The 131,162-nt window shown below is 50.1% G+C and overlaps 1 protein-coding gene across 2 annotated transcripts; it reads right to left on the bottom strand.

Annotated features, from left to right (window-relative positions):
- Positions 1–10,722: 10,722 nt before the first annotated feature.
- Unc5b (unc-5 netrin receptor B) lies at positions 10,723–88,846 on the bottom strand. Of its 2 annotated transcripts, XM_020162163.2 has the most exons (17): positions 88,451–88,846; positions 31,183–31,407; positions 26,919–27,062; positions 26,406–26,509; positions 25,197–25,377; positions 24,338–24,505; positions 23,507–23,671; positions 23,254–23,286; positions 21,255–21,449; positions 20,638–21,027; positions 20,130–20,217; positions 19,252–19,420; positions 18,923–19,156; positions 16,995–17,144; positions 16,459–16,623; positions 15,621–15,802; positions 10,723–14,222 (listed from the first exon to the last, which is right to left on the bottom strand). In XM_020162163.2, exons 1-17 carry the CDS (start codon positions 88,527–88,529, stop codon positions 14,057–14,059), a joined length of 2,838 nt encoding a protein of 945 aa, XP_020017752.2. In that variant the 5' UTR covers positions 88,530–88,846; the 3' UTR covers positions 10,723–14,056. The 2 variants fall into 2 exon arrangements, with proteins under 2 accessions (XP_020017752.2, XP_020017767.2); XM_020162178.2 differs by lacking the exon at positions 23,254–23,286.
- Positions 88,847–131,162: the final 42,316 nt, after the last annotated feature.

Genomic DNA, 131,162 nt, shown 5'->3' with positions numbered 1-131,162 from the left:
CCTGCACGCCCTGACCCCAGCCCACTTCGAGTAACCAAGCAGGAGCCTGTGGAGCTCATTCCAGACTCTGAACCTGCAGAAGGAAAAAGGACTTAGGGGGTCTTAGGAATTGCAACTCGGGAGACCCCGATACAGATACCTCCAGTAGTGTTCTGAGAAGGCAGGAAAGGTGGGAGCGTCTGTGAGCAAATCGTTTTATTGCAAAGCAGTGGGGATTCTTTTCTGGGAAAACTACTATTAAGAGTCCAGAGCAGGGGCTGTGTGACAGAGAGAAGACAAAAGAACAGAGAGACTCAGGGAAAATGTCCACCAAACAAGAGTTGGCTAACTTCTTGGTGTACACCTTACACTTCTGGGCACAGTGCATTTGTCACCTAATCCTGCAGTCAAAGGGGGAGGTGACCAAAGTTCACATTCAGGCAAGAGCTTCTGGTGGCCGTGTCTAACTTGGGGACAAGGTTAGTCCAGTAGCATTGGGGACTCTCAGCTGCCCAGGGAATGTTTGGGGTTATGAGAACCAGAGAAGATGCGTGGGAGTGGGAGTCAGAAGCCTGGGACCTTGTTCTACCCTTGATCAGCTGGGTGACTTTGAGCAACTCTCTTCTCCATTGGGCACTTTCAGTGACCAAGCATTTACAAACACCTCCCTGACAGATTAACAGAAGAGGGAGGCAGGGTCAGGAAGCAGGAGCAGGGAGAAGACAGAGCACCATGTTTTACAAGGTAGCTATGGAATCCAGGCCACACCATAGGCTGGTGTGGGGGAGGCTGGTGTGGGCAGGCCCCAGTGATAGCCTGGGGTCCTATGATCCCTGAACTTGTCCCAGGCCAGCCACACAGGCCTCTTTTGATAAGGGGAGAAAAATATTTTTCTCTGTACTCTTCATAGTTGTTAAGGACCCCTAGAACAAAAAACAGATTAACAAGAGAAAAACAGGAGTTGAGCAACATGTATACCTGGTACATATATGGGAGATACTCAGAAAAAGGAGTAAATCTCAAAAATGTGCTTTGAGTTCAGGCCGAAATATCATCTTCAAATGAACCCAAGAAAGAAGAGGACTGAGGTCTGGCTCAGGGGCAGAGCACTTGCTAGCATGCTCCAAGCCCTGGGTTCCATCCCCAACACTGCAACACAGAGCATGAAAACAAGAGAGAATGAGAGAGAGAGAGAGAGAGAGAGAGAGAGAGAGAGAGAGAGAGAGTGAGTGGAGAAGGTACATTATGGGACCAGAAAAAGCCCAAAGCCCAGAAAAAAAGGAGCAGGTTGCTGGGCTAGATCTGAGCTCTAGAAGCAGACAGCCCTGGGCCTAGGTGCTGTTTGTATTTCCCTAGAACGTGGTGTCTCAGTTTCCTCCTCTGTAATGGGTGTGATAATGTAGCAGGCCACTTAGAAACTGGTTTTGTTGAATAGCACCGACTCCTCACTTGGGCCCACAAGGTAAAAGGCTTAAAAACCCTGGCCTCTCTATCTCCATTTTCTATCCGTCCCCTTTGCTCTGAGCCATTCTCTCCTGAGGTCACCTTGCATTCAGTAAAGACAGGACTGATGGATAAACATCTGTGACAAGTGCTGAATCTACCCCCCAGGCAGCCATGACTTTCTTGTGGTGACAAAGTCCCTCTTGACCAGAGCCCTGAGACAATGATCAAGCAGGCCATGTTTGACCAAGATGGATTAATTTTACATGCTTCTCACCCTCTCCCATGTGTTCTGGAAGCTCATATCAGTACCTAAGGATGGACTTGACGTGTCACTGGACCCCTTTATCTGCACTTCACAACATGGCATGTTGATTCATTTTCTTTTTTCTGACCTTCACCACTACTCATCAGCTGGCAGTACAGGATGGGTGGCAGAGCCTCCTCTGTTGGGACTTTCAGATCAGGGCTTTTGCCCTGACCTCTGGTAACAAGGCCAACCTGCTGGTCATGGTGGCCTATACCTTAATTCCAGCACTCAAGCAGGAAGATCATGAGTTCGAGGACAGCTTGGGCCACAAAGGGTGAGTTCTAGGCCAGCCTGGGCTATTAAACCCTGTCTCAAAATAAATAGAATAAAGGTAAAATAATGACTGCCTGACAGCCTTCTCTGAGGCACAAGGCAGGTGTCCATTAACTAGTGCTGGCTGCTGTTAAGGAAGGTGAGACTGAGGACATTTGTAGGGGACAGGTGTGATCCTTTCCTGCCCATCATAAGGGTCACATTGACACCCCTGTAACAAAAGACAGGTTAACAACAAGAAAGTATAAGGAATTTGTTTAATCAAAGTTTGACAGGTCACAGGAGCCTTCAGAAAGGAAGACCCAGGGTAAGCCACACGTTTTCTGAAGTTCAATGAAGTCTAGACAACGCGTAGAAACAATTGGCTGGAAAGGGTGTGAGCTATGCTAACAGGCAAGGCCTGTCTGTTCGGATGTTTCTTGGCCTCTCTGAGCAGCATTCCTTCCTCCTGAGGGTAGGGCAGGACCCTCTTCATTGTGGCTTTAGGGGGAGAGGTTCTCTTTCCTATGACCTAGGAGAGACAGGAGGACAGAAAGGCCAGGGAGATTTTGCTTCTGAGCTCTTCCGTTCTTCGGTTTGAAGTGCTCATCATGCCACAGTTCAGTACTTAGGGTAGCACTTTCTGAACCCCAAAACCAAGCCTGCTCTGGCTCGGCCCCATGGGAAGGGCACAACCTCATGAGGAAGGTGCTGGTACCAGCCCATTTTGCTCATATGGAAACAGAGGTCAAGTCTCTTGCTCAGAGTCACACAGTTGGTAAGTAGCAGGACCAAGATTTAAACTGGACCCACTCAGGGGCTCCAATGAAAGTGTTTGGGGCCTCATCTTCCAAGACTGGAACCCTGAAAACTCTCCTTCTTCCCTTTCCTGGAGTCTGCTGACCTGCAGGTGATTAACCAATCAGGAAGAGCCTGATTTCGCACCAGCTGCATGAATGCAAAGTATTTATTTATTTATTTATTTATTTATTTATTGAGACAGGTCTTGCTTATGTAGCCCAGGCTGACCTTCAGATCTTCCTGCCTCACCTTCCAAGTGCTGGGATTACAGGTGTGGCTCACCACACCCAGCTCAGACGGTTTTAATCACTCAATGCCTCCAGGCTGCCCCTCCCCTCCACACACCCTATCCTGGGAAGGAGTCAGCCTGGGGGTGTGGTGAGGCCTCTATGTACCCGGATTTGGACTGATGCTGCCATCTTGTGGCCCTTCTCAGTCATTGCATAAACTCACCGGCTGGTTTTTCCAGGGTTTTTGGGTTCTGTGAGATATGTATGTATCACCCATAATGCAGACTTGTAATTCCTCTGCCCCCATCACTAATTCTAATACAAGTGCCATACTCTGATTCCAGTCATCTCTCCTTGCTGGTTCAATGTCTTCCTCAGAAAGTTCTGGACCTTCTAAGGACACAGCCTTTGAACTTTCTGTCTTCCTTCCCTCCACCAGGCAGCTCTTTCCTTCTATCCCCAGCCGGCTTAGGGTCCAAAGTCCATCATGTTAGTGAAGTCTTAGCAGCATCCTCAACTCCCTCTCCCTTATCTCCTGGTGGTGATATGAACCAATCCTGGGCGGGCTCACTCACATCTGGAGAAGGCCCTTGCTGGAGAGTCCCCAACAGGCCAGTGTTTCTCTTGAATTCATGGACCCCAACCTGAGATGGGCCTCCAGGATTTACCAGAAGGTCCCACGCAGCTTGACTCGTGAGCATCACCCTCCTCTACCTGTCCTAACCCTTGGGCACACACCGCTCTGAGATTATCTGGCCTCTTGCGTCCCACTACAGAGAAGACAGAGCCACCAGTTAGGGGTGTTTGCACTTCTCAGCACCAACTCCGCCTTCATCCACTCCTGTTTGCCTTTCTCCCCAGTTACAGCAGGGAAATTGCCCCTGGTCCCGATTTCTAAGGCTGGTCCCCTCTTGGCTCACTCTTTCTCCCACCTGCTCAGGGTCCTTCCGGGATCCTTTGGTTCTCCCCACAACCTTTTCTGTGGTACTGGGGTTTGAACTCAGGGCCTACACCTTGAGCCACTCCACCACTCCTTTTATGTGATGGGTTTTTCTGAGATAGGGTCTCAGGAACCATTTGCCTGGTCTGGCTTCAAACTTCGATCCTCCTCATCTCTGCCTCCTGAGTAGCTAGGATTATAGGAGTGAGCCAGGGGTGCCCAGCTGGTTCTTCCCTTTCTTATGCTTTTCTGTTTTCAACCTCACGTTCTGCTGCATTCTTTCCACCTTCTTTGGTTGTTGTCTCACGTCATGTCTTTTTTGTGGAAGTAACTAATATAGACCAATGGGCAAATTCTTTAAGTGTAGTTCATGAATGATCTCAAAATGGACACATCTGGAGTGAGCTTTCTCTCACTCCTCCTTCTACTGAACCTAACTGGGCTTACTGGGGTTGACAGGAGATGCAGAAAGGACAAAAGACAGAAGACAAAACATGAACAAAGCTGGGGCCGGGTAGGCTGGGTGCTCGGATGGAGACACACAACAGTCTCGTTGCTTCTTTTACTTCTCTTCTTTTTACTCTGCTTCTTTTCTCTATCTTTATTCTTTAAGGCCTGGATCCTAAAGTCTTTCTTCTTTTCTATTCTTTAAAGTCTCTTTCCTTAGACTTGCTCTGTCCCATGTTTTCTTTAATCTCTCTTAAATTCTTTGCCCTCGAACTCTCACTGTCCCATGTTCCCTTTTAAAGTTTCAGTGCTCAGACTTGCAGACAAAAAACATCAGCTGCATCTAAAAACTGCATTACCATAACTCTTCAAGTCTCGGTGCTCAGACTTGCACTGTCCCATATTTCCTCTAATCTCTAGCATAACTCAGCAGCCCACCAGCAGTGTCATTCTCACAAGCAGCCCACCAATCAATACATCCCCGTCAAAAAACCTCCCATCCAAAAAACCTTGCATCCTCCTTCGTTAGTCTTTTATATCCAGTGGTAAACAAGGAGGTGAAGCAACAGTTCTCAGGGAGCGGAAGAGAAACCTCTTTCCTGCGTCTCTGAATGTAAACAACTTAAGAAAAGCAGCTGTGCTGCATTTTGCACTTCGGCTCTCTTCTGTGGCTGGGGGCCATGCCAAACTCAGCCTGCTGATTATTGAGCACAACTGTGCTTATGTCAAGTTCTTATAGGCTTCTCATAATCCACTCCCCACATACAACCATGACTCTAGCACCCAGGTCAAGAAATTAACCATGCCAGGCACCAGTGACTCACGCCTGTTATCCTAGCTACTCGGAGGCAGAGATCAGGAAGATTCTTGTTCAAAGTCAGCCTGGGCAAATAGGTCATGAGACCCTATCTCAAACCCATCACAAAAAATGGCTGGTGGAGTGGCTTAAGCAGTAAGAGCACCTGCCTAGCAAGTGCAAGGCCCTGAGTTCAAACCCTAGTGCTGCAAAAAAAAAAAAAAAAAGAAAGAAAGAAAGAAATTGACCATGACCAGTGCTCTGGAAGGTCCTCTGTTATGTTCACTATGACTCAAAACAAAAGGCCCCCTAAATGTAGTGGCAAAAAACATTTGTTATGCATAGATTCTGGGTGTCCAGAGTGGACAGGGTGCAGTGGGTTGCTGTCTCTGCTCGGGATGTCTGCAGCCCATCCAGGAACACTGGAAGGATGGAACTATAGTCACCTGAGCCTCCTCATTTCATGTGTCTGGTGGTGACACTGGCTGTGGCTGGGACCCCAGCTGGGATTTATCAACTATGTGAGTGGCTTCTTTTTGCGACTGCCTGGGCTTCCTCACATTATGGGGATGACTTCTGAATGTGACGATCACAAGAGAGTAACACATGGCGCTTTTGTGACCTAATCTTAGGAGTCTCCCAAGGCCACTTCTGCTGTACCCTGTGGGTAGAGTCACAAAGGTCCCTGGTCTCAGGGAGAGAGGCATACACTTTATGTCATGTTGGAGAGCAGGTCAGATGGGAGACACTGTCACAACCATATTTGGAAAGTATAACCTGCCATGATGTCATATAATCTTCCTTCTTCACTCTGAAAATGTGACAAATTTACATGTTTTTGTCTTTGTTTTTCTAATTTTAGATTAGTTATACTAGCCTTTCTTTGGTTTTTTGGCGAATACCTTTTTATGTCCTTTTAATTTAATTTGACCATGAGTACTATCCTTATGGGTGAGGTATATTTATTATAGGTGGTGTAGACATGCTTCTTTTAAAAAAAAAACAAAAAACTTTCTGACTACTCTTGCCTTTTACTTGGAGTTTTTGTTCACTTGAATTTAATGCAGTTACTGGCATATGGAGATGTCTGATACCATTTTTTTCCCTATTAGCACAGTGGACTACTTGTTTTTTTTTTCCTCCTTTCTTGTCTTTTTGTTGTTGATCAGTTTTAAAAATTATTAGTTTCTCACTTTTTTTTTTTTGTGGTACTGGGAGTTGAACTCAGGGCCTTTACCCCAAGCCACTCCACCAACCCTAGTTTTGTGAAGGATTTTCCGAGATAGGGTCTCGAGAACTATTTGTCCAGTCTGGCTTTGAACCACGATCCTCCTGATCTCTGCCTCCTGAGTAGCTAGGATTACAGGCATGAGTCACTAGCACCTGGCTCTGAACATACTTTAATTCCACTTGAACCCTGCCCCAAGTTGTGTGTTACTGTTGTCATGTAATTTAATTCTACACAATTTTAAAACTCACAAGATGTCACCCTTTCTTTTTTCACAGTCAACATTAATTTCTGCTCACTCCCACACTCTACCTGTCCCTTGCTCTTCACCCTGACCCCCCACATTTGCCTCTGTCTAGAACCATGTCTGTCCCATTGCTATTTTTTTCAAGGCCAGTCTGTTAGCAATGAACTCTCCATTTGTTGGCCTGGACATGCCTTTCGAAGGGTCTTTTCACCGGTCTTGAATTCTACGTTGGTGGCTGTGTTATTGGTATTCCTATGTCAGGCCAGAGGTCAGTGCCTGGTGCTAACCTCCCCCACATTGGACCAGGACAGAGGTCAGTATCCAAGACTGGATCCAGAGCCTACCTGGTTCTAGTAGTGTGGACTTCAGGTGCCACCTGGTGGCTGCCTTCATACTGTCCCAGTGGCGCTGGCTCGGGTGTTTGTACATGTGCACTCTATTGTCGTCTTCTTACTCGGTTCCATCTGTTGGCATGTCCTGTAATTTTCCAGTGGGTGCCAGACATTATAAATGAAAACTTAGGGGTGCCAAACTCCGCACAGGAGAATTAACTGTAGCTTCTGGCTGAGGTCTGTGGTTGGAGTAGGGTTCTGTGTGTTGGGCTGATGCATTTCCTGTTTGCTTTCTTCCTGGGCTACAGTTTTCAGGGGCCCCAGGTTGTTTATTAGCTCCTCCAGGCTGGGCTCTTACCTTCATCTTAGTTTCTCTGTGGTGGTCAGTCAGTCAGTCAGTCAAGATCTCTGCTCACCTCTCAGCCTCTCACTACTGCTTCAGTTTGGTGCTCATGCATTAGAAACCCCCAGGTTTTGGCACGGGGGCGAAGTGTGGAGAAGGAAACTTCTCTGCACTCCCTTCTCTCTGAGCCAGTCCTCATCTCTTACCCTGTTACCTACCGTACACCTCTGCTGTGCTAAAAGCGTAATGCGTATTTTCACAGATTATGTTTGTCTTCCTAGGTTAACGGAAGCAGGGTGTGGTGACATGAAACTGAACCACCTGTGTCCACACTGCTTCATGGGCTCTGGGTCTTGGGCACAGTGCTAATTGTCTGTTTTACATCTGAAAGGCCAGGTTTCCTCCTGTCCTTCCTCTCTCCAGCAGTGGTGGTAGTGGGGTTGATTCTGGAAATTAAGTTGGGAATCGGTTTGAGGGTCTTTGGTGAAGGTCGGAGGGTCTGCCGATCTTAGGGACAATGCAGGCTGGGCGGAGGCTGCAGCTGGGCAATGCTCCCACTATGTGCAGCACTGGGCTGGCAGTAAGGAGTGGACTGGCTTCTAGCTCTGTGCCTCATTGGCTTCTGGCTACATGAGAAGAAAAAAATGTGAGCCCCACTGATATGATATATGCGAAAGTGCTTTGTGATTTCAGGTGTCTGCAAATGCAAATGGCAACTTCTTGTCTTCATTTTATGGGGTAAATTTAGGTCATATAAATAGAAGTACAGAGCTCTGAACAAGGGAGGTGAGGGTGACAGTCCAGTGACAGGCTTACAACTGCTACTGATGCTGATAACAACGCAATGGAAAAGGACCAACACTTATTACCATCCTAACATTCACATGTAACTCCTTATTTAATTCTTATAGCAAGTCTGTGAGGAAGGCCTTGCCATCTCTTGCTCATGGAGAGCAGAGGATGGGGGATGGGGTTAAGCCCGGGTCAGTCAGACCTCACTCCCTTCTGTAGACCTGCAGCTGACCTGGGTTACGGGTGATGTTAGCTTCTGTTCCTGAGTCTTCTCAGTGGCAGCCAAGAAGTCTGTGAAATGCATCCCGGGGGCCCATGCCCAGGGCATGGTGTGAGAGGCTGGAGCAAATTCATCGTCTTTACAAACTTACTGTGCAAGTGCGTGTGTGTGCAGACTCTCCTAAGGCCATGTGGGAAGTAGAACTACTGCTCCGTGGCGAGGGGGGCTGAGAGGGAGGGGACAGGGAAGGAGCAGCATTTACTCTCTACCTGCTCCTTGCCACTTTCTCAATTTTTTCTTTTTTTTTTTTTTTGTGATACTGGGGCTTGAACTCAGGGCCTACTCCTTAAGCCACTCCACCAGTCCTTTTTTGTGATGGTTTTTTTCCAGATAGAGTCTCAGTGAACTATTTGCCCAGGCTGGCTTTGAACCTGGATCCTCCTGATCTATGCCTGATCTATACCAGAGTAGCTGGTGTGAACCACCAGCGCCTGGCTCTCAATTTTTTAAACTATAGGCATGTGTTGTATTTGCAATCAAAATGGGTAGAAATTTTGGGGACTGGGGATGTAGCTCAGTGATAAAGAGCTTGGCTAGCATGGATGAGGTCCTGGGTTCTATTCTCAGCACTGCAAAAACAAAACAAAACAAAACAATGCAGAACAGGATGAGGGCTTCCCCCATCTGAACTGGAGCCACCAATGGAATTGGGGGTACATCTGCTCTTCTTAGGGTCCCTAGTGGAGGAGGGGAGATCCAGCTGTCCTTTAGGGGCAAAGGTGGCTGCTCGTTTGCTAGCCGTGCGACTGGCCAATTGGGCGGGCACACAGGCCAGACTGTCCCCTCACTGACTGCCTCAGATACCTCACTGTGTGGCCACCCTGTCCCAGGTTGGAAGCAGCCCCTTCGACGCCTTCTTTTGGTTTCCCTTCACCTGGACCTGCCTGGTGCTAGGATTCCCTAATTACCAAACTACACCAGCCCACGAGTGTCAGTTCCACATTTCACAGATGGGGAAACTGAGGCTCAGGGAGGGGCAAGGACTCTCATAGCATCAGGACTAGAACCCAGGTCCTCTACTTCCACATCAGAATTCTTTGCATCCCACCTGCTTCCCATTGTTTCCAGGTGAGTTTCCAAGGAAGTCAAGGGGAAAAGGAAGGGCAGCTTGCCTCGGTGGCAGGTAGAGTGCAAGGGTGTTTGAATGGGTGGTCCTCAGGGACCCCAGACAATGTGCCTGCTGAGGGGCCATCTGTTTGAAATGACTGTCCCATACGTGATGGTCCATCCTCCCCCAGGCCACTGCACTCACCCACCCCACCCCCCTCCTTCTCCCCCATGAACCCTCACCCCATCCTCCTCTTGCTAGAAGGCCTCCTGAATGCCACAGCTCCAGGTCTGCTGGTCTCCAGGTGGCAGAGCAGTGTGCTATGTGTCTATGTGCTGGGTGCCCTGCCTGCCTCCCTACCAGATGCTCTGAGAGCACAGGGACTTTCCCTTGTCTCACACCAAGCCCACAGGTGCTCCCCAGGCCCAGAGAGATGGCTGGGTGACAGCTGGCACCAGCCCCAGAGCCACAGGTCCCAGGATGTAAGAGCTGGCAGGGCCACCAGAACCACAGGTTAAATGAGCTCTACACCCTGGGTTAATGAGACCGGCTTCCCAGAACCTGTAACACGCTGGTGGATATGGGGACCTGAGGTCCATAGAGCGGGGGATGAGATTAAATGGGCCACTGCAAGCCACTCAGCACTTTTCACTCCCAGCTACTTCCGTCTGTGGGAAAGTCAATACCAATATTGATCGGAACAATACCCTTCACCGCCACCTGCAGGACACATCTCAAAGCGAATAAGCAAGTCTACCATTTGTGTGGGAGTGGGACCACCTTCCCCCCTAGGTGGGGTTTCATTGTCCAGTGTGTAACCTGCCCAACCATGCATCGCCACCCTGGCTCAAAGTCACCTGATCCTAAGGTGCTTATCATCCTCCTTTGCCTGACAACATTGTCCTGTCCCAGGTGAGTGTTCTGAACCGACCTCCCAGCCTCAGCCCCAGTGGGACACCCCCATCTGCACTGGGGGGCAGGCAGGGATGCTGGGGCCTTCCTGTCACCCTCCCACCTGTGACAGACCTCAGTAACTGACTTCTGAGCAGATTCTATGCATGCTCCTGCACTGAGAGTCCCAGCTGGTGAGCAGGGACTTGCTGCGTGACTACAGGGAAGTGCATTCTCTCTGGGCTGGTTTCCCCTTCTGTGAAATGAGGCTGTTGTGCTCAGAGAGTTGACAGTGACACCTGGTCCCAGGGAGTTTTGGGAAGGGTGGGACAGTTATTGCCAATTACCAAGAAGACAGCAGGCTACAACCTGGATTTTTTTTATTAGACTAGGAAATATAATTTATTTCATAAAAATTAATCTTGTTACAATAGGAATGCTAAATGTTATTTACAGGTTGTAGTTTACAGAATGAACAGAGGTGGGGTTCGGGGCCATCCCTGGAGTTCTGCACCCCCTGGATGCAAAACCATGTGCGTGGCCTGGGCAGGGGTCCAGCCCTTCGCCCCCAGGAGAGCTGCCCCTCCGAGATCCTGGGCACCTGCCCCCACAGGGCCTGTGGAGGGGCCTGGCTCAGCTGCCTGGGAGCTGGGGGAAGGGAACCAGAGGGCCCTGGATGGTGTAGGGATGAAGAGGTTCCCCACACCCTTGGGAGGCCCCTGGCCTGAAACCAGAGCTCTGAAGCCTGGGCACCAAGAGAAGGCAGGAGAGGCACATAGGAGATACACTGACTGACCCTGTAGACTCAGAGAGGGCAGAGAACAGGTGTGCCTCCTCCAGATGCACAAACCTGGGTGCAGACAAGGCTACACCCCCACACGCAAGTGGGGACAGGTACGCATGATCCTTGAGGGGCACCCTGATGTGCCCGTGGAAAAAAGCACAGATGCACACACGCTCGCATGCACGCATACTCCGTGAAGAGAGACAAAACACCATGTGTGGCCCTGCAAGGCTTGACAGCACCTACACTGTTGCTGGTCAGGAATGGCTTCTCTGATCTGCTTCCTAGGAGGGAGGGAGGGAAAATCTCCCCCACACCCCAGCAGTGAGGGGGAGACTCTCCGCCATACCCCAGCAGGCAGCATGGCCCCTGCTGCCTCAGTGAGTGATGGAGTTGGCAAATGCTCTTCTTATTCAAGCTGGGTGCTCTTGAACCCTCCAATCAGTTGGATCTGTACTACAGGCCCTGGGACACAATTTCTGGAAGCCATATTGGAAATGGCTGGCTGGGCCTCACCCACCAAGAGCGCCTGCCCTGGGGATCGCAAGAACGCTTCTGAGGGTAGGCAGGGGAAGACAGTATAACAGACCACAGTCAGCTTCTCCCACCACAGCTCCTTTGCTAAGCCCCAAAAGGGCATCAGAACCCAGAAGGCCTCTGACCTGAAGCTCTCCAGGCATAAAAAAAAGGCCTAGAAGGCAGTGATATGCCTGAGGTCATAGAGCAGTGTCACAGTGGAACTGAAACTCAGTTCCTGTTCTCTGGATCTCAGGCTGCAGGAGTGCATTTTAGAACCTGTGATGGAGAGGCACCAGCAAATCCTGCCACAGCACAGGTCTGCTCCAACCTGGCAAGGCTGTCCCAAAGCCACTGGCAGAGGCCCTCTCCTGTGCTTGTGCTGACAGTGCCCAGAGGGGCCAAGCCCACAGGGCACAGGAGGCTTTGGTGGGGAAGGTTCAGTGCCTGTGAGAGGCAGCGTCCACACAGACACCCAGGGCAAGGGCCTGGGTCTTGCTTCATCTACCTCTGGCCAACTCCACCCCAGGGAATTGCTGGCTGGTGAGAAGCCCTTTGAATCACCGATGCTACAGCAGGGAATGGTGGCTGGGTCTACAGCTCTGAAAATTTCTCCCCACTCAGGAAACCAGATTTTCAAAGACCAGTACATGCCCAGGCTGGTCCCAGGGGCAGCTCAGGAGCCTGTTGAGGCAAATGGTGGTGTCAGTGCCCAAAGCATGGGGGGCAGCTGGCACTTGCCTTGCCTTGGGTGCTAAGGAGTGGCCTTTGAAGAGGCCTCTGTCGGCAGTGAGAACCTGGTCCCAGCCATCACCATCCCTCCCACTTAGGCCTTGGTGGAACGTTCTCTAACAGGCTGGGGTGGTGGTGGGTGCAGCCCCTCCACACTGGCAACCTGCCCACTAAGAAAGGAGAGTCCAGGACTGGTGGAATGTCTCAAGTGGTAGAGTGCCTGCCTAGCAAGCATTAGGCCCGGAATTCAAAAGTAAAAAGGTGGGAACACAGCCCCCACCTCCAGCTCCACTTTTCAGTGCTCACACCCCAGGGGGTGACTGCTGATGTGTTCTGCAGCTGTCCCCAAGGTGGGAAGCTTGTGCTCCTGCAGCCACACATGTCCTTGGATCATTCCTTCTGCTGCACAGGAGAAATGGAGGTGCGGAAGATCAGACTCTGGACTCCTGGGTGTCAGGGGTCTCACCTGGTCTCAAGGCTGCTGGGTTAGGGTGGGGATAGGCGGTGCCTAGCTGGGCCCAGCATGGAGATAAAGCTATTTAGTTTCCAGAGATCCTCTAGGATCTCTCCATGAGCCCACTCCTGGGCCCCAGCCCCTATCTAAAAGCCACCAGATTGAGAGCAGACCAGAACATTCTACCCGGCTCACAGTTGCCCTGCCTCCTCCTTCCCATCCCCAACTCAGGACCTTTTAATACGGACTCCAAGAAGCCAGAGGAGCCTGAGGGCATCTGCCTGGGGCTGTGGGAGGGGAGGGAGTCCTGTAAGGCTCCAGTCCTCCATTCCTTTGCTTTATGGATTCAGACTCTGCTTAAGATTTGAGAAGGAAACTTGGGTACTGGGTTTAAAACCCTTTCTGACATGCTCCCTGCACAGCCAGGAAACTGGGGCCCTGATAGAATTTAGTCCAAGATTCATTAGCAGCAAAGAATTCCCTGTTCAGTCTCTCTCCCCCAACACACGGGCATACACACACACTTGCACACACATGTACACACACACACCCCTGCCAGAAGCATTATATCATGTCCACTCTCACAAGAAAAAAGTGTTCTATTTTTTTGTTTGTTTTTTGTTTTGTTTTCTTTTTTTTTTTCTTAAAAAGGACTCATCCAAATATCTGGATAATAAATCGTTTGCGTTTCCTAAGAAACTGGGTTTTTCTTTTCCCTTGTGGTTTTGGTGTCTTCTCTGAGCCTCACTAGTGTTGGAGGCTCTTTCTTTCCTTCCTGATTCTTTTTGCTTGTGGATGGGAGAAAGCAGTTTGAATTGTTCATGACTCTTCAAAGAGGGAAGGGATGTAAAAGCTGAGGGGGTGAGGGGCGGGGAGTCACAGCTGAGGAAGAAGTCAGCACAAAACTGAAACCCACGGGAGAGGGTGGTGTGGAGAGAGGCCACCTCTTGGTTCCAGTCTGGCCAGAGGCCCCAGCCTCTCCTCGACTGAGAGCTAGGAGACAGCAAGGGGTGGAGGGACACCTGGCCTCTCAGCACAGAGCGTGTGGGTTTTCTAAGGCTGGTTGTGGTCTGAGGGTTGGGCAGGGAAGAGGAGGAGGAGAGAGGCAACTGTAAGCTAGGGGGCAGCAGAGGCCACATAGCTCCCATGGGAGGCTGCCTGGGCCTCCCTGCACTGCCTCCCGCCTGTCCCTGCCCCTGCCAGACCCAGGTTCAGCAGTCTCCGTCAGTGGCCATGGCTACCAGCATCTCACTTTTGCCCATCTCCTCCAAGGCACAGGCCAGGCTGTTGAGGTCCCCGTCATCCTGCTGCAGAGCTTCCCAGAGGTCCAGGATCACACCTGTAGGGCTTGCTTTGGTGGCAAAGTAATTCAGGTACCTGGGGGAGGGAAGAAGGGGGCATTGGCACTCTTGCTAGTGCACTCAGTACCTCCCAGGAGTATCTCCCAGAGAGCAGTGGGAAGTGGGAAGGCTGGACTCCAGCATTCTGCAGTCCTAGGTCTGAATCCCAGCTCCTCTTCTTGCAGGCTGTGTGGCCCCAGGCAAGCAGGCACACCTCTCTGAGCCTCAGTCCTTTCCCCAAAATGGGAATGATGTCAATTACTTCCTGTATGGTTTGGATATGAAGTCTCCCCCCAAAAGCCTCACGTATTGAAGCCGTGTTCAGGGGTGGAGTACTGGGGAAGTGATTGGGTTATGAGGACTCCTGCCTTTATCAATGAATTCAAACACTGATGTATTCAAAGTCTGAATAGACCATCTGGAGGTGGTGGAACTGTGGAAGGTGAGGTCTGGTTGGAGGAAGTGGATCACTAGGGAGGCTGCCTTGCCCTGGTCCCTTCCTGTCTGCATCTCTCAGCTTCCTGTCTACCACAGGTGAGCTGCTTATTCTACCTCATGTTCTCTGCTATGACATTCAGCCTCACCTCAGGCCCACAGCAGTGGAACCAGCCGACCACAGACAGAAGCCTCTGAAACTGTGAGCCAAAATAAATCCTCCCTTAAGCTGTTTGTCACAGCAATGAAGAGCCTGATTAACACACCGTCCTACACTGTAGACAACACACAAGGTCATGTCAAGCCAGGCTTTAGAACCGTCCCTCATCTTCATCATCATCATCATTGAAAGACCTTGGCACCAGGAGGGGCTGTCTGAGCCCAGCATGCCACACTTGCCCTGTTATCTTTCTTCCCTGCCTGATCTTGCCTCCTGAGCTCAGGGCAGTTCTTCGTAAGAGCCTTAGCCATTTTTGTCAGTCTCATGCATCTCTAGTAAGATGTCTTATTCATAGCATCTGCTCAAGGCAGGTGGATTAAACATACTTTCAATTACGTACACTACTTCTTGTCACTGATGGATATAGTGTATGTTTTCCAAGAATTTCGATGCTCTGTACACTCTGTCATTCAGCAGGCATTTCAGGATCCCTTGCTCCACCTGGGCACTGGGGGTCGATTGTGACCACACTTGGTTGGTGTCAGGGCCCCGTCTGATTGTTGGGCCTTCCCATGACGTGGCAGGCAAGCCGTTTTCCCACACACGGGAGCAGAGCCAGGCTTGGAGGGTGTGCAGGTCTCTTACAGGTCAGTGATCTGAGCACATTGCTCCGCAAAGGAGGAGGGTTCTCAGACTTAGCACATCCAAACCCAGCTCCTGATCTGCTGGGAATAATGGCCCATGGGCAGCCAAGCTGGAAGCTGGCCTGGACTGTCAGGATACCTGCCTGACAGTCCTTGAGGAACAAGGGGCCTGGGTGGTGGTGGTTGGAACACTTACCGGTCCATGGACAGCTTCTGTGCCAATAGCCGCCAGTCATTGCCTCGTGAGTTGGGGGCATCGAGGCTGTTGCAGATCTTCTGGCGAATGGAGAGTGGTATCTTGAAGGCATAGGGTCCCAGCTGGGTGGTGACAGCACTGCCAGGGGCAGAGCAGAGGGCGTCCAGGGAGCCAGCAGGTGTCTGGAAGGGCAGGGGAATAGTGAGAGGCGCATGTGTCCCTGCAGCCTCCCCATCTTGGGTTCACAAGCTCAAGGAAGCTTGAGCCCTCCACCTCTTCTGGGTAGTCTCCAGCAGTTCAGGTCCCAAGGGCAAAGGCTCCAGGGGCATGTCTCTCCCCTCTCTTCTCCCTCTCCCCCAGCAATACTGACACAGAGGAAGTGACTTAACCAGGGTCACATGCTATGTGGGTGGCAGAGCTGGCTCCGGATCTATATTCAGTGATTTTCATCCTGTACTGGAAGGAGGACCTAGCATCATCACCCTGGGTGGCCTGGGGTTCTACACCTCAGTCTGGATTTATAGCTCAGTCCTGCCATTGACCTTGGTTCGAATCCAGTTTTGCCTGATACTTGACCTCCCTAAAGCTTCTTTTTCATCCGCCAGCTAGGAACAATCACAACCGTTTCCCTGGTGGATGTGATGACTTGTGAGGACATGCTACACACATGAACAGTGCTCAGTAAATGACAGTTGTTAGTCAAAAATGACCAAAGTCATGCTGGGACTCAGAAGGCGAAGGGCGGAAGCCTTTATGGGAGATGGCATTTCCACCCAGATGAGCAGGGAACATGGGGTCTATGTGTTGCAACACCACAGGGGTGTCACCTGGCCCTCACCTCAGCGAGAGTGGTGTGCAGCTGGAATATTTGGCCTTCCCCTTCCACCTGTCGCACGCAGATCTTGCAGGAGAACTCTGTGGAAGCCAGGCTGTGCCTCTCCAGGGTGAAAGTGCAGTGCAGGGCCTTCTGGCTGCCACTCCAAATGTGATAGAATGGGATCTCCTACGGGAGGCAGTGGTCAGTGCTGCAGGCGAGGCCAGTTGCCTGCCCTTCTGGAGAATGGTGCAATGGGTGGAGGGCTAGCCTCAGGGAGGGTTGGGGCCTTTGGAAGCAGTTCAGGGGTCTCTCCCCAGATGGGCAGAGGGAGAAGAGCTGGCCGAGGGCCCTTAAGCTGGCCAGTTGGGTCTCATCAGGCCCTTGGTTCTAGCAGGGAGTTTAGAAAAGAGGTGTGGGGGGAAGGCACTGAAGGTATGTGTGTGGATGGTGTGTCACACACTGTCTGGGAGCATGGAGCTTGGTCAGGGCCTGGTGGGGGGGGCCAGTCCTCCCTGGGCTGCACCCTAAAATGTACCTTTCCCCAGGCCCAGCCTCACCTGGTACTTGGCCAGCAACTTGCTTCTCCAGTGGGCATGGGGGATGTCATGAAGGGAGAGTCGCAGGTTGTGATAACTGTCCTTGAACAGCAGGGGCTTGGGCTCCTCCACCAGATAGCCACCCAGAGTCCGCTCCAGCTCCAGCACCTCCTGTGGGTGGAGTAGTGGGGAGGGGGAGCCCGTCACACCTGGCTCATCTTAGCAGAGTATGGAACCCATCTGACTCATTTAGAAGATGCTTTAGATGAATGGATGGACAAAAAAGGATGAATGAATACATAGTAGATGAGTGCGTAAATATATTTATAGATGAACTAATGGATGGATGGATGAATGGGTAATTGGATGGATGGACAGAAAGAGATTTATAGATGGATATGTAAATGGAGGGGTGTGTGAGTAGAAGGATATCTGGAAGGAAAGATAACTGGATTGGATGGGTGGTGAATAGAAAGACATGTGGCTGTTGACTGAATGAGAATATGGACAGAAGAACAGAAAGAGAGATGGATGGATAAATAGATGGGGGATGGATAAAACAAAGAATGCCATGAGGCTAGAATGTGGCCATTTCCGCTTGATCTCCTCACCACTCTCTGGGCAAGGTGGACATTCCCCATTGCCTCATACCAGAGCCACATGCAAGAGCATTTCCTACTGCTTCACACCCTCTCGGGCCTCCTGGAATTCCAGGCTAGCTCAATCCCTGCAGGAGACACTCACTCTCCCACGGGGCCTTTTCACCTGTGTTGCATCAGGCTGCAGCATGGAGTCTGAGACTAGCCACAAGAGACCGGGAGACAACAGAGCTGGGAGGTACAGCCCAGGGCTGGGAGAAGGCACAGGGGTGGGAGGTGGAGGGATTAACTGTTTGTTCTCTTCCAGTGCTATGTTAGGATGGGACTGAGGTCCTGGGACCAGGGTGAAGCTAAGAAAAGGGAGGGACAGAGGCTTTGAGGCTGGTGTGGAACGGGTGTGCTTACACAGGGCTCTGCATCTGCCATTGCCAGGCTGGAGCACTAGATCCAGGTTCATCCCCTCCCTCACTCTGCACTAAGAGTTCCTCACCTGGTATGGCCCCTTGTTCACTTAGGGCACCACTGCCCATTCTTTTGCATCCACTAGGAACCTGGCTCTCAGCCCCCACTCCTCTCCTTCCCAGTCCATCTTATCATCCCCTGTTCATTCTGACTAAACAGAGTCCAGGCCCCCTCTCCTGGTCACTGCCACTGCCTAGAGCCCAGGGCAGGCCCCAGCTTCCTAACTAGCATCTCTGATTCTCCTCTGTCCACCCCTGCAGTGTAGCCAGAGGGCATCCTAAAGAGCACCTTCCGTGCTGGGTGTGGTGGTGCATACCTGAGACAGGAGGGTTGCAAGTTCTAGGTCCTTTAGTTCTAGACCCTGTCTCAAAAAACCCACAGAAATAAGATAAAAAATAATTACAGCATGTTCTAGGTCTAGCCCTCTTGTCACCGGACAGCTTCCAATCCCTTGGTATGGCCCCTGAGGCTACTGAAAGGTGAGCCCTCCCAACCTCACAAATCCCCTATACAGGTCATTCACACTGACCACACACCTGCCTTGACAGAAGCTGCTCTGCCTGGCTGAAAGCCCTTCCCCCTCTGTGCAGAGTGCCAGCTTGCTATCTGAGGCTTAGGTCTAAGGTCTGCCTTCTCAGATTCCATCAGTGTACTCAAGAAATTTCCCTGTCTGTCTGCCACCTCTACCCCAGAGCCTGGTGAGACAGGATGTGGCTTTCATCCCTGTCCTGAGGGTCCAGAGCCATTTGGATGTTTGAAGAATGCTTGAGTGATGAAAGCAGGTGGAGGGGAGCCTGGAAGAGACCTTGCTGGAGAACCACGCAGCTGACCAGCTGCAGTGATGCACCTGCAGCGCCCCAGGGTTGTGTGCCCCCTGGTTGGCTCTACCTTTAGCGCTATAGGCGTGTCTTCCAGGCAGTAGACCCTGAGGCTGTACTCCAGGGAGGTGCAGAGGGCTGGGGCAAAGATGGCCAGCTGGAGGCGCTTGATTGCTGAGCGGGAGTAGGACTCGCCCGTGAACACATAGGTGCCCAGCTGGTCCAGTAGGATGTGGCAGGCCCTGGCCTCTAGCTGGCAGTAGCAGGGGGTATTGAGTGTCTCCTCATCCAGGGTCACTACCTCCTGCAGGGAGAGATCAGGGGTGGAATGAATGGACATTGTCATCTGGGTTGGGGCAGGTTTGAAGAGCTGGCTGGTCCCAAGCCTGGGCTCCTCACCTCCCAGTGGCCCTGATGGGCCTGGGTCTTGAGTTGGAAGATCCAGTCACCAGCACGGACTTCAGCACAGTGGGGCACAGTGAGGATGACAGGGCGGCACAGCAGGAGGCCTGTGGGTCCGCAGGTTACCGAGGGGCTCAATACTGTCTGGGTCCCTTCCGAAAGTGGACTGGGGGCAGGACAGAGAGAGACAGTTAGGGAGCCCCCAAATCCAAAAACTGACTGGTGACGAGGGTTGGTATCTACCACTCAGGGTGCCAGGCTCACAGGCAACACAGGGGTGGAGGGAACGGAGAAAATGACATAAACCTTGAAGTTGGCTCCAGATCTTTGCTTTTACACTGTGACTTTCTCACAAGCCAAATCTTTGTGCATACTTTCAAAGGTTCTGTGCTTTTAAACATTCTTAATAAATGTTGTGAAATCACCCTCCAGAGGGCTGGCACCAATCTACATTCCTGCCAGTGTGCCACAGAGGGCCATGTGCCTGTATTTGAACACATGAAGGTATTACCATGTGAAGAAAAAAAAAATCCTTGTAAATTCCTTTAGCACAAAAAACCCTTCCCAATCTCACAGTTTTCTTTAACCATTTTCTCATAAACTTTGTTCTGTTTTCATATTAGTTATAAAATCTTTTTACATAGTAAGGATTCAACTCTTAGTCCTACTGTAGCCAGTGTGTCAGCTGCTGTTTGATTTTATGACTCAGGGTTTTGGTTTTGCACATTTTAAGTGTGGCCACAGTAAGAGTAATGCTGTCTTTGGAGGGCAATGGGATTAGAAGAGGAGATGGTGACCTTTTTTGCCTGGTGTGGGCAAGTAGCAGGGAGAGGATGAGGGGGACAGCTTAGGAGAGGACTGAGGTCTCTACTCACAGGGTGTTTTCTGCCTTGTTGATAAGCAGGTACATCTCGTAGAACTTGCCCTGGGGGATGGCTCCATTGGGTACCAGCAGGCTGACCCCTGAAGAGAGAAAGGGGGTGGCAGAGAGGGTCTGGGGACTGATTGCAAACAGAGCCCAGGCTACTGACCACAGCTGGCCTGTCACAGGAACACAGGGCCCCTGACATTGCTAGGGGGTCAGAGGTCCCAGTGTCAGCAACATGCCTGGCTCAGGACAAGATTCTGGGGAGTTGCCAACCGCTGTTAATTTTGCAGCCTGATATGGGCATTCCTGCCCTCCCTGTCACTAGAAATGGGATTGTTCTGCACGATTGTTGGATGATGTAGAGCTATTCTCCACCACTTAGCAGACAGCAAAACAGATGCTTCCTGAGTGGCCGGCCCAGGGTTCCCTGCCCTAAGGAGGCACCTACAGGTCTGACCCCAGTCTTGGTCAGACTTCTGAGGACAGGTGGATGGGCACAAAGACCAGGGTCCTACCTGTGCCAGGGATACTCAGTCTCCCGCCTAGGCAGCCAAAGGTGCCACTGATGCTGCTGCCTGGGTCTCGTGGCAGGCCCATGAGCTGCTGGGAGCCAAGGCTGGCACTGCGCAGATGCAAGAAGTGGGCATCCCGAGGGAAATCGGTAGGGTATGTGCCAGGTGGCAGGACCCCCAGCAGATCAGCCCCATCTGGCAGACTAGGCACAGAGCTGGTGGTGCCGGAGCTGTAGACCTTGATCTTTAGGCTGGGCAGGGGGTCCAGCAGGGGTGAGGTGGTCATGGGGATCTTGTCCGTTGAGTCCTGCAGGGCATACACGGGCCCGCGGTAGATGCCAGCACTGGCTGTCAGATCAGGAGGCACTGATGGGTGCAGGAGCTGTGGGTTATCTGCGGAGGTGGGGGTGATGGTCAAAACCCCTGGCGCACTAGCCCAGCCCCACTCTGCTGGTGTGGCTCCTCCTGTTCTACCCCAATGGCCAGCTGCAAAAGGCTCAACTGCAGCTTCGGGAAAACTGCAAAAAACTCAGGAGGGAGTCAGGAGCTCCGGTTTTGGCTGCTGTGCCCTTCCAGGGACCCCAACCATTCCCGCATCCCAGGTATCCTTGTGTTCTTACTGGGCCTTGTGGTCTTGAAGTTGACAGGGTGGAAGCCGCCAGTGAGGGCCGCAGAGGAGTCAGTGATGTCAGTGTCAAAGTCACGGCAGTTTCGGCGGTATACTACCACTCCCACTGCCATGAGGACTGCCACAACCACGAAGATAGCCACTACGAGGCCTGCATACAGTGCCACATCTCCTGAGGACTCCAGGACTGCAGGAACAGGAGGGCTATGTGTTGGGCAGGGCAGACACCCAGGCCCCAGGATCCCTGGGGAGGGGTAAGGCCTGGGGCAGACGGGTACTGTGCTGAGTTCTAGTCTAAGCTCTGCCATGACAGGTTGGTGGCCTCAGGCAAACCCTGGACCTTTCTAAGTCAGTCTCTTCATTAGTAAAATGATGTCAAGACCCCTGCCCTCCTCTGTTCTGTGAGCTAATTCAACATTTACTGCTGAGACATGGCATCACATGATGCATCCTATTGGAGCTGAGATTTCAACTAGAGAAAGCCTGCAGCAATTTCCATAGGACCAAAGGTCCTGGCTCCTGAAAATCCTTATAAGTAGCCATTCTGAGCTCTTTCCCATTCCGTGCTGAGGGTGCTAAGGGTCGGATGGAGGTAGAGGAGGCAGGGAGAAGTGGGGTGAGAAGCAAAGCAATGGGTGAAAAGGCAGTGAGCAGGTGGGCAGAAGGATGGAGCTGGAGGGCAGCCACCCATGATTATCTCTCCCTCCCCCAGCAGGAGGCTACAGTTGGGAATAATTTCCTATGGCCAGGCAGGAAGATGTCAAGGACAACAGAACTTCCTCTGATGACGAGAATATCTTGTCTGCTGTCCCTGTATGCAGCCTGCAGCCACTAGCTCCATGTGGCTACTGAACAACTGAAGTATGGCTGATGCAACTGAACAACTTAATTTTTTAAATGACTTAGTTTTAATTAAGCTAAATGAGTTTAAATAGCCACATGTGGCTATCACACTGGCCAGCTCAGGCAGAGCCAAGATGGCGGCCACCAAGATGGCTGCTCTTCCCTCTTGCTTCTTTTGGGGATTCCAGGAGCACTCTCTCCTGCCCTGGAGAGCTCTTGGAGAGGTAGGCCTGTTTTCTCTGCCTAGAGTCTGCCATGTCCTTGAGGTCAGCCTGAGTCTCACAGTATGGACTGCCATGGCTTTCTGCCCTGGATATCTGCTTGCTTCTGACACTGGTCTTTCCCCAATCTGCCCTCAGTAACCCTCATGCTTGGGCTCCCCGGAGGACCCTGGCGTCTAGGGAGCTGCCAGAGAAGCCCCCTCAGGGCTGAGCTCCCACATCTCTGGAGGCTCTTGGCCTAGCAAAGAGGTGGTCCTGGGGACCCCTTGCCTGGTGATTTACGTTCTCTAATCAGCCACCAGCCAGGCCCCCAGCGAGCTGGGCTGAGGGCCTCACTGCTGATTTTATGATTCTAGAATTATTTGGAAGTTGTGCTTTAATTGCCACAGGCCAATCTGCTGAAGAGGCTTTATAGTTCTGTATTATTGCAGCACCAGTGCGGCCCCTCAGGAGCTGCCATAGGGCAGGGGCATCACAGATGAGTTGGGAGGAATGGCCCAGCTTCTGGGGTCCAGTGCAGGGTCTTGGGGTAGACAGTCATGGCACTGCTCCCTCTCCATCCCAGAGAGGAAGTCCAAAGGCACATGGTTAAGAGTATCAGCTTTGACCACAAAATATTTGGGTTCAAATCCTGGCTCTGCTACTTTCTAGCTTGTTCCTTAGGCAAGTCCCTTCTCTCTGAGCCTCAGTTTCCCTTCCTATAACAAGTTAGGGGGTGTCTTAGCTTTTTGCTGTCAGCCAAGGCTCTGCCTGCCTTCTGTGATGAAGAGTGTGGACACATGCGGCGTAGGGTACAGGGGGCTCCCATGGAGGGCTAGTATGGAAGAACATCCTCTCTCCCTGCCCTGCACCCCACACCAGGCAAAGCCAGACAAGGAGAACCAGGGATAACCAGAGGAAAGAGGGCAGCTATGAAATGGGACTTACGGTGGCTTTTAGGATCGCTTAGAGTTCTCTTATCTGTTAAGGGAAATAAAGGGAAAGACAATGACACAGATGACAGGGAAAGGGTGGCAAAGAGGTGATGGGGACATGGTGCAGATGAGATGACAAATGTGGGGGCTGGGCAGAGGCCCTGTGGGCTGCTTTCCACTGCAGGCTGGGCTGGGGTGGCAGGGTCCCTCACTTGGCTCCAGAGCTCCCCCAATGCCTCCAGGGCCCTGTATGCTTGATGACTCACTCTGCATGCACAGCCCATCAGTGCAGTTCTTGGAGTCAAGTAGTGTCCCACTGCAGTCACGGCCTCCGTTCTGAGGTGGAGGAGCCATGCACTCACGACTGCGCCAGTGGGCACACTCAGTGCTGCAGGCTGACCACTTGCTCCACTCTGTCCATGCTCCATCCACTGCAAGAGCACAGCACACACACTGTTATGCACGCAGAGCACAGCAATGCACACACACACACACACACACACACACACACACACCCCCATGGCAGAGAGAGAATCCTGAACCAAGTGCAGGCCCTACAGAGAAATCAACACCATGTCCACGTAGCCCCATACCCATGAGCCGTCAGATGTGCTGGAGGGGGGACACAGAGAACAGACACGCACAGGATCATTAGTACACACACAGCCCAGCACACAACTGTACATGCAAAGACACAAACCCAGGGCAAAAAACCACTGCACCATCACACAGAAAACAACCAAAGGGAGAAAACATGGCCAGACGGGACACAGATGTCCTCATGTGTCTTAGTGGTTAAGTGCAGGAGGTGCTCTGGAATCCTAGTACCTCTGGATCCCAGTTTAGAGGGGCCAAGAGAAGAGCTCACCCCCAGATGACATCTCAGAGCCTCTGCCTCCACCTCCCTAGCAGCTCAGGGCAGAACCAGAGGTCAGAAGCCATTATACCTAGGTCAGCTTGGGTGGCTGGCTGCAGGACTAGGATGACCACCTGCCCTGCCCATGCTGGGACAGATGCGTCCTGACTTGGCACATATACAAGAGGACCTGGAGTGGGACTGGGTGTGGGCAGTGAGCCACCTGGCCAGTGGCCCCTACCTGGGCACACAGTGGTGCAGGCGGTCTTCTGGAAAGCCTGACCCTCGCAGAAGGCACCTCCATTGAGTGGGGCTGGGTTGGTGCAGGTCCGTGTGCGTTTCTGCCAGCCGCGGCCACAGCGATTAGAGCAGGGTGACCATTCTGCCCAACTGGACCAGCCGCCATTCACTGCAGGGACAATAGCCATCATCTATCTGGTAGGCCTGGCTCTAGGACCTCTTGGCCCCCATGAGTTCATCATCTGCGCCCCTCTGCTGACCTGGTCATCTTGGTTATGCCCCTTTTCAGCTGTAGGGCTGGGCACCAGACACCAGCAGGCACTCAAGAGGACCTGGGAGGTCGCTGTCTTTTCCCTGACCCATCGTATAGTGACAAAGAAGGTCCAGAGAGGGATCTTCTTATCCAGGATTAACCTGTGTGTGATGGGAGACCTGGGACTCTGCCTGGAACTGGATCCCACTACAGGACTCTTTCTACAACATTCTGTAGTCACCTTGGTGGTGGCATGGAAATACCAGTGAACACTGTGCAAGCCTGGCAAGTGTCCTCCCCTGTGGTAGGACGATAGGCTTTGTATGGGGACCTGATTGGGGCTCTGCCTCACTGCGACACCAGGAAAATTGGGTCTTCTCCTTTAGACAGCTGAGGAGCCCTAAGAAGTAGAGAGTGCTTCTGACTGGGGACTCAGGAGTGACTGACTTGGCCGCTCATTTTTCTGCGTGACTTGGGTCTATTCACCTCTCCTCTCTGGACTGCACCTCCACTGTTCAGGGGTCTTCCTGGCCTTCTGAGTGTGGGGTGGGTAGGATGGGTAACCCCAGGCGCTCTTTTCCCTCCCACCCTGAGCAAGTGTCCACACCGTAGACAATGACAGTAGCCGTGGTGCTCCGGCGCTTTGCCACAAGGTTCTTGGCCACACAGGTGTAGTTGGCAGTGTCCAGAAGGCGGGCCTGGCGGATGATGAGGTTGTGGTCGATGGTGAGCAGGAAGTTGGTGTCCTGGGTGGGGTCGATGACGTCCTCGTTCTTGAGCCATTCCACCTGTGGAGTGGAGTAGGGGCAGTGAGGACCCAGGGCCAGCCTAACTGGGGGTGGGCCACTTGCAGAGGGAAGGAAGGGTCTGAGCATGGACAGAACAGGAGATAATCTGGAGAGGCCAAACCTCTCCAGGGCCAGCACCAAAATGAGGAGCAGACTTACCACACTGTGCCTCAACTTGACCACCTCTAAGATGGGCACTGAATAGCACCTGCCCCACAGGGCTGTGGTGAGGGTGATTGAGCTGGCTCAGAGGAAGCACCGAACCAGTGTTAGCTGGCAGTACTCACCCCATCCTTAACACATCAGCTCTGACAGTGGTTGGTCCCTGGGTTCAAATCCCAGCTCTGCCACTCACTAGCAGCTGCACTCTGGGGGTGGCTAGTCCCCTCCTCCTCGCACTGTTTCCCAGCTATAAAGTGTGAGCACATTCACCCCACAGGGTTGCTGTGGAGATGAGTGTGCCAAGACCCAACCTGCATGGGAGCCTGATAGGTGGCAGCTGCCACACAGGGTATTGGTGGCGCCCATGGTCCAGGAGGGCGCACGCCGAGGGAGCTTAAGGAATCAGTGCAAGGTTTGGGGAACAGGCTCCAAGTAGGGAGCCTGTTCTCCTCAGCCTGTCCTCTTTGCTCCCAGGTGCAAAGTTGCATCTTCCCCTTCCCAGCTCTAATTCCTGGACCACAGGAAGGGGTGTACATGGGGAGAGGGAGGGTGTATGAGGAAGGGTGGTGAGAGGAGTCAGACAGGGGGCACTGCTAGGGAGCCACAGGCCCTGTAGGGAAGGGCAGGGACCTCCAGCCCTCAAGGTGAGTGTACTCTTGGACACATGCATTATGAGATCCTACAGTGTCCATGAGACGGGGCTTGGCCCCGCCCAGGGCTCCCAATCCTGCCGAGGGACTAGCTGGGATCTGATATGTGCTGAGGTAGCAACCTTTGTCCTTAGTCTCGCTCTCTCTGCCTATGACATGGGGAGGTTCTGGAGGCTATGGCATCGTGGCTAGTGCTACAAACTTTGTCTGGCTCACCTCAGCCACAGGCACGCCTTCTGGCGGGCGGCACTGCAAGAGGACCTCATGGTCCAGGGGCACTTCCTTGCCTAGAGGCTCCTGGTCAAAGTTCTTGCGCAGATCTAGGAAAAAGAAATGAGAGAGTCTGGAAGTTCAGTTAGGTGGGAACAGGACAGGAATCTGTAGTGCCTGCTATTGCCACTAGAGGGCAATGCCCGCCAAGGGAATTGTAGGGACACCTGACTACCTGGAGAGGTTTCTCTTACCAGGTGGTGTAGTGAACAGGGTTCCCTCCCTGTCTCTGGGATCCATACACAGAATCCAGGCCCAAGATGCACAAGGAAGCTACAGGTGAAAAGTGCCACTAGAAATTGTGGGCCCAGGTTCTAGTTCTATCTGAGCTGGTACCCATGTGCCTAATGTCTCTGTGGTGAGCCATCTCTCCTGCAGATGTGGAATTCCCTCTCTGGCATTCATGGGGAAGGGGAAAACACTCAGGGGGACAGAATGAGGGGGGTCTGGGTGACATACACGCAATACGGACGTAGGCCCTGCGACTCTTGGTGGTGCCTGCAGAGCTCCAGGCCACACACTGGCACCAGTAATCCTCTAACCCAAAGAGCTCCTCCACTTGCTGTCGTGACACCTCAATCTGCACTTCTCGCACCCGCAGGCCTGGAAGGAAGAGGACATCATTAGGGGTAGGGGCGGGGGCAGGATAGAGACACAGGACAGTCCCCCAAGCCCTGCTGCCTCTTTTGCAGGACTGCCTCTCCTTTCCATCCTCTCCTCTGCCTTCTCCATGGCTAAGAGTAGCTCTCCGCTTCTCCCATCCATTCGCCACCTGGCAGTGAGGGCATGCTTGCCAAGATGCACACACGCAGTGTCATTCCCCTGCTCACATCACCTGTCTCTCAGCATAAAGACCCAGGTCCCCCACATGGCCTCTAGGCTGCAGGCCCCACCCTCTGGCGACTCTGCAGCCACTGTGCACCCACCTCCCTGCCTGCTGCAGTCTCCTGGGTAACATCCAGGCCCTCTGTTCCCCAAGCTCTTGCAGCCACTGGACCACTGCACATCCATCCTCTACCTGGAACTCTCTTCTGTCCCCTCTATGTCCAGTGGGGACCCTAGTCAGTGTTTCAGGTGGACCTCACTTCTAACAGAAGCTCCCCTACCTTGAGCCACCCACTCCAGGTCTCAGGGCATAGCCCAGCACTGCCACCATATAGTCACTGCTCCCTGCCCACCTGATGTCCTCACCACACCAGTACTATCTGTGTTATCTGGACATGCACGTGTCTTAAATTGGCTGTCTGCTGGGCTTGGTCCTGTTTGTGACGGTGGCCCAGGTCCTGGTACAGAGGGGGCTGGACAAGTATCTGAAGAAAGCAGATGTGAGATGCCAGCCTCTCTAGCCAGCACTCAGGACTCTGTGGGGTGGGAGCTGGGGGAGGTACCTCTCCCTGGAAATCTTCTGCCCCAGTCCAGGGAAGAACTGGGTACGCCAGCCTACGCAGGGGGTCACTGTTATGCCAAACTGGCTTCTACAAGGCCCCTGCGCAGGAAAGGAATGAACCCACCTAGATTAGGGCATTGCTCTGGAGCTCTTCCCCAAAGCTTGTGGTATGACTTCCCTCCAGGAAGCCTGTCTGAAGCCTCCCCGTCTCAGAATTCCTAAGGCTATTCCTTCTTAGGATGCTATGTGTCCTATCTCCTCTCATGGCACACAGGCTGTTAAGCCCCTTGAGAGCAGGACTATACATGCTGTAGTTTTGTGCCAGGGTGTTTTGTGCCAGGGTGGTTACCTGGCCAGAAGGCTTTGAATCCTGGCTCCATCCTTACTCCCCAGCTGTGTGACTTCACTAAGTTACACAGCCTCTCTGAGCCCCGTTCTCGCATCATAGTAAAACACAGGAAAAGCTTTAAAATGACTCATGATGATGACTTTACCGCAGCAGCCAGTCCAGGATGGACACAAACTTACTCTGGCAAGTTGTTTAGAGAAACTGAGGCCCAGAAAAGATCAGTTGCAGGCCCAAAGTCTCCCCAGTAAGTGCCAGCAGAGCTGAGACCAGCTCTCTGATGTCTTGTCCCATTAGTGCTCTGTCCCTTTACCTTGAGGCCTCCCTGGACCCCTCCTAATGGACTCATTGCTGTAACTCACCCCCATTATCAAGGGGGGGGGGGTTGTTCTTGCCCTGGGAGCCCAGACAGTGAAGGAAGACCACCCTGATGATCAAGGACCTAAATGTGAGGTAGTTGGGGCCGCTGTCAGAGGGAAGGGGCTGAGTTAGTGAGGTGTTTCAAAAACCGGTGCTGCCTGGCTTGCAGAGCAGGGTAGCCCCTCTCTACCAGTCTGAGACTCTGGAAGTGGTCCTCTCAGGGGTCACCCTTCCTGCAGACTGCAGCAATACCCAGCAGCTGGGCAGAGGGAACCTGGCACACAGGGAGGCTGGACACCTGTCACAGCCACGAGCAAGCAGATGAGAGGCAGGGGATGAGAACAGGGCCTTTGGGCTCACCAGGTTGCCTTCCCAGAATACCCAGGGTTGGGCTGCCTTGCCCATCACTCCTGTCCTGCCCATGGCTGCTCCCTTAGTGCTCCAGGGCTACACAGAGCACTAGGGAGGGCTGGGTTGCAGAGCAGGATGCCAAGGCCAAGGTGCTGCCAAGGGAGGAGCCCTTGGGACCACTGTCACCATGTGCAGCTAATGGGGACAACAGTGGCCTAGTTTCTAGGGCTGGCAGGTCCTGTGTGCTTGGTGGCAGGGCTAAGAGCCATGCTGTCAGTTACTAGTACCACTAATCATCTGGGAGGCCCCCACAGGTGCACTGTCCCTTGTATTTCCTGGACCCCTACAGCTGGCCACAACCAGAGGGGCTCAGGGGACAGAGAAGTAAGGACTGATTGTGAGAGAAAGACAGAGACCAAGAAAATCCAAGAACAGGACAGAGGACATGGCATTTATCAGGGGTCTCCGTGTGGGGGCTTGGCTTTCTGCTCGGCTGGTACAGTGTTTGGCCCACCTCATTCCATCCACACCAGGATCTTCTGCTAACAAAAGAAAGGAGCTGGGGCTCAGACAGGCTGTGTGGCCTCCCCAAAGCCACACAGCCCTAGTGAGATTATCTGGATGGTGAGTTTTACTGTTTTTGTTTTTTAAAGATAGAGTGTTGCTATGTAGACCAGGCTGGCCTTGAACTGGAGAGTCACTTGCCTTGCCTCCTGCATGCTGGAATTACAGGCTTGCACCACCATGCTTGGGTGGGGTTTTTTGTTTGTTTGTTTGAACTTTGCATTTTATAAATTCCTTTATTTTTAGATTTTGTGTAAATGAGACCTCAAATCTATTTTTAAATTATTTTAAAGTTGTGGTAAGAGGTCTATAACATACACCTTACCATTTGCACCTGTAAGTACACAGGCATACAGTTTAGTGGTGTTAAGTACATTCTGGGCTATGGTTTTAACACTGGGTGGATCTGAAATCTGGGCTTTTCATGGTAAAACAGAAAGTGAAACAGGGAGAAAGAAGGAGAGAGTGTCAGAGGAGAGACAGAGGGAAGGAGACAGAGAAGGGAAGAAGAGGAAAGAGAAAAATGAAAGAAGGGAGAGAGAAAAATAGGGATGAGAATGGAGAGGCAGCTGAGATAAAGGGAAAAAAAGAGCTGAAAAAGAATGAAAAGAAAAGGATCAAGAAGGAGCTCATAAAAGCCAAACAGGAAACAGGAAGTCTGCTGGGACTAGGACAGGCTTTGCCTGGTGTTGAGGGGACTGTCCCCTCTTTGTCTCTAGTGCCAGGAAAAGACTTCACCTCAGGACTCCCAAGACAGGGTCTGGTGATAGGCAGTCCCTACTCAGTCCCTGGGCCCATGGGAGGTGTGAGGAGCCAGCTCCACCTCCCCCTGGACACTGGGGCTGTCCCCAAGTTTCAGTCATAGTTTCTTCCTTCGGTTTAGGGTGTAGGCTATGGCCCATAACCATTTGTATGATTATTTATGTAATTTTACAGGTCTGAGCATCCAGAATCCCGAATCCAAAATGATCTAAAACCAGAAGTGTTCTGAGGGCCAACATTGTGTTACAAAACTTTCAGATTGTGGAGCATTTTGAATTTCCTATTTGGGGGTTAGAGATATTCAGTTGGTAAGAAAAAAAATCAATGCAAATCCAAACTGAAAAACTCTGAAATCTGAAACACTTCTGGTCCCCAGCATATTTACAAGGGGCACTCAACCTGTAGTAACCCTTTTTTTGGACCTAAAACAATTTATTTCTGTAAAGGAAATGCATCATTATTGTGAATGGAAAACAGTATCACTTTCCACAATCACAAAGAACCTATAAAAATAATGATGGTGTGGGATTCTGGATTGGTGCAGTAGGTTGCAGGGTGTAGGCTGTGGGTGCAGATCTATGGGATGGAAGCTACTCCCCTTTGGTAAGAGAGGAGACTGGCAGCTGTGTGGGAGGTCAGGAATCGGCTGTGGACTGAAACTTGCTCTGGTCTGAGCCAAAGGATGGAGGAAAAACAGACAAGGGAACAAGTGCTCAGCAAGGGATTCAGTACTATTGACTGTGATAACAGTGGTCCTCTAAGGGCAGGCTGCAATTGGCCTCCAGTATTTGGGGAAATTCTGATCTAGAGTGTACCCCAGAGGGGAAACTGAGGCCCAGAGGATTATTACTATTGTGTGAAATCTACATAGAGGTCAGAGCTGTCTGTTGTGGCCCTGTGCCTGCCTCTGGTCTACAGTGTCCCATGGTTTCCAGGCTGGGGAATGGACTCACCAGTGGCCTCGTCCAGGGCCTCTTGTATGATGTGGTCATTCTGGCTGACCCACTCGCCGTTACACTTGAAATAGATCTGCGTGGCGGGGAAGGCTCGGCAGTGCAGCTCCACCGGCTTGTTCTTTACAATGTAGGCGTCCTGTGGCTCCTGCAGGAAGTGGGGCAGCGGCTCGGCGGGCACGGAGGGGAAGGAGTCCGGGAGCACCTCACCACCAGAGTCAGTGCCTGCAGAGGAATGGAACATCCATGAAGTCACAGCCCAGGTCCCAGGCCCCACTCTGCCACTCTGGGAGACCTGCCAAGGACCCACTCTGCCACCTGGGTTAGGTCTTCAACTGAAGCCTGTTTCCCCATCCTACCCTGCTTTAAACAGGCTGAGTTTTAAGGTTCCTCCAGCCCTGGGATGCTAAGTGATTCTATTTCCTTATAGCTAGAGAAATCAGAGAGGTCCAAGGAGGTGCATCAAGCCCTAGGGGCGAGGAGATCTCTCCAGGCTTCCTATTGTCCCTCGCTCTGGCCCTGCTCTGCCTCACTCCTGTATCCTATGGTCATGCCACAACGTGTGATGGGCTGGAAATCGACTGAAGCTGAAGTGTAAGCCAGGCCAGGTCTGCCCCGAAACCACCATTGCCTTTTGCAGCCCTGGCCAGCCAGGCTGGTGATGTGGAGAGAGCCAGGGTCTTGTGGGGCATGAGGTGGCCTGGCATGGGCAGCAGTGCCAGGCCCTAGCTCCCTGGTGCCTGGACCTCTGTAAGCCTCCTCCAAGAAGGCAATATGGTAGAGGGAAGGGGCTCCACCAGAGCCTTGCCTCCCAGGTCTGGGCTCTGCCCATCCTCTGGGAACCTCTTCTACACCCACATCTTCAGCAGGAGGGATGAGGAAACTTCAGGGAACAGGGGAGGCCATGCCTGCGGCAATCTCCTCCCCCCAAGAGGCCAATGGAACGCCTGTGTCCCTGGAAAGAACAGCACCTCAGGAGGTGAGACAAACAGGAAGGGAGGAAACCAGGCCAGGCAGGCGATTGGTTTACAACTCACTTAGGAAAATTGGCTTTCCAAAGCCAAATGCTGAACAATCAGGTGGCTGGGGACAAGCCACAGGGTGCTTGTCCTCCTCTGCTAACTGCTCCAGAGGACACAGGGACTGAAACTGTGGGATTGACCATGTCTGTGTGGCCCCTCCCACAGCCCAGGGCCTGTCTCAGCAGAGCGGTTCCTGGGAGGTCTAAATGGGGATCATGTAAGAGGCTGCGTGTGGCCCTAAGGAGTCCTCCAGTAGGCACAGGAGCCTGGTGACAACCAGTTTTCAAAGAGCAGAATGAACAAGACATGTAACTGTGTTTGCTGTGTGCAGACCAGGAGATCCTGCTGACTGGGGTGGCTTCTGGAGAAAAGGCATGGATTCTCACTGGCTCCAGGCTCTGGTCCCTGGGCCGTGCTACACACACACATGCATGCACACACCACCTGGTGGTGCAAGGAAAGCGTGATGGGGTGTGAGCCCAGCTCCTCCAACATGTTCTGTGTCACCTGGAAGGAGGGCCTGAGCTCTGTTCTGTTCCTTAGTCCTGAAGAGGGCAGGAAAGAGAGGCCTCTTTTCCTCTTCCCTTGTCTGGGCTGCTTTGAGGATGGATAAAGGCCCAGAAAGGGGTGTGGCAGATAGCATGTACATGGTGCTGGATTGAAGTAACAGCAAATGCTCACCAAGAATCAAGGACCATGTTTTCAGTACTTTAACCAGTTACCTAATTCTTCCAACAGCCATGTTGTTCTGTTAGTTCATTTTATAGATTAGAAACTGAGGCTCAGAGGTTAAGCACCTTGTCCAAGGTCACGTAGCTAATAACAGGCAGAGCCAAAGTTTGAACCCAAAATGGACTTCTGATGATACCCAGGATATATAGTTCTGTAACACCGAGGGTGTTCCCACACTGGAGACTCCTAATAGCACCTGGGCACTGGCAAGGACTCTACAGTTTATGGCCTCTCTCATCAAAGGGCCAGTATGTCTGGGATTGTCATTCATTTCAAAGTTGAGGAAACTGAAGACCATCCAAATGGGGCCAATGACTTGTCCGAGGTCATCAGGTCAGTGGCAGCTAACCTGGACTGGCTCTGAGGATCCCCAAGGCCAGGCCAAGGCTCCCCACACCCGAACCCTCTGCAGCAGGAGACAAGCTCTCTGCAAGCTCATGTGCAGTCTTGAAGGTCTTCTTGATGGGGAGATAGGCGATACTGGACCACAGCCCAGAGCTGGACACTGTTTCCAGGGAAGTCAGTTACTGTGCCCACCCTGAGACAGCCGCTGTGGCCTCCTGCCAGTCAGGCAGTTCTGGAGTAGAGAGTCAGCCAGCCTCCCGCCTACCTCTCACCACTACCAGCTCACTGTGGTCTCTTCTCCTGAGGGCACACAGCAGGGCTGCTGAGGCTCCACACTCGGACACCTGGGTGGAAAACAGCCCTTTCATGCTTCAGGCAGCCCATCTGTGAAATGGGGGAACTAGTCTAAGTCCAGGCATGTGGGAACCCATGGGTGCATGCTACACACTGGCAGGGAACCACACTGCCCCAGCCTCTGGCTGCCCTGGTTCTTTGTAGCACTGTAGGCTGTATTTATGACTTTATTTGGCAGTCCTAATGCAGCTCATTTATAAAACAGGCGCAGTCGCAGTCCGGGCCAGCAAACAGCAGGTGTCTGTTAGTGCAGTGGCCCCTGCCTGTCCACCTGCTCATTGCTCCACTCAACGCTGGTGCAATCATTCATCTCTGTCCTGGGCAGGGACACAGCCGAGTGCCTCTTCAGTGCTTCTCTTTGGGGGCCCTGGATGACCTATATCCCCACATCTCAGGCATCTTGGAGGCAGATGTTGCCAGGAAACAAAATTAAAGGCCACCCAAGATTCCTCCCCAGAGGGACTGAGGGGACTTTGTGCTGGCTGGCATACAGTAGGCGTGTGGTGAACGCAAATAAGAAGGTGTAGGTGAGGAGGGTGCCAGGCCTGACCAGCTGAGCTGGCCCTGTCCCAACTTCTCCTTGTCCCTTAGAGAAGCTCATTAGGTGACCCAGGCTGGGCGGCCTCTGTCAGGCCCAGTGGTGCTAGCCTGGAGGGAGAGTAAAGGAGCCTTGGGAGTTCTGGGGGCTCCTCTGCCAGGCCTTGCACAGGACTTTTCTGTTTCCTCCATATACCTCACAACAGGCGCAGGTGGAGGTGCCCAGACTTTTCTGGGCTTTAGTATCTCAGTAATTTTTTATGGTCTCTCTAGATCCCCAAAGAATTCCCAATAGTTAGGGATATTAAGTAGTTAGATACAAACAACTCCTTAAGTTTTGATATTCTAGAAACTTAGCAGCCACTTGGAAAAGTTTTTAGCATAAACTGAAACAAAAAGGAATTCTGATTGTATTTCTAAATAGCCACAATAGACCATGGAATCAGAATGGACACCGCCACCCTCAATATTTGTCACTCCCAAGTACCCAAATCCCAGCTTTGCAATCTATGGCACCAAAGAAAAGAGTTGTGTGATGTAATGTGAAACTGAAATACCTTGAGCAGTAGTCTGAGAACTTCTAGAACGTCTGTTTCCCTTGAAGATTAAAAACATCCCGACGCACCCTGGGATGACTCAACACACATCTAGAGAATCACAGCTTGTGAGTTAGGTCCTGTTATTGTCGCCATCCTACATATGGATGGGGAAACTGAGACGAAAAATGCTTAAGTAACCGTCACGGAGCTATGACGCTAGTAACAGATCTGGGAACAAATTCTGGTCATCCTATACTAGTCCGTCTTCCAAACTCTGCTGAACTGGAAACTGTCATTTATGAACACTACAGGCCAGGGCTTCAAATGTTCTGCCTCCTTACAGCCTCTAAGGTGGAGATGATCTTCCCATTTTACAGATGAAGACAAGGGATATCAAGGAGCATCCTGGCCAGAGGGAGGAAGCCAGGGTTGGAGCCACATCTGTTGGCTCCCTGCCTGGCTGGCTTCGTCAGATTTCTCTTTGCAAGGCTCCATCTTTGCAGAGGACAAAATCCCTGAGAAGGAGGAGACGGGGCCTCTGCCAGGCCAGATCTGACTTCCCGCTGGCAGGAAAACGTCCCACATCATGTCGCATTGTCTAGTAGCAGAACTCACTTGGACAGGAGCTGCAGAACTTCAAGTTACCTTTAAAGTCACATGTGAAGGGTCAGACACTCCCGGATGAGGAAGGAAAGATGACACCGGCCTGCACAGATGTAGCTATGGGATAGTGGGTTGCAGGCTAAGGCAGCCACTGAAGGGCAGAGCATGGCTTTGCATTTGGAGTGGACTGATACTGCTGGACGCCCTTTCTCCCAGGCCTTGGAGGCCTTGACTACAAAATGAGCAGGTCAGCTAAATCACTCTCTCCAGCCCTGCTTTTTCAGATCCCTTATGGGGAATCCATTCCTGGGTGGAAAACGTCCTGCTGAGTCTGTTCTTTAGGCAAACGTGCCTAAAGTAAGATCTTGAACTTGAGATCCTCCTGCCTTAGCCTTCTGAGTGCTGGGACTACAAGCATGGAACACCACACCTGACTGTCAAAGTATTGACTACTGGGGACTGTCAGCATTCCTGGGGGAAGCCACAGGAGATTAGCTTCTCATACCATAACCTAGACCCTGGGGTCCAGGCTGGATGGGTATGCAGCACAACAGGCTGGCAGGAGACCCTAGACCTGGTTCAAATCCTCACTCTGCACCAGGAGATCTTGGGACGGTGTACTGCCTCTTGGGGAGTTTCCCTATTTATAAAGAGGATAACCAGTTCCTGCCCTGTCAACTTGAAGGTGTTGTGAAGGTCAACTGGGAAACCAGATGCAGTACTGCAGCAGGGAGAGGGAGCAGGCAAGACCTGTTCTCTAGCTGAGTTGTGTGTGTGGAGCCCAGAGACTTCATACAGGTAGGCTCCCTGGTCTACCATCAACTGAGCTCCCATAGGCCAGAAGCAAAGAGAGGGGAGTGACTGATGCAAAATCACACAGCAAATTAACAAGACAGCCAGATCTGAGCCCAGTTCTGATTCCAAGCTGAGGTGGGGAGATGAAGTTCAGTGAGCAGTAGGCCTGTGGGCACCGGCTTACGCTCTTACTTCCCATACTGGGACGGGATTCCACTGTCACTCATCTCAACTGGGTCCATCAGCCCCCCTGCCCAGGGTGGAGACCTCAGTGAGAGGCTGCAGTGTCAGTGGTGGGGTCTTGACATCTTCACTGCTGCTGGCCTTTGTCCCTGGGGTGTCGGACCCTCAACTCAGCACAAGGCATCTGTAGCAGAGCATGGTCATGTCTCTTAGCTGGCTGGTGCAGGACAGGGAGGAGAGAAGGGGGCCAGCGGGAGGTGCAGGCCGAGATGCCCCTGCTGGGCACGCTTATCATCAGCAATCACAGTGGTTCTCCAGCCCCTGGACACTGGCTAATTCTAACCAGACTTGACCTCCCACAGCATGGAAAATCTCTCCCATTCACTGTCGGCCTCTGTGCTCCATAGCGAGTAAGGAGAGCTGGGGGAAAGGAGCCAATTTATTGTTGTTTTAAAAACACAAACCTCACATGGCCAGACCCCTCCCTGGACACAAAGTCCTTCTTCTATCTGGCCCTGGTTCCTGGCGGCTGTGGGATTTGGCCTGGGCCCCCCTCAGAGGTGGTTATAATGGTCATTACCAATGATAAATGGGGATTGGGAATGCAAAGTTATTCCTAACAAAGGATGTCCCTTGGCCAGCCCTTTTCCCACACCCTTCCAAGACCCATCCATACCTGTGATGTCACTTCCTGTGTTGGCCACAGGAAGTGGCCTCACCAAGATGGCCAGCTGGGGCAGCAGCTTGTATCCTTGAAGAGAGTCCAGACGCCCCTATGAGGTCTCTCCCTCCCAGGACTGAGGGACACATGAGTTGATGGAGGGACAGAACGCACTAGGAACGAGGCCCGACATTGGACTGGAGTAGTTCAAGCTACTTACAAAGTGTGGAAGGATATACAGTCCCTGGGTCACTGAGCTGTCCCAGATTTGTAGTGGCACCTGGAGAGGTCATACTCCATGCCCTCGTCCCTTCTGGATCTCTGGCCTCCCTCCACAACCTGTCTGTGGTCCCTGGGTCCCTCTAGGTCTAATCTCAGTTGCAGGTCTGATGGGGTTACTGCCAGGAGGCCTGGGCCCTGGAGATGGGCCTTCTGCTGCCTCCCAAGTGAAGGGCTGAAAGCCGTCTCATCTACTCCACTCCAGAAAATGACTTCTATCCTGCACCTGGCACTTCACAACCTGTGTCTTTTATTATTTTGTTTTGTTTGGTGGTATTGAGGTTTGAACTCCGGGCCTCACACTTGCTAGGCAGACAGTCTACCACTTGAGCCACTCCCCAGCCCTCAAAACTTGTGTCTTAATGGGATAACATACACCATCCTGGCAACAACCTTGTTTACTTGTTCCATTTTACATAGGCAGAAATTGAGGCTGAGAGGTGAAAGAACATATTCAAGGTCATGGCTACCAAGAAACCCAGAGTTCTTGCCATTAAACCAAAGAAGACAGGGACATCGGGGGGCGGCCATATTTCTGATCTCTCAGGAGTTGGCTGGTAAGGCATAGGGTCTTAGCTTCCCAACCCCAGACTGACTTCCCTTCCTCTTGGGCCTGAGTGGGGACACCCCAGCCAAAGAGATCTCTGGGAGCGGGGACACCCCAAAGAGATCTGGGGGCAACCTGGCACAGCCCCAAGATTGCACCCCCATTCAGACATATATGCTCACACCACCAGGCCACACACATTCCACTCAAGGTCACACAACATGGTCTCCTTAGACACCCTGAAGGCCTCAGCGCTGAGTCTCCTTCCTTAGGCTGCTGTGCCCTCTAAGGCAGCAGTAGCCGCCCCACCTGAGGCTCAGGCCTGTGGGGACCTGCTTTTTTTATTTGGCCACCTTTCCCTACCCAGATAAGGGGTGAGTTTAAGATGCATCCAGCTATGGGGCAGGTTTACGATGCAATTTTACACTCTACCAAACACTCAGATATTCTGTTTAGTCTGGGGAGATCTCCTGGTGCTCTCTTCCTTCACTCCAGACAGCCAGTGATGCTGGATGGACCTGGATGCTGTCAATAAGCCTCAGACCCCGCGGCCTCCCCACTGTGACTTCCCTGCAAGCCTTCAGATGTGGGTGGTCCTGTGAAACCTTCCCCAGTGGGTCCCCTAAAATCCACACTCGTCCAGCAGCTGGAGTGACACTGTAAGGTCTAAATCATCCCCTCCAGTGGCTTTTCTCTGCACCTTGAATAAAGTCCCAAACTTCAGCTGCCCACTCATGATGCCTGTGCTGCAGCCTCTTAGGCCTGCCTCCCTAATTCCAGCTGCAGAACCTCTTGCTGGTCTCTCCCTTTGGAATACCCTCCTATCCTCGTGTTCATGGCTGGCTCTTCATCACTGCCCTCTAGGTCAAATGCCACGTCCCTGAGGCCTTCCCTGGTTTCCCCACACTATCCTTCTCCCTATGATACTGCCACACTCCTTTGTTCTTCATTTATGTGTTCTACCATTTGCTGTTGCCTTTGACAGGCCCCCTCTGGAAGGCTGGGAATTTTATTTGCTTGTGCAGTTGAGTCCACTGGGACAACAGAATTTTCTCCAGTTGGGCTGCCCAGCCTCTCTGGCATCATCTGGTGTGGCGAATGGGGGCAGGGGAGAGGACAGAGCCAGAGGAATAGGCAGGGGTTAGGCTGAGCTGGGCTGCAAGAACTGGTTCATTTGGAAACCCTATCCTGCAGAATGCCACCAACTGATGGAACCTCAGAGATCACTTAATCACTGCCCTCCAGGATAGAGACCAGACAGGGTGTTGCCTGGCTTTGGATCACACAGCACCTGAGTAGCAGAGGCAGAAAAGAAACAGGGAACTTGACTGCCAGGGGAGGAGGGAGAACTTTATTTAAAAATCCTTCTGTTTCTAACGAAAACTATTTTTCTTCTTTTCTTTTCTTTCTTTTTTTTTTAACTGATTACAAAGGTAATACTCTGTCACTGTAAACAATTAGAATGAATAAAGATGCAAATAAAAAAATCACACCATATCCACCACTGTTGAATTAACACTGGATGTCAATTCTCTCTGGCTTCTTTTTAGGTGCACATATATTTTGTAACTTATGCAGGTTCTGACCACATGGTTGTGTATTCTACGTTTGCTTTTTAAGACTGTTCATTGAGGACTTTTAAACAGAAAGCAAAATGCACCGAGAATCACTCTCTCTCTCTCTCTCTCTCTCTCTCTCACACACACACACACACACACACACACACACACTCACACACACACACACACGAGTTGCACATGTCGACTGGGCTCACTGTGGCCCCTGGCATGGTGCTCTGGTCACTGGAGGAGCATCAGGGTGCAGAGTGGAGGGTGGGGTGAGGAGGAGAGATGGCTCAGCCATGACATCGCATTGGCTCTGCAGGTTTGGACACTGGGCAGAAGGACACCCAATGTCCTGTCTCTTTCTCCTGGAAAAGTTAAAACACCCACGGGTGTGGCCTCTGGCTCAGGGACTGCCTGGCTGGGCTAGACAGGACAGTGGTTCCATCCAACAACACCCTGAAAAGTCAGGGTCAGGCCTGCTCTGAGCACCTCAAGGCGTCCTCCTTAGCACCCTGCTTTAGGATTGAAAAGCCCAGTCTCCAAAAGGGAGGCAAGCCACCAAACATACCAAGTGGAAAAACTATTGCCATCATGGCCCGTTGCTGTCAGCATGGCCACCAGACCCCAGACTGCAGGCCCTTGGACCTGAGTGCACCCTTTGCTTCCACATGAGGGCTCTTAGGTCAGAGAGGGGCTATGATCTGTCCAAAGGTGAACAGCCAAGTTGCAGTGTAATTGCTACCCGAGTTTCACACGTGTGCAAAGGGAATCACAGCAGGGAGAGGGAAAAGGAGGTGCACAGACAAGCGGGAGGTGGAGAGGGAGTCACTGGAGAGTAGAAAGACAGCCTAGGAGCACTTGCAGTAGAGGGTGAAAGTGGAAGGACCCTCTACAGCTGGGCAGGGGCCTCTCCTCTGGCTTTTCCAAGCCTGGAATCCACAGGGCTTCCTGCTTAGGCCCAGAGAGGCAAGGGAGGAAAGCAGCCATCTCTGGTCTCCTTCCACAAAGCCAGGACTGAGGTTGAAGTCCTTTGGGCCCCAGAGAGGGTCAATCTTGTAGACTCAGGCTCCTAGGAGAACTTGAGACCAAAGGGAAGGAAAAACTTGCCTCATGTCACACAGCAGGTCGGAGGCAAAGCTAGGACTGGAATGTACCCAGTCCAACGTTCTTGCCCTTGACTTTCTTGAGTCCAAGGGTGGAGAAGACTCTGGCCTTGGACATGGATGATAAGTTGAGTTGTTGGTTGGTGGAAAGGGGGGAGACAGGTGGCACTGACCAAAGGGAAGGCCTGTATGGCTGCTCAGGTGCTTCAGGAAGTGGGATGGCAGGCAGGGACCCACGCATTCATTCATTCATCAGACATTTCCTGAGTTGCCTTTTTTTTGGGGGGGGGGTGTAATTAAAGTTTGAACTCAGGGCCTTTGTGCTTGCTAGGCAGACACACTACCACTTTAACCATGCCTCCAGTCCATTTTGCTTTAGTTTTCAGGTAGGGTCTCATGTTTTTTGCCTGGTCCAGCCCGACCCGTGGTCTTAGGACATATGTACCTTCCAAGTAGCTGGGATGACAGGCATGTGCCAGCAAGCCTAACTTTTTGTTGAAGTGGGGTCTCGCTAGCCTTTTGCCTGGGGCTAATCTCAAACTTCGATTCTCCTGAGTGACTGGGTTTACAGGACTATCATGGACAGTCCACCAGGGCAGAAATACACCTACAGTTTTGTAGCATTCTCCTCAGTCAAGGAGCTGGTCCCCCCTGGGCAGCAGGCTTTGACTCCTGCCTTGACTGCTATAGGGATTTTTCATTCTCCAGGCCCCTGTCATCCCTTGTATTTCTTGGCCTGAAATGCATTGCTGTTGGCACTGATTCACATGGTGACCCTGAGGTTGCCACTTCCCTCTGGGCCTCAATTTTCCCTTCTGGAAAATGGAACTTTTGCTTGCTTTGTCTCTCAGTGCTGTTAGGTACATCAAGCTCGGAAGTCTGAAACTATTTTGCCAACTGGTGGTCCTGTGCACACAGTGATTTTTCCACCGTACCTTGAAGTAAGAGACAGGGATTGTATTTCTCAAGGCTGCCAGGGTGCTGACTGACATCTTGACTGACAGCTCTTAGGTTCCAGAGAGGACGCCTCATTTCCCCAACCCCACTCCAGCCTCCCAGCTGCTGCTGGGCCAGCTCCTGGGCCCACTCTGTGATGACACAGAGCTGCAAAAGGCTGATGCAAGCTGGAAGGAGGGAATGAAACAGACTCGCGTGGGGCGGATGAAGCTCTGTCGCCAGCCCCAAGGGACACACTGTCCCTGCTCCCGCCTGCTTGTTTGCACCTGCTGATGTAATTACAGGGCCTCCTTGGCTCAGGGTAGGCCTGCTCACCTTGTCCTCTGAGCAAGCAGCCAGAGGAAGGGTGCAAGGGCAGGAGGACAGAGGTACAGACACCTACACCACAAGCGAGAGTAGATGGACCAAGGGAGGGCAGGGGGAGCAAAAAGCCTGAGTCACTGTATGCAGTTATCCAAACAGCACATGCTCTGGGGTCAGGGGTCACCACTGCCACTTTAGGAGAGCCACCCCATCTCTGAGCTCCCTGCACAGCTGCAGGATCTCAGCCATGAGCCGGGTACCTAACACACTCTGTTTATCAGTTCCCTCCAGTGGATTTCTTGAGGGGGGATAAGGGAAACAGAGAGGGGGACAAAAGAAAGGATGAGAGTGTATATCCATGGAAGGAAATACCAGCACAGTCCTGGTCAGTTGCCAGCTCACTCTGAGCCAGCTGCCTCACCTCCTGGTGCCTCGGTTTATTTATCTTCAGAATGGGCCTGATGCTACTGTACCCATCTCAGACAGCTGGGGGCCAGAATGTGAAAGAGTGACATGACGCTAGGCATGTGGATGGCTAGGTGACCTAGGAACAGCTGGGAGTGAGGTGCTCGCTGGGATCCGGTGCTCCCAAAGTCTGGACAGAGAGCAGGGCCTATCAGTGTTCTCTACCTGTTAGGCCTAGGAGCTTCCCCATGGGGAGGAAGGATGAGAGAAGGGCACACGGCTCCCAAACTCTCCAAGGAGCCATCAGAAAATGCACAGGTGGCAAGGAAGAAAGCAAAGACGCTCCTTGAAATGCGAGGCCACAGGCATGCAGCCGCACCTCTGACTACAGCTCCCAGTGTTGGCGTTCTCGGAGATTCCTTTGCCCCTTTCCTGCAAAAGGGGAGGAGGAGGGACTGGGTCCATGGTCTCCCTGACTGGCGTCTGCACTGGCCACGGGGGGAGGACTGACCATCTTGGTTGTCCCCAACCCTCTAGCTTGGGAGGGGGGGCTACCTTTGCTAGCTGCCCTTCCTGCAGGGTGCCTGAGGGAGCAGCTTCATTCTGGCTGGGATTAATGGGCTTCTCAAGCCCCAGAGACCCTTTTCCTTTCACCACCCCCTTCAGTCCTAGCAGGTGCTCCAAGTAACCAAAACAGCCACTGTTCACTGTACTGGGCCAGCACTTGGCACCACCATCAACTAAGTCCTCCTGACAGCCCCAGCAGCTGGGTACTCTAATGATTACCCCAGTATGCAGGCGGGAAAACTGAGGCACAGGGAGGTTAAATGACTTGCCTGAGGTCACAGAGCAGGGTTGACAGCATTTGAACCTGGGTCTCCTTTGGCTCTGAACCATGTTCTTTAACCCCCTTCTTTCTTGCCTCCCAACAGGAATACTCAAATAGCACACATCATGGTGCTACTTATCTGTCAGCATCTTTCCCTGAATGCCTGTGAGATCCAGCTGGAGACTTCAGAAAGAACTGCAGGAAAAACATAGCCCCAGGGCACTATGATAATAACGGCTATCACCTATGTTCTTGCAAATTCCTTATCCTCTCTGGGCCTCCTTGTCCTCATCTGCAAAATGGACTTATACTGTAGGAGTTCTAGTAAGGATTAAACAGGTGACTAAACATGAAGAGCTCAAAGCAGCACATTGTATGTCAAAAGGACTTTGAGAATTTAAGTTGCATCACTGTTATTATTGCCATTGTTAACTGCTAACTACGTCATCTGTATCATCTCATTTCACTGCTTCCACAACCCTGTGGGGTGGGTACCAAGAGCTACCTCTGCTGTTTACCTAAAGTCACCCCAAATCACAAGATTACCAAGCGGTAGGGCAGAGTGTAAGACAGGTGTGTGACCCCAGGGCAGGAAGTGTCGTCGGCAAAGAGTAATGCTCTTCCCCGCTCAGGATGCTTGTCCTGGAAAGGATGAAGATTTATTTTCTTATTTATGTTTTTTGCAATCTTTCTCCCCATTCAGCCTGGGGCACAGTCAGTTTCACTGACTCACATTGGGGAACCTGAGGTTGTGACCTTGGGCAGTTAGGCTCCTCCCTGTCTGTCTGTCCTCTGGTCCCTTACTGGTCACACACAAGGGTTGAGTGTGTAGTCAGCTGGTCAGTCCCTGGGAGAAGGAATGGTCACTAGTTTCTGAGATCCCTTGTCCCGAGTCCCTTGGGACCTCAAGTTCAAAACAACAGAGGCTTCAGGTTGCCCTTGATGCAAAGGTTTAGCCAGTGGCTAATTTTAGCTGAGAAACACTGGGCATTTTCCCAGCAGCGTCACTGCCGCACCGCACCGTGCTGGACAAATGGCCTTGCGTTTCCTCCCTGATTGTTCTCAGCTGGGGGCTGGGGCTGACTCTAGCTCAGGAGTTCCCTTTGTGTCTGCTTCCGGGTGGCTCTTAATAACTCAGAGAATGGGACCGGACAGCCTTGAGTTCTCAGCCCCCACCTGCTGCCCCAGCCACAGGGCCTCCTCACTGTCACAAACACCCCCAAAGTGGACTTGTGTGTACAGGACTTGGTTTCCTCAAATCCTGAGGGTCAGGGCAGAGAGCAGGGGCTTGTGGCCTGAAGGAGACGTCCTTTGGACAGATGAGGAAGCCAAGGCCCTGAGGGGGTGTTAGTGGCCTAAGGTCACACAGCACTTTGGAAGAACTGGACCTAAACGTTGAGTCTACAGAGTCCCAGGCCAGTGCTGTTTGTGTGATAATGAGGTAAAATCCCACTTCTTCCACCCAGTCTGGGCATACCTCAGTGTGTGCCAGTGCTGCCTCCCATGGGGGTGTCTAGAAGGCTGCCTTTATATCTGGCAAAGCCCTGCTCCTTCCTCAGGTCTCCCCTTAAAGGTCACCTCCTCAGCACCCTCATCCTGACTGCCCCCATCACCTAACTCTGCTTCACAGTTCTCTCCTTATTACTCTCATCACCTTTTTAACACTACACGATTACTTGTCTGCTTCCTTGTTAACATCTAGGCCCCCTCCAGAGCCCAGGGTCCCAGAGGACCTGATGCTCAGCGACAGTCACACATCTAATCACCTGTGTGGGCACCACACAGTCTAACAGGGCTCCAGGGCAGGGGCTGGGGTGACTGGCAGGGTCTTGAGGGTCAGAACAGTGGCCATGTGCCACCCAACAGAATGGCCTCGCAAGTGCTTTTTGCCTCAACTTCGATGGCTGGAGGGCACCTGTCTGCCCACTGCTGCACCCCCATGCCAGCCTGGCACACAGTAGATGCTTAGTAAATGCTTCCTGTGTGAATGAATGAACTTTCTGGGCTCCTCCCGGTCCTTTTCTCCCACAGGCAGGGGCCTAGATTCATCTATGCCCCACCCTCACACAGCAGCAAGAGAGAAGAGGTGCTTTGAGATGGGCACCTGAGGCCAGGCAGCCCACCACCCACAGCTATGCCCTGTTCCCCAGTCAGCTCAGGGTCCCTTCCTGCCTCTACAAGCCTCCTCTGTGGCCACCCCCTGCAACCACTCGAGCCGGGACCCAGCATGCTATAATTAGAGTGCTCCTTCCAGGCCCTGGTAATGAGGGGGTGTCCAGTGCCAGCCGTAATTACAGCCTGGTTAAAACGAACAGGAGCCGCCTCCAAGCTAAATTACAAAGTCTGCAGCCGGACTCCCTCCTGCCCGCTCTCTTTTTACGGGGTTGGTTACAGGGAGGGACTGGGAATTGATGGAGAAGCCAGCTCAGGCTGGGGTTGCGGTCTTGGGAGAGTTGAGAGCAGACAGGCCGGGCCTGTGCTGCTTTGAGTTATCCTCCCACCTCCCCTTGCCCACCCCCGTCAGAGTTCCCATCCGAGCTGAGGTCAGACAGGCAAGGACGCCAAGGACAAGGCTTCTCGTCTTACCCTTTCCACCAGAGTCCCTAACGAGGGACTGAGCCTCCCATTCCATACCCAGGCATCACACGACTGGATTTAATATACATAGCAACCTTACGAGAAGACACCATCACCCCTACTTACTAACTGGGATTCAGTGCTTAAACTACTTGCTTCAGTCACACAGCCAATAAGGGGCAGATCCCCAGGGCTCTGACCAGGCCCACACAGGGGAAGACTCTAAAGTGTAAGCCAACACTCCATCTTGTACTTCATACTGAATCAGCAGAGGCCGAGCTCAGGTAATCTTGAGAGGGATGTAATTTGCAAGATGACACCTGAGAGGTCCAGCGGGGTCCCTCTCTACCTTTTAGAGACTTGGGCTGGGAGTGTAGCTTAGTTGTAGAGCACCTGCCTAGCATGTACAAGGCCCTTGGTTTGATCCCTAGCATGGAGGGAGCGGGGAATGATAGACAGATAGACAGACGGATGGGAGGAACCTGAGGCTCAGCATCTCAGGATCCAGAGCTGGCCTAGGGGAGGAAGGCCATTTCTTCCCCAGCCTGGGTCTTGACATTATCCGCTAGCTCAGGACATCAGCATGGAAGGGCTGCAGGTAGACTAGTCTAGGGGCTAATACACAGCTGCCTGGCCAGTACCTATGCTGTGGCAGGCATTACTAATCAATGGTGGATGCTTGGACAAGGCCTGGGAGCCCTTCTCAGCACAGGGCTACACTCAGTCACATCAGTCAAGTGACAAAGAAGGGATCCCGCCATTCCTGATCTGCTTGGTCCGTATTCATCCTCATGCACCCCAGGGGGAAAACAGGGTCCAGAGCTTGGACAGTTTGCTCAACGACTGAGTGACTCTTACTCCTTAGTGACCAGTCTCCATGTTCTGCCACCTCAACCCAGAAAACTCCATGTTTCTTCAGTGGGAAAAACTTCGAGTCAAGCCTGTCCAGCCCCCTAGTACTGGCCCAATTGGCTGCTCTGCTGCTCTGGCCTGAAGGTACCTTTTGTAAGAGGCTGTGGGGGAGCAGGTTAGCTCACCATGGAGGTGTCTTGGTATAGCAGCAGGAACCTCTCTGCACGGCTCCCAGCTGCCCACCCACCCTCCCTTCCTGGGCCTCTTCCTGGCCTTTCCTCCCACTCCAAAAACCTGGCTCCAGCCACCTACTGCCCACTCACCAAACTGGCCCATGGTGACTCAGTCCCTGTGTTTCCTCCTCCTCCCCTCCTCTGCCCCAGAGTTTAAGAAGCCTCTTCAATGGCATCTTTGATCCAAGCTCAAGGCCACTGCTGCCTTCAGCAAGGGTGTGGGACAGCTGCTCCTGGAGGGCAGGGACAAGACTGGGTAGGCACAATCCTAACATTCTCAGCCTCACCTGTATGGTCCAGGTCCTGGGACCACAGAACCTGTAGGGAAGGCAGGGAGGTTCCAGAGACTGGGGGAGGTACCTGTCTCACCTTTGTGCTAGGCCAGAACCTGAGGGCATTTTGAGAAGGCTACTTTAACTAGGAAACAGGGCAGCCAGCCAACGGGGCTACAGGCCGCACCCAGTGCCATAAGAGGCCTCTAGATTCCAGGCACAGCCTTCTCTTCTGGCCTCCACCCACTGTCACCTCTTCCCCAGTGCTTAGGGAGGCCCCCCAGTCCCCTGATGCCTTCCCCACAGGAGATACCTGGCAAGGAGCTAGGATTCTCAGGCGTGGCTTCTCCGCTGAGCTATGGATCTCAGGCATGGAAACAGGGTGCTGGAGATGCAGGCGGGAGTGGAGAAGTCACCTTTGTGCTGGGCCACAGAAAGGAATGAGCGCCAATGTTGCCCCATGTGTCTCCACCAGAAGGGACAATGACCAAAGTCTTGCCTGGGACCTGGTTTGTTTGTCTCTCAGAGGTTCCTGCTCAGAACCAAACTGCTGGGTGCTGTACTCAGCAGACAATGTGCTCCATATCAAGAGGGGCAGACTTGGAGCTGCCCCAGCTGTCAAACCCCAAATGTCAGAAGGAGCCTGGCTGGCCTAGCTTGGCTATGGCTCCACCTTCCTTCCTCCCTGTGACCTTCAGCCAATCATAGGTGAGCTCAGGGTACAGGCCCTAGGAAAGGTACAATGGCACCTGTCCATTCCTATATGCATCTCAGGAAGAGGTCAGGCCACCTGGAGGAGCGGCAGGGTTGGGTTTGGAGGAGCAGCTGTAGCCTCCAAACCCTCAAGAACAAAAAAAAGTGAAGCCAAGAGGCCTCTACCCTGATATACCAATCCCCTTCTCCTGTCTTGGCCACAGGCAGATAGAGGCAACCACTTAGCACCGCACAGATCCCTCTCACCTAGGTGACAGTGGGGACCCTACTCTGTCCTGCCCAGAACTGAGGACACTCTGTGTCTTACCCACAGACTGAGGGAGACTTCTGAAAAGAGACCAAAATACCCAGAAGAGAGTCTCAGCATCAATAGCTGTGGGACTTTAGGCAGGTGATCTTGCTTCTCTGGGACTCAGTTTCTTTGATAATAAAATGCGGCCAATGGTCCCTGGCCTAGAGGATAAAAAGGAAGAATAAGTACAATCATGGGTGGAACCTTAGCCAGGCAGCCAGCACAAGAAAATCCAAAATCAGTGCCCAGTGACAGCCGCATCTTCCTGGGGCACATTGTCAAAATCTCTGTCCTTTTTCTTGTCTATTAAGCAGGTAGCAGGACATGGCCTATCTCCGTAGGACCACAGGCATGTCACCCACGCACAGCAGATGCTCTAAGTGTTTGCAGGAGCCACCAAAGCCAGGTGACCTGGCGGAGTTCCCTGCACACCTGGCCACAGCCTGCCTGGCTCCCAGCAGGAGACAGAGCCATCTCTCTGCCTTGCAATAGGTGCAGGTTGTTGTCAAGCCGCAGATGGCTGCTGGGCCTCAGCCAGGGGCAACACCTTCCAAACCCACATGCACCTCTGAGGAGCACCTGGCATTGAAGAGGAGGGAGAGCACCACCCAGCTGAGGTACCTGCCTGCCAGGGGCTGAGAGGGCAGCAGAGACTGGGGAGGAAGCCTCAGCTCTGTCCAAGTCACATCTGGAGTCCATCACTGGGGTGGCACTCACCACTTGAGACTGTTCTAGGGACCTGAAGGGAAAGGGCTGAGAGAGGAACCAGGGACCCTGAGAATCTGAATTGAAGCCAGCATCTCTTCACTCAGGCCTGAAAATCTCAGCCCAAGCCTCCCAGCCACTCTATGGCACCTCCCACCTATCCTGCCAGCTGGCACAATGGTCCCATTCAGCAGATGAGGAAACAGAGGCCTAGCAGAGGTGAAGGGCAAGTAAGTTGTAAGGGAGCTGAGTGGAGCTAGGGCTCCTCTTTCCCACCATGAGGCCACATACTGAAGAACACCAGTGATAAGAGGCAGCAAGATCCAGGGTGCAATGACTCCCCTTCTGCTCTCTCTTAGTGCCTGGCAAGGAGCCTCCAGAAGCTCCTGCTGCTAGTGGAGGGAACCCATCAGGTTGCAGCTTTCCAGTGTCCCCTCACCTGGTCCCTACCGGGATGCTCTACACTGGGCACAGGGCCTCATTCCAGGCCAACTGTTGGGCCTGTACAAATCCCTCTCCTTAGCAAGCTTCTTCAATCCTGGTGGCCCTCCCCAATTCCATGTCCCCTGGTTGGCCACCCAGTTTCTTCTTGGGCCTCTCCAGTATCCTCCTCTCTGCCCTGCCACACTCCACACTGGTCAGTCTTCTTGTGACACTCCAGAGAGACAGGGACCAGGATTCTAGTCTCGACTCAACAACTGACTTTGGAGAAATCCCCAGTTCTCCGGGCCCCTGGTTTCGTATCTGTTGGTGAAGGGCTAGATAAGAATTTCAGATGATCTATGAATCTCAAAACACACAGGCTGGGTTGCAGCTGGGCATCTGGGACCTCCGGCTCCTGGGTCACCTCTCAGTTCTCCACCAAGGCCCTGAGGAAGCTGGTCCCCGGACTGGGCTGCCAGGCAGCACCACCCTAGGCACCTGAGTCTCTGCTGGGCTCCATCTGTTCTCTTGGAGCCTTCTGAGTTTGTCTCTGGCCTTTGTCTGAGTTCCCTCTGCTCCCATCCTCGCCCCTAAGGCAGTGCTGGCTGTCACTAGAGCCCGCTCCCCACTCCTGGCAGAATTATTTCCCTTCATGAAAGCCTCCATTAGTCAGTAAGTACACCGGGCCCAGGCGGGGCACTGGGGGACAAGGCAGCCATAAATCACACAGCTCTCTCCCCTCACAGGTGCCTGTGGCCAGAGAGAGATACTGGCTTAGCCCAGCCTCCCTTCCTAAAGGAGCTAGGGCTCAGCTGTGAGTGGCTGTGTAAAGGGCAGGTGTGGAGGTGCAGTAGGCATGCACCACCCATCTGGTCACCTCTAGGTATTGTGACAATGGCATCCTGGTTCCCTGGAGTGTCACCAGGCTATCCAGAGAAAAGGACCATGTAGGGACCATGGCAAGTCATTGAGATTCAGAGCCTCAGTTTCCTTATTTGTAAAATGAAGTGATCAAACCAAGCTCCCAGGGTTCAAGGGAGGATCACCTGAGACTCCACCCCCCCACACACAAAAAGTGCCCACTGCAGAGCCTGGCAGAGAACAAGATCCAGGAAATCATGGCTTGCTTTCTCATGTGGGGGCTCATCCATGTTTTCAGCCACATTCTCTGCCCCATGCTTTTCCCTTTCATAGCTGGACAGGAATAGCACTTTTGTTTGGGTAGCCACACTGCCAGGGTGAAAGAAATCACTGCAGTGGTCCTGGAAATCAGACCCACTGTTTAGGAAGAGGAAGAATTAACCCCAAGCGCGGAGTCTTTGGCTTCCTCCATGAACAAAGTTTGGTTGAGAAAATTAAATGAGATCACAGGGGTGATATTAAAAGAGCAAATTACTTTAAAGGGCTTCCGCTCGTTCCAGATCTGACTGCAGATGGATGGCGCTAATTACGAACAAGGAGTGGCCTGCTCAGTGAAGAAGGTCCCTGAGGGCCGGGTGTTTCTAAGTCAGGGACTCTGGAAGCCAGAAGCCTGAGTTCCTTCTGTTTTCCATTCACATTCCCTTCCCCCATAATCAGTGGGACCTGGAGGAGTGTGGAAGTTGGCGTTGTCTGGGAAATGCTTTCTATCTCCTCCCAGGCCTGTGAGTCTGCAGGGACTTCTGAGAATGACAACTTGGACATGACTTTTGTTCCAAATCCACAAAGCAATCTGACCACATGTATAAAGTAGGGCGTAACTTTTTACCTAGAATGCCACTTGTGGAAAGCTCTCAAGGGACTCAGCCAAGCCATGAGCAAGAGGATGTTCACTGCAGCATTATTTACCAGAGTAAAATACACAACTGGTATATTTCACCCGCAGTATGGATTAGTCTCAGGTAGTAATAGTGGAAATGATGAAGTCTGTGTAATTATACCAGGAAGGTTCATGAACCAATGTTACTTGAGGAGACCAAAGCACGAAATGAAACATGTAAGTCTATAATTGCGTTGTAAAACGAAGCTGGACATGTGTCTGAAAGGCAGCATACTAATGTGTGAGTAGTGGTGGGTGGGATTATGGGTAACTACTTTCCAGAAATATGTTCCTCATCATTTGGGGAAATAAGTATGGCAACATTATCTGGACTGCATACACAAACAAAAAATCCAATCCAGCTCACTTCTTGGGCTCAGAGCTATTGGGGAGGGGGCCAGACCATGGTGTCTGGATCCTGAGAAGGGGCCCAAAGGTTGTGGTTGGGACTGCAGAGCAAGCTGAGGCTTATCAAGTGCATGAGGCCATGGCCTTCCACCCTGCCCTGTGCACCTGTTACCACAGGAAGTCCTCTCTGGGGATGCATCATTGTTCTCTGGTCAGGAGGAAGGTTGGGGGGGCAGGGAGAATGGCTGGTTCCAAAGCCAGGAAATAAATCTTTCCCCAACCTGGTCTCCATTCAGGCCAGCTTATTTATTGATGGAGACGCAGTGGGGGCGGGGGGGGGGGTCTGGGGACAGCAAGCTGCCTTCCCAGGACTCGTGAGAAAACCTCCCAGGGCTGGGCTCACGCCGTCTTGTGGACTCTGGAGGCCCATCCTAGAAGCTTCCTCTGGCTGTTTCCTAGTATTGTCAGCCCTGTGCCCCCCACAGCAGCAGGACACCAGGCGCCATGGTCCCAAAGCCACCTTATACTCCTCCCTGATCACCACAGGCTGTTGTGGCCAGGGCTTTAGTGTAGGCAGTGGATCAGACTGCCACAGGCCTTTGGGATTTGATAGTCTGTGGAGACCCCTATCAGCTATGACGCATAGCTATGGTCATTTACATATAACTTACATCAATTTAAATAGCCACCTGCTAGAATGAGAGTATCAAACCAACAGTCAGATCTGGTAGTCCATTCCCAACCATATCACTAACTTGAAGTGACCTTGAGCAAATTTCTGTCCTCTTTAGCAACAGTGTCCCCACCTATGAACTGGAGTGCTGGTCTGTAAGTTTGGGCCTTGCTGGGGAATGGATGGAACAGATGGATGTGGCAGAAGAACACCTGGAGCTGGGAGGAGTCCCTGGGACACCTCTCCTCCCCCTGTGATCTCCACCTTGGGCAGGTGCTTCCTGAACAATTTGTGGGAGACACCCATGAGCCAACCTCTCTGATCTGGGCATACCTGCCCTGACTGTCCACCAGTGGGGTGCCCACCTCTAGTCCCAGGTGGGATCCCTAGGAAAGCCAGTAGATCTGACACCCTGGAAACGCTTTCAGCCAGGAGCCAGGGGGGCTTGGTAGGTTTACCAGGGAGCAGGAGGCAAGGCCTCAAGTTGTCCTGGGACCAAGTAGGCTCAGGACACACGCTACTACCACCATAGCCTGGGCCAAAACCATGCTGGTTCATAGTGACACGAGACCGCCACCCTGCTGAGCCTGCCCACCCAGAAATGGCAGGTATTTCTGGGGCAGTGAGAGGAGAGGTAGAAAGAAAGCCTCATGCCTGGGGAGGTTGGCTCTTGCGGCTCCTTACATCAGGATCTCTTGGGCATGGTGTCAGGGGAAGGGAGGGCACCCAACTCTGGATACTGGCTATTGTGGACTGTGGTAGAGTGGTGGCTGCCATGGCCAAGACCAAGCTGCAGGGAGGGAGAGGTGGGATCATCTTAGTGGCAGGGGTGTGGCACTTCTCATACTCAGGCTGGGGTGGGCTGGGCCTTTGAAGTCCCCTGAGGTTGGAGTCTGCAGTGAGTGAAAATGAGGAACATGGTCCAAAACTGATGCGGGACGGGTTGGTATCAGTGGGCTCAGCCACAAAGGAGCAAAGAGCTAAGCAGGACAAGGTGGGGAGTGCCTTTAGAGCCCAGACCTGCGGCAACCTTCTCTCCTGTCCCTGAATTCTCCTGCAAATGTCTTCCCTCTGCCCAGACCCCTGGCCTCCCCTACTACATCAGGAGAGCAGACTGCTGGGTTGGGAGTCAGGCCCTGGTAGCCAGAGTTAGTTCCTTCCCCTTTGGAAGGGACTTCACTATTGCCCATGTCCCTGCTCTATTCACAGCTCTAGATGTTATCTAATGAGGCAAATCCCACGAAGGGGTGTGGTTGTGAGCAAGTCACCTCATCTTTCTGTGCCTGTGTCCTTTATTCCAAAATGGGAGAAGTGGCCGCACCTACCTCTCAAAGTTGTTCTGGGGATTAAATGAGGGAAGGATCCAACAAGCTTACTGCAGTGCCTGGCACACAATAAAAGCTGAAAAAACTGCTAGTGGATGTCATTATCAGCAACCTTTCTGAGCCTCAGTTTCCTTTTTTGTACCAAACAATACCAGTCCCTCTCACAGGCCGATTGTGAAATTCAAAACAGACTAGGAACCTTGAAGGGAAGCCATCTGTAACAGAAGCAGGCAGTGGGTTAGAGTGGTGGACAGGTGCCTGGCCACGTGGTGGGAAGCAGGTCAAACCCTGCCAGCCCTGGCACAGAACCACTCTCTAGGGCCTACCAGGGTTCCTGCTGCCCCAGGCCCAAAGCAGTTCCATTGGACAGATGAAAAACTGAGGTCCAGAGAGGGCAACAGATTGGCCTAGTTATACAGAGAGTGAGCAGGCAAGCTGAAAGGGCCTAAGCCAGGATAGACAAAACTCAAGATTTGGACACCAAGGAAGAGAGGTGTTAACTATTCCTTCCACCTCTTCTTTCAAAGCACAGACATTTGTAAAAATATTATAATATAGAAGATACTTATTGTAAGCTGAATTTAAAGTCAGGTTTCTTTTTGTTGGGGGGAGGATGGAAGGAGATGATATATGTCACATCATTTACTTAACAAACTGTCATGCCTGGTACACTTAAAGATGCCAAGTCTAGAAAAGTATGGTGCATTTGAGAGGAAATGGAATGAGCAGCTTGAAATATACATCCCCAGTCTGAGGACTGTTTTTACAACAAAGAAAAAGCTTGAAGGAAAATAAATACCTTGCCCAGTTCTTCCTGAACTGTGCTTTGCATGTGGATAGTGAGACTCTCCCAGGACAGGAGTTAGTTCTTGGCTCATTCATTGTTACCTGCCAGGACCGATTGTGTGACTGGGATTCAGGCAGGAACAGAGCTCAGGGTCTTTGTAGGGACCACGTGCACGCTGAGATTTTAATTACTTTGTCTGCAAGCGTGTGAGAAATGTCTCAAGAAACAGGCAGCATTTAAAAACAAACTTATTACAGTGGAGGCCACCTTCCCAACACAATGGATTCTCACTCCCATTGTGGGGCAAATGGAAAATCATTCTTGCAGATGGGGAGGTAAATGGCTTTGTGGCCTGTGAGTCAGTCCAGGGCAGTAGCCAGGAGAAAATCCAATTTGTCTTTAAATGCCATTTACAGAGTATTTCTGTCACCTACAACCACCTACAATATGAAAGGGTAAAAGGTAAAAGTTTAAAAACTACACCAAGACTTATGAAGACTGCAGCTGTAGGAACCAGACTCAGACAGCTCATCAACTGTATGTTGTCCAGCTTTCCTTGGGCTGTCCCTGGGGCCCACTGACCAGCTGGGAAAGATGAGCTTTGCCAAGGGAGAAAGCAAAGGCATGCATATGTGTGTTCACAAACATATGTACATGTGCGTATATGTGTTGTGGTATGGGTACAACAGACTCCCTTATCCATGGTTTTGCTTTCTGTGGTTTTTAGCCATCCATGGCCAACTATGGTCCAAAAATATTAAATGAAAAATTCCAGAACTAAACAGTTCAAATTACACAGCATTCTGGGCAGTATGAGAAATCTTACACCATCCTGTCCAGGATATTAGAAATTCCTTTGTGTAGCGTATCCACATTGTATGTGCTACCTGCCCGTTAGCCACTTAGAAGCCACCTTGGTTATCAAATTGCCTGCCATGATATCTCAATGCTGGTGTTTAAGTAACTTATCTTCCATTGCCAGTGACCCCAAAGTGCAAGAGTATGATAGTGGCAATTCAGATACCACTCCCCAAAAAAGCTGTCAAATGTTTCCTGTAAGTAGAAAGGTGGAAGTGCTCAACTTAATAAGGAAAATAATCATATCCTGAGGACACTAAGATCCACAGTAAGTTACCATTGTTAATCTCTTACTGTGCTTAATTTATAAACTGACCTTTATTATAGGTATGTATCTTCAGGAAAAACCAGACCATATACTATTCACAGTTTCAGATATGCACTTGGGGTGTATTCCATGGTAAAGGAGGACTACTGTACTTTGGCACAAGTGAACATTTATGAACACGTGCTGCAGAGGCTTCTGCCTTCCTTACGTTAACCCCCAAAGAGGAATTCCTTGGCAGGAGCTAGGATTTTCTAATCATTCAAGCAAGCAATGGGGTGATCTCTTACAGCTTACCCCTTTCTGGGTCCTAGTTTCCATAACAATACATTTAGAAGACTGAAATTAAACAGAGACAGCATTACAAGGGCACAACTATAGCTGTTGTTAAGCCCATGACGGACATCACTAATCAATCGCAGCTCTCTTCTGACAAGGCTGATCCAAGTCTCAGAATCAACACTGCTCCTGGAAGTCACAGAGTTGGTGGGCAAGAAGAAACTGATTTGCCACCCATGAATTTGGTGATCAGTGGAGTTTCTTCCACCTCTAGCATAAGTATCCTTTTCTTCGGTTTCTATTGTGTATCCAGACCCACGTTGGAATCTGTGGAAGCTAGAGAAGAATGTTCCTGCTCATAAGAGAAGTTATACTCTACTTTGGGGTGCTGGGAGGTAGGAAGGGGATATAACCCTTCAGGAATCTACTATAAAGCAATAGCAAGATTGTAACTTGGCTCTAGACCTGTGATGGCAAATACCTGGCATGAGTGTTAATTACCATTCCTCATCCTACAACACAGCAGACATCACTAATTGATGTTGACCTTTGCAAATGAGTCCAGAATGATCCCAGAATTCTCAACATTGGACTTCTGAACAGTCTCCTGAGAGAAGCTGTTTCTGCTCTCTAGGGTTGGAGGCCCAGGCCATGGGTTATCAGAGAAAGCCAGGGATGAGGTTGGGCCTTGAGAATGTATCTGAACATCATAGGCAGGCCAGATGAATGAGGCAGAGGGGGAAGTTGAGGCTGCGTGGGGGCAGTGGTAGGGTTCCCAGGAGGACTGAAGCAAGTAGTCAAGTAGGGAGCATTCTGTTTGGGTTCAGCTGAGCAGCCAGGGGGCTCAGGATCATCCCTGGGGATCAAGGGAAAAGGTTCTGGATCTTCCTGCTGGTATTGCCCCCTCACTTAAGGTATCTGGAGAACAGGGCCTAGGGTCCTCCACATGACAAGAGGCCTTCAGCAGGCTCAGGCCCAACAGGGTCTACCATGACTTCCTCTGCCATGCTCAAGAGTGGTGGGATGCCTGGAGCCATGGCAGTCCCTCAAGAGACATAGGCGCCTGGCTCCCCTGGGCAGTTTCCCTACCCCATCCAGGCAGCAGGACCAGAGTCTGAGCATCAGAAAGAAAGAGGGAAATTTGAACTCCAAAAGGCCTCCTAAATGGCCTCAGATCCATGGCTAGTACTCTATGAGGGACCTTTCCAGAAGATTGTTAAGTGTTTTGCTCTGTAGCCAAATCTCCTAAAGCCATTTTCCTTCTTTAGAGTAGGCTACCTACTAACCAGGTGTCTGCAACACCCACTAGGCTACCTGCCTCTACCCTCCTTGCTTGTTCCTTGTGGGTGATGAGGGAGAGAAGAGGAGGGGCTGAAGGCTCACCTGAAGCAAGGAACGACAGCTGGGAAGCTGTCAAAGGGCTTTGCTTGGATTGCTTGGAATTGGGGTGCCTGCCTTCAGGACCAGGGGACCATCTCAGCCAAATAGGCTAAGAACACACAATTACACATAGGGACATCAGTCTCTGTCACAATTGTCCCTGTCACTGGGAAGCCCATAGACCTTGCAAGCTGGGCCAGGACTCCAGGGGGGCAGCAGGAGCTGGCAATCTCAAATGCAGTCCCCTTGACAGTGGAACTGTGTCAGGGCATGAACGCTGTGCCAGGCTTTGGTGCCAGGCTGTGAGGCTCTGGTGCCAAGGCCCAGGTGGGTAGCTCGAGTGAGAAGCTCAGGAGGAGTTTGCAGGTGGCACTGGCCCCATGGCATGTGAGCAAGCTGGACACGTGGCCATGGTCCCGTTCTTATGGTACGTTCAATCATGAGGCAGATGCCCATGTGGCGCTGTACAAAGATGAACAGAAAACCCGGACACAGAAGGGTCCATCTGAATGCCCTGCCAGGATCCACTGGCCTCTACCAGAGGAACCACCAAGACAACAGATCAAAGGTAAGCACATGTGCGCCCGCTGCAAATGGGGATACAAAAGGGGTACAGCACAGGCAGGCTTGGAGAAGGAGGGCCTGACAGGGGTGTGCTTTCCATCTTTCTGTGTATGTTCATGTGTCTGGGAAGATCCTGCACCTGCTGCCTTGGTTTGTCTGCTGTAAGTATTTGTCTGTCCACCATGAGTACAGACATCCTCTCATTGCATACCTATGACGGAGTACATCTGTAAAAATGTGCATGGATAGGCGTTACTTTTCAAACAAAGACCTTGGGCCACAGAGAAAATGCTGAGTCTCAGGACCTCGGAGTGCAGCAGATATCAGTGGGTCTACTGGGGGCTGTTACACTAACCGCATGTCCATTCTGCCTAATATATAAATTACTAATGTAAATTAAAGGATAATTGAAGCCCTTTAGGCCCAAATATTTAAATTATTTAGCAGGCAGTCAGGAATAGGAGGAAAAGGGAGGAAGAGCTGAGTTTAACACCCAGAGAAAAAAGTGCCAACTCAGGGGAAAGCAGGGGAGGTGGCTTGCTTCGCCTGCACGGAGGGCCTCTCTTCCTGCCTCCTGCCCAGGGACTTCTGGTTGGGTTGTGGCCTCCTCCTGGCTGTGCAGGAGGGCCTTCCTGCTTGGGTAAGCACTGCTGGAGGGAGGCAAGGTTGCAGAACTGAGGGGCCAGAGTGGGTTGGGGGTGCTCACTCAGCTCCTGCTCTTTGGACACAGGACCCAGTGGCTTAGGTGCTTGAATGGCTTCAGGTAGAAATAGGCATCACCTTCCCTGAGGTACCATGAGCCTAACAGGCAGCTCTAGAAAAGGGAAGGACAAGGGATGTGGAGTTCACCCCAATTACACAGGAGGAAAGGCCACTAGGAGTTGGTAAATGCACAGCTAGTCAAAATGAGAGTTCCCCATTCTTTCTTCTTTTCCCTGAGGACTTAAAATTGGTCTCCCAGATCTTGGGGGGGGGGGCCACCAGGACAAAAGTAAGGGCCCCAAACCATTGGGGGTGGACCCATTTCACCTGTGTCCCATATCCTGGGGGCGAACCAGAGAAGTCTGATTTCTATAGAACGTACTGTCTGGTTCTTCGTAGTTCTACAGCACAGAACTCTCGACCACACAAAGGTTCTGGATATGGTCATCGCTCCTGCCCTGGCCAGGACCTGAAGACATAAAGGTGAGGAAGACTCAGACTCAGGTCCCTGGGACAGTCGGACTTGGTGGGGGAGTGAATGTCAGGTTAGAGTGCAGGGGGTGAGGCCTCAGTGTTTGCAGGTCTGGGAGCCTGTCCAAGAACAGAGCCTTCAGTGGGCGAGAATGAAACAAGGCAGGCTGTTGATCACCTCTCCATCAGCCAGGTGGAGGAGGGGTACTGGGGGGGGTGGACCAGATGGAACAGGGCCTTCTCCTTGGCCCCAACACTTGCTCACACATGGCTCCCATGGCACCTGTTCCAAGACACCTTCCACAGTGTTCTGGCGACATTTGCTCTGCAGTGCAATCTGCTGCCATCTGTGACTGCTCTGTTCTTAGAGAGTAGCGGAACTTTTGGGGCAGGGGGACAGACTGTCACTATCCAGTTGTCTCAAGGAACCTCTGCCAAACAGCTGGTGCTCAATTACTGTCCAGTGGAGAGCCCCTGAACAACCTGCTGGGCCTGGACATGCCCTCAGTGGACAATCAGGGCCATCGACTTTCATGTTAGGGTTGTGATGGAATCCGGGCAAAGGCTGGGGCTGAGACACTACTGGCGCCAAGGCTCTGAGCAGCAGGGGCAGGATCAGACGGGTCCAGACAGCCCACAGGGCGGGTCCCTGGTCACACAGGGAATGGGCGTGGGAATATGAATGAGTCAGGGTGAGCCCTCCTCCCACTGCAGGGGAGGGAGCACAGAGAAGCTGGAGTGTTAGAAAGACTCACCTAGAGGGAGACCACTGACTACTCGGCTGTCCTCCGCTGCCCCTCTACCAGCCTGGTCTTCAGCCTTATGCTGCAATGGATACAGCCCTGGCTTTCTCCCCCTCAGACGGTGAGGGTGGGGTCAAATGGATCATGGCTGTGACAGTCCTAAAAGATAACAGGATGCTGCTACTTCCTTTTCTTCCACTCGTCATACACTCATCTGTCCCTCCAGCATTTCTGCCTCTAGGGCTGTAGTGTACCTTCTCCCTCTGCCCCCTTGCCTAAGATGTCCTGCCAACTCCGGCCTCATGGAGTGCAGCCTCACCCACAGTGGTCCCCTGAGCTGGGATCTGGGGTTTGTCTTCTTGTTTTTGTTTTTGTTTTTTGAGACAGGATTTTGCTATGACTATGTAGTCCAAGCTGGCCTAAAACTTGTGATCCTCCTGCCTTAGCCTCCCAAGAGCTGGAGTTACAAGTGTGAACCACCACGTCTAGTTTGGGTTTAGGTTTTACTTAGCCTTCCACAGGCGGGAGCCACCTGGCTGAGGTCAAGCCTGGGTTCCGTTCTTTCAGGATACCTACTGGCTTCACCCAGAACCAGTCTGCCAGGCCATTCCCACATCTCAGTGGGAGATTGAGGAAGGGAGACAAGCCCCAGGAATGTGCAAGACTGTGAACTGTTTACAGAATGGTCACAGAGGGGGATCCTGAGGTCCGGTCCAGGCCCACAAGATTTGTTCTGTTTTAATTGGAAGCAGGACCACCAGCCAGGTCACATAGGGATAAAAGAACACAAACTATATGATACCCCTCAGCACCCAAAGTGTCTACAGACAGAGAGGACCAGGCCAATCTCAGAGGGTAGTCAGGTCTGGCCAGGGACTAGGTGAGGCTGGTCCCAAAGCTTGGTGCCTGGCCTATAGGCCTACTGCCTGTCCCCCAGCCCACCCAGAAGGCAATGCAAACTCCAACCTCTGTGGGCTCAGGAGCTCAGTCTGTGCTACCAGACCCTTTCTAGGTTCTGCTAAGGAAGGGCTAATGGCAGGGCCCTGCCCTAGGGGACTCAGCCTCCATCCATAAAGCAGATCTGGACCTTTAACTAGAGGCAGGTAGGAATCCCTTAAGAGCCTGTCAAACTGAAGCCCCTGGCTCAGGTCTGGGTAGCACAGGGACTTCACATTCCTACCAAGCTTCCAGAAGCTCTTAAGGAGCTCCCAGCTGTGAGCCCTAGCTTCCCCTACTCTTAGAAACACCAGCCCCAGCTTCCCAGAGAGTCAACGCCATCATTACGTAGGATAAAAAGAAATCTTTTCAAAAGTGGTCCCAAAGGGTGGGGGATGGAGGTCAGAGAGGGAGACCGGGGACAATAGTGAATAGAATTGGGATTATTTCCTGAACTCTGACTCCTCGTGGGAATGAGGTTATGAAAAGCTTTTCTTAAAGTGGTTATTATTTAGTGGGCCGTCCAAAATAAACACACACATGCACTGCACGGAGCCAGGCAGGAAGCGAGAAACATCTGGGAGACATCTGGCTGCCGACAAATTGGGAAGCGGGTTGGAGAGGGCCAGCGGGAGCCGGAGATGTCTGCATGCCGTGGTCACCCACAGTTACACAGTGCCACGCCAGCACGCTCCCACCCCAGCACAGCTTGCAACACGCACGCACACAGGCACACACACACACACACACACACACACACACACACACACACAGGGCAGTCCCGGGGATCCAGCAGTAGGACCCTAAACTCACTCCCAGCAGGCGGGAGAACGCGTATTCTGGGAAGCGGACATCCTTTCTGTGAGCATTCTTCTCTTGGAGACTGTTGTATTTATGACTTGCCTCCCTGAGTGAGCAAGGTGAGATCACTCCCTGGTGATCATAGAAAAGCAGCTGAGGGAAGTACAAAGCCTAGAGGTGGTGGGAGAGAGCTGGAGCCATGTGCTGTACTCTGAGCAGGCGCAGACCTAGGACACATCCCCAGGCTCCTCTAGGCCTCAGTTTCCCCCTCTGAAAAATGAGATGTGACATTCTTGCCTCGTTCCCCAGAGTAAACACTTGAGCACATTGATCCAACTGATACATATGCCAGCCTTCGGTGGGGCAAAGTGATGACCAAGTGCTGGGTGTCATTTTGGATGATATGATCAAACCTCAGCATAACGCCTGAGTGGTCCTAGAGTAGAGACCCACTCTTTCCTGGGGCATTGAGTGGGGGAACTCATCCAAGCTGCGGGTACAGACCTGTCATCATCCCATAGAGACCAGAGTTCAGAGACTAAGGGTAGTTGTGCACTGGGACACCCTTCACCATTTCTGTGTAGTAAAGTGGTGTGCAGAGAGTCAGGTGTGTGTGTGTGGGGGGTCTTTCATAGAGACTTGAAGGGCAGGAACCTGTGTATCCCCAAGAGATCTAGCCTGGAACTGAACCTAGCAAAATAGGGGTGGGTAAAGAAGCAGTGTGACATGGGTTTGCAAAAAGAGCACAGCCTCTGGAGACAGATATCCAGGTGCAGCCCCTGGTACTGCTGCACACTTGCTGTGTTACCTCTGGCAAGTTGCTTCAATACTCTGAGCTTCAGTGTTCTTAACTATTAAAAGAGAAAAACTCTGCTTAGCTCCAAGGGTTAAGTAGCATGACATGCAGACTCCTGCTGCTTGGTTAGCACTCAGCAAATGTAATTAGTATGAGATACAGATCTTAAAATTAGTACACACCCTGTGGCCTCAGGTCACTCCCCTCCAGGTTTCAGAGGGTCTTCTTGAGGGGGCTGATTTGTGAGAGGGGTTGTTGATAGCTTCACAAGATCCCTGGGAAGCAGGGAAGGGAACCAACCCTGGCTGAGTGGCTGCTCTGTGCTAGGCACTGATGGCTAACATCTTTCCAGGATCCTTCAGAACTGTGAGGTCTAGTATGAGGCCACGAGCCACACAAGGCTATTTAATTGAAAAAAAAAAAAAAATTCTGTTCCCTCATGGCATTAGCCCCATTTCTAACACTTAGTAGCCAGGTGTGCTAACGGCCACCATTCTTCATGGTACATGTAGAGGACATACCCATCACTGCAGAAAGTTACACTGCACAGCACTGCTCTTGTGATTGGTGCACAAGTGGGGAAACCGAGCCTGAGGCTCAGGCTCTTTCTCCTTGGCCCCAAAGTGGCCCCCAAACCTGCCTGCTGGAAGGCAGGGGCATACATGGTACTCTGCTGCTGGCAGGGCTGAGCCTGGAGGTAGCCCATGTGGTCCGCTCTCCCTCACCCTGGCCTTCTGTATGTAGGTGTGAGATTCTGGGGGGCACTGGAACAAACTTGGCACAGATGCAGCGGACTCCGGTCTGCCAGACTAGAGCCACAATTCTTTGCAGGGACTTCAGGGTCCTGCAGGGAACAAGGGCCATCACCTTCCAGCTGTAAATAGCTTTCCCTGGGAGCAGGGTGCTCTCTGAAAGTCAGGAAGGCAAAGGGTGACCCCTGGCACTCTCCCTGCCCCACAAGGGAGAAGAGGGGAGTCTTGACCCAGAAGAGAGCCTACATGGCTCTCAGTCTCTCCTCTCCTTCATGGGCTTCCCTCTTTGGGCTGAGCTAGCGCGGGGGACCTCAAAGTCCCTTACCACAGATTGCACTACTTCGTGGCCACGCTGTTTTTGGCACACTGAGCCTCAGCTTCCTTGCCTATATAAATGGGCTGGTTTCACCCACTGGTGAGATGGGGTGTGCACGTGTAGCAGATGGGGTGGCACCTGGTCAATGGTGCCTACTATGCAGAAGTGAAGACAGAGAAGGCCCAAGACAAGCTGGCCCCAGAAGAAGGGCCTTGGGCCTCAGCCACACAGAAGGGTAGGTTTAGCCTCTGCAATCACTCCAGTACCAGGCTGCCAGTTGGTGATTCTCCTTCCTCATCTTCGGCCTCCAGGCCAGCCACACAGCCTCTCCAGGCTGGGATAACATCTGGTACGATGCATGGGTAACAGACAGTGGCCTATTGTTAGTTTTAATTACTAGGAACCTGGCCTTTGTCCACCTAATGGCCCAGGGGCACCACCGTGATCCTGGGTCCTCGGACAGCACGGAACTCAGGGCAGGTCTGGGCCTTGCCTCGGACATGGTAACAGAAGGCTCCTGCCAGCTCCTCAAGCTGTGATTTGAGACAGAGATCTGTAAGATGTCAGGCCAAGGACAAGGTTGGCCTGCTGTCTGGGTGCCAGAGACCACTGTTAGTGGACCGGGTCTCACCCAGTCCAGGGACAGAGTGAGATAAGCCTGATAAGTGCATTTGCCCCTCTTCTCCCCGCCCCCCCTCCCCCCCAGATAATGCAGAAGTACCAGGCTCCTTGGACTACTCTGGTTGGGGAGGACAGCTTGAGCCAGTCCCAAGGTCCAGCTCTTGGCCTCTGGCACATTTCTGAGCAGACCTGCACCACCTGCAACCTGGGCAGCCTCCAGGTTCCATAATGCAAGCTGACTCCCTGACTGGACAGGGCTGAGTTGAGGTATATAGCATATGAGGCCTTCGAAGCCTCTGCAAGAAACTAGGCTTGTGCAGGATGCCTGTGGGAGGCTCTTGTGGTAGTTGCTCCATCCTGGTCGCACTAGGGGCCTGCCCCTTTGGCATCAGTGACACACCAAGCTTCTTGAACTGCTTGGTCCTCCTCTCCTCCAGCTAAAGTCAATGACAGCTAACTGGGTCTCAAGACACATGAGCCTCTGGAGTCTAGAGCCAGGATGTGAAACCCCAGCCAGCTGCTCATCTTCTCCAAGCCTCAGTTTGTGCATCTGTAAGATGGGGATATTGTTCCTAAGGAGGCTTTGAGGATTAAAGTCAACGCAACAGAGTGCTCAGGACCGTTCCTGGTACACATATAGGCTCCCCTGATGATGGTCTCTCTGAGACACACCAGGTCCAAAGCCAAGCAGACAAAAATCACAGAACCTTGGACTCAGGCTGCTAAATTAAGAGAAGCTTAGCGAGCCATCCCAAAGTTGAGGAGTCCTCACCAAAGCCTTCTTCTTGGCCTTAGAGACTGGAATCAAGTAGACTGTTCATCTCCCTATGGGCTAAGGAATCTTCTGGCTTCTCAGCCACAGCATTCTCAGGCGAGACAGACAGATGGCCAGAAATATCAACCACGCCTCTGCTTTTCCCCAACCCCCATGCTCCCCTTGGTCTCTGAGAAGTGAGTCTGAGCAGTGGAGAGACAGTGGGGGTGTGTGGGAGGATAGGAAGCAGGCGTCTGCTGGGCCTGGAGGAAATCATTACTTTTGGCCTCTGCTTAGCTGTGACCCTAACAGGAAGTGATTGTGTGCACCCCTTGGGAGGCTGCAGCCTGAGGGAGCAGAAAGCAGGACAGGATGGAATGGAGATTGGACCTTCCAGGTCTACGTAGGGAGGCCATGAGCACCATTCTCCATGGCAGGGCCAGGGGTTCTCGAGGACACTGACCATCCTCCCTATGAAAGTCTCCCTGCCTCCTTATCTTAGGGTCTCCCTTACTGGGGGAAGGGGCAATTAAGGCCCATCAAGTTACAGCACAGAGGAATTCTGTCCTTGGTGGCAAGTGGCTGGCCTGGGGCTGGAAGGTGGAAGGTAAAAGCCAGAAGATGCAAATTGGGGCTCAACACCATTAGTTGTCCAAATCATACAAAAATGTAGTGGAGCGAGAGTGCCTTGCACCAGCAGGGAGCAGAGTCCTTGTTGGGGCAGAGCCTGCTACTGGAGGGAAGGGGCTGGTAAGATCCTGGCATATGAGATGGGGGAAGGGTAGCAGGAGGAGGGCTTAGCAGAGGCAGTATCTACCATGCCCCTTTCGAACCTGCCTGAGGATTCCCTCCAGCCCAGCCTTTCCCACCTTCATGTGCCTGTTCAGGGTACTGGTTTCTTTTTCCAGTCCCCTCATGGATGGGCAATGGACATTTATGTTCCCAGGGTTCATGCTGAATGGCCATCCAGGATCTACGTGTGCTCACCTGGAGACAAGGCAGAACTCCAGGAAGCCAACCTGAGGAATCTGGGCTTTGAGTTACCAAGGAGCCCTGTGACGCTGGCCTACCACATGGGGTCCCTTCCTCCTCCCTCTGGGGTACCCTGCTCTCATATAGGTGGAGTGGGCTACCATGGCTGGACTCGGTCCAGCTAAGCACCAAATACTACTGTCAGCCCTGGGAGGACCCCAGTGTGTACCTTGGAAATGCAGCTCTGGGTCCTTCCACTGACCCTGATAGCCTTCTACCAGGTAGGAACTACCAGGGATGGGGACACAGGGCCCATGGGGTTAAGGGACCTGCCAGTGACCTGAAAGAGGAGCCCCTGACTACTCAGACCACAGCCTGCCACCCTACTGTCCCTTGTCCCACCTACCACTTCCACCTCTTTCTTTCCTATGCCCAGCCTCCTGAGCTGCTGGAGCCCCTTCTTGGTAACCCAGATCTCCTGGCGGCAGGGGTATTGTGGGGTGTTATGGTTCTGTCACAGACCATACTTTGCAGGAAATGTCCCCTTCTCACAGCTGGTATTCACACCACCCATGGACCACCCCCCCCAAGACATGCACTGCTTATCAACCCACCTCTAGAAGTCTACTAGGAAAGAGGCCTACCTAGGGCATACCCTTAAGGGAGTGGTGGCCTTCCCTGGGTCACAGGCACCCTGGGGGCAGAGGATGGGCTTAGTGTGGCTAGAAGATAGCCACTCATACCTGATCCCACATTCCCCACCATCCCAGGGCAGCTCAAGCTGCCCTCAGTTTGAAGTCTGAGCCCAAGGTAGCCCAACTCTTCCTTCCAAAGCCTTGGAGGACACAGGCAAGAGCCTGGAACTGCCAAGGCAGGGGAACAAACAGGGTGGAGCAGGGGGCTCATGCCTCTAGCCAGTTTAATGCCAGGCTGAAAAGGCAGGACATTCCCAGTGCGGGACAGAGGCCAGGAGGGAGCACACAGTAAGAGAAGCTCTAGGAAGTGATCCATGCAGAGTCTGCCTGCTTGAGCCCTGACCAAGCCAACCTGGGACAGGTGTCCTGGTGGACTGTGCCTAGCTTTCCTGCCAGGCACACCTTGGTCAGTTAGAGCTACCTACTTCTGCCGGCCACCCCGACTGTGACCCCCAAAAGGGAGCAGACTTCCCACCTGGGCTGGGGGGGCCACAGGACCTTCCTGTTTTTAATAATCACATTTATTCAGTTTCTGAAAGCCCCAGATTTCTGCCTGGGGGAGTCACAGGCAGTGGCTGTTTGTGGTGAAATTAATAAGGTCTTCCTTCCCTCTACCCCGTGGGAAGACAGAGCCCTGTGTCCCCAGTTACCTGCCCACAGGGGCTTCTCCCACCTCTCCCAGCTCAAGTTACTATCCCTCCTCCCCAAGGCCCACCTGCTCGTCACAGATGAGGAAAAACTGACAGGAGCTAGCCTTGTATTGTTATTACTTGCCAAGGTAAGTAGGAAAGTTCCCTAAGACACAAAACAGAACTTAGTAAGTCCTAGTAAAGACCACACTTATTCCCAATAAAGCTGCTGCTTCCCACCTACAGGGCCACAAGTAAAGATGGCGGCAGGAGGCTTCTAACCGAACACCTACTTTGCTCAGGTGCATAAGCACTTATACAATGCTACCTGATCCTCACAGTAACTGCCGTTCAGGATGTGCCAAGCTCTGTGCTAAGGGCTTTCCGTGTACTCACTCAAATCCTCATTGTTCTTAAACCCATTTTACATATGAGAGACCCGAGGTCTCCAGTATCATTCAAGGACTGGGTCAGTAAAAAGCTGAATTCAGATCCGCGCTACCAATGCCAAAGGCTCCAGAGTACGGAGCACGATTGTTTTCTCTGTATAATCTTATTTATACTTCATGACCACATTGTGGGGCAGAGAACTACTAATTCCACTTTTGGTTGAAGATGAAACTCAGATGGGCTAAATAATTTGTCCAAGGACACATGGTTAAAGGCAAGGAGGGTGAGATTTGAACCCCGTCTGTTGCCAGAGCTTGTCCCCAAAAGCATAAATCTTGGTGACCAAGAAAACGAAGGGCCCTTGGGGAATGTGCACTTGGTCTCCAGGTAGCCTCTGCTCACATCCAAAGGGATCAAGTCTGAGCTCTTTGGCCTCTGCTGCTCTGTGCCCACCCTGGGCTCCTGGTGTTCCTTCATTCTGGGTAGGTCCCTCTGCCTGCTCACATCTACTTCCACAGGCTTTCTGGGGCCCCTCCCAGCCAGAGACCCCACCTCTTCTGCTAGAGAAAATGCAGCTCTCCTAATGTGCTCCTAAGAGGAATTCTGTGAGCTCCTTCGGAGTAGTTGGGGCACAGAGAAGAAAATTATGAATAATGGGGGTCCCCTATTACCTCTTGAGGCCTCCACAGAGCTCCAGGGCCCCTTGGGCCTGGGCCTCCCCATCTATCTCCCCCTCTCCTCCAGAAGAGAAGCAAGGCACAGCTAATGCTAGAAGTCTGAGAGTGACTTCTCATGAGTGACTGATGACCTCAATGGAGGATGGGGCAGGGAAGCCCAGCACCCAACATTGAGGCCACCGCTGGTCTAAGTGGGGTGGGAGAACCTGGGCCAGCTCTGGGGAGCTCCTCCCAGCCCCAGGCTGCATATTTACGAGCTGAGAGGCTGGGGGGGGGGGGGCGGGGGAGGCTTAGGAATCCAGCCCACACCACTTGATCCTCAGCCCTCTGGCTCCGGGACCCGGAAGCCATAAAAAATGATCTTACATTGCTTCCCTTCCCCCAACTGGCTTTTTAGGGGCCGGGGGAAGGAATGGCACAGTGGTGGGGGTGGGGAAGGTGTAGGGTCTTTTTCAAAGCCTGCACAAGCAAGTACACATAGGGGGAACTGCTGACCTCACTCTGGTCTCACTGACCATCCAGGCCCCTGCAGCAGGCTTTGCCCAGTCCTGGGGTCCCTGGCCAGAGTGGCTATTGTCTGCTGGACTCATTTATGGGGCATCACTCATCTCATTCGACCATGATTTAACTATTCACTCACCTGGGAAGGTGGTGATTGTGGGCTCAAGTCTGCACTGTTCCCTCCTGTCTCTGCCAGAGCCTCCTTAGTTTACATCATACTGAGGCCCAACATAACATATCAGTGGCACAGCACGGGCAAGAACCTAGGACTCTCAACTCCCAAAGCAGCAGGGCCGGTGATACAGACTCCAGGAGACTGCTAACATGCCAATGGGTGAGGTAGAGGTGATCCCTTCCGTTCTGAACTGGCCACATTGTCTGTACACTGCCTGAATGAGGCCAGGCGTGCTCTAGGGTTCTAGTAACTCTGGACGGTGCCTGGTTCCAATCCCAGCTGACAGGGAGCAGTCCCTCACTTTCTGTCTGAGGCCAGGATCCATAGCAACCATGGACACGTCTGAGACCCCAGTCTTGGCTCTGAGAGCCCTCTAGCAGTCCCTCCTGGCCCCCAACTGTCCTCAGCAGGGTGTCTGGGTTGGGAAGGGCCAGCATCTCCCACAGGATGTGGCTGTCTGGCTGGATGACTGGCTGCAGCCTCCCTTTGCCACATCCCCTCTGGGCACCATCCAGGTCCAATGCTGAGGAACACTGACCACTGTAATGACCCCAGGCTCCATTCCCTTTTTCCTGTTAAAACTGGTCAGTATGATCCAAGACTCAAGGAGACCAGTCCTCAGCTCAGGTCTGGGCTTAGCCAAGACCCCCAGAAGGGGGGTGGGTGGGTGTGGCTTCTAGGAGGTCTGACCCTGGGGTGGGTTGGTGACTGTGGAGCCTCTGGGTCTTACCCCTCCTGCCCTTCTCTGAGATCTGGGCCCCCTTCCCCACGGCCCCCCTGGAGAGGGGCTGTCTGCAGATAATCAGGGCACAGATTCGGAAAGGAGGAGGAAAAAAGCACTCAGGCGCCAGACAGGATCCTTATCTTCAGGGCGGAATGTCAGAGGCAGTGCACGGGCAGGGAGTCCTGCAAGAGGCAAAGGCATCTGCAGCCAGCAAGGACTGAGGGGACTGCGGGGCGGGGGGGCTGGGAGACACAGAGGGGGTCTGTTCTGTAGCCTACTTGGTTGAGTCTGGATGCCAAATTTTGCCCCTCCAGTCCAGCTTTCAGCACAAGCCTCCCCTCCCCCATGTGTTCAGACTGGTCCTGGGAAGGTCACAAACAGAACAGGGAAGGGGACCAAGGTTCCTAAGTCCCCATTCCCAACAAGGCAGCAGGTGGTCTCTGACTCCCTGTACCCCAGTGTTGCCACCTGCAGAAGGGAGTTTTGCAGGCTATGGGATCCTTCCCACAGATACCAGCTCTCTAGAAACTCCAGGGCTGTTCTGCCTGGGCTCCAGCCTCCAGCCCTAGCAGGATCCCTGCTGGCTCTCACACAGTCAGAAGGAAGGCAAGGTGTGAAGAAGATTCACTTGGCCCTGGCCCCCAGAACACTGTCCTGTCACATGTCCCTCTTACAGTGGGCCACTGTTTCCTCAAAGTAGTCCACAAATCATAGGACCCTAGCCTAGGCTTCCTTGGGCCTGGCCTACCTTAAGGATAAAGCATTGTCTCTGTGTAGGCCCCAGCACAAGCCCCTGGGTGGGGCACTGTTAAGAGAGGGTCAAGGGCACAAGCCCCGGATCTCTGTTCAAATCCAGGCTCTGACACTTTCTGGCTGTGTGACCCCAGGCAAGTATGTTCAACTCCCAACTGCTCTGTGCCTCGGTATCCTCACCTTTAAAATGGGGAAGATGTCTTTTCAGCTTTAATATTCTGTTACTCCATCCTTGACCTAACAGCTGGGGCTCTATCCCCAAGAAACTTGAACTAACCACAACAAGGAGAGCATCAGGAAACACATCTTCTCACTCAACAGCAAAGAAATGTCCAAGTGTGATGTGTGTTCTGAGGCATCCTGGGGCTACCTATGTGGACCCAGATTCTAATTTCCTGGTGGCCTCAGTTAGGATAAGTGGCTAGTTCATGTCCCAGGGGTGGGGGCTAAAGGAAAGCCCAGCGTGGGGGGGCCCAGACAAAGAAAGAAGGAATTTAGGCAGGCTGGTTGGGGATTAAAGGCAAGCTTCCATGTCCCACTCACAGCCCCAGGAAGGCCTGGCTGGCCTGCCCCCCAGTTGTCAGCTGCAGGGGCTGGTCCTCACTAGCTGCTGTGGCAGCTGAGGGGGCAGGGGTCTCTGTACAGGCTGCAGAGTCATGAACTAAAGACAGGCTGGGACAGTGGCCGCCTTTGGGACTAGAATGATAGATAAGGCCTGGGGAATGGGAGTGGGGAGGCAAGGGTGAAGAGCTTGGCCAGTGGGAGGGGCAAGGGTAAGAGCTAGCTGAAGCCTCCAGCATTTTCCTTGCTGTTATTCTGGGCAGCTTTTTATTTATTCAGATGTGGTAGCATCTGCCAGCTCAGTATTTATTACAGGTGCATCAGGCTTGCACCACGGACCCCATGATGGGGCTGCCACAAGACCCTCTTCCCCTATTTCCTCAGTGCCAGGACAGACTTGAAAACCTATGAGGAAATGTTAAAGGCATCTCCCTTCTCTAACCTGCCCATCATTCCCCAACTAGGTAGGTGCAGGGAAAGTTGGCTGAAATTGTGGCCCAAGGTTGCAGCTTTGTGTACAAGGTACTCAAACTCCTTGTCCTTCAGTTTCCTCCTCTGCACAAGCAAGGTCATCAGACCCACCTCATAGCCTGGTTGGGAGATTGCAGGAGACACCTGGGAAACCATGAAGTCCTGTGCAAGTGGAATTTGCTTATCATTTACAAGCTGCAAGAGCTAGGCTGAGAAGGAGAGACAGGATGGGGACTGCTGTCTGTCCATGGCCAACAAGTTCCTTCCTTATCACAGTTTCTAAGGGAAGCAGGAGACAACCAATAAATCAGTGCCAACAGCCCCTTCTTAACCCACTGAAGACATGTAAATGACCCAGAGCGATGCTGGGGGTGCCAACTGGTGGAACTAGTGGTGACATCATACGCCCATCTGGCTCCAAGCCTCCCAGCAGCCTGAGGTCAGCTCGCAGAGTGGTGGCACCTCCCCCACCAGCCCCACTGAGTCAAGAGGAGCCTGGCACTGCCAGGGCTGGGGCCAGGCCACCAGCTTGGATTCTGCGAGTTCCTCCTTCCTCACACACCCTCTCTGCAATAGCTTCTCCTCTAGCCACCCTGATTGCATCTCAGAGCAGTGTTCCCCATGAACTTCTGTAACACATAAGCTGTGGTGTGAACTTCTGGTAAATGAAGATCCTATTTAAAACCGTGTGCTATCAGGGGAGGAGAAGAGACAGGTTCCAGCATAGCTCAGTCATCCTGCCAGGAAAAGGAAGTGCTGGGGGTGGCAGTGACTGTCACCAGTGTTCCTGGGAGGTCCTCAGAGAGGGCCAACACTCTGCACTTATTCATGAAGGTCAAACAGGGTATCATTTTCCCAGGAGGATTTGGCAAGGAGGATACCCTGCTGGGGACTTCTGTGTGCCACGTGGAATAAAGAATGGCTAAACTTTGCAGGGCTTTCCAAGAATGACAGAACTTGAGGTTAGAGAGCCTTTCAGAGTACCTAATCCTGGGTCCTGTGCCTTAGCTGCATGGAGGAAGCTGTGAAAGTGGCCCAAGCCCTACCCTCTAACCAATTAAGTTCAAATCTCTGGGCCAACTGAGCTGCCAGGTGATTCCCCTTGAGAATCACTGACCTAGAATTACCTGGGCGCCTTGTCAAACTCCATTTGTTCAAGCCTGGCCCAGACCTCTAACACCAGTCTTTGGGGAGAAGAAGGCCAGGAATATGAATTTTTTTTTCCTTAGTCATGCTGGAGATTGAACCCAGGGCTATGCACATGCTACACACACACTCTACCATTTAGCTACATCCCCAGCCCTTTTTTAAAATTTTGTTTTTGAGACAGGGTCTGGCAGCTACCTTTGCCTGGGCTGGCCTAGAGCTCACAATCCTCCTGCCTCACCCCGAGTAGCTGGAATTACAGGCACGCACCACCACACCCAGCAGGTATGTGAATTTTGAACAAATTCTAGGAGATCCTATGTTCAACACCAGTTATTCATTCACTGGGCATCTGCTCACCAAGGGCCCACTCTGCTGTACAGCAGAGTATGTTAATGAGTGACACTGCACAGCCCTCCTGGAGTGGAGAGTCAGGCAAACATTACGTATGTAATAATTCCAGATGATAGTAAGTGCTAGAAGAAAAGTAAGAGGAAGGGGATCAAGGAGGTGCTTTCTGAGGAAGGGCCCAGACTAGAAGCAGCCAGCCATGAGATCAGTAGTGGGGGCTAATTGACTGGTGTGGGAATGGCAGCTCCTCCCCATGAGCTGTGGAACCCCGACTCTTGCCAGCCCCACCTCCCCCACCATGTTTACAGGACACCTGGCCAGTGGGCATCACACTTGCCCCTCAGCCCCAGAAATTCTACAGGCTAAGGGGACTTTAGAAAATGTCAGCTGAAAGCTGTAAATCCACTACTCCAATAGCCTACTCTTAACAGGTTGGGAAACAGGCTCAGAAGAGGAAGTGTTTTACTTTGATGTGGCAGCTCAGCTCTGAAAGGGTTAAATGGGACAACGACTTCCCTGTGGAGCTTGCCTGAGGTCAAGCCCATTGTCTTGGGATTCTTAATCACCCCCTTTCCCACCCCCAAAAATCCTTCTTGGTGGCTCCTGGTGTAAACAACCTGTGTGTTCCAGCCAAGGTACACGCCCAGGACACACCCAGGGAGCTGGGGTGGTGGAAGGTGGAGGACCCCCAACTGGTTGCCCAGTGATAAGCATGAGGAGGCTTTTCCTCTCACTCTGGGAGGCCCATCAAAGGCCAGACAAAATGGTGCCAGATAAGATCATGGAATTTGGGGTTTGGTGGGATCTGGAATTTCCCTTTTGGGGAATGCTGTCATGTATGTCCATCCACGGTCAGCTGGTGAGCTTCCAAAGGCATACTCCAGGGATGGCAGATTGAGTGGGTGGCCCACTGGGGGCCAGAGACAGCAGAGTGGACAGAGTGAGCCTGCTAAGGAGAGGTGGGCTGGGTCACCAGGTCACAGGGTGGACAGACCATTGACATCTATTTCTAGTTGGCCCCTGGCCTGCTTGGAGTCAGCCCCATTTCTACCTGTGTGGTGCAGCCTGAGGAAGGGGGCCTGCCAGGCCAGCCTGCCTGAACGTCCTGCTGAATGCTGGGACACCAGCAGCTTCCTGGGCTTGGAGTAGAGGCAAGGTCCTGCTCTCTTTGACCAATCAGAACTAAAGGAGCCCAATGGCTCCTCCAAGGACAATCTAGAATAGTCTAGAATGCTTCTTTTCTTAATCTTTCTACCAACCTGCACTGGCAAGAGTGGTAAATCCTGGTGAGAGTGATAAATCAAGCAGCACATGACTAGGAGGTGGCTTGGGCAGATTGGATCTCCCTGGCTCTGCCTCAGCTTCTCCATCTGTAAAGGAGGAGTAAAAACAGACAACCTAGACAGCAGCAAGGGATTCCCACGCCAGCTCTTACCAAAATCCAGAGAAAACTGGCCCTTGGTGTTCCTGCTTGGCTCTGTGGTTCCAAAGCAGCTCTGGGACTGGGACTGGGACTGTCCGGCCTGCTCCACAAGTCCTAGAATTCCCTAGAAGCCTTGGAAAGGAAGTCCAGGGAGTGAGCAGGGGCTCAGGACCCTTTCCAGGGAGACACAGCCTCTGGATTAGGGAAGGGCAAGTGCTCTGAATGCTCTGATGTAGCAGGCTAGGATGGCTACTCAGGCTTCCAGGCCTCTCTCTGAAAAGGCAGACCCTCAGTTGGCCCTGCCCCCTTCCTTTGCAAGCCCACAGGATCCACAGTGGGGTGGAGAGCACTGTCAAGGGTATAATAAACGACATATTGACTGGAGAGCAGAGTTCTCAGGCTTGGAGCATGACCTTCTGGCAATCATGTCCTCAAGCCTGCCAAGGATCCGCCTGCTCTGTGGAGGCACTGAGGTTCTGGCTTAGCCCCTGCCCTCCTGGGCCACACTGACTGCCCCTGGGACTGGTAACACTGCGCTCCCAGCATCCTTCCGTCCAGTCTTAAAATGGCAAAGGGACTGCTTGATGCTAGTTGGGCTCAGTCCATCCATCTGGGGAAGCTCTTTACTGAGACCACAATCAGACTGGTGGAGGAGTCTGTGCTTTACAAGACAGTTCCAAGTACTTCGGTTCACCTGCACCCAATCACTCCTCAAGTAATCACAGAGCATCCAGCACTTCCTGGGACACTGAGGAGGGTGCACAGGAGAAGGCCTGACCTGGGGTTGAAGACAGGTAGGCTCATGGAAGGAGCACTGAATGGAGTTCAAAGAGCAGGGTTGGCCTACACTGGTCTCTGGCACTAAAAGCTAGAAGATTGAAAGGTCACTTCACTTCCTGGAGCCTCGTTGTCCTCTTCTGCCAAGACCCTCCTTCCTCCTATAGCCATGACAAGCACTCAATGGGACAGTGCATGCAAAGAGCCTAACTGGGACACACAGCAGGTCCAGTGCGGGTCCCTTGTGCTCAAGCTCAAGGGCCTACAACACACCTGGCACCCGTGTAGGTGGAATGTATGTGAACGGACCCTCCAGGTCAAGGTGACAGCAAATGAAGCAGCAGTACAGGACAAAGGTACACGTGCCTACCTGTGTGTGCTCACCAAGGGACTGGAAAAGCAGGACCTAAGACTTATCGAAGGTCCAACCAGCAACCTGCAGACCCTATATGAAGATGTCAAATTATATCACAGCATACCCATGAACTCATTGTGATGTTGGCTCCACCTCCTGTCTGTGAAGCAAGTGGTGTGGGGTTCGTTATCTGCATTTTACAGAGAGGAAGTCGAGTCCAGAAGGTTGAAAAGGTCTGCTCAGGGACACACAGAGGCAGAAGCCACTATCCAAGCCAGGGCAGGGAAGGCCCTTGTGGGGGCAGCACAAAGAGCCTCCCCACCGCACACACACACCCCACGTAGGGCTCATTGCTCGGATCTATGAGCAGAGCAGGGCAGAGCATCTGAGGAGGAGGCAGGGCATATTTAAGGGGCCAATAATAGGGTTGGGGATGTAGCTCAGTAGTGGAGCACTTGCCTAGCATGTGTGAGGCCCAGGGTTCCTTCCCTGCACCATCCCCCAAAAAAAGCCACAAACAGAATGAGAAGGTATGTCCTACATTCACATGAAGGACAGCCTGTGTTGTGTGCCTTGCTTCTTTCACCTGTTGTACATCCTGGACCTCGCTCCATGTCAGCTCAAGAGAGCACCAGTTCCTTTCCACACCCCTAGGACTTCTGTCTTGGGTGGAGCATGGGGTACTCACTATTCTCCCAGGGCATGGATAAGTCATGACAGATAGCACAGTTTCGTATGCAGGAACAGGGGTCTTCAGGAGAGTTTGCTACAAGCAGAACTACGCACTGAAAGGCAAATGAGTATATGGTCTTGTTTGGTATTGCAGCTATTTATCCAAAGGACTGAGCCAATTTGCCTTTGCATCAGCAATGTCTGAAAGTGCCTATCCCCATCTTCCACAGCTGAAGGACAGTGTGATCACAGTGTTTAATGTTTGCAGTTGATAAGAGAGAAATGGTATTCCAGAGTTGGTTTCATTTGCATTTCTCTAATTTTGAGTGAGTGTGTTTGAGGGTCATTGGTGTAGCTTATTTTGTGAATTAACTTTTTCCCTACCTTTCTATCTCCTTTGGTTCTTTGTCCCCTAATATTTAAGAGCACTTTCTATACTAGAAATGTTAGCCTCTTGTCTGTATGAAGTACATGTTATAGATATTTTTTCTCAGTTCTCTTTGACTTTTTTTTGCAGGGGAAGGTTGCTGGGGCTAAGCTCAAGCTCTACCACCAAGTTACACACTGAGCCTAGTGTTTTGACTTTAAGGTGTTTTGTGGCTTCTTTATTGGTCAAAAAAACCTTTTTTTAATTGTACACAGAAAAAATGATGCATCTTTTACTGCATCTGGATTGAGTCATGGTTAGAATACCTCTCTCCACACTGAGGTTAAGGAAGAATCACCGTGTTTCATTTTAGCAGTCCTATCAGTTTCGAGTTAGACCCCTAATCCATTTGGAGTTTGTTTCTCCATCCAGCATGAGATACCCATCAGGTTCTACCTTTTTCCGAATGGCCGCTCAGTGGTCCCAGCACCATTTATAAAAAAGCCTGTCTTTCCCTGGCGATCTGCCTTTGCCACATACTACATTTCCATATACATTTGGGTCTGGCCCTGGATTATTATCTCTGCTCTATTTGCCAATCCGTGCACCATGACGCACGCTGTAGTTTCCAGAGGCTTTATCATGTTTTACTTCCGGGTTGGGACAGCTTTACCTGCTCTTCAGCCTTTTCCAATGCTTCTAACTGACTCCTCTGTTTCATGGCACTGCCTTGTGATTCTATTACTGCTCTTAGTGAACAGCTGACTTAACATAAGACACTGGCTTGAGGACCAGGGTAAATATCTTATCATGATAAAAAGTATTCCTTAATTTCTAGTTTCTTGAGGACTTATACCATGAGTGGGTATAGGATTTTGTCCAGTGTTTTCAGTCTCTATGGAAATAATCATATAATTTTTGTTTCTTAGGTTCATTAATGGCAATGTGCAATACTAATTTGGCCTATGTTATTAATATTAGTGGATAAATTTTGAGCCAACCTTGCATGCCTAGATTAAATCAGGTTTGGTCAGGATGATTACTTTATAAAGAGATAAAAAGTGTGGAATTAGATAGCAATGATCACAGCCACTGCTATGGGAAACTTCCATGACCTCACTCAGTCTTAACCTGGCTGTGTGAAACAGGCTTCATTACTCCCATTTCTCAGATGAGGACCAGAGGCCAGCAATGGCGAAGCAGCCTGGTCAATACAGTGCTAGCAGTGAAGGAGTCAGGACTGGACTGTGGGCAGTGTTACTTGTTTGTGATTTAGAATCATTGCAAAGACTTCTTGTCTGATCAGATGGAGGGAGGGGAATGTCTCTGCAGGAACTAGGCAAGGACTGGACCCCACCCCAACTTCTCAGGAGCTTGAGTGCTCCTCCTCACTCACCCACCCACCCCAGGCACAGCAGAGATATGGTAAGGTGCTGCCAGCCTGGTGTGCTACCAGCAAGCAGTCTGCAGGATGGCCCCAGAGTCCGCATGGTCTGCCTGTCCCCTTCCAACCTCAGCCTTTCTCTGCATTGGCCTTTATAACTTAGGCTCTGGGCAGCATGCAAGCAGCTTGTAGAATAAAGACGGTCCAGGGACACAGTGCGCCAGGAGGGGCGGAAGTGCTAAGAAGAAAACTCTGCACCCCGCTGCTCCTGCCTGCCCCGTTTTCTAAGAACAGGCAGGCGGCTGAGGCTTATGTAACTTCTACCAGCCATGGCAGATGGCACACTGGCTCAGACAGTATCCAAGCCCAAGCTAACACTGACCTTCCCTGGTGTGGCACCTGGGCACGTGGCAGGGTACAGGTGCACAGAGAGGCACGGGAAACAGCCCAAATGCTCATCATTCAGCTGAATGGCCATGGCCAGCCAAGCACAGAAGAAGCCAGGGTCCACCCACCAGCAGGCAGGTTCCAGCCAGAGAAAGGGGACATAGGCTCCTGGGCCACAGCCCCTGCCCACTGGCAGCCTTCTGCCTCAGATCAGCAGCCCCCGGGGGCTAGAAGAACAGTTTCCAAAGCACCTCTCTGGATGTTTTCTCACTTGGTGCTAGCTGGCATTCAGTTGCTTTTGCCAACAGGTAAATTGAGGCTCAGAGGGTGAGTAGTTTGCCTGTCACACAGAGGGAGACTCGGCCTTAGCCCTAAAGCTTCCAGGTTCCTGGTCCAGAGTTTTTTCCAAATTCTAACAGGCTCCTCTCCCTGTCAACCCCCAGGTGATCAATCACTAGGTCACCTTTTGGGCCATCCTAAATCTCATCAGGGTGATAATCTCAACCGTGGACTTTGATGGCTGGGATGTCTACTATTCCCCATGTCAAGTGGGGACCACTAGAAGGAAAGAAGGAGGGTGACTAGCAATTTATGGGAGGGTTCCCTTCTAGGCAGAAAGAAAAGGAATCTGACCTTCACTGATGGTCCCATCCTGGTTAATCTCCTCAACTATCAATCAGCCTCTGCTTTGCAGTGAGGAGATGGAGGCTCAGGGAATAGCAGTTTGAACCCAGACTTTCTGATTCCAAGATGGACCCTATTTATTTGATCAGATGACTACAAAGAGGGTGAGGGACTAGCCACCAAAGAGATTAGTCACTTGGCTGGGACTAGAATTCAGGCTTCCAGTTTATTGGTTTACAGCTTTTTCTGCTATTCCTTTGTGTGTGTGTGTGTGTGTGTGTGTGTGTGTGTGTGTGTGTGTACAGAACAAGATGGACCAGCAGGAAAATGTCCAGATCATATTTGCAGCAGGGGTCACTGTGCCCAGCAAGTATGGCCTTCCTGGGCTGCTAGGCAGGAATTCAAGATCATTTTGTGACCAGGGCTCCTGGCAAGGACCAGCAAGCACCAAGTTGTGACAGAGGGTTAGTGCTGCCTCAGCCAAGGGCCTGGGGATGTTTAATTCCTAGGGATGCTCCCTGAATGTTAGTGCTGGGTGTGGTGCCATGGAGAGCCTGGTGCAGACAGATCCTGCAGCCAGAGCTGCTCTCCCGACCAAGTCCAGTTCCTGCCAGCAAGCTGGTGGCAGTAGCTAGAGAGTACTGGGACCTGGAGTCAGCCCCTGGACTTTCAAATGTACCTGTGAGCCCACATATGCTCACAGGCTACAGAGCCGGTGGCCATGCAAGGGTACTCTCTGGATCCACTGGAAGTGGCCAATGGGCTTGGGCATGAAAGTCCAAAACAAACATTTTAAAGGGGCCTGGCACAGCTGTGCCTTGAAAGGGCTACCTTGCAGCTAAGTAGAGAGACCAACCAGCATGTGCCATGGTCTGTTCTGTCCACATAAAGAGGCTGAGGGCACATGACTGAAAAACTTGGTTAAATTCTTGTGGCTCTACTGAATTTAGGGACCAAATTCTGAGCACTGAGGACCTGGCTCTGACTTCCACTGTGCCCAGTAGGAGTAAATGCTCGGAGACAAGACAGCAGAGAAGCAGGTATGCAGGAGGGGAGGCCATAAGGAAAAGAGTAGGAACCTCTCACTCTTTGGTTACTCATGTGCAGAACCAAGTCCATGCACAGTACAGACCAAACCCACAACTCCCTCCTGGGCGAGCAAGGCCCAAAGACAGGTTCTTTTTGCATTCACTCTGTATCTCCTGAGTACCTTCTGTGTGCCTAGCACTGTGCTGGAGCCAGGTGACACTCCAGGAAGCAAAACCAGACAGTCTCCCTGGTCACTTAGCATCATTACTATTCTCTGTCACCTGGCCATTTTAACCCATCCTACCTGACTGGATGACTTTTCCTTCCCATTCCCAGAGTCCTGAAATGTGACAAGGAAAGGGAGTGGGGTAAGACAGACCCCACCCCACCCTTCATCACTCTGCCCTGCTGTGCCGCAGGACCAAAGGGGGGGGGGCTGGCAGGGAACAACTTTCCTGGAATTTCTGACTCAAATTCTTGTAAGCTCGGCATCTTGCATGGGTGCCCAGGCCCCATGCTGGGCAGGCGGGCGCCTCTGATTGCATTACAGGGCTGCTTTCCTTTGCTCTGGCTCCTGATGCTGGTAATGCCTCCAGACGCCACTTGGGGCCTCTGGGGGTTACAGGCTGGTGGGTGATCCCAGAAGAAAATGCTCCCCCCAGACCTGGTGATGCCTCTGAGTAGCCAAGCAGCTGGATGGGCACCCAGGAGCAGAAAAGACAAGACTTTCTCTCCTCCTGCTGTCTCATCCCCTAGCCAAGGACTCTGTCTCTTGATCTCCTGTCCAGAGACATTTAGGGGAGACACAAAGCCCAGCCTTGGCCAGGGCTCAGTTACATGGGGTGGAGGGAAGGCAATGGGCATCCACAGAGCCCCTGGCTCACTTGTCAGCTCCTGTTACACTGCCTCCAAGAGGCGGGCCTGTCTCGTAGGAGTAGGGGAAGCTGGGGAGCAGGAGGTTCAGTCACCTGTCCTAGATACTGGGCAGGATTTGCTTCCTTTGAATTCCAAAGCCTTGGGCTCTTTCCACCATGGAAGAGACCCCTGGGCTCAGAAGTCTTGTTTCAGCAAATGATTAGACACGAGTGTGCAGCTGAGACTGGACTTTGTTTTTTGTGGGGGTATGCAGATACTCCCACCCGACACCTTCTCTACCAAGACTGCCCTCCTTCACCATTTGCCCAAACTCTGCTGACCTTTAAAGGCCAGTCAGGTGCCATCCGTCCCTCCTCCAGGAAGCCTTCCCTGACCACCCAGTCCCCCCAAGACCTCCTCTCAACATCACAGGCATATCCTGCTGCTCTACCCCACACTTGGCACTGATGACGATGGGAACGCGATGGACAGTGGACGCTGCTGAGCACTTTATTCCATGCATTATATCATTCATCCCTACCAACAATCAGGTGAAATCAGAGCTATTACTACTTCACCTTATGGATGAGAAACAAAAGCTCCGAGAGGGAAACAACTTGCTCTAGGGCACAAAGCTGCAGGGTAGACCCAGAATTTGAACCCTCATAGTCTGACTGTAGAGCTGCCCTCCACACACGGCACTGGACCCCCTCCTGGAACATATATCTTGGGTCATTCTTAAATGGGTTCCTCTCCGCTGTGCCATCACACATGTGTTCCCCTGGCACCCAAGTATCACAGGCCTGCTTCATGCTTTAAGAAGTGACACCAAGCCCAGCATTTCTTCCAGGCTCAGACCAAAGCTTGGCCCACCCTAGGGCCCAGCACTTGCGCAGGGTGAATGTGCAAGTTTAGGGCTGGGCTGGTGTTCCCATGTCCAGCATGAGGCAGGATTCCCCACTCCCACCCCAAAAACCAGCCTCCCCTCGCCCCTGAGAAATGGAAGTGAATGGCATGGGGCCAGGGCTGGGTGGTCTTTCCTATTCTGCCCTCTGCAGGGCTTCTCCCATCTCCTGAATCCCAGGGTATTTTGGGCTCTCTGTCTTTGAGGCAAGATATGCTTATGGAGCAAGAAAAAGGAACTGAAGTCCTAGAGAGTGATTTATGGGGAGAGGGAGGGAGGGAAAGAGAGAGAAAGAGAGAGAGACAGACACCCAGGGCATTCCAGTCAATATATTGACTTTCCAGAAGGGCCTCTGTAAACACAAGTGGTTCTGGGCCTCAGCTACTTCTGTCTCTTGCTAGCTGCTGGGGCCTCCTTGGATAGAACCAGACAGAAAACTCCAGAACAGAGTCGTTAAGGACAAGCCTTCTACCCCTCCCTGACTCCAAACTTACAGACAGAGAAGGAGACTAACCAACCTGGACTCAGAGAGGGAGAGGCACTTACCCAGGGTCACACAACAGAGGAAGGGCAAGACCAAGTCTTAACTCCTAGTCGAGGAGCCGCTAAGCCACCAAGCCCTGCCCTCCTCCTTGCTCCCCTGGAGGAGGACAACCTTACCCTGCAGGGGTTCTTCTGAGTGGCCTGTATGCTAACAGAAATGATGGCCATTATGCACTGGACACCTTGCTAAGAGCATTATTGTATCCTAGTTCCTATGACTCCCAAAGGAACCTGTGAGGATTTTACAGATGAGGAAACTGCAGCGTGGTACAGTGTGGTAAGTTGCCCAAGCCACCAAGTTAGTAAGTGGGAGCGTTGGGAGGCTAAGTTAACTCACTCAAAATTCCAGCTGATCACACCATGCCTTTCCTGCAGGAAGCTAAGGCCCTGGGGAGGGGCCTCTGTGTGGAGTGAGTATACAGAGCTGAAGCCTTCTTCTCTCACTAGCCATGGAGTGGCAGGTCAGGGAGTCCATCCTTCCCTTCTTATTCACCCTGCATTCTTGGGGAGCAGGGCATGGCAGAAGGCAGGGAAATAACTCCTAATGCCCCAACATGATCCCTATCAGTGCTTACAAGTATTTCCTGAGATCTCTCTATTTTCAAGACCCACAGAGAGAGATGGAGGTATAAGAAGTCTTTTCGTCTCAAGCACTTGCCCCAAGTCCTACCACAGAATCAGAGGGAGCTGAGAGGGTGGGTTCAGGACACAACTGTCCACCTGAATCTGGACACAAAGAATAAAAATGTGGCTATGGGGTAATTCCCTAAGGATTGGTGCCAGCCCTGAGGTGGCAGCCAGAATGGATGCTGATGCACATTTCTTGAGAGTGGATAAGATTGGGCTGGCACTCCTGCCCATGTGCCCCAGCTAGCCAGCTCCCCCCATCTCATCCTCTCTAGGATTTTTTTTTTCTTTGCAAAGCTGCAAAGTTTTATTTAGACTGAGAGAGAATGCAAGTGAGAGAGTGTAAGTGAAAACAGGAAGGCACATTCCCCAAGGAAGAGGGGGAGCAGCCTGAGCCAGGTGGCTTAAGCAAAGCAGCACCTGTAACTAAAGAGCTCAGGAAATGCTCTTAGAAAGACCAGAGGAGAGAGTCAAGGTCTGGCCCACCTCACTGCCTCCAGGAAGCCTCAAGTGCCCTTCCCTGCACCCACTCTTGCCCTCATGTAGCATGTCAGACTCTCTGAATGTTATTTGGAGTGGACATCAGTGTCCCTTATAGATAGTGACCTCCTTGAGGGCTGGGGCCAGTACTGCCTCTTCTGTTTCCTAAGTGGGTATCCACCTCCTCCATGGGGTTCTCACAGGGACCAAGAGAGTCCCACATAGAAAAGGGTTTGAGATGAGCCAGCATGACCTAGACCCAGGTCACAGGGCAGACCTCCAAATCACACCTCTCCCACTGCTCTGGGTAAGCTGGAGCTGACTTTGGGGACCCCGGGACTGGGACTTGGTGGCTGGGCAGCCGCCCAAGCTTCCAGGCTGGCTCCTGGTCCATCTATAGCCGACTTTCTTTGGTCTCTGTATGGCAGCAGGACCATTAATCCTCATCCAGGGGAGGTGGTCCTGCCCTTCCAACTGGAGAACCTGGCACTCCAGTCAGACCTGTTCACATCCTCAGTGCAAGACTGCATGAGATCTCCTTAGCACTGGGGGGCAAGTGGCCAGGTCCCATCCTGAAGAGGAATCCCCACAGGAAACAATGGCTGGAGCTTCCCATGCCTGGTGAGTCATTGGCCCCGTATTTCATATACCTGTATATACCAAACACACCACGACCATGCCCCCCACATACCCAAACACATACACGGAGCCGCAGGTATCACACACGCTCATGTACAAAAGGCGCAAACCTCCACACACAACCATCCTCCAGCACACATCCCAGCGCGCTTCCCTCCACACACCCCAAAGTACCGCAATCCCTCCCCTCCCTTCCCACCGCACACTCCTGCTGCCTCCCACCTCCTTAGTACACATTCTCACCTCCCTACACACACGCATTTGGTACACACTCTCACACCCACAAGCTTGCCTTCCTGAGACGAGCACGCAGCACTGGGGAAGTTGTGAGGCGCTGGGAGCAGCCTGTTCTAAGGTGAGAAGGATGGAGCTCAGTGCTCACTTGCTAGGTGGTGGCATTAGAAGCTCCCAGGGCTGGGACAGACTGATTTAGCTCAGCTGGGGAGAGAGGTAGCAAGGAGAATGAGGGGAAAAGAGGGATGTGGGGAGGGGGCAAGAAAGAGAGGGGAGCAGGACTTGGTGCAGTATGCAGTATTTAGACACCAGGTGAAGGTGGCAATGATGAATTCAGCTCCCAAACTGGAGATGCTAATCAAGCAGCTTTGTTGCAGAGGGTATATAGCAGCCTAGTGCTTTTGGAGAGAAGGAAACAAAAGGGGTGGGGGGTGGGGGTGGCTGATTTATGCCTGTACTTCAGCAAATATTTTCACTGCCATTAGCATCGGGAAGACTGGGAGCCAGAGGAAGGGGTGCCATGGCGACCTGTGGCTTAGTGGCTTAGCACACTCCGCCCAGTCTTGTCTGCCCATGGGACACAGCAGCTGGGGCAGCTCTGGGCCAGAATTCTGATCTAGATCCAGTATGTCAACCAACTCCTAGCAAAGAGCTGCTGTCAGCAGTGGGCTCAGAGTGCCAGGATTCTCCTAAAAAGCCCTAGGAGGGGTTTCCCTGCTGGCCAGGCTCACCAAAGTGGCTAGGGCAAGGGAAAATCCCCAGGTGACCGGGAGGGAGGGCAGGCACCAAAAGAGGTGGTGCCCCAGCCCCAACTTCAGGGCCAATCAAGTGGGTAAGGAGTACCATTCCCTCAGCCCTTGAAAGGCCCTCTCCTTCTATTATTCTAATGATGGTATTTTTAATTTCCTTAAAAAAAAGAGAGAGAAACAAAAGCACAGAATGCATTTGTTTGGTTTCATTTTGCCTCTGCAGCTTTGATAACTCCATCTGTGAAGGCTGTTTAAGAAACTCATGGGAGGAAAAGGAGAAGGAGGAGGATACTTACAGAAGTGCCAGCTCAAGTCTAGATGGCCACTTTTCTCATCCCTTTCCTCTGGGGCCATCTGCCTAGGAAGCAGTTTCTCTGGGGCCAGAGACACCAACTCCAAGTCCCAGCCTAGGACCCAAGCATTCTGCCCTTTCCTGTAGGCCTCAGTAGGCTCCAAGTTGTTTCCTTTTCACACAGAATCATTTGGGATGGAAGGGATCCAGCTCACCCCATGCTCATCCCCCAAGTCTGAGGCAGCCTAGAATCTTCCTAGAAACCCCTATGGCTCCAAGAATGGAGGTGAGAGGCAGACCTCATTCTAGGCCTGACAGCCAGGAATGAGGCTACTGCACCTTCAGTCTGGGAGAAACTCCACAACTACGTGGACTGTGGAAAAACACATTCTGTCCCCAATTCTACAAATGGGTACAGAGCTCTAAAATGCTGCTGTTTAGCCCTGTGTCCCAGGCCCAGGAAGCTTGGCTATGACTTGTCTTACCTCTCCCAGGTCAGGGCAGTTGCTAAGATCAACACTGGGGTTGAAGGGTAAGGCTGCTTTTGAGTACTTGTCTGGTCTCCTGACCTTTGATTCTGTCCTGTTCCATCTTTCCTGGGTTCTGGCTGCCAAATCAACCTGCTCTCCCCTATCCTACTACAAGCCCCATCTAACCCAGCTACCTAAGCCATCATGTCTTTAGCTGCCTGCCTAAGGAGGTTTCCTCAGCATCCCAACCTATACTGCAGGGTCTTCTACCCAGAAAAAGCCAGAAGCACTAGGCTAAGGTGAGGTCTGTGTTCAAATCCTACCTACTACCTACTACCTGCGCCCCAATGTGACGTTGGACAAGTCCAAGTCAGAGAGCCTGTCCCAAAGCTCCAGCAGTTAAATAAAGGGATTGAAACAGGGGAATTGTTTCATCCTACTTAATTCCCAACTGGGTGGGGGAGGGAAATGGAGCAGAAGAGAGAGACTGCAGGAGAAATTCCTCTCCTGCAGTGGTACTTTCTCTTTAATGAGAAAGCCCATTAAGACACTTGATTTTCCATTTGCTTAAGTGAGATGGGTGCTTGCTATAGTGTGGAGGGAGCTGAGGACAAGCCACAACACCACGCAAGCCACACACACACACACACCCAATAACCCTATGCAGAAACACTGGGAAAACTCAGATTCTAATTGCACTTTAAAAAGAAGTATTATCCTGACACTTCAGCTCCCTCTCAACCATCTAGGCAAGCACTCATTAAAAGCTTCAGGAAGGGCTGGGGGGTACAGTGGGAGGAGACTCCTAGGGCCACCCAGGGCTTTTTTTTTTTGTGTGTGCCACTCCACCCCCTTTTTTTGGTGTTAGGTATTTACCGGAGCTGGCTTTGAACAGCGACCATCCTGATCTCTGCCTCCTGAGTAGCTAGGATTATAGATGTGAGCCACTGGTGCCCAGCTCACCCAGAGCTTGTGAAGTGGCCTCCTCTGGCTAGTCACTTGCAGAAATCTAAAGTTCTGGGGTCTTATGGTTCCGGTTTTGAGTTCTCCACCATCAAACTTTATGGCTTAAAAAAATTCTCAGTGCTGTAGAGGGAGCTCATTACCATATTCGCAGGAAGGGGTGCAGAGAAGAGGGAAGTGGTGCCTGCTACTTCTCAGGAGCTTGGACACCCCTGGAAAGAGCCCCCTCTGTAGAGATGGCCTCCCCTGTCTCAGCTCAACAGGAGACTCATGACAGCTGGCTGGATAGAGATGGTAGAGGGATCCAGTGTGACCACAAGTCTGTGGTCTGTGTCAAGCGAAGGCAAGACTTGGAGAAAGCCTACACTCTGGCCTTGTTTTCCCCCATCAGTGAAATGGGACTCATAAGGGATCCATTGGAAAAACCCAAAAAAGCATTGACAGGATGCTTGGCACTGGAGAAAAACAAATTGTGTGGGAGGAAGGGGGCATGCTCTCCCTTCCCAAAGGCAGGTTTTTAAGGACAGCACATTATGGGCAAAGGCAAGCTGCAAGCCCACCTCACCAGCTGGCCCCTCTCCAGACTGGTGGGCAGGCAGCCCCTGCCGTGCTAAGTAATGAGCGCAATTCCAATCCGGCTTCTGCTCAATACTGAGAAATCAAAGCCGGGTATTAGAGGCCATTTCTGCCTGGGCACCATTCGTGCCCAGATCCATCAGAGCTCAGGGCCTGGGGTTTCTTCTGGGGAAGGTGGAGGCTGGATGCTTTGTTAAGCAGAAAAGCAGGCCAACCCCCAGCCTTCCTGGCCCAGCCCACCCACCCAGAGAACTCCAGGCCCACCAGTCTTGTTTTTCTCCTAGTCAAGTCCCCACCCTCCTTAACCTTGGTATTTATTCCTGATCCCACTGCCCTGCTGGTAGTCAAAAGCTTCCCAAGAGGCAACCAACCATGTGCCCTTTACAGAGATTTCACTTACCTTTCAATCACCTTCTCAGACACCCTCAAACTAGAAACCAACACCCAATCCAGCACCTCCCACATCTAACTGCACCCTTTATACAAGACTGGTCATTCAGCAGCCTGCCTCCCCCCTTCCCCATCATTACCTTCCAACTTCAAAACACTTCTTTAAATACCAGAGTCTGCCCAAATCATAATTAACTTGGATCAAATGACTGAGTGTTGTAACTTTACAGCACAGGGCTTGGAAAGAAAGAAAGAAAAAAAAAAAAAGTGAGGGATGTGCTAAAACCAAGCTCTCACTCCAGGCCGTGGGAATCATTAATGCCAGAGTGAGGGATCCTTGGCTGGGGAGGTGGGGGAGGGGGGTTGGGAAAGAAGCGGATGTCAACATCGCAGCGGAAGGTGGGAGGGGAAGGCTGCGTCATCTCACCCACTTTCTGCTCCACTTTCCCTGTCCCGTTCTCAACCTCAACTCAAGAGTACTGTGTGCAGGATGCCGCTCCTGTTCCCATCGCCCGCCCTGGGAGTCAAGATGCCCGGCTTGGCCTGTCTTCCTGTTTGGGTTCGGGTACCAGAGAGGCTGTCTCTAGTGCGTCCATCCCTACCCGCAAAGACGCAGCTCAGTTAACGCCAAGCCCAACTATTGGGTAAGCGAGACACATCCACAGCGCGAGAAGCGGATTAGGGTCTTTATAAAATTAGGAACCCACCAAACTTCTTAAGGCATCTTGCTGGGTCCAGAGCAGGTGCTGTACAGAGGCGAGCGCACCTGGTCTATTTTCCGGACAGCGAGAATGTCAGTGACCCATTTAAAATGAGGAAACCCAGCAGGAACACTATGTATCCCCACTCTCTCCCAAAACACACACCAGGTCTCAGGGGAAGAAAAAAAAGAAAAACCTTCCAAACCTGCAGCCCCGTGATCTCAGAAAACAGTGTGTTCAGGATTCAGCTCCTCCCCCTTCAATACCCAAAGCCCTTAACCAGGGTTCCTCGCTGGCAAAGCGCGACCCGCGCTTCCAGGGCTCGGCTGGTCTCTCCCTCCCTGTGGTCTACAGCTCCCGTGCAGCGCGTAGGAGCCTGGGCGAGCCGGGACCCAGTTTAGGAAGTTGCAGGAGAAAACCAGAGCACACACCTAGCCCATTTAGCGACAATTCTCTTTCGGCGCTGTCGCCAGGGGTCCCCTGGAGGTGGGTTCTCACGGATACTCAGACCCCAATTCAGACATCCGTACCAGGGAAAAGAAGCGATCTTTTCCAGACGGCAGCAGGAAGCTTTCGGCTTAGTCTTACCTCCTGGCCAGAACCCCCAGTGAGGTGGCTTCGCCATCGCCCACTTTGGTGGAGCAGAGAATCTGCCCTCTAACTTGGGCGCCCCTGCCGCTTTCCCTGCGCGCGCCGACTCCGCGAAGAACCGCCTCAACTTCGGTTTGAGCGCAGAGAGGCGCAAGGGTCCTCTCGTCCCCCGCCCTAAGCCCGATCGCTCCCTACCTGCTTGGCTCAGCGTCGGGTCCCAGCAGAGCAGCAGCACCAGCAGCAGAGCTCCCCGCGCTCCGCTCCGGGCCCACATGCTTCCGCGGCCCGGCTCGGGCGCCTCTCCCCCGGGGTTCTCTCCCTGGCCCCAGCCTCGCCGTCGCCGCCTCCGCCGCCGCCGCCTCCTCCTCGCCGTCCTCCCCAGCGCCCGGCCTCGCCAGCCCGTGCCCTCCGTGAGGGCAGCAGCGGCAGCCACGCTGCGCAGAGGGCCGCCGGGCGCTCGGAGCACGATGGTTGTCCGGCGCCCGCTCTGGAGCCAGGCTCCGACGCGCCCCTCTCTGCGCTCCTCCTGATCAGGGACTCTGAGCGCTCTCTGGACTCCCTCGCCCTGGATCCGAAGTTGCACGACCAAAGGGGAGTGCGCTCAGTGGCGCTCGCAGCGGCAGGCGCCGCGCCGTCCGAGACCGGGTGCGCGCCTCTCCGCACCCAGCCGCTCCCCGCCGCTCCGGCGCCCTCACCGGCTCGCCGCCTGCTACAATGCCGAGCGCTACGGCGCGCTCGCCCTAGTGAATCCGCCAGCTGGGGCGGGGAACAGTGCGAGGACGGGGCGGGGCCCGGCGGCCGGGGGCGGGGCCACGGGGGGCCTTCGAGAGGGGACCCGACAGCCAACCTGGCGTGGCAGCAGCAGACCTGGGGCCTTTCAGCAGGGCTTCCTCGAGGGACGCTAGGCCCAGTGCATTAGAAAACGTGGTCACTGGAGGATGGCTGGAAGCGGGGTCCATCCAATTTTCTTTTTAAAAATGAAGAAAATGTACCTTTGTGCCCTCCTTGGTTTGGCTATGTCAGCTTTTGCCTCTTGGTTAAATGTAGGCCTCTCATTTCCAGCACATTCTTCTATGCCTTTCACCTCCGGGTGCTTTCCAAAAAAAGGGTCCCTAAATGAGAAAAATCTCAGGCCTCTAAGTCCTGGCTAAACAGGGCTTATAGCTGTGTGAATCGATTAGCATCATCCTGTAAGCTGTTTGTCTACATGTCCTATGGCAGAACTGTACCAGACCCCAGGGAACCCTTCCCCATGCAGATCCTAGTTTGTGGTGAACCAGCCCCTAGGTGACAGTGGGCAAAGAAGGGAGGGTTTTCTGTGTTTGGCTCAAAGTAAACTTGGGTTCTCCTGGGCATCAGTGGCTCACTCCTGTAAACCTAGCTACTCAGGAGGCAGAGATCAGGAGGATATCAGTCCTGGGCAAATAGTTCTTGAGGCCCTATCTCGAAAATACCCTACCCAAAAAAGGGCTGGTGGAGTGGTCAAGTGGTAGAGCACCTGCCTAGCAAGCATGAGGCCCTGAGTTCCAACCCCAGTACTACCAAAGGGGGGAAAAAAACCCAAAAAACTTGGGCTCTGCTCCTTACCCATGTGTCCTTGAAGGATGTAACCATTCTGATGCTCCCTTCATTATCATCTGCGAAATGGGGAGTAACAATATTGAGGAAGTGTTGAATCAAATGGGAAAATATGTATATGGAAACTGTAGCATGAATGCCAGTAATCTCTAAGATTCTCTCTTCCCAGCCAATCTGATTCCTCAGGGAAAGTCCTGACCACTCAGAGTTGGCCAAGGCCTGTGGGACCAGGTGTGGGACCAGGTGAGGTTTAGAGGACAACCATAGTACTGAAACCCAGAGTTGATCAGCTAAGTTAACAGAGACCTTCAGTTTGGCAGTCACTGAAGGGTTGACACTGAAGGGTTAAGCACTTCGTATGCATCATCTCTGCTAATTTTCACAACCCACTGAAGTAACATTTATATACCTATTTTAAAGATGAGAGAACTGAGGCACACATTTGTCCAAGATCACACAGCTTTGAGTGAACGAGTGACTGAGTGAAGGGGACAGGGGAGATGGAATTAGAAAGAAACCTTTTAAGCTGGGGAGTGGCTTCCCTGGTACTGGATTGGCTGTGGAAGAGGCTGTCAGCCAGCGGGAATGTCTGGACACAGCCCCAATCTCTTGACTGAGGATTTCCTGTCTTTGGGGGCTAGGATCTGGAATCACTCCTCAATACAGGAGCAGTGTCACTTCAGGAAGGTGGGAGGGAAGTTAGAGAGAGATCCAGCCAGGCCCAAGAGCTGGGGGGAAGGGGGGGCAGGGGGAGAGCTACAATAGGGCCAAATGTCCACAGAAGTGTTCCCTAGATTTGAGAAGAAAGGGCTTGGGGACCAACCTGATAGCTAGAAGGTTACCAGGTTGGTAGGGGGAGTGGAGAGAAGCAAGGAGGGCCTGTCCTAGCTGCGTCCTCAGAGGAACAATGAGGCAGAACTGCTGGAGACCCCTCACAGGCTGGGGTCAGGAGCATCTGAGGGAGGTAATAAGCATAGTCAGCTGACCCCTCCCTTCAGCCCTCTCTGGCAGGCCCCCAGAATCAGGAGGGTGGATATGGGTGGAGAGGGACTATGTGGAGAAGGACTTTGGCCAACTGAGAAAGGCTTCTGTAGGCAAAGGTAGATGGGTTATTTTTAGCCTGTCCTGGAACAGCCCAGGGAAGGGCAGTGATGAGAGTCCATAGCTGATCACACCCAGCCAGCTCCACCCATCCACAGACGGCAAGCACCCAGCATACACACAGCCCTAGACAGTTACAGGCACCTCCCATACATACCTACATGGACACACATAGTAAACATACAACAGAGACACAGGTGCAAAACAATCCTACCTGAAACCTCACACATACAGACATCCAACTATAGAGACACCCACAGACCAAAGACTAAGGACTAAAAAAGCAAACACACACACACACACAGGCACACATCTCTGAAAACACACGTAGGCAGATGACTCTAAAGACAAACAAGCATTTTGATACTTAAGTTCTACCCGGAAAACATATACATGCACACGTATCAAGAGTCACATCCAATGGTTATACCCTGGAAACAGGCACAAGGTCAAGGACGCTCTCCTCTCCTCTCCTTCTCCACCAGTAGAATATTGGAGACTTCTCTAAAAAGTTCCTGGACCCAGCAGGTAGAGCAAGCCTAAGTTTCAGGTTTCAGGCTTTGTTTGATTCCTGCTAAGGGAGAAGAGGATAGGAGAGGTAAGCAAAAGAAAGGTGGTCATATCCCCGTCTTGCCAGGCCCTCACCACTTCCCTCTTCTACATGAAGACTCTCCAGCTCTTGACATCTGCTCTTGGGAGATCCTGGGCCCTGCTGTTCCTCTGGGACTCCAGCATCAGAATAGGGACCTTAGCCCTTTGGGAATCTCCCATAATCGCCCCGGGTCCCCTCCTGTACTGACTCTCAGGGAGATGCCCTTCCCTGGCTGCCTGCAGCTGAACAACCCTCTGCAGACACAGCTGTAGCACCTCCAGACGCCTGAGAATTGGTACTAAGCTGGGACCAGGGAAAGGAGTCCACCCAAAGTCAGACTGCCTGGAGTCACAGCCAAAATGGGTGAAGGCTGGGCAAAACCCCACCTCTGGGGTGGACTTCTGGGGTAGCTGCATAGGATTTGCCAGACTATTCCCAAACCCAGTGCCATGGGACTCATGGCAAAGGAGTGATGCTGTGAGTTAAGTAAAAGGACAACACTGAGCTGCCTGAAGGCAGGGGCTCTGACCTTTCCTGTTCACCACGATATATTCAGCACTAAGCTTCCTGCACATAGTAGGGATGCAATTGATATTGGTGGAGTGGATGTATTAATGAGGCAGGGGGAAGAGGGGCTATTAGTCAAAAGCATACAACCTTGCCAAGCTAAGAAGCACTAGAACACATACCACCCCTCCATCCCACCCTCACCCCGTTTCTTGTGTCCCAGGGGCCTGAGGGTGGAAGCAAGCAGCCTTTGTGCATTATAGCTGTTTTGAAATCAGTCCTAGAAGGGTGTTGACCCTTAGTGGAGGCTGCAGATGCTTCTGGGCTCACCCTTGAGAGATCCCAAACTGGAGTCCCAACTGATGGATGTGGCCCCTAGGTCTGGGAGGCTCTGACTGCTGGGAGATCATAATTCCACTAATCTAGAGGAGCAAAAGCTACCTATTTTACACCAATTATGATTTAAAAGCAGCCTGCGGGGCTCCCTGCAGGAGCGGTTGGCGGCTTCCGCTTGGCTCTCGCAGGTGCCACTAGAGGGCGAGCTGTAGCATTCGCCACCCCATGGTCCGCCGGCTCCGTCCAGATCCTGTGGGTCTAGGAGAACTGACCGGTCCCCCCGGGGCCCCACTCCCACCCCTCTCCGCACCAACCCTCCGGGGACTGCTTGGGAGAGGATTTCTGCTCCGGGAGGTCAAGTTTTGCAAAACCCTGAGCTGGATTCATGAGTTCATGAACCCTCCCTTGATGACCCAGCCAGAACAGACCCCTGCAGAGGAGAGGCACCTAAGGTTGAACGAAGTCCTTAACGTTTTACTGGCTCTTTGTAGTAATATTAGCATAGTTAATGTTGAGCGTGCCCGCTGCCAGGTTCTGTCCCAAGAGGGGGAGGGAGAGGAGGGAATTCAGAACTAATTCTCTCTGGATTTTCACTTCTGTTAGGTTCTTTTGAAAACTGAGCCAGAGCTGAAGATGCTCGCTGTTATTTTCAGGATAAACATCAGAGAACTGTCCATTTAGGACGTATTCTTGAGGCGATCCTTCATGCTTTCCCAAGGGCAAGAGGAAAAAGATTCTCCTGTGTGAATTGACCTTTGCAATGTATTGGCTACAGAGACTTTTTTTTTTTTTTTTGCTAAAACGTACATTAAAAAAACTTAACTATTTTACAAGTACACTTCAGTGACAATAAGTACACTTTGGAGGAAGAGACAGGAAAGAGAGAGAATGTTTCTCATGTATGTATGTGTGCATATGTATATATGTTGTGTGTATATTTTGTGTGCGCATTTGTGTGAATGTGTATGTATAGAGGAGATAGTGAAAAGCTCCTTTTCTTTTTTGGTGGCACTTGGGTTTGAACTCAGGGTCTTATACTTGCTAGGCAGACCCTCTACCGCTTGAACCACTCCTCCAGCCCAACTTCCCTCTCTGTTGACCTCTGACCCCCTCAGTGAAGTGCCAAATTGGGAACAGTCCTAGGATACCCACTCATCTGGTTCTGAATATTTAGATTTCTCTTAGCTTTGCTCTTTTGCCATAAAATCTACTCCATCCAGGACTGTGAACTTGGGTGTCTCTTTATCTTTAAGCAGGGCTCTTTCTATCTTTATGTGCATCTATACAGAGACACGTGTTCTCTCTTAAAAGGGCTAGGCTTTCCAAATTTTACACTTTTTTCAATTAGCTTGGTAAGTTATATGATATGGTAGTTTTCAACAAGGAAAAACTTCTGTTCCAAATTAAGAGAGTTATAAAAAGTTCCAATGACCACTGCCCAGAGCATTATCGCCCAAGGGCATATGCAGGAATTAGGACCAAGACCGATGGGGCGTGGGGAGGTGATGCCTGCTGGAGTCAGGGACGCTCAATCAAAGGTCAAAGTTGAGGAAAGGAAAGTTAAAGAAGTTGCATCCATGTTTTTTCCCAGTGCTTCTGTTAACAGCACTGGTGCAGTGTGTGATCAGAAGACTTCCAAATTCTTTGTATCCCACTGGGAAGAATCCATGGCAGGACATGTAGGTGTAAAGGGAGTTTATTAAAAATTAGCGAAGAGAAATACAAAACAAAGCATGGTGGGGCACAGGTGGAAGCTGGAAGCTGAGAGAGCCTGTTTCTGCTCTTCAGGTGCTTTTAAGACCTAGATAACCTATGGGAAGGGAGGACAAGGAGATTCTACCCCATGATGAATGAGTGGGGAGGGTAAGGGTGGTTCCTGGCCAGGTGAGGGAGGTTCCTGAGCCAAAATATTGTTAATCTAAGATGTAGTATTTTTTCCACGAGTCCCGAACTTTCCCTACTTCAGCCTGCTTCACTTCCTCTTTTCTTTTCTTTCTTTTTAAATTTGATTGAGATGTAATTTACATAAGGTGAAAGTTCTACGAAACCTGACATGTGAGAACACCCAGTAACCAAGAGCCCAATCAAGATATGAACATTTCAATCATCTCAGAAAATTCCCAGTGCTCCTTCCTAGGCAGTCCTGGCTCTGCAGAGGTAGCCGCTTCTCTGATTCCTGTCACCTTGGGTGAGTTTGCTTATCCTGAAAGCCAAAGACAGAGTCAGCTAGTGTGTGGTCTTCTGTGACAAGCTTCCTTCTCAGCATTATCACTGAGATCCATCCACCTTCTTGTCTGTAATGGAAGTTCATTCTTTGTTATTACCAAGTTGTATAATTATTTAAACATACCGTAATTTGTTTACCCATTCTTTTATTGTAGATATTGGACCATTTCCCATTTTAGTCTAGCATGCATGAAGTTGCTATGATTATTCTTGAGCAAGTATTTTTGGTGGCCATATGTTTTCATTTCTCTTCAGTGAATACCCATGAGTGTGTTTACCTGATCCCCCCCAATCAGCTAAGTACGTGTTCAACATTATAGAAAGTTGCCAACACGTTTTCCAAAGCCACCCTATCATTATGTATACTCCCACCATTAATGTACGAGAGTCTTGTTTGCCATGTCCTTGCTGAAACTCGATATTGTCAGTCTTTTTCATGCTAGCCAGTGGGTGGGAAGTGGCATCTCAATTTAATTTTACTTGATACTTACCTGATGGCTAGTAGTGCCCGTCACCTTTCCCTGGGTTTCTTAGCCATTTGGGAGTCTTTTGAAGAAGGATCTGTTCAAACCGATTGCCCAATTTTTATTGGGTTGTCTATCTTTGTGCTATTGATTTATAAGAGTTCCTTAAATATTCTGAATGCACATCTTTCATCAGCAACTTGTCTTGTGAATATTTCTACCTAGTCTGTAGTCTGCCCTTTTCATTTTGTTGAGTGTCTCAACAAGAGCCAAAGTTTTAATTTTGATAAAGATTAGTTCTTTCGTGTTTATTGCATTGTCTTAATGATTTTGTCCTGTTTCCTTCCAGAAGTTGTAGCTGTGTAAGTTTATTGTCCATCTCATGTGTAGTGTGAGATAGGGATAGAGGCTCTATATTAATGTCCAGTTCTTCTAGCACCATCTGTCTAAAAGCACTTTCCTTTCCTTATTGAATTGCTTTAGCTGCTTTTGCCCAAATCAATGTAATGGACTGTATAAGTACAGGCATATTTTTGGATCACCTATTCTGTTTCATTAATCCATGTGCCTTTCCTTCTCCAATACCGTATCATCTTTAATACCATAGTTAATCTCTCTCTCAGCGGTATTGGGGTTTGAATTCAGGGCTTTGTGCTTGCTTGGTAAGAGACCTACCCCTGGAACCATGTCTCCAGTCCTCTCAGCTTTACCTATGGACATAGCATCTCACTTTTTGCCCAGGCTGGCCTGGGCTGCCATCCTCTTATTGTAGGCTTCTTACTGTCACTGTGATGACAGGTGTGCACCACCATGCCCAGTTTTTTTTCAGTATTTTTATTTTTTGCTCTTGCTGGCCTGGAACTGAGATCCTCCCAATCTCAGACTCCAGTGCAACTTGGGATGACAGGCCCACACCATTGTACCCAGCTATTGATTGAGATGGGGTCTTGCTAACTTTTTGCCTGGGCTGGCCTAAAACTGCAATACTCACGTTCTAAGCCTCCCAAGTAGCTAGGATTACAGGCATGAGCCACTGTGCCTGGCTTTTTTTTTTTTTTTTTTGTCATTTTCAATATTATTTTGGTACATCTAAATCATTAATGTTTCCATTGCTTTTAGAATCAGCTTGTTAATTTTTACAAAAGAACCTTTGGGATTTTGATAGGATGGCATTGAATGTATAAATTAATTCAGAGAGAATTACCATATTAATGTTGAGTTTTCCAAAACACAAATAGGCACAGTTTTCCATTTTCTAAATTTCTCTAATGTTGCTTTGTAGTTTTTTGGTATAAAGGTCTTACACAGTTTTATTACATTTATTTTTATATTTTATTGATTTCATGCTATTAAATGTTTTTAATCTCATCTCCTAATTGTTTGTATACAGATAGAATTGATTTTTGTATATTGGCCTTGTATTGCTACAGTTTACTAAATTCAATAACTAGTACTGGTGGTTTTATTTTCAATTCCTCTGAATGCTAGACATACACAAACATGTCATCCGTGAATGAAAACATTCTAGTCATTCCTTTCCACTTGCCAAGGGTTGAATTTTTCTCTCTTGTCTTATTGGGTTGTCTAAGATCTCTAGCGCAGTGCTGAACAGAAGTGGTGAGATCAGGCATCATCACATGTTCTAGATCTTAGGTGAAAGGTATTCAAATTTCACCACAAAGCAGTGTTAGCGTATAGATTTTCATAGCTATCTGCTATCCTTTCAAGGACATTTCTTTATGTTCTAGTCCTATTTTGCTGAGTTTTTTTAATACCATGAATGGGTATTAGATTTTGTCAAATTTTTTTTGTGTCTATGAGCTGATCAGATATATTTGCTTCTTCTGTTAATGTGGTGAATTACATTGATTGATTTCCAAGTGTGAAGCTAGCCTTCATTCCTAGGATAAACCACATTTACTCAAGATATATTATTCTGCTTGTTTCTGGATTGAATTTGCTGATATTTTGCAAAGGATGTTTGCAATGTTGTTCACAAGGGACCCTGGTCTGTAATGTATTGTGGTAAGGTTTGGTGGAGGGCCACTCTGGTGCCATAAAGTGAGTAGGAAAGCGTTTTCTCCTTTGCTGGTTTTGAAAAGAATTTGAATAAGGTTGGCATCATTTCTTCCTCACCTAGTTGATAGAACCACCAGTGAAACCTCTTGGGATTGGTGTTTCTTCTGTATATGGTTATAATTATGAATTCAATCTGAGACCTGTTTTGGGAAATTATATTTATTTGGAATCTATCTATTTCATCTAAAATGCCATATGTTTTAGTACAATGTTTTATGATGTTTGGGACCTATGTCAATAATCTACCACCTTGATTTTTTTGGAACTCTTTGTTTTTTGTGGTGGCACTGGGGTTTGAACTCAGGGCCTCATGCTTGCTTGCTTGCTAGGCAGGTGTTCTAACACTTGAGCCACTCTACCAGCCCACCTTGGTTTTTGATATTGGCAATTTGAGCGTAATGTCTCTGTCTCTGTCTCTCTCTGTCTCTCTCTCTCCCTCCCTCCCTTCTTCTCTTCTTCCCTCCTCCCTCCCTCTTCTTGTTTAAATTGGTCTTGGATGAATTTTTCTATTATCTCACTATTTTCTATACTATTGTTTTTTGCTCTTTATTAATTCCTTTCTTATGCTTACTGGGAGGTCAGTTTGGTCTTCTTTTCTTATTCCTTGATGTATATGCTTAGATTATTGATATTGAGTCTTTATTCCTATCTAATGTGAGCATTAGTTTATATAACTAGTTTATTTTTAGAAGCACTGTACTTATGTCCTATCAGTTTTTTATGTTCATTCAAATAGCCTACAAAAGGGTACAAAAGAGAGAGGGGGTGGAGGTAATAGACACACACACACACACACACACACACACACACACACACACACACACAGGAGATGGACAGAGAGCCAAGAGAGGAACAAGAAACAGAATGGGTCCTCTTGCTGTCAGCAGCTTGGGGTGACCTGTGAAAATGACTTACTACTCTCTTGACCCAGAAAACCCCACAAAGTCATGTAAATCAAGAGGTTCAAATCATCATGTTTACTTTAGGAACATCTGTGAGTCTGGGTGCAGTGGCTCACATCTGTAATCCCAGCTACTCAGGATGAGGAGATCAGGAGGATTGTGGTTCAAGACCAGCTCAGGCAAAAAGTTAGCAAGATATCCATCTCATCTAAAAAGCTGGCCATGGTGGTGTGTGCCTATGGTTCCAGCTATGTGGAGGTGTAAGTAGGAAGACCATGGTCCATATCAGCCTGGGCAAAAGCACAAGACCCTATTCAAAAAATAACTACCGCAAAAAGAGCTGGGGGAATGGCTCGAGTGGCAAAGTGCCAGCCTAACAAGTGAGGGGCCTTGAGTTCGCTCCCCAAGACCACCTAAAAACAGAACAATAACAACAACAAAAACACCTGTGAAACTGCCCAGGCAGTGTGTATATCTGAAAGCTGTCACTTTACAGAAGCAGTGTGTGCCATTCTGGAGTCACAATAGTGGAGCTGGTAAGCATGATCAGGCCACGCCTTGAGAGGTCACAGAAAGTGTTGCAGTTTTGCCGCACCTGCTTAAAAATGCAGAGGCATAATGCCGAACTTAGGGTTGCGCTGTAGATGCTCTGGTCACTGAGAATATGCGGGTGACTGAAGCACCAAGATGCACCCCACAGTACAGAGTTCATGGTTGGGTAACCCCAACAGGAGCTCTGCCACACTGAGATGATCCTCCCCAAAAAGGAACAAATTGACCTGAAACAGGAAGAGGAGATCACACAGAAGATGCCCCAAGAGAAACTGAAGAAACAAAATTTATATGTAGTACAAGAATATATTCAGCATAAAATAAAAAGCCCAGAAGGAATGAACAAAACAATAAAATGTCAGACTGAAGGCATATCAATTATTATTTTAACAATTGTAATTGTACAATTTAACCATTGTAAATAATCTGAATATACCAACTAAAAGAGATTGTCTGGGTGGATGAAAATTTTATCTAATTATATGTTTCCTATAAGAAACTCACTTCTAAAATAGCAGGATAGGCAAACTAAGAGTAAAACTGGGAAAAATACACTGTGAAAACATTAATTTTTAAGTTTTTAGTAAATTTTTATTTTTTCTGTTTTGAGACAGGATCTTGCTCTGTAGCCCAGATTGGCCTCAAGCTTGAGATCCTCCTGCCTCAGCCTCCTGCATGTTAGAATTAAAGGCATGTGCCACCATGCCTGGCTGAAAACATTAATTTTAAAAAAGCAGGAGTGGCTATAGTTACATTAGAAAAGTAGATTTCAGAGCAAAGAAAATCACCAGGGACAAAGGGACATTGAATAGTAATATTAAGACACAGCAATTCTAAATGCATATGTACCAAACAACAGAGCTTCAAAATACATAAAGGAAAAACTCATAAAAGAAAGGTGATTTATAAACAGACAAATCTGCAATTACACTTCGAAGCTTTAGAACATCTCTTTCTCAGCAACTGGTGGAACTACTAGCTAGAAAATCAGTTAAGAACCGGGCGCTGGTGGCTCACCGTCTGTAATCCTAGCTACTCAGGAGGCAGAGATCAGGAGGATCACAGTTCGAAGCCAGCCCGGGCAAATAGCTGGTGAGACTGTATCTCAAAAAATACCCAACCAAAAAAGAGCTGGCAGAGTGGATCAAGAGGTAGAGCACCTGCCTAACAAGCATGAGGCCCTCAGCTCAAACCTCAATACTGCCAAAAAAAATTCATTTATCACTTTAATTAAGCACATTACTTGCCCTTTTGGCTTGGGAGGATTACTATAACATTTACCTTCCTTTTTGGGGAACCATTTGCGCTTTGGGAAGCATACTGTATTTTCACAAAGTCAAGGTCAGGGAAACACTTGGCAGATCACACAAGGATCTAAACCCAACTGACGATAGCGCAAGACTCATTGAGAGCTTCTCCACATCCACTGAGCTGAGTAATGTGTGCAGGAATTAAAAAACTTTGTTTTTGAAATTTCTTTCAACTTTTAAAAATTAATATGCTTTTGATCATGCTTGGTTGAAACTGCGAGTAATGAATCTGTGAATAAGGAGGCTTACTGCAGACAGCAGGTATGCATATTTTGAGATTTTAAGATACTGACATGCTCTTTGCTAAGTGCTGGCTCTGGTGTCCGTGTCCCCCTAGGAGTTCATGTGAACCCCCTCCGCAGGGGTTTTTATAAAAACAGCAACCCCCACCTCCTGCCGGCAGGGGTAATCTGTTGCTCCTGCCCAAGCTCCAGTCCTCTGCAGTGTGGTCTTTACCATAGCCTGCCCTATGCCCTCTCAGGGAATGTGACCTAAAATAACTTCTTTTTCTTCATAACTAGCCTATAACAGGTATTTTGCTACAGTGATGAAAAGCTGACCAATATACTCTTTTTCAGGATTTTGTATTGTTTTACCTTACCAGGACCAGTACAGGAGAGTTCTAGTTTCTCCACATTCTTTTTATTTTTTTTTTATTATTTTTTTTCTTTTTCTTTTATTATTCATATGTGCATACAAGGCTTGGTTCATTTCTCCCCCCTGCCCCCACCCCCTCCCTTACCACCCACTCCGCCCCCTCCCTCTCCCCCCCCCTCAATACCCAGCAGATACTGTTTTGCCCTTATTTCTAATTTTGTTGTACAGAGAGTATAAGCAATAACAGGAAGGAATAAGGGTTTTTGCTGGTTGAGATAAGGATAGCTATACAGGGCATTGACTCACATTGATTTCCTGTGCGTGGGTGTTACCTTCTAGGTTAATTCTTTTTGATCTAACCTTTTCTCTAGTTCCTGGTCCCCTTTTCCTATTGGCCTCAGTTGCTTTTAAGGTATCTGCTTTAGTTTCTCTGCGTTAAGGGCAACAAATGCTAGCTAATTTTTTAGGTGTCTTACCTATCCTCACCCCTCCCTTGTGTGCTCTTGCTTTTATCATGTGCTCATAGTCTAATCCCATTGTTGTGTTTGCCCTTGATCTAATGTCCACATATGAGGGAGAACATACGATTTTTGGTCTTTTGGGCCAGGCTAACCTCACTCAGAATGATGTTCTCCAATTCCATCCATTTACCAGCGAATGATAACATTTCGTTCTTCTTCATGGCTGCATAAAATTCCATTGTGTATAGATACCACATTTTCTTAATCCATTCGTCAGTGCTGGGGCATCTTGGCTGTTTCCATAACTTGGCTATTGTGAATAGTGCCGCAATAAACATGGGTGTGCAGGTGCCTCTGGAGTAACCTGTGTCACATTCTTGCCAGTGCTGGCACCATGACCTTGGACTCCCAACCTACAGGACTGAAATACTTCTTTTTTTTTTTTTTTTTTTTGGTGGGACTAGGGTTTGAACTCAGGGCCTCATGCTTGCTAAGCAGGCACTCTTACTGTTGAACCACTCCACCTGACCTTTTTTTTTTTTGTGTGTGTGTGTGTGTGTGTGTGTGTGTGTGTGTGTGTGTGATGGGTTTTTTTTGAGATAGGGTCTTGTGAATTATTTGCCTGGACTGGCCTTGAACTGTGATCCTCCTGATCTCTGCCTCCTGAGTTTGCCTGGACTGGCCTTGAACTGTGATCCTCCTGATCTCTGCCTCCTGAGTAGCTAGGATTACAGATGGGAGCCACTGGTGCCTGGTGAGAAATACATTTTGATTAATTTGTACATTGCCCAGTCTAAGATATCTTATTGTAGGATTGGAGTAAGAAGTTTTTTTTTTTCTTGTTTTTTTGTTTTTCATGAAGAGTTTTTCCTGTTTTCTTGTAGAATTCTTACAGTTTTAGGTCTTACATTTAGAATAACAGTCTGTTTTGAGTTACTTTTTTTGAATGTGGCACAAGGCTCCAATCTTCTCCTCCACCTTCAATTTCTCCTCCTCTATCTCTTCCTCCCTCTTCCTCTCCTCCTTCCTGTCCTTCTCTTCCTCTTCTCTTTCTTCTTCATATGGATATCCAATTGTTCCAGCACTATTTGTTGAAAATATGCTTGTCTGCATTGTCTTCACACGCTGGTTAAAAAAAAAAAAAAGGTCGTCCATCTATGTGAGAGCTTAATTCTGGATTCTTTACTGCATTCCATTCGTCTGTCCATCTTTACTGCTATGGTCACCCTTGCTGTATACTAACCGTCGAAATCCTCAACTTTGACTTTTTTTGTTAAGGTAGTTTTTATTACTCCAAGTCCTTTGCGTTTCCATATGGATTTTAAGACATCAGTGGCTGTCAACTGAAAAGCCTGTTGGGTCTTATGATTGTGTTGTGTGTGTACATCAATTTTAGGAGATCTGCTGTCTTAACAATATTAGGTCCTTAATTTCTGTCAGCAATATTTAGTTTTAAGTGTTCAGGAATTTCATGTCTTTCACCATATTTATCCCTAAGTATCTCATATTTTGATGTCAATTAAAAAAATTTCAATTTACGATTGATCATTTCAGTACATAGAAATACAATTGACGTTTTGATCTTGTTTGATCTTCTTCATCTTATATTCTGCAACCTTGCTAAGCTTAGGTATTAATTCTTCAAGCTTCTGGGTAGATCATTTTTTTTTTTACATAGACCATGATGTCATTTTTGAGTAAAGATACGTTTCTTTATCTCTTACCAATTTAGCTGTCTTTTCACTTCTTTCCCTCACCGAAAGGGCCTGGCTAGATCTTGACCAATGCTGACTGGAAGTGGTAAGAGTGGGGCCGTCTTGCTCCTGATCTTCACCCAGCCCTTGCCCCTACATGTGTTCTCTATAAGTTTTTATAATGCCCTTTATTAGATGGGGGAGGAGCTCCTCTGTTCCTTACTGCTAAGAATTTTTATCACAAATGAGTGTTGCATTTTGTCAAATGCTTTTTTCTGCATTCATTGACATTATTACATGGTTTTAATACATGGATTATTTATTTATTTATTACATGGATCAAGGTTTGGACCTTGATCCTCCTATTATATGCTTCCTGTTGTAGATAGGATGGCTATAATGGCATGTACCACTACATCCAGCTATTGGTTGAGATGGGGGTCTCACAAATGTTTTTGCCTGGATTGGCTTGGAACCACTATTTTTCTGATCTTAGTTTCTCAAGTAGCTAGGATTATATTATTTTATTAGGTATATTGATGTGTATTATTAATTATATATTATCATATATTAATATTGTATTATGTTATATTATATTATTAGATAGTTAGGGTCTTTCCAGGTTGAGTTTTTCCCAGGGTGCTGGGCTTCAGCTCTAATCAGGCTGAGTTTGCCTGTGATTAACTCCGTCCTCAGCCTCAAGTAGATAAGAAGGTGATCTTTTTATCTGAACTGGGAAGGTCTTGGCTGCCATTTTGGGTGGTCTTCTGGTTTATCTTTGGATTCAGTCATGGTAGTGCCTTTGAACTCAAGTGCTTGGAGAAGGCCTAGCACTCCATCACTCTTTCTCAAAAGCAGTGCCGCTTAGTGGTCAAACCCAGAGGCGTGGAGATGGACAGACTGACTGGAGTGGGCCCCAAACTCCTCTTCTTGACGGTTGTGTGACTCTGAACAAAGTTCAGCTTGTTTTGGACTCAGGGTCTCTGGTGGAGATGGATGACACCTGCCCCATGGGGTTGCTGTGAGGAGGAAGTGAGATGAGCCAGTGCAGTGCCAGTCCACAGGAAGCTTGATGAGTGACAGTTATTCCGTCCTGTGAGGACAGCATGCCTCTGGCAGGAAGAGGATGCACAATCCCATCTCTTACCACCAAAGAGGGCCTTGTAGGGATTTTAGCTCCCCCATAATTTTAACTTGTCCCACATCACCTAAAATTGTATTTCTGGATCTGAACAACTGACATTTTTCTCAAGCGATGTGAAAGTTAGACCAAGAACTCTGCTATGTCCCTTCACCCAAAAGACATGTGGAAGTTCTCATTTTAGCACCCTGAAATATGACCTTATTTGGAAATAGATCTTTACAGATTTTGCCTCTTTAAGATGAGGTATGGGAGTGGGCCCAATCCAGTGTGACTAGAGTCCTTATAAAAAGGGTAAACTTGGACACACATGCCCCGGGAAGGTGATGAGAAGATGCACAGTGAGGCTGCAGCTATAAGCCCAGAAATTGCCATCAAGGATCGTCGGCCACCAGAAGCTCCAAGGAGGCCAAGAAGATCTCCAGCCAGAGATACAGAGGGAACATGGGCCTGCCCACATCTGGACCTGGGACTTCTAGCCCCTACAACTGTGAGACACTAATCATTGTTTAAAGTCACCCAGACTGGGTACTTTGTTATGGCAGCCCTAGGACACTCGTATAAGCGCCTTTAGGAAATGTCACCCTTTTGCCCTAATATATAGCCAGACAAGTCATATAAGCCATACAAGCCCTGTCTGAGGTCCCTCATCCAAGTGTCCCTCCCTCCCATCTAGAGAACCAGCTCCTAGTTCCCTGCCCTGCTCCTTTGGACCTGCTCCCCATTCCTGTCCTACTCTCACCATCCAGGGACCACCTCTCCCTGTCCCAGAGGGTATCTGGACCCACAGAGAAGCCAACAGTTGAGTTCTCCCTGGGCTCTGTCTTCCCATAGAATTCTCACAGCTCCACCTCCACTGGAAGGGTGCTGTCAGCCCCAGGGGTCCCTATGCAGCTGCTGAGGCTGAGGCTCTCAGGGGTGATCTGCCAGAAGCCCGATGGCTCACCAGGTCAGGAATCAGGCACGCTGGTGACCCAAGGCCTGGCTGTTTCCTGGCCCCAGGCTCAGGCTGGGTGCTAGTTGTACCCTGGGCCTCTGTTCTTCCAGTCCATTGAGGACTGCCTGCCTGGCTCCAGGACTCTGCCTTGTAGCTCCAGAGGACGTACCCTTCCTGGGGCCTCTGCTGAGGCAGGAAGGTCCTCTGGCTGGATGGCTTTTTGCTTCTGAACAACCACTAACTGTGTCTCCTTGGAGCTCAGCTCTGGGGAAAACAGGGCCAAAGCTTGGGAAGTCAGTGTGTCCTTAGACACTTCTCCTTTAAATCGCTCATCCTGCTGTTGGGGATTGCATAACATCCTATTAATGTTCTCCCTCTTCCCTCATAGACTGGAAACTGCTAAAACTGGCCTGGATCTGTCCACTGGTAGAAGTGGACAGAGCCCAGGAGGCCTAGGACATAGTTCATGTGACTGGCAGGTTACCCCTTATGCTGATGGCAATCATAATAGCACTATTTTTTGAGTGCTTACTGTGTTCTGGGCTCTTCGCACAGGTCATCTTACCTCCCTCACAGGCCCCATTGTTGGGTGGGCCCCACTACTAGATGAGGGAGGTGAGGCTCAGCGGGCGGAGGGGCTCCACCGAGGCCATCTGACAGAGAGTGAAGCTGCTGGGGTCTCTTTGCCCTCCAAGTTGTTCTCACCACGCCACTCTGCTGCCACTTCCCATCTGGGTTTCAGTCTCCCCAACTGTGAGTGAGAGACAAGATAACTCTTAGGCCCCTTCCCGACCTCTGGGGAAACAGCTACATGATAAACAGAACACACAAAGCTGGTGTGGCTTCACCACCCTTAAAATCTCTCTCCACCCAGCGGCCTGTGACACTTTATTTAAAGTGCCACCCAGATCCTACCACTTGCCAGTCTCAAGGGCTTTGTTTGTTTATTCATGAACTTATTTGTTGTCTGTTGTCTTGTCCTGCTGAGTTTGAGCACACACAGCAGGTGGGCGCAGTGCACTGGGCAGTGGATATGTTGAGTGGCATAGCTTGTCGCTGGGCACACAGCAGCCATGGGGCACGGGATGAGGTGAGCCTATAGGAAAGCTTGGTGGCCTCAAGCTAGTTCTGTCTGAGGACTAGCTTGCAGTTGCAGACTTCTCAGTCCGGCACCCTCAACTGTCACTCCAAGTCTATTTGTGCAGATACCAGCTGCTTTTCACCAAGTTCTTACAGGATGAGCTGGCCTGGCCTCTCATAGATCCACACCCATATCTCCACCAGATCTGAGTGCAACAGAAAGTATAGGGAGCCAAAGGCATGCAGTGCTAAGGGTGCAATTTTAGACATTGTGAAATACTATAGGAGATATTTTGGGACAATTAGTGTCTAAGCAGTACCTCACATCTTCCTGGTATGCAGTGACTCACTCCAGAGCAGGACAGTGGCTCTTAGGCCATCTGTTTGGGGAAGGGTAGAGCTCATGGCAGCTCTCTCTTCTCTGTGGTAGGATTGTAATCATTTCTTAAGACTCACCCATCCCAGTTTCCTCATTTGACTGAAATGGACCTGAAGCCCAGAGAGGTAGTAACTTGACTGAGGTCACACAGAAAGACAATGACCTGTGCTATGTAGCCCAGTCTTGACTCCTAGGATTTTCTGCACCTTAGTGTTTTTTGAACTCTACGGGAGTCCCAGGGTTCTCCTGAAGTAGTTCAAAAGCAGGAGAGTCTTCCTATTTGGGAAAACAGAAGCAAAATGATTCTGCCAAGGTCACACAGCAATTCTAGTCCAGCACCAAAATCCCTGGAACTCCTCTAGGCTCTTTCTCTGTAACAAAGACCAGGTCAAAGGTGATTTCAAGGACCGGTAAAAACCTGCCTGTGAAAAGTGTTCAGAGAAACCAGGAAAGAGAGATTGTAACAGGCCAGACAAGCTGATCTGGGTTCTCTCAGGCTTGAGCAGGATGTGACTATAGCCTCCTTGCCCCTGGGCAGACCTGTGCCACACTAGGCAGTTCCAAGGAGACCTGAGGCAGGCCCTGCACACGTGTGACCAAGTCAGATATTTCCAGGTAGGAGGTAGGGTCACATCCCACTGGCCTGTGTGTTCCTTCTACAGCACCACAGCTCACAGGTTTGATGTGTGCTACATTTGAGGAATGTCCAGCTCTGTGTTCCTCTGGGGGCCTCTGCCAGCATCCTGCCACAGGAGGCTCCAGGTGGCCTGGCCTGGTACCACCTGCCCTGGGTCTGCCTGTGTGGAGATCAGGTGAGGGCAAGCAGGTGGGAAGAGGAGTGACACTTTCTTTCATGCCTGGCTGGACTTAGGAATTCTCTGGGTGTGGGGCCTGCGAACGTCTCAGGTGGTCGGGGAAACAGAGCCTAGGAACAGACCCTAACTCATATGCTGTAGTTCCGGACTCCAGGCATCTCAAGTACAAAGCACAGCCATAGAATCATAGGGCGCTTCCTCCCCCAATGTTGGGGGAGCACAGGGTGGTTTGGGAGCACACAGAAGGGACTTTGCACACCTTGGAGGGCAAGAAGACTTCCTGGGCCACGTCTCTTTGAGGCACTTAGTGGGTAATGTGTAGTCCAATGCTAAATGTAGGCTAGCACTCAAGACCTTCCTGCAGCCCTGTCCAGCAGAAATGTGCAAGTCATATGTCATTTTTTATCAAAAGTATTAACAAATACTTGAATGGAGAAACAGTTTCAATATGTGGCAAATCTTCAGGAGCACAGGAAAACTAATGAACACTCTACACCACATTTTATCAGGCCAGCAGGAGACCGATAACAAAATGTGCCAAGGACGACGCAGGAAAGAAAATTTATTCCAATCTCAATTAGGAACATACATGGGAAATCACTGAAAAGATGAGCGAGGTATAAGTCATGGAAAAAGAAGGTAGAAAATAAGAAAGAAAAGGGTAGAGCTCAACGACATCGAAACCAGGCAAACAAAAGAGAGAATTCACAAAGCCACACTTTTGGAAATGTCAATTAACACACAGCCACACTGATTAAAAAAAAAAAATGTAGCATATAGCACCAGCTGAGAAGGTAAAGAGGTGTTACCAAGGCAGATTTTACAGCTTTTCAAACCAGTCACATGTGTAATTTTACATTTTCTAGTGGTTCCATTAAAAAAGTAAAATGAATCAAGGTGGAATTAATTTTGTTAAGTTTTATTTAACTCAATATGCCCCCAAATATTATCATTTCAACATGTAATCAATATAAAAGTTATTCATAGTTATTACATTCTTTTTATGCTAAGTCTTTGAAATCCCATCTCAGTTTGGACGCTAAATTTTCATTAGAATTATTTGATCATGGTGTTTAAATTTCATAAAATTTACAGCAATAATGTTCCAAATATATTAAAAAGTTTTCTAATAAGTGAATCAAGTAATCAAGTTTTCTAATAAGTAATCAAGTGAATCAGTTTTTAAAGTCAAATGAATTAAAATAAAATAGAAGCCAGGTGTGGTGGCATACACCTGTAATTCCAGCTACTTGTGAGAACAAGGCTGGCCTGGGCAAAGTTAGTGAGAACCTCCCCCAGCCCACCCTGCAACAAATCCTCAAAACAAAATACAAACAAACCAAAAGGGCTGGGGATCTGGCTCAAGTGGTAGAGTGCTTGCCTAGCATGTGTGAGGTCCTCAGTACCACAAAATAAATAGCCAAGTAAATAAATAGAATTAGAAGTTCCGTTTCTCCATGACTCTAGCCATATGTCAGGTGATCCAGTGGCCCTGGCCACTGCATGGCATAGAACACACCTCTCCCCTTCCCTCTGGCTACCGTCCTGTCCTGTCCTGTCACACGGATCACTCCCCAAGATACCCTGGTCCTCTGTAGGCCCACCCTCTCCCTGGACTCCACCTCTTAAGGGATTGTACAGGGAGGCCCTCCCCCTTCCCCAACCCTTACTATCTCCCAGCCTTCCCAGGAAAGGTCAGGCCAAGGGAGCATACCCGACCTGATGGTATCTGCCTCTTCCTGTAGCCTATGTCATTTCCTGTCCCCACAGCTCATGGGATTACATGAGTTACATTTCCTGCCCCTACAGCTCAGCTATCACCACATGGAAAGTTTGGCAGGGCCAAAACTCATAGCTCCCCTTTCCCCGCCCTCTGCCACGCCCCCTCATTTCAGCCTAGCTTGCAGGGAGACAGGCACAGCCACAATGCTCTGAGACTAATGCCACTGCTCTCTCTGGGCTATCCCAGCCTGCCTGTGTGTGGGGGGAGGGGCGGGGGGGGAGGGAATGGGCCTACATGACCTTGCTGCCCCTCTTCAGAGAGCTGAAGCCTCTCAGGGGCAGTGCGGGGACTGGGGGTGTCATAGGAGGGTAGGCCAAGTGCGAGGAGGTCCATCAGGATGGAAGGGAATTACCCCACAAGAGCCACTGCCTCAACTCATGGGCTGGGCCCCTGAGCTCTCTGAGCCTCGGTTTTCCCATCTGCCCAATGGAATCTCCTAGTTCTCCTAAAGATGGTTATCTTTGCGAAGACAACAGGGTGTGGGCCAATCCACCCACACCTGCGCTACTCCAGTGACCCCTGGAGTACTTTCTCAACCATATGCTGGGGGGTCTTGCTGTAGATGTCATCTTTTTATTATTATTAATTTATTCACATTAGTGTACATTGTTTGGGTCATTTTCCGCCCTCCCCCTCTCGCTTCCAGGCAGAACCTGTTCTGCCCTTATCTCTAATTTTGTGGAAGAGAAGTCATAAGCATAATAAGAAAGACAAGTGTTTTTGCTAGTTGAGTTAAGGATAGCTATACAGAGAGATTCCTAGCATTGCTTCCATGTACACATGTGTTACAACCCAAGTTGACTCATCTCTAACTGATCTTTACACTGGTTCCTGATTCCCTTCTCGTGTTGACCTCTGTCACTTTAAGGTTTCTATATTAATTTCTCTGGAGTGGAGACATCAAATGCTTTCATGTTTTGGATTTTCTCCCTATTCCCATACCTCCCTTACGTGCTCTCCCCTTGTCATGTGATTCAAGTCCAACCACATTGTTGCCTTTGCCCTAGATCTAAAGTCCACATATGAGGGAGAACATATGATTTTTGGTCTTCTGAGCCTGGCTAACCTCACTCAGAATGATGTTCTCCAGTTCCATCCATTTACCTGCAAATAATAAAATTTCATTCTTCATGGCTGAGTAAAATTCCCTCGTGTATAAATACCATGTTTTCTTAATCCATTTTTCAGTAGTGGGGCATCTTGGCTGTTTCCATAACTTGGCTATTGTGAATAGTGCTGCAATAAACATGGGTGTGCAGGTGCCTCTGGAGAAACCTGTGTCACATTCCTTTGGGTATATTCCTAGGAGTGGGATTGCTGGATCATATGGCAGGTTCATGTTTAGATTTTTAAGAAGCCTCCAAATTTTTCTCCAGAGTGGTTGCTTAACATAGATTTGTTGAGGGAAAGATCAAGTCTTCCTAGAGTTGAGACCAGTCCTGTAGAGAAATCCTGTCTATCTGACCACAGCGACACTGGTTGCCAAGGATGTTCTGGACACTGCAAGGCAGGAACATCTGGGTACCTTCAACCAACCACTGGCTTGATGGATGGTTGCTAGAGTCTGGAGGCATGAAGATGTCCACCATCTTTCTAAAGCTTTTATCATGGGCAGATAAAATAATCTCATCACTTCCTGTTTTAGATTATGTAAAACAAGATGTGTTCATTTCCCTCTGGCCTGCCCTTACCTAATCCTGGCAGATAACTTCTTACCCTTAGCTAATGGTTTAGGGGACATTTCTCAATCAGGTCAATTTACATCAACATGGCTAAGAAAACTAACTTTATTATTGTCTTATAAACAACAGAAATTTACTTCTCACAGTTTGTGGAGGATGGGAAATCCACAATCAAGGCAAAGGCAGTTTTAGCATCTGGTGAGGGCCCACTTTCAAGTTCACGGATGGCTCTTCCTTAAGTGTTCTCACATGGTGGAAGGGCCAAGGCAGCTCTCTGGGGCCTTTTTATAAGGGCACTAATCCCACTTTTTTTTTTTTTTTTTTTGTGGTACCAGAGTCATGCATCCAGCCCTTTTTGCTCTGGTTCTTCTGAAGATAGCATCTCACTTTTTGCACAGGCTGAACTTGGACTGAGATCCACTTATTTTATGTATCCTGAATAGTTGGAATGCAGGCTTGTGCCACCATGCCCAGCTTTTGTCTGTTGAGATGGGGTTTCATGAACTTTTTTTGTTGCCCAGGCTGGCTTAGAACTCTGATCTTCCCTATCTCAGCCTCCTGTATGGCTTGGGATGACTGTGCACCCCACTGTGCCTAACTATTGGTTGAGATGGGGTCTCGAAAACTGTTTCCCCAGGTTGGCCTCAAACCATGAGTCCTCCTGATCTCCACCTCCCAAGTAGCTAGGATTATAGGTGTAAACTACTGGCACCCAGCACACTAATCCCATTCTTGATTGGGTTACCCCTATGATCCAATCATCTTCCATTGGCCCTACCCACTAACACTATCATACTGGGGATCAGGCTTAACATAGAAGATATCTGATTTAAAAATAAACAAAATAGGTGTATGATTTGTATGGGGTGCACTTGTTTTCCGCTTAGTATAATATCGGTGTTATTCCAGATCAACACAAAAGATCATCACTGAATTAGTAGGAATGCCTACCTGATCTTTCATGGAATGCTGGGTGCAGTGGTGCATACCTGGAGCCCTCCTTGGGACATGAACTGGAGGGAGAGGAGGTGGTACCATGTTGTCATCCCCTCCCACACCAGGAAGGGAGAACACACACCCTCTTCCCCCTCCGCTGGAGGGGTTAAGGGGAGGCTAGAGGCATCCAGGGACTTGGGAGGAGGGAGGTGCTATTAAAAATATAATTTGTTGTGTGTGCTTTTCCTAATTACAAAAGCAATGCATATTTATTGTAGAAAGTTTGGGAAATAGAGCTAAGCACAGAAAAGCAAATAAAATCCCCTCCTAATCTCTTGCTCAGGGACAGCCACTCACATATCCAATGTAATGGTCAAGAACACAGGCTCGGCCTGACTCCCTGCGCTGGAATCACTTTTCTACCATAACGGGTTGTGTGACCTTGGATAAGAGCCCAACCCCTCTGTACCTGAGACGGTAATAATAGCATGTCTGTCTTGGCCTTGCTGGGAGGACTAAGTGAAAAGGCCTAAAAAAATTATTTTTCTTACTTTTGGCAGTGCTGGGTTTGTTTTTATTTTATTTTATTTTATTTTTTAACTCAGGGCCTTACTTGAGCAACCCTAGTTCTTTTTGCTTTTGTTATTTTGGAATAGGGTCTTGAGTTTTTGCCCAGGCTGGTCTGGACCTCAGTCTTTCTATTTAATCCTCCTGGGAGGACAGGCTTGCTCTACCATTCCCAGCTACTGGATGAGATGAGGGTCATGACAACTTTTTCTTCAGGCTGATCTTGAACCATGATCCTCCTGATCTCCACCTCCTGAGTAGCTTGGATTACAGTGTGAGCCACTGTGCCTGGAAGAAAATGCTTAAATACCTGGCACATAGAAAGTGCCCAGTGAGTGCTAGCCATGGTTGTGATAATAGAACCCAGGCTGTTTTCCCTGGATGTCTAACAGCTGTCTCAAACTTAACTTGGCTAAAACAGGGTTTTTGTTTCTACCTCCTCCCCCCACTCCAAAAAAAAATGTCTGTGTATTAGCCTTCCTCTATCTTGGGAAGTAGTTAGTACCTCCAGTCTTTGAGTTTGGGGCATATGGAGTTGTAATCCCTTCAGGCATCTATTGAATGTTCATCAGTCCATTAAAGTCTTCCTCCAGGTTGGACAGAATGAGGAGAAGGAAGGAGTAAGGCTGGGAGGGGAGAAAAGTGGGAAGGGAGAGAAGGAAAGGGAAGAGAAGATGGCATCAGGAAAGGGAAGCAGAGGAGAGATGGAGGATTGGCAAGAGGCAGAGAGAAGCACTCGTGTTTACCTTCCTCCCCCGCTGTTGGTCCACCTGCCCAAACCAGTGCCTCCCCCAACCCCAGGCATTGCCCCTCAGCCGGGCTGCAGCCCGCCTCACAATCCTCTCGGTCCTGTCAATAATTTATGGACTTCAGGGTACAATAACAATCAATAATGCACATGCAACAGTGTTCTATAGCTCTTCGCACAATTGTGTTACTCCTACTGTATGCAAGGCTGCGTCCTGGCTCCCAGCTATTGCCCCTACAACAAGCCCCCCAAAGCTCTGGAGAAGTGCTGCACTGGCCAAGGCAGGAGCCACAGGTGGGGGCCTCACCGTGCCGCTTCTTCCCATCCTGAGGAGAGCCAACCTGGTTCCTGCAACTTAGTTCTAATAGTTCAAACATAGGTGCGACATGCCCCTGAAGCCCAACCTGGTGGCAGCTACCCACCTGTTAGCCAGTGGCCTCATTGTAATGCAACTGCTAGCACCTAGTCATGCCTGCCCTGTCACACTCCATGGTGGCCGAGGAGCAGGTAGGACCCTGCCTAGGATGCTGGCCGAGCATGCTGCAAGCCAACACAGACCAGACAAAGGTTGGGGGGCAGCCGGCATTACTGCTGTTTGGGCAACACCTGGGCAGGTATTTGGGGCTGCACAGAAAGCAGTTGGGGACACAGAAACACATACCTGCTCCTGTAGGGTTCCTGTAGACAGGCACTGTGGATGGAGCTGGCTGGATGGGAGGCTGGAGAAAGTGGTGGAGATTCATGTTCTATCTAGGGGTGGCTATTACAACAGCCGACAGTATCAGATGGGTATCTCAGTCTAGGACTACCACATCCACTTGTCAAGAAGAACTGGGAATGTGAGGTTTTTTTTTTTTTAATGCAAAAGCTCCTAGTTATAAACATAAGTTAAAAATTAAAATATTGAAAGTGTGTCTGGGCAAAACAAATCCATCAGTGGGCCTTCTGGCCCCTGCCACCAGTTTGTCCTATGAATAGGTTGCTTTCTTGGTGTTTTTCCAAGAAAGTACATCTCCAGCCAGCAGAGAGTGGCTGAAAGAACTTCAGCCTGGAGTCAGTGAGCCTGGATCTGGTCCTAGCCCATGGGCTTTCAGCTGTGGGGGTGTGGTCGTCTCCTGGGAGCTTTGCTCTCCCCTTGCAGCAGGAAAACTAGACCAGGTGGGTGAGAAGCCTTCTTCCAGCTCCAGCCTAGAGTGGGGATGTTCCCAGGTTGAGAGGCTTGGCTTTCAGTCAGTGTTACAGGGCAGATGACTTAGAGTGTTGGAGGGACAATCAGCTTAAGTCAGGCCGCCCCCAAAACTGAAGGATGGTGCCTCACCAGGGTCTACAGGCCAAACACGCTGGAAAGCATTACACAGGTGAAACCACCCTGGCCAGGAGCCTCGTTGATCTTAGGCAGTTAGGCTCTCTGGGTAGGTCCAAGCCAACCTTCCACAGCTGAATGGATGCTGGCAACACTAACAGCAGTAGCAGGATTTCCATCTGGTGAGCTTGTTGTTTCACTATCAGATCAAAACCTCACAACAACCTGGAAAGGTAGCATTGTCCTAATTTAAGAGGAAAAAGGAGAAAAAAAAAAAGCCAAAACCCCCATGAAGATTCAGAAAGGTTAGGCAACTTACCTAAGGCCTTACAGTGAATGTGGGAGCCACAACTCAAACCTCAATATGTAGCAAATCCCTCACCACATTCCTCTCCTGGCACATAGGCTGGAGTGGGACTTGCTCCCATGTCACAGAGCTGGAAAGAAACCAGAAGGATCTGGTAGGGTTCTCAGGTACCTCTTCCTGAGCTCACTATCACTGATGGGGGGTAGAGCAGAGTAAAACACACCCACTGTCTGGGGGACTTTGGGGCCAGAGAGCCGCTTGTCCCTGATAATGGCACAGTCCTGGAACTGTTGGGGACAAGCACAGTGTGGGTGGGACTCTGCAGCTCTGTGGCTCAGGGAAGTGGTTAACAGCCCAGCTTCTCTTTTGTAGGGTATGGCGCAGACATGGGTGATTGCACGTGTGGAGGGCCCAGCACCTATGAAGTTCTCAACAGCACATGTGTGAAAAAGAGAAGACTGACTTCTCCATAACCCTGGGGTGTTTAGTGGACCAGAGCCTTGCAAATGTTAGAATGAGGTGACTGTGTGGTACCACTGGATGCTATTAGGTTTTATGTATGACATACTGGTTTACAAACATGTTTGAAAAAGGAAAAGAAGCAAGCAAACCAAGTTGAGGCCTTAGTTTCTAGGCTCCCCGCAGTGTGGGAGGATGGGAGGGGTGGAGAGAGACTGAACCTTTCCGTCTGACCATCTGGTGAGTCTGTGGGCTCTCTTCTTGGCTTTGCAGTATTCTAGGGAGCCCACCCTGGGGACAAGAATATCCCCTGGGGACAGCCATTCCCCAGAGTGAGGGCTTACAGGGGGATTTGTCCCAGGTCAGGAGCTGGAATTGGGCAGGTCAGGTAGGACCAGCAGGTGGGCAGCCCTGGGGCTCAGTTACCTGGGGAAAGAGCACGTAGACTGAGCGTCTGGTCTAAGCAGGGAGAGCAGGTAAATTAGCACCAATGAGGCTCAGGTAAGCAGCATCATGTATGTGTCCAGATCACAAAGCAAAACTGTGACTTGAAATCAGAAAAGGTCCTCTTCATAACCTCCCACCCCAGCACCCCTGCCCCTCAGTTCTCAGTTCCCCACTTAAGGCCATGTGTGTGATGGTATCTTTCAGATACGTCACACCTGGGAGGGGCGCCTGAGAGGTCTGCCTCTCTCCTCCACACCTGTGGCCTGACCCTCCTGCAATATTAATCCTGCTCTTATTGATGTTTCATCTGTTTTCTGTTCCACGTTACCCCTGCTCTGGACTTCTCACATTGGAGCTTGGGAGCATGAAAAATAGATGTGCTTACTCTACCTGCCCTGGCACTTTTCTCAGGTTTGGGACTTAACAGGAAGTGATCTTGTTCATATGTTCTTCCAATCATCTAATTCCCCAGCCCCTCCGCACCTCCAGCCCGGATGGGCTCAGCATAGGATGCTAAATGTACCTTGCTCTGGGTGCTGCTCCCACCCCTTCCAAGCACGCTCCTTATGGTGTGTGTATTCCTGAGCAGGGGAGCCACACTTGACCATTAGGGCTCAGAGATGCTAACCTACTTGCTGAGGCCATACAGGGAATGGTTAATGGTTGCGAAGGGGCAGGAGGTGGCTCTGATAGTTGTCACTCTCCCCTAATCTCTTACCTTGGGATGCTTGTTTCCCCTGAAGTTGCATCCATTAGCAGAATGGGCTCCGAAGCCCCACCCCTTTCTTTTGAGTCATGTGATAGAAATAATAAAAGCCAGAGGATGAGGGGAAAGGCAGGAGGGACCAGAGGTTGCTGTGGTTGGTACTCAGCTTTGGTACATTATGATGATCCATCTCAGAGACCTTCCATGGCTCCCCACTGCCCATGAAAAAAAGTTTAATCCTTCAGTTTTATAAAGAAGGTCCTTTGCAAAGCTGGCTGGTCCCATCTTCCCACCCTGTCTCTCACTACTTCCTCTCCAGCAGTCACTCAGGGTGCTCTACCTTCCCAGGACCCCTGCTGGATGGAGTTATTCCACCCTCATAGGGTTCTTGGAAAATCTGTTTCCTCCTGAGCTGTACCAATGTTTCTCCCGCCAACTGAGGCTTCTGCACAGAGGACCTCCTGATGCCTGGGTCCTGCCCCTAGATTATGCTTAACTGCTCCTGGATGGAACCTGGACATCAGTGTCTTATCCCATGAGACACTTCTCAAACAGTGGGTATAAACAACAGAACTGGTGGACTCTAGAAGGCTCACGGTCTGCCTTGGGTAAGCCTCTGAGTGGAGGTTAGGTTTTAAAGCTTGATTTTTGCATCTTCCCTGCTCTCTGAGAGCTGGTGTGCATCTTTCCCAGCACTGGGGGAACCACCTGCCTCACAGTGGCTGCATCAGCTTTCCAAACTGGCTGCCTTCCTTTCTTCTCTTTGGTTAGGGCTGGAAGGAACACAGAAAGCAATACAAAGTCCCCTTCCCCCTACCCTTCCCCACCACCCTTATCAGGCATTTGTCCCTCTGTGGTCATTCAAATCACAGTCATCCTGTTACTCTGCACCAGCTCATACCCCTGTAGGGCAGAGGACAGCTGCTTTGACCTCAGCCTCCCAGCACAGTGTTCCGCCCTCAGCATGTATCTAAACTCAGGACCAATTGCTCCATCTCAGCACCAGGGCAAGACTAGAACAATCGGGGTCCTTGGTCATTGTCCTTGATAATTGATTGTCAAGGATGACAATTGGGGTCACCATGGGAGTTGGTAGCAGAATTGAACTTGGAACTCAGTTCTTTGGATATCTACCTACCCAGCACTGCCTTCCTGTTCCAGCACACTTCTGGACTTTTCTGAAGTTCTAGGGACCCAACACCCTGCAAAACCATGCTGCTCTTTCTCACTCACTTTTGGAACCTAAAAAAATTGATCTCACCACAGTAGAAGGAAAAGAATAGCACCAGAGGCCGGAGGTAAAGGGTGGGAGGAGGTTTGTCAAAATGGTTCCAAAATTACAATGGATATAAAACCGGTTGTTCTGTTGCACAGTAGGGCAACCAGAGTTAACAATCCTGTGTTTCAAAATGAGAAGACAGGATTTTGAGTGCTCGTACCACAAAGAGATGACCAATATTTGAGGTGATGGATATAGTAAATATGTTGATTTGGTCATTACAATATGTATACAGGCATCAAAATAGTCTGCTTTCTGCCACAAACATGAACAATTATTGTCAATTAAAAAACAAAAGAAAAATTTAAAAGCCCAGAAAATCAAGTAGACCACTCTCTTTTCTAATCCCAAGGAATCAACCTCCAAATACGGAAGCTCTTCCTGTCAACACAGCTCCAGATGCACCTCACTGACAGGCCTCCACTGGCCCTTTGTGTCTCTGGAGACTGGAGAAGAGTGGTTCCCAATGTGTGGGCAGCAGACTAGCAATTTTGGTGCCACCTGGGAACACGTTCAGAAGCAAATTCTCCAGTTCTAGCCCAGGCCTAATGAATTGGAGACTCTGGGGATGGGGCCCAGCAATTGTGTCTTAACAAGCTCTCCAAGTGATTCCAATACAGACTGCAGGGTTAAACACAGCTGATGTAGAGGAAGGCACAGAAGCAGGTCTATAAAAACCTCTTTGCGGGGCTTTGTCTGGTCTGTTTGCCGCCTGCTCTCCAGGACGCAGCTCTATTTATCCATCAACCCCAAGCTAAATCAAGTCTCCAGTGATCTTCTCAGGGAGCCAGCGGCCTCTTCGGCCTCCTGCCTACAGGCAAGGGGAAATGATTGGACTGGGATGTTGCCATGCCTAGTTGGGTCTGGAGGGGACCTGGGGAACACATGTGTGCTGATGACTAATGGGAGGGTCTATATGAAACTCTGTCCTGTGGGTCTGATGTCCCTTCAGCAGGGGCTGGATTTAGGATTATCTCTCCAGGTGATGGCTTGCTCCAGGCAGGGACAGGGTAACTGACTTGGTGATTGGCTGTGCCTTTTGTGCTGGGGCTAAGACTCAGATTGCTCTCAGAGTGGAGTTATCCAGTGGCCAGGGTTGAGGGGGGAGTTTAGTTGGACACAAGCTCTGAATGGTGGGGTGGGTCCTAGCAGCCCCTGGAGCGGAGCTTCTAAGGGGGTCCTACTGGAGATCAGTGACAAAGCACTTAACCAAGAAGCTACCTGGGGGCAAAAGGACTGAGGACAAGAGGTCTCCAGGGCACAGCTGCGCTGGGCTCTCACCTTGCAAAGGGTTAGGGAGGAGGGAGAGGGAAGCTGGTGCTTTAGCAGCCTCTGGCCTGGGACAGACCTAATGTTTGCAGAATGTGGGTGGAGCAGGAGCCCAAAGACTGGAAATGGTTATGAGTACTTCAGCTGTTCAGCCTGGACTCAAATGACTGGGGACAGCCAGACTGTGGTCTGGGCCTGACTGGGTGTCTTGGACGGTTAACAGTGTTGGCTCAGTTATTGAAGTGAGGCTCCTAGACCCTCCCAGGGTCTGACTGCTGTCCCAGCTATCAAGGTAATGTCAGGTAGGTCCCCAGAAGAAGCTGCTGCTAGTCCACGCTCACATACTTCAGGCATGGCTGTCAGAACCAAGGTTTTACTTGGAGGGCTGGGCCTATAAGTGGTGACAGTTAGGTGCCATGAAATCCCCTGGCAGCCTCTGCATCCCCTAAGCCACCCAGTTCTGGAGTTGGAGTCTGGCTTATCTGGTGGCTCAGGAAGGTGCTCCAGCCAGAAGCGCTAAGCATTTACGTGGGCAATGTGAGCTATCTGCCCTCCTATTTGCTCACCTGGGCTGGAGCTCATTGCCTAGGGGTAGGGGCCACTGCCTGGCAATACCTGCGTGGGGATGGCAGGAACCCAGGCCTTGAAGGGTTCCCTGGGTAAGGAGTGAGGAGGATGGGCCCAGGGTAGAGCAGTCTGAACCTGGGAACTGAGAGCTAACCTTAGCTCCTCACGGAAAAATTCCATGGACAGGGCCTCCTGGACATGGACACTCAGCTTCAGGTTGCTGAACAGGGAAGAGGGGGACAGGGACAGGAGTACAGGCTGCAGATGGGAAGTGAAGGGCTTCCTCTAGCACAGGTGGAGTGTACTGGCGCCTCCCTCTTGTAGAAAGAGGCCAGGTTGAGGGACCTGGAGCTCATCTGGAATAGACTGAAAGGGAGAATGAGTGGGCCCAGTTACAAGGGACTGAGTGAGGCTGGCACTACATTAGGTGCAGGCAGCCGGGTAAGTGGCATCAGGTGTTTGCAAAGTGCCTGCTTCCAACAGGTGTAGCAACTACCGGTTGGCTGCCCTGGCCCTCCCAGGCCTCTGTCCTGCAGCTGGGGTTCCATGTGCCTGGCTGCTCTGATCCAGCTGCTGCTGAGTTAGGGTGCTCCTGTCAGCCCACTCCTGTCTCTGTGGCTCACCCAGGCTGGGGCAACTTCTGTATATACTAAGAGTAGCCTCAGCTCTGTTTTCTGGAAGGTTGCTGCCTTCAAAGAGCCGGGCCACTGATCTCCTTACTCACCTTCCAACTTCTGATCCTTTCTTCATAGAGAAGTATAGAATACCAGCACCAACTCATCTGGGCCTTTGTGCTCTTCAGTTTCCCCAAGCTGCTTCAGACAAGCCTCCTCTGGATGATGGCTTATCCATGTTCCCCATCTTAGCTGTCCTTGTGTCTCCTACTTTGCCTGCCCTTCTAGAGGTTTATTTCAATCCTGAACCCAAGTAGGCTAACTTGTTCTTTAGTTGGATCAATGCTGCTTACACAGCTCTTGCACCCTGTATTTGAAAGACTTTTATGCCTAATGTATTTTCACTACTGTCTCTAATCCCCCAGCCTATCTGTCTTAGTGTGTCCACCTCTGAAAGCTCATCTAATTACCTATCTTGACAATCACTTTGGCTTGAGCTTGTTACACCCCACCAGGGGTGGAGGTATTGAGTACTGTCCAGCAATGTCTACAGGAGAAGGCCAGTCCTCAGTTCTTGCAGGACTCCCCATCACCCCATCCCTAGGGGACAGGAGTAGGTAGAGATGAGCCCTGGGGTGGGGAATTCAGAAAAGGTTAGATTGGAATAACTTGGGCAGAGCCTCTATTTGCCACTGGGTAGAGGGGCATAGGAGGTCAGCATCAAGATGTAACTCTCTGATCCTGAGGGATGGGGATAAGAGGAAAGGTCTTTATCAAGAAATGACTCAAGAACTCCCTACCTATTCTTCCTTGGCTCAGTGAATGCACCTGGCCCAGAGACTGGAGTTTTTGTAGCCATGAAGCAAGACAAGGCAGTCCTGACACATTTGGGGAAAAGATGAACTCCATTGATCACTTCTCTGCTGTGCCAAGCAGCCTCCTGCCTGAGATAGAGCCACCCCAATCCTGGAGGCTTCCTGTTTTTACTTTAGTTTATCTTTATCTCTGGACTTGATCCTGATGGAGGGAGCTAGCCGCTGTAATAAGAATCTTCAAAGCAAAAACCAAGTCTAATCTTGCTTCAAGAGCTTAATGTAGAAAAAGTACTGTATTAGTGAACTATGACTTGCATTGCATTTGATAGTCACAAATGGACTCACTTCCAAACTTTGGTCATGTTCTCTGCTTTCTGAATCCGAGTATGCTATGCTGTTTATGATCTCTGAAGTCCTTGCTCAGTTCAAAATGAAGTTGCCCAAGGCTTGAAGGAGCAATATCTGGGTCTCACTGTCCCTTTCACTCTGAGAATGAGGTGAGGCTGCCTCCTGAGCTCAATGCAGTGGAGGCTGATTCTAGGGACAACTCTCAGGACAGCTGGGAAGCTCAGCCTTGAGCTCAGGAAGCTACTTTGGCAACTGGATTGGGATGGTGAGCCAGAAGTTTCCTCTTAGAGGTCATGGAAGAAAAGGACACAGGGTCTAGGCCCAGGCTCCCATATGCCTTTGGACACCACAGAAGACAGGTTCCATACCTCCCTGCCCATTGCTTTTACAGTAACAGGGAGAACAGTAGAAACTCATGTCTGGTGAATGCAACGTCTTGGTATGGAAGGGATAAGGGTCCAGGCCAGGTGAACTAGCTCTTATTCTTTTTTTCCTAAGTGTTTGAGGGGAAGGGGTCAGACTCTGGCATCTCTGCCTAAGATCAGAAAGGAGACTAGATCAGCTTAAGTACATGTCTATTAAGAAAAATGAAGTGGCAAGTGGCATGGATATCCTAGATGTTGTCTAGAGTTGTCTGTACCCAGCACGGCAGGTGGTCTCATCCCAATTCCCTTCTGGGCTCAGGTTCTGTTGGGGACTAGCCCTCAGATCAATTGACTACTTGTGGAAAAAGAATAGTGGTTGAAAGAAACTCATTTGATTCCCTAGCACTGCAAAAAATTCTTGGCTAATGTCTGGGCTTTTAGTACTGAAACTTGCTTTTCTAGTTCTAGTTCTTGGTTCTTTCTTGACTCTTCCACCTTAAGAATTTCTAGTCTTTAAGGCAGATCACAGATGAGTCTTAGATGATGACTTCCTGACTAGCGAGGCATTTCTGTTTCCGAGGACATGTGGTGATTCCTTGGGAAGGGAAACCAGGTTAGTTTGCCAGCTGAGACTGTTGGCCCAGTTTTGGTGGCTCTTGACTACCTAGGCCTGTCAAGCTTCTACCAGGGGCTATGGGAAGCATTGTAAGGCATCTCTGGGGCCATATGGACAGGCAGGGCTAGAGGCCATTTTGGAAGGAGGATACCAGAGTTACTGAGGTAACTGGCTATGGAAATTGGAATCAATCTGCTCTCACCAGGCCCTGCTGTTTAGCCTTGGCTACGGGCATGAGTGGCTTCCTCTGAATCTATATTATCTTCTGACTGATCTTTCCTCTCAGATGACATAGAATTCCATCTGGAATGAACTGCCTCTGACTGAGGAACTTTCTCCAGTAAGCCCATGTCTGCTGGCTTCTTTCATAGTTTTAAGGGTCTCTATTTCACCTTAATTTCTGAAGGTCATGCTCATTAGATATAGAACTCTGGGTTGACTCATTCTCTCTGTGCTGTGAAGATGATGGTTCTGTCCTCTGGCCTTTACCGAGAGACAAGCCACTAGCATGTACGCCTGTCCACGTATGTAGGGTAGACAGAAATGCTCGGATCATAGTTCTTAGTGGCTTTGACTACCGAGGCCTACTGTGCTTTGACAAGGAGCTATGGGAAGTAGTGTAAGGTGTCTCTGGGGCCAGCATGGACAGACACAGCTGGAGACCATCCTGGCAGGATACTAAGGTTACTGTCTAAACTGTGTTTCTTCATAGAAGCCAGTCAAGCCTTTCATTTTTTCCCCTTGCAGTAGAGGAAGCCTCAGCAGGGGCTGGCAAGGCTAGGGGTGGCCTGTTTTTTGGAATATGCTTTTGTACCTGTTTTTACAAAGGAAAATGGTAGGACTCTGGATCCTTGTAATGGCTCCCTGCTATTAAACTTGGGGCATTAGGACATGGTAGAAGTCTAAGCAGTATCTATAGGATTCTGGAACGTTTCTCCAGCTACTGACTCTGGTGGATCTTTGCTGAAGATGATCTATCTTAACTGAATCTGTCTCAAGCCAACTGCAGCTATGGGAAAAATGACCAGTTAGGGATCTGGAGACTGGGACCCCCTTGTTCCTCCAAGAAAAGGGAAAAACCAGAAGAAAAGACGGCACTGATGCAAGATGGATGCTAATACTCAACAAGAAAACCATGCTGGTTCACAAGTGCAATGGGAAAGGCAGAGGTATGTAGAAAATGGAAGGATCAAGAGCTCTGACTCTTGGCCATGGATAGGACTTGGTGAGGCCTCAGGGAGGGAGACCTACATATGGGTGGTCCAGGCAACTCTTCTCCACTCTGGGGGCACTTTTTGCATCAAAATCTGGAGGGTGGGATGGGGAAGACTAACTCTGGATGCCTGCTTGACATTGGGTAAATCTTAAGTAGCTGCTTATTTTTCTCAATTTTGGTTTGGAATTCTCTACTGAAAGCTTCAAGCTCCCTAATTCTTTCCTTGACAGTATCTGTTCTACTGATGCTAGAAAATACCAAAGCACTCATTTTTTAGTATTTCCTTTTAGTCCTTCCTTGGTTCTTCCATCTTATATTACCCATCTTTTCTTGCCTTGTTTCTATTAGACTCTTAACATATTGACAAATTATTTTAAAAACTAATAACTCTAAGATGTGGCATCTGGTCATGCTTTCTCTTTATAGGGATTTTTCTGCCTTTTATCATGACATAATTTTTGGTGAAAGCTAGCCAGGAACTGACATTAGACTTTAGTGTAAAATTTTATGCTCATCTTCCCAAGAGATGGGTTAAATACAGGGACCAGAGGCTCTGGTTGCCTGCCTCTGGGTTTTCCTAACAACTCCTTGCATGGCCAGTGTCCTGGGCCTTCTCCTTTGCAGCCCATTGTTGCACTGGAGTTCTGTGATTAGACGTGGAGAGAAAGCATTGTATAGTCTTATTAAATCTCACTTCAGTGGTCCTGAAGCATATCTTAACTTAAAAGCATATCTTTTTGTTTTCATGGGATACAGGAATGCTGTAAGGGTCTGCAGTTGGCTAACTGTCCTTCTGTAGGTCAGAGGCTCAGAGAACATGATCTCTCTGTAAGACAAACTCTTGTTATGGAAGATGCGGAGCACATTTCAAGATGGCTACTCCTCCACCCCACCTTGCTTGATGAAAGCAATCTTTCACTAGTCTTTATGAGTACTTTGTGGAGTTCCTGGGGTGAGTGGGGGAATCTCATAAGAGTATACAGTCCCCTACTATTTATAGCCCCTGGACCTTCTCTTAAGCTAGTCCAGCAACTTGTCAGAATTAGCACTTATCGTCAGCATATTTTTCTTAAGCTGTTGGCTCCAGTAGTTTCCACAGATAAGCTGATCTTGGCTGAGTCTGCACTTGCCTTTCTCAATGTTGGGTTGGCAGTTTGCCTTAGGAACCTCTCATAGACCTAGGAAATTGCTGTTCAGTATCTTTTACTTGTGGGGAAGAGTAGTGACTTCAAGTCCCTCACTCACTAGAACTAGTATTCATCTAAATTCCTCTCAAGTAGAAAAATGACCCTGAGCTCCCTAACCTGTGCCTGGAGATGGGTGGAACTTGCCTAAATCTGAGACAAAGCTGTAGTGTGACTGAGATAGGACCAGTGGTGGAGGCTGAGTGCAGGAAGAGGTAGACTTCCTCCATCCACCTAGCCCCCATAAGAGTTTCAAAAGTTCTACCTTGGCCATGGGATATTACGTAATCCTGAGGCCATGACAGCTCTCAGCTGGACTAGTCAACAAATGGAGGCTCTATGCTAGAAGAACCAAGCTAAGCCCAGAGACTATAGCTGCCTCCCCAAACCCTTGCTCTGCCTGGCTCTTAGAGGACTTTGAATAGTTTTCTCTTGCCCATGACCTTGATCTAGGGACTAGACCCTCCCAGGCCAGTGAGGGGAAGAACAGTTTCTGGCTTGGATGGAGTTGACTTCCTCAGCTTGGTTTCTTCAGAGGACCTGGCTCCCCTTCTTGAGCCCATATCTCCCTGAGCTCTGGGTGAGGTGCCAAGTAAGCGGACTTTAATCGCAGGTATTTGCAACTTGAATTTGAAATCGGTCAAATTCTAAATGGGTATCAGGCCAGCTCTTGCCCATGTTGTACATGGATTTAGTTTGGATTATTTGGCATATTTTGATTCTAGGATCCAAGTGATATGGTCTAGATTAGTTTTGCTATTTCATTAAAACTTAAGAATGGAGTCTATTGAGACTTCAGAGGCTTCAGGAATGTGTGGCCATTTTGAGAACCTCAAATACCATGCAGCATATAGTCCTAGAAAGCTGGGTCTTGTTCTGTAGAGATTGAGTGAACCTGGAGGAAAATACCTTACTGAGGTTCTATAAAGGGGACCAGCATAGGGCCCTGTAAGAGTCTTCTGTTGGCATAAGCTACCTCATCAGCAGGACTTGAGGACTGCTATGTCCTTGACTCCTGGGGCCAGCTGGGGAATCCCCCTCTTGTGTCTTGGGTAGAAGTCCAAGTGGTAATTGGACTAATGACTCATCTTACTCTGTTCCATAGAGCTGAGACTGGCATGAGTTATTAGGGCGCGTTCTTGGACTGATGCCTGTGGAAGGGATGTGGGGATAGACAGAGATATGCTGTGTTGTAGTCTCCATTGAAGCCAGCTACCCCAATGGGGGTGGGGATAGCTGGTTGGGTCTTCTGTGCTCATGAGGCTCTTCCCCAGAGGCAGTTCCCACTGAGGCTGACCTCTAAGTTTTCTACAGGTGGCTAAGGGAAGTGCTATACCTGAGGAGGGATCTGGGAGCCTGTTGGTATCCCCATACTTCCTGGTCTCTTCCCTGATCCAGTGGAGTTAAGACTTCAGAATTGTTTGTTTGGGACATGGAAAAATGACTTATCATAATAAGACCCTTCTGATATCATCCTGATCTCAACAGCCTCCATTCCTATTCACTATTCTGTCTGCCCAGTTCCCTCAAGCACTGTGCTTTATCCTGGGAAGATTAGTAAGTGCTGGTCTATCTAAGTGGCATTATATCCTTTTCCTTCTCTTTAAATGTTCCAGAGACTAGGCCAAAAAGCTGTTCTATATGTCTGGGCAACTGCTTCTCATGGCATAGCACGTCTTCCAGTGCAGAGCATATGGTAAGCATGCCTGACCATGCTGTGAAGAGGTGAGGTCCTCTACATGTCTTGCATACTTATGAGGTCTGAGGGATCTACCTTGCCTTGGGCTTGCTGGGGTGCAGGCATGCTCAAACTCACTAAGGACAGCTGTAAGCCAAAATTGTTGCTGCTGCTTCCATATCTCCACTGGATCACAGGCTTCCTAACCTGATAGGTTAGTGATCATCTGATCACTAGAAACCTGTAGTTCTAACCAGAAGAGTATATACTATATGTCTAAGTCATTGGCTTTTCCTTCCTTTTCTGAACTATCCATTGTTGCATGTCGTGTTGGCATTTTTCCTAATTCATAGGCATTTCTTACATTTTCTAGCCATCTTTGTGTGTGTGTGTGTGTGTGTGTGTGTGTGTAGGGGGGGGTGGCTGATATAACCTAATTCTGATATGGCGTACAGGAAACAAGTATAAAAATTCTTACTCCCTGGTCTCGTGACTTGATTTTAGTGTTAATGAAAAATTTAGTCTTGAGGTCAAACATTATTTCTTTTTTCAAATAGCTGTAAGACTTACGGAAACTTCAAACGTACATAAAACTTGAATACTCTGGCTTCTGAAAGTCCAACTCTTTCCAGCAGCTAAAGCTAACTTTCAAACTTAAAACACTATCTTATGGGATGGAGGAGTTGTATTCTGTTCAAAATACGTATTTTTAAAACTTTTCTTCAGCTTTTGCCCATCATGAGCAATAGTAATGTCTCTGGCCCATGAACTTGGATGTGGATACATACCCAAAGGAGATAAGGGTGAGTGAAGAGGGGATGGGAAGTTCCTCTGAATCTGTGGTGATATGCAGCTATAAGTTTTGAGGTCTACAGGAATCCCCATCAAGAGGCCTCTTGGCTTTCTTGGCTTGTTCCTTTCTGTAGGCCTCAACAAGCTTTTCCAGGACTGTCCCAGCAGATAGGCTCTGTGGTTCCAGCTAGCTAGGAATCAGACAGAAGCAACATCTTCACTTAACATTATCAGTATTGAGAGCCTTTCCTCAAGTTTCTATGACTTGGGCTACATTATAACATTCCGAGGAGAAAGCAGGGACTATGACTGTAAGTTTGTCCACTCTGGAGACTTCTAGTTGAAATCCAGTTGAGACTTCAATGCAGGCTTGAGTGTCCTGACCGAGATCCGTTATGGGGATCTAAAAGCCACAAGAGGGTGGAGATGTGACTCAAGTGGTAGAGCACTTGCCTAAGAAGGGCAAAAAACCTTAATTCAAACCCTAGTACCACCAAAAACCATGGGAGAATGGGGCCTTTGTTGGTGAAGTGTGTACTGTGACTTGGGTCCTCTTGGCTGGGTAGACCTGGACTTTGAGATTATCTTGCTCTACTTATCTACTTTCTACTTGGCAATTAAGTCTTGTACTATGAAATGCAACTGGATTTTTTTTGGATGCCAGAAACTCCTGAAATCGGGAAATGGAGTCAAGCAATCCAGGGCTTCTGGCTTGCTCTCTGACCAATGGTGAATAAGGTACCTTCTCAACTTCTCTTGGTTTGCCCAGTGGCAGGGAGGACAGTCTGGTTGATAATTAACAGTCTCAATGGGCTTGCTGTGTGCACCACGTGTTTTCTAAGGAAAAACTTCCATTGCAGTGGGGGTCTGGAGGGGCCTCTTTGGGTTCTTGGAAAGCAGGAAGTCACCTGAACAATAGTCTCACAACAGGGTACATCAATCCTGAGGTGTTATAGCAGCTGAAGAATGAAGATGGTTCAAATATTGTGATGGAAAGTTCTAAGACAGTTCTTGGTTCACTTCTTAGATTTTCTTCTAGGATTGCTTTCTGGCTGAAAGTGCTGCTGAGTCTCTTCCCTAGAAGACTGTATTTTGCTGTAATTTTTGAATAGTATTTGTGCTAAAAGACAGAATCATCTCATGTCATAGTACATCAGAAGAATCATTTCCATGATGCTTAAGATAACAAACTTCCCATATTTCTTATGCTAGATGTAATCAGGTCCTGCCAACTCGATGTACTTGAGGCTGTCATCTGTTGGTGAACTAGGATGTGGAGACAGTGTTTGCGGAGATGTTTAGTATCTGGCACTAGTTTGGCATGAAGGATACTGCAGTATCCTGGTTCCCCAAGTCTTAGATCATGGCAGAGGTATCAGCTCTTCTGGTGGAGTTCTATGGAGGGACTATGACAATCAGGCTAGAAGCTAACCTGAAGTCTATTCTTCAGGTATTTGTGACTGACTATCCTACATCCTGTTTCTGCTTGATGCCTAGAGTGGTTTTTCTTAAACCCTACTCCTATCAAGAGTTGAAAGCCATGTTAAAAATACAGAGCCATTGAAATGGTACCAAGTTTGTTCTCCGAGGTCACTCTGGTAGCAGAATAGAGCACTTCAGGGTTGAGTAGTGCTAAGTACAGGTTAAGAAGTCACTTGGCATAATAATGATTAGCAATGATGGGGACAGTGAGTGGGTGTAAGACTTGGGTGGCAGAAGTAACAGGAAAACAAATAAGCTCAAGTATGCAGCAATCATAGCCAAGATGACTACACTCAGCTATATGAGGTAAGGAACACTAGAGGAATGCCCCCTGGAGATCTATGGATAAATCACCAGTCTGGTCCTGGAAAGCTTGGTCCATGTCACTTCTGGGTCATCTGAGTCTGGACATCCAGCAGGGGACTGGACAACTGAACCCAGAGGTAGGGCCAGGATGCTAAGTCTATAATCCTCTGACCAAGCACTTCAGAAACCACCCATGTGTCAAAATGGGGTGTACTGAGGAGCCCCAACACTCTGGCTGGGTAGAAGCAAAGGTGTACCCAGAAGTAGGGAGTTGGTGATGAGGTAGTCAAGGGAGAGCTTTATAACAGGTCACATGCTGAAGATTTAATGTAGAATGAAACCACCCACTTTTCAAAGGGGGTAACATGGTGTCCTTAGGAACTACCCAAATGATGACAATAAGAGCAAAACTAAAGGCATGGGGAGGCCCTTACTGGGTCTGATGTGGCCCTGCTTTTGTGTGAGGAAGATAATTATTATCTCTAAAATTTCTCTCCAAAGTTCCCTCACTATATGGAGAGGTCTGAATCCTGACCACCTGTAGTTAGTGTAAAAGTCAGGAAACTGCAGGAGAACTCATAACTCAGGGAGCTCTTCTCAATTGAAGTCAGTCAGTAACACTGCACTTCAATGTCTTTCAAGTATCCTTTAGTTAAAGGTAACATTTTATTAAATGTGAAAATACTGTGACATGGGAATAGAATATAGAAAACTTGTTCACACTGTCAAAAGATTGGAAGGAAAAGGGTGTTTTCTCAAGGTGGGGAAGGAAAAGGCAGGATCTTATTGTTGGAGGTGGGCTTGACAGTTAGGATGCCCAGTTGAGAGATCCTGACTTGGGCCCAGCCATTGCTGACCTTAACTTGACCTGAGGGTGGTACTGGCCTTCTGACTATCAAGGAAGGGGTATAATCTTCTGGATTCAGCTCTGGGAAGATCCCCCAATAAGAGGCCTGAGAAAAGGACTTCAGAGGATGTTTAACTGGCTGTCATGTCCTAGTGCCTTATAAACAGCATGCTGAATAATCCTAATCTTAGAACTAGAATAATAGTAGCTGTCTTTCCTTAAACTTACTATAAATAGCTCAGTATTTCCTGAAGATGAGGACAATACTACTTGCATGTAAACAAAACAGATTACAGTTCTCATCTTGCCAGTGGATAAGTTCTTATGTGAGCCAGAATCCAAATAAGGTCTTATTTCAATGGTTGGAGTCCTGCATTTGAATCTAGAGGGATCTCAGTCCTTCTAAATCTTTGATGCAGAGCTACTTATCCAAAGAACCCTCCACATCTGGGACCTTGCTCATTGCACTTCTATGGTATAGCTTACGGTTTCCTAACATTTCTTGTAAATCCATATTTGCCTCTAAAAGATCAAATTCAAGTTTACTTCTCAGCAACACCACCTGGTAGGTGACTGTAGACCTTACAGAAATGTGTGCCACCTGGCTGTTGCCTGTTGAGGTTAACACGCTGCAGTTATCTGGCTCTACTAGTTGAGAAGGGTTATGATAGAGGGGCATTTGACAACTTCCTGGCTTTAAAGAGCTTATCTCGGTTTTTAAAATTTTATTTTTTATTAGCACATATCGCATAAGAGATTTCACTGTTATTTCTGTATATGTGCACAATATACTCTGATCATATTTATTCCCTCTATTTCCCCCCTCCTAACTACCCACCTTTTTCTTTTACTGGGTTTCATTGCTATCTTCATTCTTGCATATAATGTACTCTCACCCCCAATCTCCTCTCCTCCTGCCCCTGTCCTTGGTCCCTCCCACAAAGTCCCCTCTTATATTTATGGTATGTATACATACATGCATATTTTTTAGATCTAGATTCTACATGTCAAAAAACATGCCGTGTTTGTCTGAGTCTGACTTATCTTAATATTTCTAAAGCCAGGATAAATAAAGGTTCTTTTACTCATACTCTGACCAAACATGGGTAGGCTTTAGTAAATATAGCTTGACCCAGTGATGCAGCAGATCAGGACTGTCCTGTAATATTACATGGCATTGCAGGTGCTCCAAAGCTAATACAAAGAACACTGAGAGTATATATAGGAACTTGGAAAGTGGGTAAACCATATTCACTTGTATAGGTCAAAGTTGCCTAGGAGTATAGTTAGTGGTCTTTGATAAAATAATAGGCAGGAGATTAAAACCTGCCCCAAAGAATGCTGCTAGGCTTAAAAAGGCAAACTTAAAAAAACTTCTGGGACACTGGTGTATTAATAATACTAATCTACTAATACTTCTGTTTATAATACTAAAGAGAAGCAGAGGAATGGATCTCTGGAGCACCAGAAATATACTGGTCCTGACTCAAGTCATTTCACTTTGGTCCCAGGCTAGGCTATATTTTAGCTTATTTTGCACTAGACATGGTGGTATGCTAAATGCTAACTAGGAGACTAGAACTTGAAATGCTTCCTATTTGTAAGCCCCACATCCTGTTCTTCCCTGGCTGTAATGAAGACTGAGGACATACAGTGCAAAGCCAGTATAGAAGGAGGCTGGGTCTCTGGACAGGTCTAGGGAGGTCCAGCTAAGAACATTTGCCTTGTTCGGTCACTGAGATTGAATTTGCAGACAACTAGGGTTAATTATAATAGGTAATATTAGTAAAGTACTGTTAAACATGCAATGCTCCTTTTCCTTTAAGCTTTTTTAACTTGA

The sequence above is a fragment of the Castor canadensis genome, chromosome 7 (genome assembly GCF_047511655.1).
Source record: "Castor canadensis chromosome 7, mCasCan1.hap1v2, whole genome shotgun sequence".
In the NCBI taxonomy this organism is placed as follows: domain Eukaryota; kingdom Metazoa; phylum Chordata; class Mammalia; order Rodentia; family Castoridae; genus Castor; species Castor canadensis.
This window is presented reverse-complemented; position numbering and strand designations above follow the sequence as displayed.

Coding starts and splice junctions, on each gene's coding strand:
- Unc5b (XM_020162163.2), bottom strand. CDS start 88,529: ATGTGGGCCCGGAGCGGAGCGCGGGGAGCTCTGCTGCTGGTGCTGCTG. Junction 19,421..20,129: donor AACAAGGCAGAAAACACCCT/GTGAGTAGAGAC, acceptor TCCTGCCCCCAG/TCCACTTTCGGAAGGGACCC. Junction 15,803..16,458: donor TGCACACCACTCTCGCTGAG/GTGAGGGCCAGG, acceptor CTGCCCTTCCAG/ACACCTGCTGGCTCCCTGGA.